Source organism: Puntigrus tetrazona, unplaced genomic scaffold (genome assembly GCF_018831695.1).
Source record: "Puntigrus tetrazona isolate hp1 unplaced genomic scaffold, ASM1883169v1 S000000642, whole genome shotgun sequence".
NCBI lineage: Eukaryota > Metazoa > Chordata > Actinopteri > Cypriniformes > Cyprinidae > Puntigrus > Puntigrus tetrazona.
The window spans coordinates 1-102,451 of record NW_025048263.1 but is presented as its reverse complement, the minus strand read 5'-3'; the positions used below and the strand labels follow the sequence as shown (position 1 = coordinate 102,451).

General features: G+C 44.0%; 7 non-coding genes and 11 pseudogenes across 7 annotated transcripts; all 18 read right to left on the bottom strand.

Moving 5' to 3' along the window:
* Positions 1-30,877: 30,877 nt before the first annotated feature.
* Positions 30,878-31,000, bottom strand: LOC122334763 (annotated as a pseudogene).
* Positions 31,001-35,272: 4,272 nt separating this feature from the next.
* LOC122334767 lies at positions 35,273-35,391 on the bottom strand (annotated as a pseudogene).
* A 1,387-nt stretch (positions 35,392-36,778) lies between these two features.
* Positions 36,779-36,895, bottom strand: LOC122334759 (annotated as a pseudogene).
* Positions 36,896-39,657: 2,762 nt separating this feature from the next.
* LOC122334771 lies at positions 39,658-39,776 on the bottom strand. The gene has a single exon (XR_006248810.1). It is a non-coding gene; the product is annotated as a 5S ribosomal RNA (ribosomal RNA).
* An 11,382-nt stretch (positions 39,777-51,158) lies between these two features.
* Positions 51,159-51,275, bottom strand: LOC122334760 (annotated as a pseudogene).
* A 1,380-nt stretch (positions 51,276-52,655) lies between these two features.
* On the bottom strand, positions 52,656-52,764 carry LOC122334758 (annotated as a pseudogene).
* Positions 52,765-55,655: 2,891 nt separating this feature from the next.
* Positions 55,656-55,773, bottom strand: LOC122334761 (annotated as a pseudogene).
* A 2,746-nt stretch (positions 55,774-58,519) lies between these two features.
* Positions 58,520-58,637, bottom strand: LOC122334762 (annotated as a pseudogene).
* A 7,028-nt stretch (positions 58,638-65,665) lies between these two features.
* On the bottom strand, positions 65,666-65,783 carry LOC122334768 (annotated as a pseudogene).
* Positions 65,784-68,551: 2,768 nt separating this feature from the next.
* On the bottom strand, positions 68,552-68,670 carry LOC122334770. Its single transcript, XR_006248809.1, has one exon. It is a non-coding gene; the product is annotated as a 5S ribosomal RNA (ribosomal RNA).
* A 2,738-nt stretch (positions 68,671-71,408) lies between these two features.
* LOC122334764 lies at positions 71,409-71,524 on the bottom strand (annotated as a pseudogene).
* A 2,729-nt stretch (positions 71,525-74,253) lies between these two features.
* On the bottom strand, positions 74,254-74,371 carry LOC122334756. Its single transcript, XR_006248806.1, has one exon. It is a non-coding gene; the product is annotated as a 5S ribosomal RNA (ribosomal RNA).
* A 2,740-nt stretch (positions 74,372-77,111) lies between these two features.
* LOC122334765 lies at positions 77,112-77,230 on the bottom strand. The gene has a single exon (XR_006248807.1). It is a non-coding gene; the product is annotated as a 5S ribosomal RNA (ribosomal RNA).
* Positions 77,231-79,963: 2,733 nt separating this feature from the next.
* LOC122334755 lies at positions 79,964-80,081 on the bottom strand. Its single transcript, XR_006248805.1, has one exon. It is a non-coding gene; the product is annotated as a 5S ribosomal RNA (ribosomal RNA).
* A 1,379-nt stretch (positions 80,082-81,460) lies between these two features.
* On the bottom strand, positions 81,461-81,577 carry LOC122334766 (annotated as a pseudogene).
* Positions 81,578-84,304: 2,727 nt separating this feature from the next.
* Positions 84,305-84,423, bottom strand: LOC122334769. The gene has a single exon (XR_006248808.1). It is a non-coding gene; the product is annotated as a 5S ribosomal RNA (ribosomal RNA).
* A 4,103-nt stretch (positions 84,424-88,526) lies between these two features.
* On the bottom strand, positions 88,527-88,646 carry LOC122334757 (annotated as a pseudogene).
* A 699-nt stretch (positions 88,647-89,345) lies between these two features.
* LOC122334754 lies at positions 89,346-89,464 on the bottom strand. The gene has a single exon (XR_006248804.1). It is a non-coding gene; the product is annotated as a 5S ribosomal RNA (ribosomal RNA).
* Between the last annotated feature and the right edge of the window lie 12,987 nt (positions 89,465-102,451).

The following is a 102,451-nucleotide window of genomic DNA, read 5'->3' as shown; positions in this document are numbered from 1 at the left end:
CACTGAGTGGCAAACGTGTCTATTTCTCAACGATATCAAATTAACTGTGGGTACCTTTATTTACATTTAACCATATCCTGTCAAAGCACTCCAACGCTATAGTTAATTTGGAGTACAGAGGCCGTAATGTACAACCACCACGATGAATACTCCATTTCCAGCTAGTTACACAAAACACCCACGATACATGAACAAAGAAACGCTGCTCGGAGCGATCACCTGGCAACAAACTAAACTTCTAAAAGTTCTTTTTCACACGAACAAATTAAATAAAACCTTTGACACTTCGTTTAGAAATCGAAAAACTAAATAAATCAATAAAAACACCTACCGCTGAATAAAGAAACACCGCTGGAGTGATCACGCGGTCAAACAAACTAGCAAAAAAACTAAAACTACAAATGTAAGTGAAATGAAATAAAAACGGAATCAATTATTAAACAATGCAAACATAGACCAATCTGAGTTCAACGACCGCTGATCCTAAAGACATGGATCATGTTCAGGTCGTTTGATTTAGGAAGTCAGAGCTGAAATTTACAGGAGAGTGGATGTGGTGGATCTTATTTGAGTGATTCTGACGTGCAGGGGAAAAGGCAAATAATGGATTTTGGTAGTCAGCACTTGAGAGGAAACAAATGGGGGGCCTAATGTCATGACTTAAAGCGTCGTGTTTGTGGATTTCTTTAAACGACAAATAATTAGCTCTTCGGTTGATTCTTGAATTTCTTAAATCATTTGTTTATTTATTTATTTTTTCCCGTGCAGCTTGTATTCAAGCGGTTGGACTGGATAAACAAGACTGGCAACTTCAAGTCGTACAGAGAAGGCCCGAAGCGTATGCGAACGTGTAGCTTCCAAAGAGGTCGCTGTAGAGAGAGAAGGTCTGTCTATCGCTCCCTGGAGGAGAAAGCAAGAATGACGACGTTGAGCTGTCCTACAGCGACGGCTAGCAGGGCATGTACAGAGAAGGTGCCAAAAGCAGCAAATGTAAAAGGGCAAAGGAGCGAGCCAAACAGTCGCCCCTGAGAAGAGCGCCGCTGACTGCGAAGGAAAAGCAAAAGTTTATAGCACCTGGTATCTCAGGTACCTATCCAAGTACTCATCCAGGCCCACCCCTGCTTAGCTCAGGATCGGGCGCGTGTTTGTGTGGTATGGGCCAGTGTGAAGCGGAAGCAGCCGCGTAATGCGAGCGCCACGTGAAGGCACCGCAGCAGGCCAAAGTGATTTTATACCAGCTTTTCCACTCCACTTTTCTGGCGTCTTCGCACCTTCGACATTGTCTGCCCGAGAAAAAGGCGCCATCGCAACTTGGCCGGAGTTGCGCGGGCGCTACCCGCCTCACCACGCCAAACAACACGCCCATTTCCTTCTTTTCACGCTTTCTCTGCCCCTACATCAATTCCTTCCTTCCTACAAATCAACTCACATTAATTCAGTTGGAAGACAAACATCGCTGACGCGGCGAGCCGCCACACTGAGTGCAAGTAAACGCAAGTCTATTTCAACTATATCAAATTAATCAGGCAACTTTATTTACATTTCAACCATATTCCGTCAAAGCACTAACGCTATACAATTCGAGCACAGGAGTGTCAATGGGCAACACCACGGCGAACACTCCATTTCCAGCTAAAGCATCAAACAACGCATCGACATGAAATAAAAGAAACGCTGCTCGGAGCGATCACCTGGCAAAACAAACTTAAAACTTCTAAAAGTTCTTTCACACGCAACAAAATTAAATAACCTTGACACCTGTTTAGCAATCGTAAAACTAAATAAATCAATAAAAACACCACTGACATGAATAAAGAAACACGCTCGGAGGATCATACGGTCAAATAAAACTAAAAAGTAAAAAAACTAAACTAATGGCAAAATGAAATAAAACTGAATCACCCATTAAAATAATGCACATAGACCAATTGAGTTCAACGACCGTTGATCCTGAAGACATGGACTGGCATGTTCAGGTCGCTTGATTAGTCAGAGCTGAAATGATACAGGAGAGTGGATGTGGTGGATCTTATTTGAGGATTCCTGACGAGGAAAAGCAATACGATTTTGTAGTCAAACTTGAGAGGAAATAAAATGGGGGCCTGGGCTGCCTAAGGACTTAAAGGCCGTGCCTAGGATTTCTTTTAAACGATAAATAATTAGCTCTTCGGTTGATTCTTGAATTTCTTAAATCATTTGTTTATTTATTTATTTTTTCCCGTGCAGTTTGTATCTGCCGTGTTGGACTGACAAACAAGACTGGCAACCTCTCAAGCCGAAGAGAAGGGCCCGAGCAAAGAACGTGGCATTTCTGTGCGAGGTCGCTGTAGAGAGAGAGAAGGTTCATCTATCGCTTCCTGGAGGAGAAAGCAAGAATGACGTACGTTGAGCTGTCCTCCGCTACAGCGCACGGCAGAAAAGGCGCACAGAGAAGGGCAAAGCAAAAGCAGCAGCAAATGTGTGCGGTAAAGGAGCGAGCCAAAACAGTCGGCTCCTGGAGAAGAGCGCCGCTGACTGGTGAAGGAAAGTAAAAAGCTACAGCACCTGGTATTCTGGTGCTTATCTCCATCCGGCGCACGACCACCCGCTTCTCGCTTAGCTTCCGAGACTGACGATCGTGTGTCTTAGGTGGTATGGGCGCAGCGAAGCAGCCCGCTAATGCGAGCGACGAAAGAAGCGCGCACCGCAGCAGGCCAAAGACGTACGACACCAGCTTTTTCCATCCACCTTTCATGTCTTCTGCAACTCTACATTGTCTGCCCGAGAAAAGGCGCCCCACCGCAAACTTGAAAGCCAGTGGCGCTACGCCCGCCTCGCTCACGCCAAAGCAATATCGCTCCATTTCCCCTTCTTTTTCACTTCGCCTTACATCAATGCCTTCCTTAATAATTCAATCACTTAATCGTTGAAGATGCACGCTGACGCTATGCGCTACAATTGAGTGCAAGTAAACGCAGTCTATTTCTCAACGATATCAAATCAATTGTACCTTTTATTTACATTTCCACAATCCATATCCTGTCAAAGCACTCCAACGCTTATACACAATTCGGAGCACAGAGTGCCAGTGGCCACAACCACCACGATGAACACTCCATTTAGCCAGCATTGAATGTTAATTTGACGACATGAACAAAGACAAAACGCTGCTCGAGCGATCACCTGGCAAACAAACGAAACTTAAAAGTTCTTTTCACACTAACAAAACTTGGGGCCAAACCTTTGACACCTGTTTAGCAATCGTGAAAACTAAATAAATCAATAAAAACACCCACTGACATGAATAAAGAAACACCGCTCGAGGATCACGGTCAGCAAACTAAAAAGTAAAAAAACTAAAAACTACAACATAAAATGAAATAAAAACGAATCAATTATTAAACAATGCAACATAAAGACCAATTGAGTTCAACGAATCACATCCTCTAAAGATATGGATCAGCATGTTCAGGTCGCTTGATTAGGTCAGAGCTGAAATTTACAGGGAGTGGATGTGGTGGATCTTATTTGAGATTCTTGATTTGAGGAAAAGGTAAATACGGATTTTGTGTCAGGCACTCTGAGAGAAACAAATGGGGCCTAATGTCGGTTATTGGGACTTAAAGCGCCGCAGCTCTAGGATTTCTTTGGAAACGACAAATAATTGTTCTTCGTTGATTCTTGAATTTCTTAAATCATTTATTTATTTATTTATTTTTTTCCCGGTATTTGTATCTGCCGTTGGACTGATAAACAAGACTGGCAACCCCGGGTCAAGAGAAGGGCCCGAGCTGCAAAGGAACGCAGCCCTAAAGAGGTCGCTGTAGAGAGAGAGGTCTGTCTATCATCCCTGGAGGAGAAAGCAAGAATGACGACGTTGAGCTGTCCTCCACAGCAGCGACGAAGCAGAAAGGCGTACAGAGAAGGGGGCGTGCAAAGCAGCAGCAAATGGTAAAGGGGGTAAAGGATTTAGCCAAACAGTCGGTTCCGGAGAAGAGCGCACGCTGATTGGTGAAGGAAAAGTAAAGCTTACAGCACTGGTATTCCCAGGCGTTCCCATCCAAGTATCAATCCAGGTCACCGCGTTTAGCTTCATGAGATCGGACGAGACTGCGCGGCTCAGGGTGGCGGCCGTGAAAGCGAAGCAGCTCCGCACGCGAGCTATTTAGCAAGAAACGCAGGCCAAAGACGACACCAGCTTTTCCACCCACTCTTTCTATGTCTTCTGCAACCTTCGACATTGTCTGCCCGCAGAAAGGCGCCCACCGGGCAACTTGGTCGAGCGCCGCGCTAGCGCTCGTCCTCACTACCAAACAACACGCCCATTTCTTCTTTTTCACTACTGTCCCTACATCAATGCCTTCCTTCCTTAATAAATCAACTCACTTTAATTCAGTTGGAAGACAAACATCGCTGACGCCTGCGAGCCACACTGAGTAAGTAAACGCAAGTCTATTTCACCTATATCAATTAATCAGGCACCTTTATTTCATTTCAACTATCCTGTCAAAGCACTCAACGCTTATACAATCTGGAGTACAGAGGTCAGTAATGTACAACCACCACGATGAACACTCCATTTCCAGCTAAAGGCGATCAAAACACCATCGATGTAGAAATAAAGAAACGCCGCTCGAGCGATCACCTGGCAAACAAACTAAAACTTCTAAAAGTTCTTTCTACACGTAACAAAATTAAATAAAACTTTTGACACCTGTTTAGAAATCGTGAAAAACTAAATAAATCAATAAAAACACCCACTGATATGAATAAAGAAACACTACCGGAGTGACTGTCGGTCAAACAAACTAAAAGTTAAAAAAACTAAAAACTACAACAAGTAAAAATGAAATAAAACGGAATCAATTATTAAACAATGCAACATAGACCACCCTGAGTTCAATCTAACGTTGATCCTGAAGATGGATCAGCATGTTCAGGTCGCTTGATTAGGCCAGAGCTGAAATTTACAGGAGAGGATGTGGGTGGATCTATTTGAGTGATTCTGACGCAGAAAAGGCAACACGGATTTTGTATGGCACTCTTTAAGAGGAAATAAAATGGGGGCCTAATGTCAAGGACTTAAAGGTCATGTTTCAGATTTCTTGGGTAAACTAATAAATAATTAGCCTTTGGTTGATTCTTGAAATTTCTTAAATCATTTGTTTATTTATTTATTTTTCCCGGTGCAGTTTGCAGATTCAAGCGTTGGACTGGATAAACAAGACTGGCAACCTCTCAAGTCGGAGAAGGGCCCGAAAAGGCAGAATGCGGCAGCTCAAAGAGGTCGCTGTAGAGAGAGAGAGAAGGTTGTCTATCGCTCCTGGAGGAGAAAGCAAGAATGACGACGTTGAGCTGTCCTCATTGCAGCGACAAGCAGGCAAAGGCGGCACAGAGAAGGGCAAAGCAAAGCAGCAGCAAATGTAAAGGGTAAAGTGGAGCGCAGAATGCCAGTCGGCCCTGGAGGAAGCGCCGCTGACTGGGTGAAGGAAAAGCAAAGCTTACAGCACCTGGCATTCCCAGGCGGCCTCCCATCCAAGTACTAACCAGGCCCGCCCCTGCTTAGTTTCCACATCAGACGAGATCGGGCGGTTTCAGGGTGTGCGGCTGAGCAAAGCAGCCCCTGCGAATGTGCGAAAGCTATTTAAAGAAGGCACCGGCAGTGAGGCCAAAGATTTGACACCAGCTTTTCCACTCCACTCTTTTCATGTCTTCTGCAACTCTTCGACATTGTCTGCCCGAGAAAAAGGCGCCAACGCAACTTGGTCGAGCGCGCGCTACGCCGCCCTCACCACGCCAAAACAACACGCCCATTTCCTTCTTTTTCACGCTTCGTTCCGCGATCAATGCCTTTCCTTCCTAATATTGCAATCAACTCACATTAATTCAGTTGGAAGACAAATATCGCTGACGCCATGAGCCATGCTGAGTGCAAGTAAACGCAAGTCTACTTTCACCGATATCAAATTACCAGGCACCTTTATTTACATTTCCAACCATATCCTGTCAAAGCACTCAACGCTATACAATTCGGAGCACAGAGGCCGTAATGTACAACCACCACGCATGAACATCTATCCAGCCAGCTTATCAAAACACCCATCATGAACAGAAACGCCGTTCTCGAGCGATCACCTGGCAAACAAACTAAAACTTCTAAAAGTTCTTTTCACACGAACAAAATTAAATAAAACCTTTGATACCTGTTTAGAATCGTGAAAACTAAATAAATCAATAAAAACACTCCACTGACATGAATAAAGTGAAACACCGCTCGAGTGATCACGCGCGTCAAACAAACTAAAGTGTAAAAAACTAAAAACTACAATAAGTAAAATGAAATAAAAATGAATCAATTATTAAACACGCAAACATAGACTAATCTGAGTTCAACGAATCGCTGATCCTGAAGACATGGATCAGCATGTTCAGGTCGCTTGATTAGGTCAGAGCTGAAATTTACAGGAGAGTGGATGTGGTGGATCTTATTTGGAGGATTCCTGACGAGAAAAGGCAAATACGGATTTTGTAGTCAGGCAAATTTTAGAGGAAATAAATAAATGAATGCTTCGATGACTTAAAGCGCTGCCTAGGATTTCTTAAACTAATAAATAATTAGCTCTTCGGTTGATTCTTGGATTTCTTAAATCATTTGTTTATTTGTTTATTTTTCCCGGTGCAGTTTTGCATTCAGCGGTTGGACTGATAACAAGACTGGTAAACCTTCAAGTCGAAGAGAAGGCCCGAGTTGCAAAGGAACGTAGCTCTAAAGAGGTCACGAGAGAGAGAGAAGGTCTGTCTATCAGCCTGGAGGAGAAAGCAGAATGACGACGTTTGAGCTGTCCCCTCCCGCTACAGCGACGGCTAAGAAAGGCGTGCACACAGAGAAGGTGTGCCAAAGCAGCAGTAAATGTAAAAGGTAAAGGAGCGAGCCAAAACAGTCGTCCCTGGAGAAGAGCGCCATGATCAGAAGGAAAAGTAAAGCTTATACCTGTATTTCAGGAAGGTTCTCATCCAAGTATTTAATTACAGCCCACCCTGCTAGCCTCCCTTTGTGATCGGATTTCAGATCGGGCGTGCTCAGGTGGTATGGCTGCAGCTAAAGCAGCCCGCACGCGTAGCTATTTAAAGAAGGCACCGGCAGCAGGCCAAAGACGTGACACCAGCTTTTCCACTAATTCATGTCTCTGCAACTCTCGACATTGTCTGCCCGAGAAAAAGGCGCCCACTGCAAACTTACCGAGCGCGGCAAGCACGCCCGCCCTCACCACGCCCAAACAAATATCGCCCATTTCCTCTTTTTCACGCCGTTCTACACATCAATGCCTTCCTTCCTTAATAATAAATCAACTCATTAATTCAGTTGAAGACAACACGACGCCATGAGCCACACTGGAGTGCAAGTAAATGCTTCATTTCTCAACGATATCAAATTAATCAGGCACTTTATTTCATTTCAAATCCATATCCCGTCAAAGCACTCAACGCTTATAAGTTAATTCGATGTCAGAGTGCTGCAATGTACAACTACCACGATGAACACCTATTTCCAGCTAAAGTATCAAAACACCGCATCGGTTACGAATAAAGAAACGCTGCTCGAGCGATCACCTGGCAACAAAATCTAAATCCTAAAAGTTCTTCACACTAACAAAATTAAATAAAACCTTTGACACCTGTTTAGAACCGTAAAACTAACAAATCAATAAAACACCACTGACATGAATAATAAAGAAACACCACCGAGTGATCACGCGTCAAACAAACTAAAAGCAAAAAACTAAAACTAACAAGTAAAATAAGAAATGAATCAATTATTAAACAATGCAAACAGCAGACCAATTGAGTTCAACGACCGCTGATCCTGAAGACATGGATCAGCATGTTCAGGTCGCTTTGATTAGGTCAGAGCTGAAATTTACAGGAGAGTGGATGTGGTGGATCTTATCGGAGGATTCTGACGCAGGAAAAGGCAAATAATGGATTTTTAGAAATACTGTGGCACCCGAGAGGAAATAAATGGGGCCTCTAACATTGTCAGGACTTGAAGCGCCGTGTTTAGATTTCTTTAAACGAATAAATAATTAGCTCTTCGTTGATTCTTCTTGAATTTCTAAATCATTTGTTTATTTATTTATTTTTTCCCGTGCAGTTTGCATTCAAGCGTGGTTGGACTGACAAACAAGACTGGCAACCTCTCGGTCAAGAGAAGGCCCAGTTGCAAAGGAACGTGCAGCTCTAAAGAGGTCGCTGCAGAGAGAGAGGTCTGTCTATCGCCCCTGGAGGAGAGCAAGAATGACGACGCGATTCCTACAGCCGACGGCTAAGAAAGGCGCACAGAGAAGGGCAAAGCAAAGCAGCAGCAAATGTAAAAGGGTAAAGGAGCGAGCCAAAACAGTCGGCCCCCTGAGAAGAGCGCCGCTGACTGGTGGCTGAAAAGCAAAAGCTGCGCAGCACCTGCATTCCCAGGCGTTCCATCCAAGTACTAACCAGGCCCACTCGCTTAGCTTCCTAGATCGGATACTAGATCGGGCGGCTCAGGTGGTAAGGGTCAGAAGCAACCAGCTCCGCGACGCGAGCTATTTGAAGAAGGCACCGCAGGCCAAAGACGACACCAGCTTTTTCCACTCCACTCTCTTTTCATGTCTTCTGCAACTTTCGACATTGTCTGCCCGAGAAAAAGGCGCCACCGCAACTTGTCGAGCGCGCGCTACGCCGCCTCACTACGCCAAACACGCCCATTTCCCTTCTTTTCACGCTGCCCCTACATCAATGCCTTCTGTAATAAATCAACTCACATTAATTCAGTTGGAAGACAAACACGCTGACGCCTGCGAGCTACACTGGAGTGCAAGTAAACGCAAGTCTATTTCAACGATATCAAATTAATCAGGTACCTCCTTTATTTACATTTCCAAACCATATCCTGTCAAAGCACTCAACGCTATACAATTCGAGCACAGAGGCCGCAGTACAACCACCACGTGATGAACACTCCATTTCAGCCAAAGGACAAACACCATCGACATGAACAAAGAAACGCCGCCTCGAGCGATCGCCTGGCAACAACGAAACTTCTAAAGTTCTTCACACCTAACAAAATTAAATAAAACCTTGACACCTGTTTAGAAATCAGAAAACTAAATAAATCAATAAAAGCACCACAATGATGTATGAATAAAGAACACTGCCTGGAGGCATCATGACAACAAACTAAAAGTAAAAAACTAAAACTAAGGCCAAGTAAAATGAATAAAATGGAATCAATTATTAAACAAATGCAACATAGACCAATTGAGTTCAACGAATCAAGATCCTGGAAGACATGGATCAGCATGTTCGGTGGTCGCTTTCTTGATTAGGTCAGAGCTGAAATTTATATGAGAGTGATGTGGTGGATCTTATTTTGAGGATTCCCTGACGAGAAAAAGGCAAATACGGATTGTAGTCAGGCACCCTTTAGAGGAAACAAATGGGGCCTAATGTCGAAGGACTTGAAGGCCGTGTTTCAGGATTTCTTTAAACGACAAATAATTAGCTCTTCGGTTGATTCTGAATTTGTTTATTTATTTATTTATTTTTTTCTCTGCAGTTTGTATTCAAGCGGTTGACTGACAAACAAGACTGGTAACCTCTCAAGTCAAGAGAAGGCCCGAGAGTTGCAAAAAGGAACGTAGCTCTAAAGAGGTCGCTGTAGAGAGAGAGAAGAAGCCTGTCTATCGCCTCCCGGAGGAGAAAGCAAGAATGACGATTGAGCTGTCCTCCGTCACAGCGACGGCAAAGGCGTACAGAGAAGCGGGCAAAGCAAAGGCAGCAGCAAATGTAAAGGCAAAAGGAGTTTGTGCCAAAAATAGTCGGCCCTGGAGAAGAGCGCCCGCTGACTGGTGAAGGAAAAGCAAGTTTACAGCACCTGGCCTCTAGTGCTCATCCAAGTACTAACCAGGCTCCGCCTCGCTTAGCTTCCGATCGGATGCAGATCAGGCGTGCTCAGGGTGGTATGGCTGTGAAGAAGCAGCCCGCACGCAGCTATTTAAAGAAGGCACCGCAGCAGGCCAAAGACGACACCAGCTTTTCCACTCCACTCTTTTCATGTCTTCTCTGCAATCGACATTGTCTGCCCGAAAAGGCGCCCACCGCAACTTACGGATGCTGGCGCGATACTTCATTCCTCACTACGCCAAAACAACACGCCCATTTCTTCACGCCATCTACATCAACAATGCCTTCCTTAATAAATCAACCTGCCATTAATTCAGTTGAAGACAACATCGCTTGACGCCGCAGCCACACTGGAGTGCAAGTAAACGCAAGTCTATTTCTCAACGATATCAAATTAATCAGGCACCTTTTATTTACATTTCAACCATATCCCGTCAAAGCACTCAATCGCTATATAACTGAGCACAGAGGCCAGAATGTACAACCACCACGATGAACACTCCATTTCTCCAGCTAAAGGCGAACAAAACACCCATCGACATGAATGTAAAGAAACGCTGCCTGGAGCGATCACACTGCAACAAACTAAACTTCAAAAGTTCTTCACACGAACAAAATTAAATAAAACCTTTGACACCTGTTTAGAAATCAGAAAAACTAAATAAATCAATAAAAACACCCACTGACATGAATAAAGAAACACCGCTCGAGGATCACGGTCAAAACAAACTGCAGAAAAACTAAAAACTACACAAGTAAAAATGGAAATAAAACGGAATCAATTATTAAAACAATGCAAACATAGACTAAATTGACTAACGGATCGCTGATCCTGAAGACATGGATCAGCATGTTCAGGTCGTTTGATTAGGTCAGAGCTGAAACAAAGGAGAGTGGATGTGGTGGATTCATTTGAGGATTCCTGACGAGGAAAGGCAAATACGGATTTTGTAGTCAGGCACCCTGAGAGGAAATAAATGGGGGGGCTTCAATGTCAAGGACTTGCATGCCGTGTCTAGGATTTCTTTAAACGTAATAAAATAATTAGCCTTTGGTTGATTCTTTGAATTTCTTAATCATTTGTTTATTTATTTATTTTTTCCCTGCAGTTTGCATTCAAGCGTTGACTGATAAACAAGACTGGCAACCTCGTTGAAGAGAAGGCCCAGTTGTGAAGTGAACGTGTAGCTCTAAAGAGGTCGCTGTAGAGAGAGAAGGTCTGGTCTATCGCCTCCCTGGAGGAGAAAGCAAGAATGACGACGTTGAGCTGTCTCTCGCCACAGCGATTTAAGCAGAAAGGCGGCACAGAGAAGGGCAAAAGCAAAGCAGCAGCAAAATGTGGGGGGGCAGTAAAGGAGCGAGCCAAAACAGTCGGGCTCCCTGAGCAGAGCTGACTGGTGAAGGAAAAGCAAAGTTTACAGCACCTGGTATTCCCAGGTGGTTCCCCATCCGCACTAACCAGGCCCGCCCCGCTTAGCTTCCGAGATCAGACGACGCCAGTGCTCAGGTGGCGGCCGTAAGCGAAGCAGCCCGCGAATGCGAGCTATCGAAGAAGGCACCGCAGCAGGCCAAAGACGCACACCAGCTTTTCCACTCCACTCCTTTTCATGTCTTCTGCAATTTACATTGCCTGCCCAAGAAAAGTGCTTCACCGGCAAACTTGGCTGAGCGCGCGCTTACGCCCGCCTCACCACGCCAAACAACACGCTCCATTTCCCCTTCTTTTTCACGCCGTCTTACATCAATGCCTTCCTTCCTTAATAAATCAACCTGCTACTTAATTCAGTTGAAGACAAACATCGCTGACGCCAAGCGAGCCACACTGAGGCAAACGCAAGTCTATTTCTCAACGATATCAAATTAATCAGGAATTATTTACATTTCAACCATATCCTGTCAAAGCATCACACTATACACCTGGAGCATAGAGTGTCAGTAATGTACAAACCACCACGTGATGAACACCCATTTCTAGCCAAAGGCTATCAAAACACCCATCGATATGAATAAAGAAACGCTGCTCGAGCGATCACCTGGCAAATAAACTAAACTTCTAAAAAAAGTTCTTTCACTTCTGAACAAAATTAAATAAAACCTTGACACCTGTTTAGCAACTCAAAAACTAAATAAATCAATAAAACACCCACTGACATGAATAAAGAAACACCGCTCGGAGTGATCACGCGGTCAAACAAACGCAAAAAACTAAAAACTACAACAAGTAAAACGAAATAAAAAACGGAATCAATTATTAAACAATGCAAACATAGGACTAATTGAGTTCAACGAATCGCCAGATCCTACATGGATCAGCGGCGTTCAGCTGCCGATTAGGTCAGAGCTGAAATTTACAGGAGTGGATGTGGTGGATCTTATTTGAGGATTCCTGACGCAGGAAAAGGCAAATACGGATTTTGTAGTCAGGCACCCTGAGAGGAAACAAATGGGGGCCATTGTCAAGGATTTAAAGCGCCGCGTTTGTGACTTTCTTTAAACGAATAAATAATTAGCCTTCGTTGATTCTGAATTTCTAAATCATTTGTTTATTTATTTATTTTTTCCCCGTGTGCAGTTGTATCTGCCGTTGACTGATAACAAGACTGGCAACCTCTCTCAAGTCAAGAGAAGGGTCTGAGTTGCAAGGAACGTGCAGCTCTAAAAGAGGTCACAGAGAGAGAGAGGTCTGTCTATCGCTTCCCCTGAGGAGAAAGCAAGAATGACGACGTTGAGCGTCCTCCGTCAGCGAGACGGGCTGGCAAAGGCGTGTACAGAGAAGGGCAAAGGTGCGCAGTAGCAAATGCAAGGTAAAGGAGCTTGGCCAAAACAGTCGGCCCCTGGAGTAAGAGCGCTCGCTGACTGGTGAAGGAAAAGGTAAGCTATACACCTGGTATCTTTGAGGCGGTTCCCATCCAAGTACTAACCAGGCTCCGCCTCTGCTTAGCTTCCTAGATCGGATGATCGGCGGCTCAGGGGGTGGTATGGCTGTGAAGAAGTAGCCTGCGAATGTGGTGCAGTTTAAAGAAGGCACCGCAGCAGGCCAAAGACGACACCAGCTTTTCCACTCTAATTTTTCATGTCTTCTGCAACTCTTCACATTGTCTGCCCGAGAAAAAGGCGCTACCGCAAATCTCTGTCGGAGGCGGCGCTACGCCTGGCCTCTCACCACGCCAAAACAACACGCCCATTTCTTCTTTTTCACGCCTCGTCTCATCACGCTCTTCCTTGCACAAATCAACTCACATTAATTCAGTTGGAAGACAAACACGCTGACGCCAAGTAGCCACTGAGTGCAAGTAAACGCAAGTTCATTTCTCAACGATATCAAATTAATTGCACCTTTATTTATGGTTTCAACCATATATCCGCCAAGCACCTTAACGCTATACAATTCGAGCACAGAGTGTCAGTAATGTACAAATCACCACGGCGAACACTCCATTTCCAGCCAAAGGCTGATCAAACACCTAACGACATGAACAAAGAAACGCCGCTCGGAGCGATCACCTGGCAAACAAACTAAAACTTCAAAAAGTTCTTCACACTAATAAAATTAAATAAAACTTTGACACCCGTTTAGCAATCGTGAAACTAAATAACCAACAAAACACCCACTGACATGAATAAAGAACACTGCTGGAGTGATCACGCAACAAACAAACTAAAAGTTAAAAAAACTAAAACTACAACAAGTAAAATGAAATAAAACGTGGAATCAATTATTAACAATGCAACATAGACCAATTGAGTCTCACCTAATCGCTGATCCTGAAGACATGGACTGTGCAAGTGTTCAGGTCGCTTGATTAGGTCAGAGCTGAAATTTATATGAGAGTGATGTGGACTTTATTTGAGAATTCTGATGAGAAAAGGCAAAACATTTATTTTGTAGTCAGGCACCCCAGAGGGAAACAAATGGGGGCTCAATGCTCGAAGGACTTAAAGCGTCGTGCCTAGGATTTCTTAAACGACAAATAACACTTTCGTTGATTCTCTGAATTTCTTAAATCATTTGTTTATTTATTTATTTTTCCCAGTAAGTTTTGGTATCTGCCGTGTTGGATCGATAAACAAGACTGGCAAACTCTCTCAGTCGAAGAGAAGGGCCCGAGTTGCAAGGAAAACGGTAGCCCTAAAAAGGAGGCCATGTAGAGAGAGGGAGAGAAGGTCTGCTCCACGCCCCCGGGAGGAAAAGTGCAATGACGACGTTGAGCTGTCCTCCGCCACAGCGACGGGGCAAAGTGCACAGAGAAGGGCAAAGCAAAGCAGGCAAATGTGCATGGCAAAGAGCAGCCAAATGCCAGTCGGCTCCCTGGAGAGCGCTGACTGGGTGAAGGAAAAGCAAAAAGCTTACAGCACCTGGTATTCCTGGCGCGGTTCCCATCCAAGTACTAACCAGGCCCAATTTCTGTTTGTTTCAGATCGACCAGACGGGCGTGCTCAGGGGCAGGCGACAGCAAAGCAGCCTGCACGCGAGCGCCATTTAAAGAAGGCACCGCAGCAGGCCAAAGACGACACCAGCTTCCACTCCACTCTTTCTATGTCTTCGCAACCTTCACATTGTTCACCGAGAAAAAGGCGCCCACCGGCAAATCTGATCGGAGCGCGCTTACGCCCCGCCTCACCACGCCAAAACAACACGCCCATTTCCTCTTTTTCACGCTTCGCTCCTTATCAATGCCTTTCCTAGAATAAATCAACTGCCATTAATCTGAAGATAAACACGACGCGCGGTTACACTGAGTGCGTGAACGTGCCTCATTTTCTTAACGAGACAAATTAATCTGTGGCAATCTTTATTTACATTTCCAACCATATCCCACAAAGCATCGCACGCCATAATCTGAGTACAGAGTAAATGTGCAATGTACAACCACCACGGCGAACACTCCATTTCCAGCCAAAGGCGCATCAAAACACCCACTACATGAACAAAGAAACGCTGCTCGAGCGATCACCCGCAAACAAACTAAAAATCCCTAAGTTCTTTCCACATCAGTCAAAATTAAATAAAACCTTGACACCTGTTTAGAAATCAGAAACAAAATAAATCAATAAAAAATAATTCCACTGACATGAATAAAGAAACACCGCTCGAGGATCACGCGTCAAAATAAACTATGCTAAAAAAACTAAATCTGGCAACAAGTAAAATGAAATAAAAACGGAATCAATTATTAAACATCGCAACACCAATTGAGTTCAACGTAATCGCTGATCCTGAAGACATGGATCAGCATGTTCAGGCTGTTTGATTAGGTCAGGAGCTGAAATTTACAGGAGAGTGGATGGTGGATCTTATTTGGAGGATTCCTGACGCAGGAAAAGGTAACACGGATTTGTAGTCAGGCACCTTGAGAGGAAACAAATGGGCCCAATGTCGAAGGGACTTAAAGCGGCCGTGTTTCAGGATTTCTTTAAAACTAATAAATAATTAGCTCCTTCAAGCTGATTCTGAATTTCTTAAATCATTTGTTTATTTATTTTATTTTTCAGTAGTTTGTATTCGCGTTGAACTGGATAAACAAGACTGGCAACCTCGCCAAGAGAAGGGCCCAGTTGCAGCGAACGTGGCAGGCTCAAAGTGAGGTCGCTGTAGAGAGAGAGAGAAGGTCTGTCTATCGCTTCCTGGAGGAGAAAGCAAGATAATGACGACGCGAGCCGTCCTCCACAAGGCGACGGGCTGCAGGCGCAACAGAGAAGTGCCAAAGCAGCAGCAAATGTAAAAGGGTAAAGGAGCGAGCCAAAACAGTCGCCTCTGGAGAAGAGCGCCGCTGACTGGTGAAGGAAAAGTAAAAGCTTATGCACCTGTATTCCCAGGCGGCCCCCATCCAAGTACTAAACTAGGCCCGCCTCTGCTTAGCTTCCAGATCGGACGCAGATTGGGCGTGTTTCAGTGGTGGTATGGCTGCAGCAAAAGCAGAGCCCGCCAATGCGAAGCTATTTAAAGAAGGCACCGCAAAGGGTGCCAAAGACGCATACCAGCTTTTCCACCCACTCTTTGCGTCTTCGCAACTCTTCGGTTACTTTGCCTGCTCCGCGAAAAAGTTTCACCGGGCAAACTTGAGCCGGAGCGCTTATTTCGCCTCACCACGTTACCAAAACAAGGCCCATTTCCTTCTTTCACGCCCGTCTTACATCAATTCTCAATAACCAATCACTTTAATTCAGTTGAAGACAAACACACGCTTGACGCCATGAGCCACACTGGAGTGCAAGTAAACGCAAGTCTATTTCTCAACTTATATCAAATTATTAACTGAAAACTTTTATTTACATTTCAATCATATCCTGTCAAAGCACCTCAACGCTATACAATCTGGAGCAATAGAGTACAAAAATAATGTACAACAACCACGCATGAACACTCCATTTCCAGCGAAAGTATCAAACACCACCGATATGAACGCAAAGAAACGCCACCTGAGTCATCACCTGGCAAACAAACTAAAACTCTCTAAAAGTTCTTCCACACGAACAAAATTAAATAAAACCTTTGATAATTCGTTTAGCAATCGTAAAACTAAATAAATCAATAAAAACACATGCACTGACATGAATAAAGAAACACCGTCTCGAGAGGATCGTGGTCAAACACAAAACTAAAAAGTTAAAAAACTAAAAACTGTTAAACAAGTAAAAATGAATAAAACGGAACTAATTATTAAACAATGCAAACATAGACCAATCTGAGTTCATAATTTAATCGCTGATCCGGAAGACATGGATCAGCATGTTCAGGTCGCTTGATTAGGTCAGAGCTGAAATTTACAGGAGAGTGGATGTGGTGGATCCAGAGGTTTGAGTGACTCCTGACGCAGGAAAAGGCAAACACGGATTTTGTAGTCAGGCAATCTCCGAGAGGAAATAAATGGAATGCCTAAGGCTCAATAGACTCAAAGCGTGCAGGAAAAATCAGACCATACTTTATCAGAACACGCTGCCATTGATTCCTCGTCCCAGGCACTAGTCCTGGCAGCACACCTGATTACTGGGCAACGCCTCCTGTTGGCCTCCCAGGCCCCAAGGCAACCAGACCCTCTTCAGATGGTCCAGAAATGCAGCGGCGAGGTGGTCTCTGACCCAAATCATGAGGGCTCCACGCCACACCCTCTCTTCACTAGCTTTCACTCTCTTCTCTTCTCTTCTCTTCTCCTGCCCTTCCTATCCTTTATTGCTTAAAAAAAAAAAAAAAAAAGCTCTCAAAAAAAAAGTCTCAAGTCTGGCGTTAGGTAAGACAAGACTCCCACTCACATAATTTATGCACTACTGCCCTTTGCTGGAAGTGAATTGTTTTATATGCCTACCTCATTTGTATCGTCGCTTGATAAAGCGCGCCTGCCAATGACTAAATGTAACATATAATGCAGTCTGGCTCTGGAGAAGAGCGCCGCTGACTGTAGAAGGAAAAGCAAATGCAGCACCTGGTATTCCTGCGCGTCTCCCATCCAAGTACCAATCAGGCCCATTTCGTGCTCAGCTCTCCTAGATCGGATTTCCAGATCGGGCATAAGCTCTGTAAGTATGGCTGTGCTAAAGTAGCTCAGCTGAAAGCAGTGTTCGCGAAAGAAGCTCGATGTAAAGCAGCTTCTAAATGAATGGCTATTTAAAGAAGGGCACTGCAGCAGGCCGTGACGACGCACACCAGCTTTTCACTCACTCTTTCTATATCTCCTACATTGTCTGCCCGAAAAGGTTTCTCATCGCAAATTTGCATGATGCGCATGCTACATTACTGGCCTCACCACGCTAAAACAACACGCCCATTTCCTTCTTTTCACGCCTTCGCCCTCAAGTATCAATGCTCTTCCTTCCTACATAAATCAATCCACTTTAATTCAGCTGGAAGACAAACATCGCGCTGACGCTATGCAGCCACCACTCGAGTGCAAGTAAACGCAAGCTCTATTTCTCAACGAGATCGAACACCGTAGGCACTTTATTTATATTTCAACCAGCATCCTTCTGTCAAAGCAATTTCAACGCCATATACACCCGACAAGGAGTGTCAGTAATGTACAACCAACTCACGATGAATGACTCCATTTCTGTGCCAGCTGTTTTCATCAAACACCCATCATCATGAAACAAAGAAACGCTGCTCGGAGCCGATCATCTGCAGCAAATAAACTACAAAACTTCTAAAGTTCTTTCACTAATTTAACAAAATTAAACAAACCTTTGATAATCCGTTTTAGCAAAATCAGAAAACTAAATAACCAATAAAAACACCTCACTGACATGTGAATGCAGTTGAACACCGTTCGAGTGGATCACGTGTCTGTAAACAAAACTAAAAAGTAAAAAAAAAAACTAAAAACTACAGCCAAGTAAAAAATGAAATACAAAAACGGAATCAATTATTAAACAATGCAAACATAGACTAATCTGAGTTCAATGAATCGCTGATCCTGGAAGACATGGATCAGCATGTTCAGCCTGCTTGATTAGGTCAGAGCTAAAATTTACAGGAGAGTGGATGTGGTGGATCTCATTTTGAGGATTCCTGACGGTGAAAAGGTAAATATTGATTTTGTAACAAATTCCTTTGAGAGAGGGAAACAAATGGGGGCCTAATGTCGAAGGACTTAAAGCGGCTGCGGTTTAGATTTCTTGTGGTGTAAACGGACAAATACTGAATTCCTTCGACTGATTCTGGAATTTGCAATCATTTCCATATTTATTTATTTATTTTTCCTCGGTGCAGTTTGTATCTGCTGTTGACTGGATAATACATCAGTGGCAACCTTCCTAAGTCGTAAGAGAAGGGCCCGAAAGGTAAAGTGGAACGCAGCTTCCCAAAGAGGTCGCTGTAGAGAGAGAGAGAAGGTCTGTCTATCGCCTCCCTGGAGAAAGCAAGAATGACGGACGTTGAGCTGCCTCTCCGCTAGCAGCGACGGGCCAGAAAGGCGCTACAGAGAAGGCAAAGCAAAGCAGGTGCAAATGGGCAAGGGTAAAGGAGCGAGCCAAAACAGTCGGCTCCCTGGAGAAGAGCGCTCGCTGACTGGTAAGGAAAAGCAGCTTCACAGCTCCCGGTCTCTGCAGGCGGTCTCCCATCCAAGTACGCTTCATCCAGGTCTGCCGCCTGCTTAGCTTCCCTGATCGACGAGATCGGGCGTGGCTCAGGTGGTATGGCCAGAGCAAAGCTGAAACCAAGCGAATGCGCAGCTATTTGAAGAAGGCACTGCAGCAGGCCAAAGATTTATGACACCCGCTTTTCTGGAATTCTAATTCTTTTCATGTCTTCTGCAACTCTTCTACATTCGTCTGCCCGAGAAAAGGCGCCCCACCGCAAACTTGGCCGAGCGCGGCGCTACGCCGTCCCTCACCACGCCAAAACAATACGTCATTTCTTCTTTTCTACGCCGTCTCCTACATCACTTCCTTCCTTCCTTAATACATTAAATCAACTTTACTGACCAGTTGGAAGATGCAACATTTGCACACGCTAAGAGTTCACACGCTGAGTGTGCACGCAAGTCTATTTCAATCGTATATCAAATTAATTGTCAGGTACCTTTTATTTACATTTCCAACTATACCCTGTCAAAGCACTCCAACGCGCATACACTCTGGAGCACAGGAGTGCCAGTAATGTACAACAATCCACGATGAAATACTCCATTTCCAGCAAAGGCATCAAACACCCATCACATACGAACAAAGAAACGCTGCTCGGAGCGATCACCTGGCAAACAAACTAAAACTTCTAAAAAGTTCTTTCACATCATCAACAAATTAAATAAAACCTTTGACACCTCGTTTAGCAATCGAAAACTAAATAAATCAATAAAACACCCACTTGATATGAATAAAGAAACACCACTCGGAGTGATCATTGCAATAAAACAACCAAAAAGTTAAAAAAACTAAAAACTACAACAAGCAAAATGAAATAAAACGGAATCAATTATTAAACAATGCAAGATATAGACTCAAATTGGAGTTCTAACGAATCGTTGATCCTGAAGACATGGATCAGCATGTTCAGGTCGTTTGATTAGGGTCAGAGCTGAAATTCTACAGGAGAGTGGATGTGGTGGATCTTATTTCTGAGGATTCCTCTGACGCAGGAAAAGGCAAATACGGATTTTCAGAAGTCAGGCACCCCAGAGAGAAACAAATGGGGGCCTAATGGTCGAAGCGACTTAAAGCGGCAGGAAAATCAGGACTATACTTACTCAGAACACGCCATACAGATCCTCGTCCAGGCACTCAGTCCTGGAGCAGACTGGATTACTGCAACGCCCTCCTGCTGGCCTCCCAGCCCTACAACCAGACCTCTTCAGATGGTCCAGAATGCAGCGGCTAGGGTGGTCTCTCACTTGACCAATCTAAGGAGGGCCCACGCTACACCCTCTTCATTAGTTTACATACTGGCTTCTCCCAGATGCCTGCATCAAATCTAAATCCCTGATGCTGGCCTCCACAGGATAACTCACAGGCTCCGCTCTCCTCGCACTTACACTCACTAATTGAATCATATGTTCCCTCCAGGTGCCTACGCCTGCAAACGAAGCGTTATGCCTACAGTGCCCTCCTCTACAAAAAGGTGCAAAACTGGCCTTGCACCTTCACCTGGTCTGTTCCTCACAGGTGAACGATCTGCCCATTACTACCTTAGCAGCAGAGTCACTAAGGCAGTCTCAAAACCAACTCAAAATCTCCATCTTTTTCTGCTTGCACTTGACTCCAACATTGATAGCACTCTCTTTCTCTTCTTCTTCTCCTGTTCCTTCCTATCCTTTATTGCTTAAAAAAAAAAAAAAAAAAAAAAAAAGCCCTGTGTCTGCATTAGGTAAGATAAGACCCCACTCAAGAGCATCTTATGCACTCACTGCCTTCTTTGCTGATATTAATTTGTTTATATGCCTACTCTCTATCGTACGTCGCTTGGATAAAGGCGCCTGCTAAAATGACTAAATGTAAATGTGTAATGCAAAGCAAATTCAACGCTTATACAACTGGAGCGCAGGAGTGCCAGTAATGTACAACCACCACGCATGGAACACCGCATTTCCAGCCAAAGGCGCATCAAAACACCCATCGACATGAACAAAGAAACGCTGCTCGAGCGTGATCACCTGGCAAAACAAACTAAAACTTCTAAAAGTTCTTTCACATCGGTCAAAATTAAATAAAACCTTTGACACCTGTTTAGCAATCGAGAAACTTAAATAAATCAATAAAACACCCACTGACATGATTAAAGAAACACCGCTCGAGGATTACGTGTCAAACAAACTAAAAGCAAAAAAACTAAAACTGCTGGGCAATAAGTAAAATGAAATAAAACGGAATCAATTATTAAACAATGCAAATGATAGATTCAGACCTGAGTTCCTAACGAATCGCGATCCACATACATGGATCAGCACGGTTCAGGCCGCTTTGATTAGGCCAGGAGCTGAAATTTACAGGAGAGCATGTGGTGGATCTTTATTTGAGGATTCTCTGACGCAGGAAAAGGTAAATACGGATTTTTGTAGTCAGGCACCCCGAGAGGAAACAAACAGGGCTAATGTCAAGGACTTAAAGCTGCCGTGCCTAGGATTTCTCTCTTTAAACGGTCAAATAATTAGCTCTTCGCTGATCTTTGAATTTCTTTAAATCATTTGTTTATTTATTTATTTTTTCCTCTGCAGTTTGTATTCAAGCGTGTTGGACTGACAAACAAGATCGGTGTCTCAAGTCGTAAGAGAAGGTCCTGAAAGTTGTAATGAATCTTTTTGCAGCTCAAAGAGGTCAGCCAGTAGAGAGAGAGAAGGTCTGGCTCCACGCCTCCCTGGGAGGAGAAAGCAAGAATGACGACGTTGAGCTGTCCTCCGTCACAAGGCAGCGATGAAGCAGGAAAGGCGACCAGAGAAGGGCAAAAAGCAAAGCAGTAGCAAATGTAAAAGGGTAGCGTTTATAGCCAAAATAGCTTCGTCCCTGGAGTAAGATGCTGGCTGACTGGGTGGCGGTAGCGCAAAAGCTACAGCACCTCCGGTATTCCCAGGCGGTCTCCCATCCAAGTACTTTAACCAGGCCTCGCTTCCTGCTTAGCTCCAGATCGGACGAGACTGGGCATTCGCTCAGGTGTGGTAGCGCCGTGAGCGAAGCAGAGCTCACAATGCGAAGGCCATGACGTAAAGAAGGCACCTGCAGCAGGCCAAAAGACGCACACCAGCTTTCTTCACCCACTCTTTTCATGTCTTCTGCAACTCTTCGACATTGTCTGCCCAGGAAAAAGTTTCCCACTGCAATCTCTGGCCGGGAGCGCGCGCTTACGCCCGCCCCTCACTACGCCAAACAACACGCCCATTTCTCTTTTCACGCTGCCTCTACATCAATGCTCTCCTTCCTTAATAATAATAAATCAACTCACATTAATTCAGTTGGAAGACAAAACATCGCTGACGCTATGGTGCCACACTGAGCGTGTAAACGGTAAGTCTATTTCAACGAGTATCAAATTCAATCATCAGGCACCTTTATTTACATTTCAACCATATCCCGTCAAAGCACTCAACGCTATACACATCTGGAGCACAGAGTGCCAGTAATGTACAACCACACACGATGAACACTCCATTTCAGCCAAAGGCGATCAAAACACCCATCGACATGAATAAAGAAACGCTGCTCGGAGCGATCACCTGGCAAACAAACTAAAACTTCTAAAAGTCTTTTCACACGAACAAAATTAAATAAAACTCTTTGACACCTGTTTAGCAATCGTAAAAACTAAATAAATCAATAAAAACACCTACTGACATGAATAAAGAAACACCGCTCGAGTGATCATGCAGTCAAACAACACTAAAAGTTAAAAAACTAAAAACTACAAACAAGTAAAATGAAATAAAACGGAATCAATTATTAAACAAACGCAAACATAGACTTCAATTGAGTTCAACGAACGTTGATCCTGGAAGACATGGATCAGCATGTTCAGGTCGCTTGATTAGGTCAGAGCTGAAATTTACAGAGAGTGGATGTGGTGGATCTTATTTGAGGATTCCTGACGAGGAAAAGGCAAATACGGATTTTGTAGTCAGGCACCCTGAGAGGAAACAAATGGGGGCCTCTGCCATGTCCGTGCAGGACTTAAAGCGTTATGCTCAGGATTTCTTTGTGCAAACTAATAAATAATTAGCTCTCCTTGCTGGTTGATTCTGAATTTCTTAAATCATTTGTTTATTTATTTATTTTTTTACTCGTGCAGTTTGCATTCTAAGCGGCTGGCCTACTGGACAAACAAGACTGGCAACCTCCTTTCAAGTCAAGCAGAAGGGCCCGAAAGGTAAAGGAACGCAGTGCCTTCACAAAGCCTCAAAGAGGTCGCTTTGAGAGAGAGAATCTGCCCGTTCCTATCGCCCCGTGGAGTCTTCAGAAAGCAGAATGACGACGTTGAGCCGTCCTCCTTCTTCCTGTCCACAGCGACTAAGCAGAAAGGCGTGTCACAGAGAAGGGCAAAGCAAAGCAGCAGCAATGCATGTAAAGGGTAAAGGAGCGAGCCAAAACAGTCGGCCCTGGAGAAGAGCGCCGCTGACTGGTGAAGGAAAAGCAAAGCTTACAGCACCTGGAGTATTCCCAGGCGGTCTCCCATCCGAAGTACTAACCAGGCCCACCCCTGCTTAGCTTCCAGATCGGACGAGATCGCTGCGTGCTCAGGGTGGTATGGCCAGAGCGAAGCAGCCCGCGAACGCGTAGCTATTTAAAGAAGGCACCGGGCAGCAGGCCAAAGACGCACACCAGCTTTTCCACTCCACTCTTTTCATATGTCTTCTGCAACTCTTTCGGACATTGTCTGCCCGAGAAAAAGGCGCCCCACCGCAAAATTTGGCCGGAGCGCGCGCTTACGCCCGCCTCACCACGCCAAAACAAAATACGCCCATTTCTCCCTTCTTTCACGCCTTCGCTCACATCAATGCCTTCCCTTCCTTAATAAATCAACTCACATTAATTCAGTTGGAAGACAAATATCGCTGACGCTGGGCGCAGCTACACTGAGTGCAAGTAAACGCAAGTCTATTTCTCAACGATATCAAATTAATTGTGTACCTTTATTTACATTTCAAACCATATCCTGTCAAAGCACTCAACGCTATATTACCTGGAGTACAGAGTGTCAGTAATGTACAACCACCACGCATGAACACTCCATTTCTAGCCAAAGGCGATCAAAACACCCATCGATTATGAACAAAGAAACGCTGCTCGAGCGATCACACCTGGCAAACAAACTAAAATCCTAAAAGTTCTTTCACAATGAACAAAATTAAATAAAACTCTTTGATACCTGTTTAGAAATCAGAAAACTAAATAAATCAATAAAAACACCTTGACTGACATGAATAAAGAAACACCGCTCGAGTGATCACGCACAAACAAACTAAAAGTAAAAAAACTCAAAAACTACAAAATAAGTAAAATGAAATAAAAATGGAATCAATTATTAAACAAATGCAAACATAGACCAATTGAGTTCAACGAATCGTTGATCCTGGAAGACATGGATCAGCATGTTCAGGTCGTTTGATTAGGTCAGAGCTGAAATTTACAGGAGAGTGGATGTGGTGGATCTTATTTGAGAGGATTCTGACGCAGGAAAAGGCAAAATACGGATTTTGTAGTCAGGCACCCCGAGAGAGGAAACAAATGGGGGCCTAATGTCGATGACTTAAAGCGTCGCGTTTCCAGGATTTCTTTAAACGTAATAAATAATTAGCTCCTTCGTTGATTCTGAATTTGTTTCATTTATTTATTTATTTTTTTCCCCGTAGCAGTTTGTATCTGCCGTTGGACTGATAAACAAGACTGGCAACCTCTCAAGTCAAGAGAAGGGCCCGAAAGGTAAAGGAAACGGCAGCTCTAAAGAGAGGTCGCTGCAGAGAGAGAGAAGGTCTGGCTCCACGCTCCCTGGAGGAGAAAAAGCAAGAATGACGACGTTGAGCTGTCCTCCGTCACAGCGCACGACAAGCAGAAAGGCGGTACAGAGAAGGGCAAAGCAAAGCAGCAGCAAATGTAAAGTGGTAAAGGAGCGAGCCAAAACAGTCGGCCCCTGGAGAAGAGCGCGCCGCTGACTGGGTGAAGGAAAAGCAAAGCTTACAGCACCTGGTATTCCCAGGCAGTCTCCCATCCAAGTACTAACCAGGCCCGCCCCTGCTTTAGCTCTCCGAGATCGGACGAGATCAGGCGTGCTCAGGTGGCAAGGGCTGCAGCGAAAGCAGCCTGCGAACGCGCGAGCTATTTAAAGAAGCACCGGGCAGCAGGCCAAAGACGCACACCAGCTTTTCCACTCCACTTTTCATGTCTTCTGCAACTTCGACATTGTCTGCCCGAGAAAAAGGCGCCCATCGGGCAAATTTGGCTTTGAGCGCGCTTACGCCTGGCCTCACTCACGCCAAAACAAATACGCCCATTTCCTTCTTTTTCACGCTGTCTCCTGCATCAATGCCTTCCTTCCTAATAAATCAACTCACTTTTAATTCAGTTGAAAGACAAACATCGCTGACGCTGCGAGCTACACACTGAGTGCAAGTAAACGCAAGTCTATTTCTCAACGATATCAAATTAATCAGGCACCTTTATTTACATTTCCAAATCCATATCCTGTCAAAGCACTCAACGCTTATACACTGGAGCAGAGTGTCAGTAATGTAAGCAAATCCACCACGATGGAATACTCCATTTCCAGCTAAAGGCGTATCAAAACACCCATCGACATGAACAAAGAAACGCTGCTCGAGCGATCACCTGGCAAAACAAACTAAAACTTCTAAAAGTTCTTTCACACGGAACAAAATTAAATAAAACCTTTGACACCTGTTTAGCAATCGTAAAACTAAATAAATCAATAAAAACACCCACTGACATGAATAAAGAAACACCGCTCGGAGTGGATCACGTAGTCAAACAAACTAAAAGTTAAAAAAACTAAAAATCTACAACAAGTAAAATGAAATAAAACGGAATCAATTATTAAACAATGCAAACATAGACCAATTGAGTTCAACGAATCGCTGATCCTGGAAGACATGGATCAGCATGTTCAGGTCGTTTGATTAGGGCCAGAGCTGAAATTTACAGGAGAGAGTGGATGTGGTGGATCTTATTTGAGGATTCCTGACGAGGAAAAGGCAACACGGATTTTGTAGTCAGGCACCCCGAGAGGAAACAAATGGGGTGCCTAATGTCAAGGGGACTTGTGCTGCAGGAAAATCAGACCATACTTCTACTGTGAACACGCTTACACAGATCTCCGCCCAGGCACTAGTCCTGAGCAGACTGGGATTACTGCAACGCCTCCTTGTTGGCCTCCCAGCCTCTGGGCAACCAGACCTCTCTCAGATGGTCCAGAATGCAGCGGCTAGGGTGGTCTTCAACTAACCAAGGAGGGCCCACGCTACACCTCTCTTCATTAGTTTACACTGGTTTCCTTATAGATGCCCGCATCAAAATTCAAATCCCTGATGCTGGCCTACAGGATAATCACAGGCTCCGCCTCCTCGTGCACTTACACTCACTGTAATTGAATCATATGTTCCCTCCAGGTGCCTACGCCTGCAAACGAAGCTGCCTTGCAGTGTCTTCACAAAAAGGCAAAATCACTCTGGCGACATCTTCACCTGGTCTGTTCCTCGCTGTAGGAAACGATCTGCCCATTACTACTAGGGCAGCAGAGTCACTAGCAGTAGTTCTCAAAACCAACTCAAAACTCATCTTTTCTGCTTGCACTGACCCAAATACTGATAGCACTCTCTTCTCTTCTCTCTTCTCCTGCTCCTTCCTATCCTTTTATTGTTTAAAAAAAAAAAAAAAAAAAAAAAAAAAGCCTTGTGTTCATGCTTAGGTAAGACAAGACTCTCTACTCAAGAGCACTTATGCACTACTCAGTCCTTTGCTGATATTAATTTGCTTCTATATGCCATCTCATTTGTACTGTGGATGCTGATAAAGGCGCCTGCTAAATGACTAAATGTAAATGTAAATGCAAAGCACTCAACGCTTATACAATCCGGAGCACAGGAGTGCCAGTAATGTACAACCACCACGATGGAACACTCCATTTCTCAGCCAAAGGCTTATCAAAACACCCATCGACATGAACAAAGAAACGCTGCCTCTGAGCGTATCACCTGGCAAACAAACTAAAACTTCTAAAAAGTTCTTTCACACGAACAAAATTAAATAAAACCTTTGACACTCCAGTTTAGCAATCGTAAAAAACTAAATAAATCAACAAAAACACCCACTGACATGAATAAAGAAACACCGCCTCGGAGGATCACGTGCACAAACAAACTAAAAGTAAAAAAACTAAAAAACTACAAATAAGTAAAATGAAATAAAAACGGAATCAATTATTAAACAATGCAAACATAGACTCAATTGAGTTCAACGATAATCGCGTTGATCCTGAAGACATGGATCAGCAACTGTTCAGGTCGTTTGATTAGGTCAGAGCTGAAATTTCACAGGAGTGGATGTGGTGGATCTTATTTGAGGATTCCTGACGAGGAAAAGGCAAATACGGATTTTGCAGTCAGGCACCCCCGAGAGGAAACAAATGGGGGGCCTAATGTCAAGGACTTGAAGGCTATCGTGTTTAGGATTTCTTTAAACGAATAAATAATTAGCTCTTCAAGCGTTGATTCTTGAATTTCTTAAATCATTTGTTTATTTATTTATTTTTTCCTGTGCAGTTTGTATCTGCGTTGTTGGACTGATAAACAAGACTGGCAACCTCTCAAGTCGTAAGAGAAGGGCCCGAAGTTGCAAAGGAACGCAGCTCCAAAGAGGTCGCTGTAGAGAGAGAGAGAAGGTCTGTCTATCGCCCCTGGAGTGAGAAAGCAAGAATGACGACGTTGAGCTGTCTCTCCGTCACAGCCACGTAAGCAGAAAGCAGGCGGCACAGAGAAGGGCAAAGCAAAGCAGCAGCAAATGTAAAAGGGTAAAGGAGCGAGCCAAAAGAGTCGGCCCTGGAGAAGAGCGTCATTGACTGGTGAAGGAAAAGCAAAGCTTACAGCACCTGGTATTCCAGGCGGTTCTCCCATCCAAGTACTAACCAGGCCTGCCCCTGCTTAGCTTCCAGATCGGACGAGATCGGGCGTGCTCAGTGGTATGGCTGCGGCGAAGCAGAAAAGCAGCTCAGCATGAAGCAGCTCACGCGAAAAGCAGCTCATGAAAGCAGCTCACAAAGCAGCCCGAACGCGCAGCTATATTTAAAGAAGGCACCGGCAGCAGGCCAAAGACGCACACCAGCTTTTCCACTCCACTCTTTTCTATGTCTTCTGCAACTTTCGACATTGTCTGCCCGAAAAAGGCGCCCCATCTGCAACTTGGCCGGAGCGCAGTGCGCTTACGCCGGGCCTCACCACGCCAAAACAACACGCCCATTTCCTTCTTTTTCACGCCTTCGTTCCTTACATCAATGCCTCCTTCCTTAATAAATCAACTCACTTTAATTCAGTTGAAGATAAACATCGCTGACGCTAAGAGCCACACTTGAGTGCAAGTAAACGCAAGTCTATTTCTCAACGATATCAAATTAATCAGGCACCTTTTATTTACATTTCAACCATATCCCTGTCAAAGCACCCAACGCTATATAATTCTGAGCACAGAGAAAGTCAGTAATGTACAACCACCACGATGAACACTCCATTTCCAGCCAAAGGCATCAAAACACCCATCGATATGAACAAAGAAACGCTGCCTCGAGCGATCACCTGGCAAACAAACTAAAACTTCTAAAAAGTTCTTTCACACACGGTAACAAAATTAAATAAACTTTGACACCTGTTTAGCAATCGTAAAACTAAATAAATCAATAAAAACACCCACTGACATGAATAAAGAAACACCGCTCGAGTGATCACGCGGTCAAACAAACTAAAAGTTAAAAAAAACACTAAAAACTACAACAAGCAAAATGAAATAAAACGGAATCAATTATTAAACAAATGCAAACATAGACCAATTGAGTTCAACGAATCGCTGATCCTGAAAGACATGGATCAGCATAATTCAGGTCGCTTGATTAGGGCTTCAGAGCTTGAAATTTACAGGAGAGTGATGTGGTGGATCTTATTTGAGGATTCCTGACGCAGGAAAAGGCAAATACGGATTTTGTAGTCAGGCACCTTGAGAGGAAAACAAATGGGGGGGCCTAATGTCAAGGGACTTAAAGCGCAGGAAAATCAGACTATACTTATCTATCAGAACACGCTATACAGATCCCCTCGTCCAGGCACTAGTCCTGGAGCAGACTGGATTACTGCAACGCCTCTCCATTGTTGGCCTCCCAGCCTCTACAACCAGACCTCTCTCAGATGGTCCAGAATGCAGCTGCCAGGGTGGCTCCTACGTAACCAAGGAGGGGCCCACGTCACACCCCTCTTCATTAGTTTACACTGGCTTCCTATAGATGCCTCGTGATCAAATTCAAATCCCTGATGCTGGCCTACAGGATAAACTACAGGCTCCGGGCCCTCGTAGTGACTTACACTCACTAATTGAATCTACATGTTCCTCTCCAGGTGCCTACGCCTGCAAACGTAAAGGCCTTTGCAGTGCCTTCACAAAAAGGTGCAAAATCACTCATGCGCACCTTCACCTGGTCTGTTCCTCGCTGGTGAAACGATCTGCCCATTACCACTAGGGCAGCAGAGTCACTAGCAGTCTTCAAAACCAACTCAAAATCACATCTTTTCTGTTTGCACTTGACCCAACATTGATAGCACTTCTCTTCTTCTTCTTCTCTTCTCCTTCTCTATCCTTTTGTATTGCCTAAAAAAAAAAAAAAAAAAAAAAAAAAAAAAAGCCTTGTGTCTCATGTTAGGTAAGACAAGACCTCACCCAAGAGCACTTATGCACTTACTGCCCTTTGCTGATATTAATTTGTTTCTATATGCCTACCTCATTTGTACGCCGCTTTGGATAAAGGCGCCTCTAAATGACTAAAATGTAAATGTAAATGCAAAGCACTCAACGCTATACAATTCGAGTACAGAGTGTCAGTAATGTACAACCACCACGATGAACACTCCATTTCTAGCCAAAGCAAGGATCAAAACACCCATCGACATGAATGAAAGAAACGCTGCTCGAGCGATCACCTGGCAAACAAACTAAAATCTCTAAAGTTCTTTCATACGAAACAAAATTAAATAAAACCTTTGACACCTGTTTAGCAATCGTAAACTAAATAAATCAATAAAAACACCCACTGACATGAATAAAGAAACACCGCTCGGAGTGATCACGTGTCAAATAAACTAAAAGTAAAAAAACTAAAAACTACAATAAGTAAAATGAAATAAAAACGGAATCAATTATTAAACAATGCAAACATAGACCAATTGAGTTCAACGATCGTTGATCCTAAAGACATGGATCAGCATGTTCAGGTCGTTTGATTAGGGTCAGAGCTGAAATTTACAGGAGAGGATGTGGTGGATCTTATTTGAGGATTCCTGACGCAGGAAAAGGCAAATACGGATTTTGTAGTCAGGCACCCCGAGAGGAAACAAATGGGGGCCTAATGTCGGGAAGGACTTAAAGCGGCGTGCCTAGGATTTCTTTAAACGAATAAATAATTAGCTCTTTCGGTTGATTCTTGAATTTCTTAAATCATTTGTTTATTTATTTATTTTTTCCCGGTGCAGTTTGCATCTCAAGCGCTGACTGACAAACAAGACTGGCAACCTCTCAAGTCGAAGAGAAGGGCCCGAGTTGCAAAGGAACGTGCAGCTCAAAGAGGTCGCTGAAGAGAGAGAGAGAAGGTCTGTCTATCGCCCCCTGGAGGAGAAAGCAAGAATGACGACGTTGAGCTGTCCTCCGTCACAGCGACGAAGCAGAAAGGCGGCACAGAGAAGGGCAAAGCAAAGCAGCAGCAAATGTAAAAGGGTAAAGGAGCGAGCCAAAAGAGTCGGCCCCGGAGAAGAGCGCCGCTGACTGGTGAAGGAAAAGCAAAAGCTTACAGCACCTGGTATTCCCAGGCGGTCTCCCATCCAAGTACTAACCAGGCCCGCCCCTGCTTAGCTTCCCTAGATCGGACGAGATCGGGCGTGCGGCTTCAGGTGGTATGGCTGTGAGCGCAAAGCAGCCCGCGAATGCGCGAGCTATTTAAAGAAGGCACCGCAGCAGGCCAAAGACGCACACCAGCTTTTCCACTCCACTCTTTTCATGTCTTCTGCAACTCTTCGACATTGTCTGCCCGAGAAAAAGGCGCCCACCGCAACTTGCGGGGAGCGCGCGCTTACGCCGCCTCACCACGCCAAAACAACACGCCCATTTCTTCTTTTCACGCCTTCGTCCCTACATCAATGCCTTCCTTCCTTAATAAATCAACTCACACATTAATTCAGTTGGAAGACAAACATCGCTGACGCTTTCGAGCCACACTGAGTGCAAGTAAACGCAAGTCTATTTCTCAACGATATCAAATTAATCAGGCACCTTTATTTACATTTCAACCATATCCTGTCAAAGCACTCAACGCTATACAATTCGGAGTACAGAGTGTCAGTAATGTACAACCACCACGATGAACACTCCATTTCAGCCAAAGGCGATCAAAACACCCATCGACATGAACAAAGAAACGCTGCTCGGAGCGATCACCTGGCAAACAAACTAAAACTTCTAAAAGTTCTTTCACACGAACAAAATTAAATAAAACCTTTGACACCTGTTTAGCAATCGTAAAAAACTAAATAAATCAATAAAAACACCCACTGACATGAATAAAGAAACACCGTTCGGAGTGATCACGTGTCAAACAAACTAAAAAGTAAAAAAAAACTAAAAACTACAACAAGTAAATGAAATAAAAACGGAATCAATTATTAAACAATGCAAACATAGACCAATTGAGTTCAACGAATCGTTGATCCTGAAGACATGGATCAGCATGTTCAGGTCGTTTGATTAGGGTCAGAGCTGAAATTTACAGGAGAGTGGATGTGGTGGATCTTATTTGAGGATTCCTGACGAGGAAAAGGCAAATACGGATTTTGTAGTCAGGCACCTTATGAGAGGAAACAAATGGGGGCCTAATGTCGGGACTTAAAGCGGCAGGAAAATCAGACCATACTTATCAGAACACGCTACACAGATCCCTCGCCCAGGCACTAGTCCTGAGCAGACTGGATTACTGCAACGCCCTCCTTGCTGGCCTCCCAGCCTCTACAACCAGACCTCTTCAGATGGTCCAGAATGCAGCGGCTAGGGTGGTCTTCAACGCAACCAAGGAGGGCCCACGCCACACCCCCTCTTCATTAGTTTACACTGGCTTCCTATAGATGCCCGCATCAAATTCAAATCCCTGATGCTGGCCTACAGGACAATCACAGGCTCCGCTCTCCTCATGACTTACACTCACTAATTGAATCATATGTTCCTCTCCAGGTGCCTACGCCTGCAAACGAAAGGCGCCTTGCAGTGCCTTCACAAAAAGGTGCAAAATCACTCTTATGCACCTTCACCTGGTCTGTTCCTCGCTGCAGGAACGATCTGCCCATTACCACTAGGCAGCAGAGTCACTAGCAGTCTTCAAAAAACAACTCAAAACTCATCTTTTTCGTTTGCACTTGACCCAACATTGATAGCACTTCTCTTCTTCTTCTTCTTCTCCTGCTCCTTCCTATCCTTTATTGTTTAAAAAAAAAAAAAAAAAAAAAAAAAAAAAAAAGCCTTGTGTCTCGTGTAGGTAAGACAAGACCCTACTCAAGAGCACTTATGCACTACTGCCTCTTTGCTGATATTAATTTGCTTCTATATGCCTACCTCATTTGTACGTCATTGGATAAAGGCGTCTGCTAAATGACTAAATGTAAATGTAAATGCAAAGCACTCAACGCTATACAATCTGAGCACAGAGTGTCAGTAATGTACAACCACCACGATGAACACTCCATTTCCAGCCAAAGGCGATCAAAACACCCATCGACATGAACAAAGAAACGCTGCTCGGAGCGATCACCTGGCAAACAAACTAAAACTTCTAAAAGTTCTTTCACACGAACAAAAATTAAATAAAACCTTTGACACCTGTTTAGCAATCGTAAAAACTAAATAAATCAATAAAAACACCCACTGACATGAATAAAGAAACACCGCTCGAGGATCACGCGTCAAACAAACTAAAAAGTAAAAAAAAAAAAACTAAAAACTACAACAAGTAAAATGAAATATAAAACGGAATCAATTATTAAACAATGCAAACATAGACCAATTGAGTTCAACGAATCGTTGATCCTGAAGACATGGATCAGCATGTTCAGGTCGCTTGATTAGGTCAGAGCTGAAATTTACAGGAGAGTGGATGTGGTGGATCTTATTTGAGGATTCCTGACGCAGGAAAAGGCAAATACGGATTTTGTAGTCAGGCACCCTAGAGGAAACAAATGGGGGCCTAATGTCGAGAAGGACTTAAAGCGGCCGTGCAGGATTTCTTTTAAACGAATAAATAATTAGCTCTTCGTTGATTCTGAATTTCTTAAATCATTTGTTTATTTATTTATTTTTTCCCCGGTGCAGTTTGCATTCAAGCGGTTGGACTGACAAACAAGACTGGCAACCTCTCAAGTCGGGTTAGAAGGGCCTGGAAGTTGCAAAGGAACGTGCAGCTCTAAAGAGGTCGCCAGAGAGAGAGAAGGTCTGTCTATCGCTCCCTGGAGGAGAAAGCAAGAATGACGACGTTGAGCTGTCCTCCGCCACAGCGACGCCGAAGCAGAAAGGCGCACAGAGAAGGGGCAAAGCAAAGCAGCAGCAAATGTAAAGGGTAAAGGAGCGAGCCAAAAGAGTCGGCCCTGGAGAAGAGCGCCGCTGACTGGTGAAGGAAAAGCAAAAGCTTACAGCACCTGGTATTCCCAGGCGGTCTCCCATCCAAGTACTAACCAGGCCACCCTGCTTAGCTTCCAGATCGGACGAGATTGGGCGTGCTTCAGGGTGGTATGGTCAGAGCGCGAAAGCGCAACCAGCCTGAAATGCGAGCTATTTAAAGAAGGCACCGCAGCAGGCCAAAGACGCACACCAGCTTTTCACTCCACTCTTTTCATGTCTTCTGCAACTCTTCGACATTGTCTGCCCTGAGAAAAAGGCGCCCACCGGCAAACTTGGCCGGAGCGCGGCGTTACGCCTCGCCTCACCACGCCAAAACAACACGCCCATTTCCCTTCTTTTTCACGCCTTCGCCCCTACATCAATTCCTTCCTTCCTTAATAAATCAACTCACTTTAATTCAGTTGAAGACAAACATCGCTGACGCTGCGAGCCACACTGAGTGCAAGTAAACGCAAGTCTATTTCTCAACGATATCAAATTAATCAGGCACCTTTATTTACATTTCAACCATATCCTGTCAAAGCACTCAACGCTATACAATTCGGAGTACAGAGTGTCAGTAATGTACAACCACCACGATGAACACTCCATTTCCAGCTAAAGGCGATCAAACACACCCATCGACATGAACAAAGAAACGCTCGCCTGAGCGATCACCTGGCAAACAAACTAAAACTTCTAAAAGTTCTTTCACACGAACAAAATTAAATAAAACCTTGACACCTGTTTAGCAATCGTAAAAACTAAATAAATCAATAAAAACACCCACTGACATGAATAAAGAAACACCGCTCGGAGTGATCACGTATCAAACAAACTAAAAGTAAAAAAAAAAACTAAAAACTACAACAAGTAAAATGAAATAAAACGGAATCAATTATTAAACAATGCAAACATAGACCAATTGAGTTCAACGAATCGTTGATCCTGAAGACATGGATCAGCATGTTCAGGCCGTTTGATTAGGGTCAGAGCTGAAATTTACAGGAGAGTGGATGTGGTGGATCTTATTTGAGGATTCTGACGCAGGAAAAGGCAAATACGGATTTTGTAGTCAGGCACCTCAGAGAGGAAACAAAATGGGGGCCTAATGTCGAAGGACTTAAAGCGGCGTGCCTAGGATTTCTTTAAACGAATAAATAATTAGCTCTTCGGTTGATTCTTGAATTTCTTAAATCATTTGTTTATTTATTTATTTTTTCCCGGTGCAGTTTGTATCAAGCGGTTGGACTGACAAACAAGACTGGCAACCTCTCAGAGTCGAAGAGAAGGGCCCGGTTGCAAAGGAACGCAGCAGCTCTAAAGAGGTCGCTGTAGAGAGAGAAGGTCTGTCTATCGCTCCCTGGAGGAGAAAGCAAGAATGACGACGTTGAGCTGTCCTCCGTCACAGCGACATGCAAGCAGAAAGGCGGCGTACAGAGAAGGGCAAAGCAAAGCAGCAGCAAATGTAAAGGGTAAAGGAGCGAGCCAAAAGAGTCGGCCCCTGGAGAAGAGCGCCGCTGACTGGTGAAGGAAAAGCAAAAGCTTACAGCACCTGGTATTCCCAGGCGGTCTCCCCATCCAAGTACTAACCAGGCCCGCCTGCTTAGCTTCCGAGATCGGACGAGATCGGGCGTGCTCAGGGTGGTATGGCCAGTGCGAAAGCAGCCAGCGAATGCGAGCTATTTAAAAGAAGGCACCGACAGCAGGCCAAAGACGCACACCAGCTTTTCCACTCCACTCTTTTCATGTCTTCTGCAACTCTTCGACATTGTCTGCCCGAGAAAAAGGCGCCCAACGGCAAACTTGGCGGAGCGCGCGCTCGCCGGCCCTCACCACGCCAAAACAACACGCCCATTTCCTTCTTTTTCACGCCGTCCCTACATCAATGCCTTCCTTCCTTAATAAATCAACTCACTTTAATTCAGTTGGAAGACAAACATCGCTGACGCTGCGAGCCACACTGAGTGCAAGTAAACGCAAGTCTATTTCTCAACGATATCAAATTAATCAGGCACCTTTATTTACATTTCAACCATATCCTGTCAAAGCACTCAACGCTTATACAATTCGGAGCACAGAGTGTCAGTAATGTACAACCACCACGATGAACACTCCATTTCTCAGCTAAAGGCGATCAAACACCCATCGACATGAACAAAGAAACGTCGTTCGCTCGAGCGATCACCTGGCAAACAAACTAAAACTTCTAAAAGTTCTTTCACACGAACAAAATTAAATAAAACCTTTGACACCTGTTTAGCAATCGTAAAAACTAAATAAATCAATAAAAACACCCACTGACATGAATAAAGAAACACCGCTCGAGTGATCACGTGTCAAACAAACTAAAAGTAAAAAAACTAAAAACTACAGCAAACAAGTAAAATGAAATAAAAACGGAATCAATTATTAAACAAATGCAAACATAGACCAATTGAGTTCAACGAATCGTTGATCCTGAAGACATGGATCAGCATGTTCAGGTCGTTTGATTAGGGTCAGAGCTGAAATTTACAGGAGAGTGGATGTGGTGATCTTATTTGAGGATTCCTGACGCAGGAAAAAGGCAAATCGGATTTTGTAGTCAGGCACCCCGAGAGGAAACAAATGGGGGCCTAATGTCGAAGGACTTAAAGCGCCGTGCCTAGGATTTCTTTAACGAATAAATAATTAGCTCACTCGTTGATTCTTGAATTTCTTAAATCATTTGTTTATTTATTTATTTTTTCCCGGTGCAGTTTGTATTCAAGCCAGTTGGACTGACAAACAAGACTGGCAACCTCTCAAGTCGAAGAGAAGGGCCTGAGTTGCAAGGAACGTGCAGCTCTAAAGAGGTCGCTGAAGAGAGAGAGGTCTGTCTATCGCTCCCCTGGAGGAGAAAGCAAGAATGACGACGTTGAGCTGTCCTCCGTCACAGCAGCGAAGCAGAAAAGGCGGCACAGAGAAGGTGCAAAGCAAAGCAGCAGCAAATGTAAAAGGGTAAAGGAGCGAGCCAAAAGAGTCGGCCCCTGGAGAAGAGCGCCGCTGACTGGTGAAAAGAAAAGCAAGCTTACAGCACCTGGTATTCCCAGGCGGTCTCCCATCCAAGTACTAACCAGGCCCCCCTGCTTAGCTTCCGAGATCGGACCGAGATCGGGCGTGCTCAGGTGGTATGGCCGTAAGCAAAAGCAGCCCGCGAATGCGAGCTATTTAAAGAAGGCACCGCAGCAGGCCAAAGACGCACACCAGCTTTTCACTCCACTCTTTCATGTCTTCTGCAAAACCTTCGACATTGTCTGCCCGAGAAAAAGCGCTCCCACCGCAAACTTGGCCGGAGCGCGCGCTTACGCCGCCTCTCACCACGCCAAAACAACACGCCCATTTCCTTTCTTTTTCACGCCTTCGTCCCTACATCAATGCCTTCCTTCCTTAATAAATCAACTCCACATTAATTCAGTTGGAAGACAAACATCGCTGACGCCAAGTGAGCCACACTGAGTGCAAGTAAAACGCAAGTCTATTTCTCAACGATATCAAATTAATCAGGCACCTTTATTTACATTTCAACCATATCCTGTCAAAGCACTCAACGCTATACAATTGGAGCACAGAGTGTCAGTAATGTACAACCACCACGATGAACACTCCATTTCCAGCTAAAGGCGATCAAAACACCCATCGACATGAACAAAGAAACGTCGCTCTCGAGCGATCACCTGGCAAACAAACTAAAACTTCTAAAAGTTCTTTCACACGTAACAAAATTAAATAAAACCTTTGACACCTGTTTAGCAATCGTAAAAACTAAATAAATCAATAAAAACACCCACTGACATGAATAAAGAAACACCCGCTCGAGTGATCACGTGTCAAACAAACTAAAAGTAAAAAAAAAACTAAAAACTACAACAAGTAAAATGAAATAAAAAGCGGAATCAATTATTAAACAATGCAAACATAGACCAATTGAGTTCAACGAATCGTTGATCCTGAAGACATGGATCAGCATGTTCAGGTCGTTTGATTAGGGTCAGAGCTGAAATTTACAGGAGAGTGGATGTGGTGGATCTTATTTGAGGATTCCTGACGTGAGGAAAAGGCAAATACGGATTTTGTAGTCAGGCACCCCGAGGGAAACAAATGGGGGCCTAATGTCGAAGGACTTAAAGCGGCAGGAAAATCAGACCATACTTATCAGAACACGCTACACAGATCCTCGTCCAGGCACTAGTCCTGAGGCAGACTGGATTACTGCAACGCCCTCCTTGCTGGCCTCCCAGCCTCTACAACCAGACCTCTTCAGATGGTCCAGAATGCAGCGGCTAGGGTGGTCTTCAACGAACCAAGGAGGGCCCCACGCTCACCCTCTCTTCATTAGTTTACACTGGCTTCCCATAGATGCCTCATCAAATTCAAATCCCTGATGCTGGCCTCACAGGATAATCACAGGCTCCGCTCCCTCGTACTTACACTCACTAATTGAATCATATGTTCCCCTCTCAGGTGCCTACGCTCTGCAAACGAAGGCGCCTTGCAGTGCCTTCACAAAAGGTGCAAAATCACTCTTGCGCACCTTCACCTGGTCTGTTCCTCGCTGGTGGAACGATCTGCCCATTACCACTAGGGGCAGCAGAGTCACTAGCAGTCTTCAAAACCAACTCAAAACTCATCTTTTTCGTTTGCACTTGACCCAACATTGATAGCACTCTCTTCTTCTTCTTCTTCTCCTGCTGCCTTCCTATCCTTTTTATTTTTAAAAAAAAAAAAAAAAAAAAAAAAAAAAAAAAAAAAAAGCCTTGTGTCTGCGTTAGGTAAGACAAGACCCCACTCAAGAGCACTTATGCACTACTGCCCTTTTGCTGATATTAATTTGCTTCTATATGCTCACCTCATTTGTAACGCCGCTTTGGATAAAGGCGCTCTGCTAAATGACTAAATGTAAATGTAAATGCAAAGCACTCAACGCTATACAATCTGAGCACAGAGTGTCAGTAATGTACAACCACCACGATGAACACTCCATTTCCAGCTAAAGGCGATCAAAACACCCATCGACATGAACAAAGAAACGCTGCTCGAGCGATCACCTGGCAAACAAACTAAAACTTCTAAAGTTCTTTCACACGAACAAAATTAAATAAAACCTTTGACACCTGTTTAGCAATCGTGAAAAACTAAATAAATCAATAAAAACACCCACTGACATGAATAAAGAAACACCGTTCGGAGTGATCACGCGTGTCAAACAAACTAAAAGTAAAAAAAAACTAAAAACTACAACAAGTAAAATGAAATAAAACGGAATCAATTATTAAACAATGCAAACATAGACTAATTGAGTTCAACGAATCGTTGATCCTGAAGACATGGATCAGCATGTTCAGGTCGTTTGATTAGGGTCAGAGCTGAAATTTACAGGAGAGTGGATGTGTGGATCTTATTTGAGGATTCCTGACGAGGAAAAGGCAAATACGGATTTTGTAGTCAGGCACCCGAGAGGAAACAAATGGGGGCCTAATGTCGAAGGACTTAAAGCGGCCGTGCCTAGGATTTCTTTAAACGAATAAATAATTAGCTCTTCGGTTGATTCTTGCATTTCTTAAATCATTTGTTTATTTATTTATTTTTTCCCGGTGCAGTTTGCATTCAGCGGTTGGACTGACAAACAAGACTGGCAACCTCTCAAGTCAAGAGAAGGGCCCGAGTTGCAAAGGAACGTGCAGCTCTAAAGAGGTCGCTGAAGAGAGAGAGAGAAGGTCTGTCTATCGCTCCCTGGAGGAGAAAGCAAGAATGACGACGTTGAGCTGTCCTCCGTCACAGCGACAAGCAGAAAGGCGGCACAGAGAAGGGCAAAGCAAAGCAGCAGCAAATGTAAAGGGTAAAGGAGCGAGCCAAAAGAGTCGGCCCTGGAGAAGAGCGCTCGCTGACTGGTGAAGGAAAAGCAAAAGCTTACAGCACCTGGTATTCCCAGGCGGTCTCCCATCCAAGTACTAACCAGGCCCACCCCTGCTTAGCTTCCAAGATCGGACGAGATCGGGCGTGCTCAGGGTGGTATGGCCGTAAGGAAAGCAGCCCGCGAATGCGAGCTATTTAAAGAAGGCACCGCAGCAGGCCAAAGACGCGCACACCAGCTTTTCCACTCCACTCTTTTCATGTCTTCTGCAACTCTTCGACATTGTCTGCCCGAGAAAAGGCGCCCCACCGCAAACTTGGCGGATGCGCGGCGTTACGCCGCCTCACCACGCCGCCCCTCACCACGCCAAACAACACGTCCATTTCCCCTTCTTTTCACGCCTTCGTCCTTACATCAATGCCTTCCTTCCTTAATAAATCAACTCACATTAATTCAGTTGGAAGACAAACATCGCTGACGCTGCGAGCCACACTGAGTGCAAGTAAACGCAAGTCTATTTCTCAACGATATCAAATTAATCAGGCACCTTTATTTACATTTCAACCATATCCTGTCAAAGCACTCAACGCTATACAATTCGGAGCACAGAGTGTCAGTAATGTACAACCACCACGATGAACACTCCATTTCCAGCTAAAGGCGATCAAAACACCCATCGACATGAACAAAGAAACGCGTCGTTCGGAGCGATCACCTGGCAAACAAACTAAAACTTCTAAAAGTTCTTTCACACGAACAAAATTAAATAAAACCTTTGACACCTGTTTAGCAATCGTAAAAACTAAATAAATCAATAAAAACACCCACTGACATGAATAAAGAAACACCGCTCGGAGTGATCACGCGTGTCAAACAAACTAAAAGTAAAAAAAACTAAAAACTACAACAAGTAAAATGAAATAAAAACGAATCAATTATTAAACAATGCAAACATAGACCAATTGAGTTCAACGAATCGTTGATCCTGAAGACATGGATCAGCATGTTCAGGTCGTTTGATTAGGTCAGAGCTGAAATTTACAGGAGAGTGGATGTGGTGGATCTTATTTGAGGATTCCTGACGCAGGAAAAGGCAAATACGGATTTTGTAGTCAGGCACCCCGAGAGGAAACAAATGGGGGCCTAATGTCGAGAAGACTTAAAGCGGCAGGAAAATCAGACCATACTTATCAGAACACGCTACACAGATCCTCGCCCAGGCACTAGTCCTGAGCAGACTGGATTACTGCAACGCCTCCTTGCTGGCCTCCCAGCCTCTACAACCAGACCTCTTCAGATGGTCCAGAATGCAGCGGCTAGGGTGGTCTTCACCGAACCAAGGAGGGCCCACGTCCACACCCCTCTTCATTAGTTTACACTGGCTTCCTATAGATGCCCGCATCAAATTCAAATCCCTGATGCTGGCCTACAGGACAATCACAGGCTCCGCTCCTCAGACTTACACTCACTAATTGAATCATATGTTCCCTCCAGGTGCCTCGCGCCTGCAAACGAAAGGCGTCTTGCAGTGCCTTCACAAAAAGGTGCAAAATCACTCTTGGCGCACCTTCACCTGGTCTGTTCCTCGCTGGTGGAACGATCTGCCCATTACCACTAGGGCAGCAGAGTCACTAGCAGTCTTCAAAACCAACTCAAAACTCATCTTTTTCGCTTGCACTTGACCCAACATTGATAGCACTCTCTTCTTCTTCTTCTTCTCTGCTCCTTCCTATCCTTTCCTTGTTTAAAAAAAAAAAAAAAAAAAAAAAAAAAAAAAAAGCCTTGTGTCTGCGTTAGGTAAGACAAGACTCCCACTCAAGAGCACTTATGCACTACTGCCCTTTTGCTGATATTAATTTGCTTCTATATGCCTACACTCTCATTTGTGCGTCGCTTTGGATAAAGGCGTCTGCTAAATGACTAAATGTAAATGTAAATGCAAAGCACTCAACGCTTATACAATTCGGAGCACAGAGTGTCAGTAATGTACAACCACCACGATGAACACTCCATTTCAGCTAAAAGCGATCAAAACACCCATCGACATGAACAAAGAAACGCTGCTCGAGCGATCACCTGGCAAACAAACTAAAACTTCTAAAAGTTCTTTCACACGAACAAAATTAAATAAAACCTTTGACACCTGTTTAGCAATCGTAAAACTAAATAAATCAATAAAAACACCCACTGACATGAATAAAGAAACACCGTTCGGAGTGATCACGTGTCAAACAAACTAAAAGTAAAAAAAAAACTAAAAACTACAACAAGTAAAATGAAATAAAACGGAATCAATTATTAAACAATGCAAACATAGACCAATTGAGTTCAACGAATCGTTGATCCTGAAGACATGGATCAGCATGTTCAGGTCGTTTGATTAGGGTCAGAGCTGAAATTTACAGGAGAGTGGATGTGGTGGATCTTATTTGAGGATTCCTGACGCAGGAAAAGGCAAATACGGATTTTGTAGTCAGGCACCCCGAGAGGAAACAAATGGGGGCCCTAATGTCGATGAGGACTTAAAAGCTGCCGTGCCTAGGATTTCTTTAAAACGAATAAATAATTAGCTCTTCGGTTGATTCTTGAATTTCTTAAATCATTTGTTTATTTATTTATTTTTTCCCGGTGCAGTTTGCATTCAAGCGGTTGGACTGACAAACAAGACTGGCAACCTCTCAAGTCGAAGAGAAGGGCCCGAGTTGCAAAGGAACGCAGCTCTAAAGAGGTCGCTGTAGAGAGAGAGAAGGTCTGTCTATCGCTCCCTGGAGGAGAAAGCAAGAATGACGACGTTGAGCTGTCCTCCGTCACAGCGACGAAGCAGAAAGGCGGCACAGAGAAGGGCAAAGCAAAGCAGCAGCAAATGTAAAAGGGTAAAGGGAGCGAGCCAAAAGAGTCGGCCCCTGGAGAAGAGCGCCGCTGACTGGTGAAGGAAAAGCAAAAGCTTACAGCACCTGGTATTCCCAGGCGGTCTCCCATCCAAGTACTAACCAGGCCCGCCCCTGCTTAGCTTCCGAGATCGGACGAGATCGGGCGCTGCATTTTTTTTTTTTTTTTTTTTTTTATTATCAAAAGTATCAAATCAATACAACTCATTAACACAGTGTGACATAGCCATTCATACAATAAACGCAAAATCCTCCATTCAAATTTTCACATCACCAAACATTTACACATATAATCATCCTATGTCATTTAACATTACAAATATAATTCTCCATCTTTAGAAATTTAAACTCAATCCTCCTTTGTCTTCCACAGATATAAGTCTATATCCATTAATAAAAGCTTTTCAAAACATCTTTGCTCAGATATTTCCACATTAGATAAATACTTTTTCCACAACAGTCCTGAACATCACAGCTACGTCCACTTTTTTCCCTTCATAATATGCCAAATTCCTCCCTCGCCCATATTGTACTACCTTGCATGACTTAAAATAAAGTTACACAAATTAACCTTCTTATCCTTATGATTCATACATTTCACCAAATAAAAACAATTTTTTCCATTCATTTCCTGTTACATCTTTTCCCCCATTCCTCCTTTACCACATTTTTCAATTTTTCATGAAACACAACAAGCTCTTTGCATTCAAAAAGATATGCATCAAAGTCTCCGGGTCAATCTTACATACATCACATTCTCTGTTCACATTCTTATTTATTTGATGAATTACCACCTTTGTATATATTCTATTATGTCTTAATTTGAAGTCTAAATTTTCACAGTCCAGTCCATTATATTTCACACTTTAAATTCTTCCATATTGTTTTAACGTTAAATCCTGGGAAGAGTTTTGGCCAAACAGCTTCTGATGCAGGCAATTTAATTTCCTTTTCAGGAATATTTTATATATCAGCTTAGTATTTATATCAGCTAAAGGTTTCTTTTACCATTTTCAACATAAAACATTTCTGGCATTCCCAATTTCCCGGTTTAACTGCTTTCCTCTCAATCCCTTCCACCCAGCTCCTGGGCAAAACTTATTTTAATGTTTTCACATACAGAGTCCACTTTTGATTTTTCAATTTCCTCATCCCACTCTACCACATAATCATAAATGGCTCTGTTTGTAAAAACCTTTTATGTATTCATAAGCCATATCCTTTACCTGTCTTACTCCTGCTTTCATGTACAGTCTATTATAAAACATTTTCCTTTCATCCGTATCTTTGGGTTCAAAAATATTGGCTGCTTGTGTATTTGGTTTATATTTTCACACTGCATTTCTCGACATTCACTAAAAATTCAGACCATGCACTCAATACTTCTTTATAAAACAGTGGCATATCTTCAATCATTGGCTTCTTTAAGGCCATGAATATCCCTTCTTCTCCACAACCACTACTTTTGTCCAGAAGATCTCTCATAAAACCCTTCCATCCATATTCCACTTTATCATATAAGTACTTCTTTATTGTTTTCACTCTTACTGCTTTCCTTTTACATCTAAATCAATCAGCCTCAACCCCACCCTCCTTGTAATCTGCTATTAATGTTTTTGTTGATATTTTCACTCCTTTCCCCCTCCACAAAAATGTGTTCACAACCTCCCTCATTTCATTCAACACCCAATCCGTAGATCAATTACTCCCATCACATAATTACATTTAACAAGCAATAGTGAATTAACTACAACTACCATTCCTCTTAATCTTAAATCTCTTAATCTCCAAAACTGTAAAACCTGTTTTATTTTATTTAAAATCCCAGTCCATGTAGCATCTCTCGCCTCTTTGCATTTACTCCTATATTCACACCTAAAATCTTTATATATTCTTTTCGCTACTTTAAAAGGAATATCTTGTCCTTCTATATCTGTTCCACCTACACTCATTATTTCTGATTTATCAACATTTATTTTAGCACCTGATGCTTTACCGTATGTTTCCATATGTTTCATTACCCTATTTATACTCTCTCTATCTTTGACTGTAAATGTTGTGTCATCTGCATACTGATGAATTATGCTCATTCCCCATATGGAATTTGATTCCTTTTATTTCCTTATCTTTTTAACTAATGTTGCCAAAGGATCAGCCGTTATCGAATACAGCAATGCCGTACAACGGACATCCCTGCCTAACTGACCTCTCTATAGGAAATGAGTCTGTTAAAACACCATTAATCTTTACACAACTTTTTGAATTACTATACAACAACTTTATCCATCTTAAAATCCTCTCCCCCGAACCGAATCTTCTCATTACTTGCTCTATAAAACTGTGCTCTACCCTATCAAATGCCTTATTTAAATCCATACTTAAAATCAAACCCCTCCCCATCCTTTTCCCATTTTGTCCACAACATCTCTTATTGTGCACACTGTATCTGAAATATCCCTGCCTGGTATACTATATGCTTGACTTGGTGATATTATACTCCCCACTATCTCTTTTATTCTATTTGCCAGTACTTTTGTCAGTATCTTATAATCTGTATTTAAAAGGCTCAAAGGCCTGTAATTTTCCAACTTAAGCCGACTACCTTTATTTTTATACAAGATATTGATTACCCCTAAAGTCAATGATTCTGGCACTTCCGCTCTCTCTTCCATAGTTTTATATAGCTTCCATAAAATGGGCGCTAAAACCTCGATGAACGTCTTATAAAACTCGTGTGTTAACCCATCCGATCCTGGGCTTTTATTTGGTTTTGTTTGTTTTATTGCTTCTTTTATTTCTTCTATGCTTATTTCTCTATCACATATTTTTATCGCCTCTTTAACTTAGCACTCAACGTATCTAAAACTTCATCTACGCACTCTTGTTTTACACCTTTTTTCTTAAACAATCCCGCATAAAATGCCTCCACCACTCCTATTATTTCCACATAATCAGTTACCTTTACACCTTTTCCATTCTCCAATTCCATTATATGATTTCTCTTCTGCTTTCTTTTTTCTAGATTCAGAAAGAATTTTGTACTCCTCTCTCCCTCAACCGCATACTGTGCTCTACTTCTTACTTTTGCACCCTCACTTTTTTCTATTTCATACTCGTCCATTTCTGTTTTTATCTGACAATAACATTCTTTGCCGTACTCAGGATTACTTTCTTTTTTTTGCTTCTTTCTCCAATGCCTTTTTCAGTGCTTCTATTCTACTTTTCCTCATAAAGTCCCTTTGCTTTGAATACCTAATGCTTCTTCTTTTAATTTTTTCTTTCATTCCTTCCCACCACTCACACACATTTTCATCAAACAAAGGGTTTTCCATTTCATAACTTATGCATTTTCTAATATTTTCCTTATAAGCCTCTTTCAGTTAATATGGATGAATTCAAACACCACACTCCCCTCCTCTTTCTCCCAGATTTATACCTATCTTTTTACTTTTATAGCTGCATGATCACTTATGCCTAAAAACTGTATTTCACATTTTTAACATAATTTAATATTTCTTTAACTAAACAGAAATCTATCCTGCTTTGTTTTAAGCTTCCCATTACCATTTGCCTTCTAGAAAACTCTCTCTCAAATGGGTTTTCTTCTCTCCAAACATCTACCATTTCATCACTTTGCATCCACTCATTTAGATATTTCCTAGACACATCTGATTTAAAATTAGCAGTGCTTGAAGCATCTAATCTTGTGCACCACACATTGAAATCTCCAACCACTATACATTTTACCTGTACATAATGGCTTTGTTTCTTTAAAAGTTCCTTTCTTTCAGCCTCTACATTTGGTGCATATATATTTGTAGCCCTTTACCACTATACACTGCTTTGATAAGGGCCTGAGTTCGAAAAATACTATTTGATCCTGTTGAGTTGTCTTCTGGTGAAAGTCTAATATTACTTTAAAGCACAATTCAATTAAAGAGAAAAACACCACACTACGCACTTTTCAAGTGAGTGATTTCAAAAATGTATTATAATCCCATGTACAAAGGTTACGAATAGGTCTGAATATGATATAAGTGGGTTTTCACTAATAAAAGGAATCCAATACAAAAGGTAAGAAATACAAAAATAAAATATTCCACGAAATGGATTACTACAACCTGTTATCTGGCTTTGTTTCACTAAATAAGACTTCTGTTCTTCACCAGTTTGTTTTGTACACAATACGCTCTGATGTATCTTCTGCTCCTATGTCACTTAACCTTCTCTTACAACATGTAAATGTTCTTTTAGCATAACCTAACTGAGTTCCTATAGCATTTGCTTACATTCTTCAAACCAATATTAACAATTTGAATACTCTGGGTATAATACATGTTACAAACCTAATTTTAACAGTATACAAACAGATAAGATTAGAATATCACAGTGAAATACTACTTTAAGACCGGTCAGATAAACAACTGTATGGATCCACACTCACTCAGTCACACACACAATCACACAAAATGTCGCTGAAACCCACCCGTTGCAGGCCTGATTTGAAGGTAGCAGCGATCCTTACAAAAACAAAACTCTTCGCTCAGCCGAGCAATCAAAATAAAGTCTGTGTTACCTCAATGGTCCACGATGAAAAGAAAAGAGTTCAGATAGGTGCGAGTTGCTGCAATTCCTCCGCTGAAACACGACGTCCCACGGTGCCAGAGGACCTAATGAGCTCACGGTACTCACAGGGCTATCTGGTGAAGTCCTTGATCCATCTTCAATACACATCAACTACAATAAGCGTTCTGGCTCACTTTTCCTCGAATGGGCTTCTCAGAAAATAAAGTAATGCATCGAAAAACAGATCGCATGCCACAAAGCATCGGATCGAAGCATCACACACTACACAGGCCTACACGTGTGAGTCACTTAATAGTTACGATCGCTTTCACTTCTCTTCTATCTAGTAATACGAGTAGTACTTCTAGCTTACTGATAACGCTTGGTATCGATAGAAATATAAAGGGTTTTATATCTTAAAATCCTTGATTTCTCTGATATACTAACTGCGCCACTCGCCTCCGCTACTTGAACAAACACGGCAGTGCTTCTTCGGTGATGGAATACAGGTACACTTAAACTCTGAAGTTTTATAGTCTAAAACTCAGTTTCTGATAATGACTTGAAAATTATTCCTGGAAACGTTTAGGATTGTATGGTCTAAAATCCTCTGTTAACAGGAACTCTCTCTGTGTTCGCGTCTCTCGCGTCTCTCGCGTCTCTCGCTCACTCCTGCTTCAATCTCGCGTACTTTCTTAAGTCCTTTCCTTCTCTTCCCTGATTGGATGAAACGATCTGAAAACTCTCTATTTAACCAAGGTGATAACAGAGACACACTAACATGCTGTTAAGCACATGTTTGACCCAGTGCATTACAACCAAACTCCTGTTTACACAAGTCTCTTAAAGAAAAAATACACATTAAAGTAGATCCTTATACAGAAAATATTTTCTGTATTTAAGTAACTGGGTTATATATTTATCAATCTAAACAATTCATTACAAAACACAAATTCTATAACTAACAATCTCCCTTATCATCTTTATATATTTGCTTTACACATTTCAGTTTTTCTTTTTATCAAAATTGCAACACCACATGCTTTTTGAGTCCCGTGATTAACTAAAAATATCTTCTTCCCATAATTTTTAATATTTTCCATAATTCTCTGTCCAATGTGTCTCTTGTAAACAAATTATGTCTGCTTTCAACATACCAATCACCTTCTCAACCTTTTTGATTCTCTTAGTCCATTACTATTTAAGCATGCAATGTTCATTGTGCCCCACATAGCGAAAAATTGCAGTTAAAAGGGTTCTATAATGCATTTAAATATACTCAAAGTCTTACTTTTCCCCTATACTCCATCTCTTCTTTCTTCTTTCTTTCCCTCTGCATGATCTTCTCCTCACATGTGTCCATTTCTCTCCCTCCATTTGATTCTGGAGTCTCTTGCACCACATTCTTTCCCCTTCTCCACTGACCTTCTCCCTCACCTGAAACGCCATGCCTTGACTTTTGGCATTACTGCCTTCTTGGCCTCGCAATACCACTTTTGCTGTCTTCCTCTCTTCTTCAGTCCTCGGTCCTTTCTCTTCTCTCTCTCTCTCTCTGACCTGAGATCACGCCCTTTGGACAGGTCTCCTCCTCAGAGCCTCTCTGTTCTGCTGTGTCTTCTTTCTGCTCCCATTGTCTCTTCTCACCTCCTCCACGGCCACAGAATCTTCCCCCTCCTCATTCTCCTCTTCCTCTTCCACCTCATACAGATCCGTCCACTTCTCATCACTTCCCTCTTCTTCAATCTCCACCACAGTTTCGCACACACAAAATCCAGTTCCCATCTTGCACACGCTTGCAGATCCCTTCATTACATTCCCGTGCATAATGTCCTTGTTTGGCACACCTGAAACACTTGAAGCTCGGACAGTCTCTCACAACATGCCCAGGCTGAATGCACAAACGACACACTTTCACCTGTCTATCATGTATTACTCGAAAGTGCTCAGCACCTCCCACTGTGTCAAACTTTGTGGAATATGGCAACGATTTGACGGTGTCTGTGAACTTCACTTTCAAAAAATCTTGTTCCATCCACAGTTATATCAGTTCCTGGCCACATTCTCCTTTAATTCTTGAAACCGCCATCACTCCCATTTCGTCAGCTTTTTCAATATTTCATCGCCCTGGATATATGTGGGCAGACCCAGGAACGAAACCACCAACTCTGTGCTGCTTATTTCTCTCACCATGATTCTGCTCTTTTTATATTTTAGTCCATCCAGTAATTTCTCCTTTCCTTTCTCCTCCTGCATAGTCAGCTCATATTCTCTTGGCGTTTTATATCTGCATCCAATAACCACTCCACATTCTTCTTTTACTTTCTTCAACAATTCCATCATAGTAATTCTGTCATCTCCATCTATCACCACGTACAGTTAGATGCTTGTCATAATTTCTCTTACTTTGTTCGCCATCACTGACTGTCTCCTTCAAATTCTCTTGTCCAATCTGTTTTCCTTCTCCATGTTCTTTTTTCTGCATTTTCCACCTTCTCAGAAACAGAAATATTTATCCCCAAACAGCAAGAGCTGCCTGGGGATTAAAACAACTGTTCAAACAAAAATCCCTGCTTATTTGACGTAGTTTTCAAACAATAAAGTGTTCCAAGCTCTTCCAAACAATCAATCTCCACCTGTTCTCGCCACTGACTCACTCACTTCCTGAATTCCACTAGAGGGCGCTCAGGGTGGTATGGCCGTAAGCGAAAGCAGCCCGCGAATGCGAGCTATTTAAAGAAGGCACCGGCAGCAGGCCAAAGACGCACACCAGCTTTTCCACTCCACTCTTTTTCATGTCTTCTGCAACTCTTCGACATTGTCTGCCCGAGAGAAAAGGCGCCTTCACCGGCAAACTTGGCCGGAGCGCGGCGTTTACGCCGTCCCTCACCACGCCAAAACAACACGTCCATTTCCCTTCTTTTTCACGCCTTCGTCCCTACATCAATGCCTTCCTTCCTTAATAAATCAACTCACATTAATTCAGTTGGAAGATAAACATCGCTGACGCTGCGAGCCACACACTGAGTGCAAGTAAACGCAAGTCTATTTCTCACGATATCAAATTAATCAGGCACCTTTATTTACATTTCAACCATATCCTGTCAAAGCACTCAACGCTATACAATTCGGAGCACAGAGTGTCAGTAATGTACAACCACCACGATGAACACTCCATTTCCAGCTAAAGGCGATCAAAACACCCATCGACATGAACAAAGAAACGCTGCTCGAGCGATCACCTGGCAAACAAACTAAAACTTCTAAAGTTCTTTCACACTAACAAAAATTAAATAAAACCTTTGACACCTGTTTAGCAATCGTAAAAAACTAAATAAATCAATAAAAACACCCACTGACATGAATAAAGAAACACCGCTCGAGGATCACGTGTCAAACAAACTAAAAGTAAAAAAACTAAAAACTACAACAAGTAAAATGAAATAAAAACGGAATCAATTATTAAACAATGCAAACATAGACCAATTGAGTTCAACGAATCGTTGATCCTGAAGACATGGATCAGCATGTTCAGGTCGTTTGATTAGGTCAGAGCTGAAATTTACAGGAGAGTGGATGTGGTGGATCTTATTTGAGGATTCTGACGCAGGAAAAGGCAAATACGGATTTTGTAGTCAGGCACCCCGAGAGGAAACAAATGGGGGCCTAATGTCGAAGGACTTAAAGCGGCGTGCCTAGGATTTCTTTAAACGAATAAATAATTAGCTCTTCGGTTGATTCTTGAATTTCTTAAATCATTTGTTTATTTATTTATTTTTTCCCCGGTGCAGTTTGCATTCAAGCGGTTGGACTGACAAACAAGACTGGCAACCTCTCAAGTCGAAGAGAAGGGCCCGAGTTGCAAAGGAACGTGCAGCTCTAAAGAGGTCGCTGAAGAGAGAGAGAGAAGGTCTGTCTATCGCTCCCTGGAGGAGAAAGCAAGAATGACGACGTTGAGCTGTCCTCCGTCACAGCGACGAAGCAGAAAGGCGGCACAGAGAAGGGCAAAGCAAAGCAGCAGCAAATGTAAAAGGGTAAAGGAGCGAGCCAAAAGAGTCGGCCCCTGGAGAAGAGCGCTCGCTGACTGGTGAAGGAAAAGCAAAAGCTTACAGCACCTGGTATTCCCAGGCGGTCTCCCATCCAAGTACTAACCAGGCCCGCCCCTGCTTAGCTTCCGAGATCGGACGAGATCGGGCGTGCTCAGGTGGTATGGCTGTAGCGAAAGCAACCCGCGAATGCGAGCTATTTAAAGAAGGCACCGGCAGCAGGCCAAAGACGCACACCAGCTTTTCCACTCCACTCTTTTCATGTCTTCTGCAACTCTTCGACATTGTCTGCCCGAGAAAAGGCGCCCCACCGGCAAACTTGGCGAGCGCGCGCGTTTACGCTGTCCTCACCACGCCAAAACAACACGTCCATTTCCTTCTTTTTCACGCCTTCGTCCCTACATCAATTCCTTCCTTCCTTAATAAATCAACTCACTTTAATTCAGTTGGAAGACAAACATCGCTGACGCTGCGAGCCACACTGAGTGCAAGTAAACGCAAGTCTATTTTCAACGATATCAAATTAATCAGGCACCTTTATTTACATTTCAACCATATCCTGTCAAAGCACTCAACGCTATACAATTCGGAGCACAGAGTGTCAGTAATGTACAACCACCACGATGAACACTCCATTTCCAGCTAAAGGCGATCAAAACACCCATCGACATGAACAAAGAAACGCTGCTCGGAGCGAACACCTGGCAAACAAACTAAAACTTCTAAAAGTTCTTTCACACGAACAAAATTAAATAAAACCTTTGACACCTGTTTAGAAATCGTAAAAACTAAATAAATCAATAAAAACACCCACTGACATGAATAAAGAAACACCGCTCGAGTGATCACGTGTCAAACAAACTAAAAGTAAAAAAAAACTAAAAACTACAACAAGTAAAATGAAATAAAACGGAATCAATTATTAAACAATGCAAACATAGACCAATTGAGTTCAATGAATCGTTGATCCTGAAGACATGGATCAGCATGTTCAGGTCGTTGATTAGGTCAGAGCTGAAATTTACAGGAGAGTGGATGTGGTGGATCTTATTTGAGGATTCCTGACGCAGGAAAAGGCAAATACGGATTTTGTAGTCAGGCACCCGAGAGGAAACAAATGGGGGCCTAATGTCGAAGGACTTAAAGCGGCCGTGCCTAGGATTTATTTAAACGAATAAATAATTAGCTCTTTTGGTTGATTCTTGAATTTCTAAATCATTTGTTTATTTATTTATTTTTTTCCCGCAGTTTGTATCAAGCCGTTGGACTGACAAACAAGACTGGCAACCTCTCAAGTCGAAGAGAAGGGCCCGTTGCAAAGGAACGTGCAGCTCTAAAGAGGTCGCTGTAGAGAGAGAGAGAAGGTCTGTTATCGCTCCCTGGAGGAGAAAGCAAGAATGACGACGTTGAGCTGTCCTCCGTCACAGCGACGGGCAGAAAGGCGGCACAGAGAAGGGCAAAGCAAAGCAGCAGCAAATGTAAAAGGGTAAAGGAGCGAGCCAAAAGAGTCGGCCCCTGGAGAAGAGCGCTCGCTGACTGGTAAAGGAAAAGCAAAGCTTACAGCACCTGGTATTCCCAGGCGGTCTCCCATCCAAGTACTAACCAGGCCCGCCCCTGCTTAGCTTCCGAGATCGGGCGTGCTCAGGGTGGTATGGCCGTAAGCGAAAGCAACCCGCGAATGCGAGCTATTTAAAGAAGGCACCGGCAGCAGGCCAAAGACGCACACCAGCTTTTCCACTCCACTCTTTTCATGTCTTCTGCAACTCTTCGACATTGTCTGCCCGAGAAAAGGCGCCCCACTGGCAAACTTGGTTTTCGAGCGCGCTTACGCCGTCCCTCACCACGCCAAACAACACGTCCATTTCCCCTTCTTTTTCACGCCTTCGTCCCTACATCAATTCCTTCCTTCCTTAATAAATCAACTCACTTTAATTCAGTTGGAAGACAAACATCGCTGACGCTGCGAGCCACACTGAGTGCAAGTAAACGCAAGTCTATTTCTCAACGATATCAAATTAATCAGGCACCTTTATTTACATTTCAACCATATCCTGTCAAAGCACTCAACGCTATACACCTCGGAGCACAGAGTGTCAGTAATGTACAACCACCACGATGAACACTCCATTTCAGCTAAAGGCGATCAAAACACCCATCGACATGAACAAAGAAACGCTGCTCGAGGCGATCACCTGGCAAACAAACTAAAACTTCTAAAAAGTTCTTTTTACACTTAACAAAATTAAATAAAACCTTTGACACCTGTTTAGCAATCAGAAAAACTAAATAAATCAATAAAAACACCCACTGACATGAATAAAGAAACACCGTTCGGAGTGATCACGTGTCAAACAAACTAAAAGTAAAAAAACTAAAACTACAACAAGTAAAATGAAATAAAAACGAATCAATTATTAAACAATGCAAACATAGACCAATTGAGTTCAACGAATCGTTGATCCTGAAGACATGGATCAGCATGTTCAGGTCGTTTGATTAGGGTCAGAGCTGAAATTTACAGGAGAGTGGATGTGGTGGATCTTATTTGAGGATTCCTGACGCAGGAAAAGGCAAATACGGATTTTGTAGTCAGGCACCCCGAGAGGGAAACAAATGGGGGCCTAATGTCGGCGATTTAAAGCGGCCGTGTTTAGATTTCTTTAAACGAATAAATAATTAGCTCTTGGTTGATTCTTGAATTTCTTAAATCATTTGTTTATTTATTTATTTTTTCCCCGTGCAGTTTGCATTCAAGCGTTGGACTGACAAACAAGACTGGCAACCTCTCAAGTCAAGAGAAGGGCCCGAGTTGCAAAGGAACGTGCAGCTCTAAAGAGGTCGCTGAGAGAGAGAGAAGGTCTGTCTATCGCTTCCTGGAGGAGAAAGCAAGAATGACGACGTTGAGCTGTCCTCCGTCACAGCGACGTAAGCAGAAAGCAAGCACAGAGAAGGGCAAAGCAAAGCAGCAGCAAATGTAAAGGGTAAAGGAGCGAGCCAAAAGAGTCGGCCCCTGGAGAAGAGCGCCGCTGACTGGTGAAGGAAAAGCAAAGCTTACAGCACCTGGTATTCCCAGGCGGTCTCCCATCCAAGTACTAACCAGGCCCGCCCCTGCTTAGCTTCCTGAGATCAGGCGTGATCAGGCGTGCTCAGGTGGCTGTAAGTGTAAAGCAACCCGCGAATGCGAGCTATTTAAAGAAGGCACCGGCAGCAGGCCAAAGACGCACACCAGCTTTTCCACTCCACTTTTTCATGTCTTCTGCAACTCTTCGACATTGTCTGCCCGAGAAAAAGGCGCCCCACCGGCAAACTTGGCGGAGCGCGGCGTTTACGCCGTCCCCTCACCACGCCAAAACAACACGTCCATTTCCCCTTCTTTTTCACGCCTTCGTCCTACATCAATTCCTTCCTTCCTTAATAAATCAACTCACTTTAATTCAGTTGAAGACAAACATCGCTGACGCTATGAGCCACACTGAGTGCAAGTAAACGCAAGTCTATTTCTCAACGATATCAAATTAATCAGGCACCTTTATTTACATTTCAACCATATCCTGTCAAAGCACTCAACGCTATACAATTCGGAGCACAGAGTGTCAGTAATGTACAACCACCACGATGAACACTCCATTTCCAGCTAAAGGCGCATCAAAACACCCATCGACATGAACAAAGAAACGTCGCTCTGAGCGATCACCTGGCAAACAAACTAAAACTTCTAAAAGTTCTTTCACACGAACAAAATTAAATAAAACCTTTGACACCTGTTTAGCAATCGTAAAACTAAATAAATCAATAAAAACACCCACTGACATGAATAAAGAAACACCGCTCGGAGTGATCACGTGTCAAACAAACTAAAAGTAAAAAAAAAAAAAACTAAAAACTACAAATAAGTAAAATGAAATAAAAACGGAATCAATTATTAAACAATGCAAACATAGACCAATTGAGTTCAACGAATCGTTGATCCTGAAGACATGGATCAGCATGTTCAGGTCGTTTGATTAGGTCAGAGCTGAAATTTACAGGGAGAGTGGATGTGGTGGATCTTATTTGAGGATTCCTGACGCAGGAAAAGGCAAATACGGATTTTGTAGTCAGGCACCCCGAGAGGAAACAAATGGGGCCTAATGTCGAAGGACTTAAAGCGGCCGTGTTTAGGATTTTTTAAACTAATAAATAATTAGCTCTTCGGTTGATTCTTGAATTTCTAAATCATTTGTTTATTTATTTATTTTTCCTCGTGCAGTTTGGTATTCAAGCGTTGACTGACAAACAAGACTGGCAACCTCTCAAGTCGAAGAGAAGGGCCCGAGTTGCAAAAGAACGTGCAGCTCTAAAGAGGTCGCTGAAGAGAGAGAGAAGGTCTGTCTATCGCTCCTGGAGGAGAAAGCAAGAATGACGACGTTGAGCTGTCCTCCGTCACAGCGACGAAGCAGAAAGGCGGCACAGAGAAGGGCAAAGCAAAGCAGCAGCAAATGTAAAGGGTAAAGGAGCGAGCCAAAAGAGTCGCCCCTGGAGAAGAGCGCTCGCTGACTGGTGAAGGAAAAGCTAAAAACACAGCACCTGGTATTCCCAGGCGGTCTCCCATCCAAGTACTAACCAGGCCCGCCCCTGCTTAGCTTCCAAGATCAGACGAGATCGGGCGTGCTCAGGTGGTATGGCCGTAAGCGAAAGCAGCCCGCGAATGCGAGCTATTTAAAGAAGGCACCGGCAGCAGGCCAAAGACGCACACCAGCTTTTCCACTCCACTCTTTCATGTCTTCTGCAACTCTTCGACAATGTCTGCCTGAGAAAAAAGGCGCCCCACTGGCAAACTTGTCAGAGAGCATGGCGTTTACGCCGCCCTCACCACGCCAAAACAACACGTCCATTTCCTCTTCTTTTCACGCCTTCGTCCCTACATCAATGCCTTCCTTCCTTAATAAATCAACTCACATTAATTCAGTTGAAGATAAACATCGCTGACGCTGCGAGCCACACTGAGTGCAAGTAAACGCAAGTCTATTTCTCAACGATATCAAATTAATCAGGCACCTTTATTTACATTTCAACCATATCCTGTCAAAGCACTCAACGCTATACACCCGGAGCACAGAATGTCAATAATGTACAACCACCACGATGAACACTCCATTTCAGCCAAAGGCGATCAAAACACCCATCGACATGAACAAAGAAACGCTGCTCGAGCGATCACCTGGCAAACAAACTAAAACTTCTAAAAGTTCTTTCACACGAACAAAATTAAATAAAACCTTTGACACCTGTTTAGCAATCGTGAAACTAAATAAATCAATAAAAACACCCACTGACATGAATAAAGAAACACCGCTCGAGTGATCACGTGTCAAACAAACTAAAAGTAAAAAAAAAAAAAAACTACAACAAGTAAAATGAAATAAAACGGAATCAATTATTAAACAATGCAAACATAGACCAATTGAGTTCAACGAATCGCTGATCCTGAAGACATGGATCAGCATGTTCAGGTCGCTTGATTAGGGTCAGAGCTGAAATTTACAGGAGAGTGGATGTGGTGGATCTTATTTGAGGATTCTGACGAGGAAAAGGCAAATACGGATTTTGTAGTCAGGCACCCCGAGAGGAAATAAATGGGGCCTAATGTCGTAAGGACTTAAAGCGCAGGAAAATCAGACCATACTTATCAGAACACGCTACACAGATCCTCGGCCCAGGCACTAGTCCTGAGCAGACTGGATTACTGCAACGCCTCTCCTTGCTGGCCTCCCAGCTTCTACAACCAGACCTCTTCAGATGGTCCAGAATGCAGCGGCTAGGGTGGTCTTCAACGGTAACCAAGGAGGGCCCCACGCTACACCCCTCTCTTCATTAGTTTACACTGGCTTCCTAGAGATGCCCGCATCAAATTCAAATCCCTGATGCTGGCCTACAGGACAATCACAGGCTCCGCCTCCCTCAGACTTACACTCACTAATTGAATCATATGTTCCTCTCCAGGTGCCTACGCTCTGCAAACGAAAGGCGCCTTGCAGTGCCTTCACAAAAAAGGTGCAAAATCACTTTGCGCACCTTCACCTGGTCTGTTCCTCGCTGGTGGAACGATCTGCCCATTACCACTAGGGCAGCAGAGTCACTAGCAGTCTTCAAAACCAACTCAAAACTCATCTTTTTCGCTTTGCACTTGACCCAACATTGATAGCACTCTCTTCTTCTTCTTCTTCTTCTCCTGCTCCTTCCTATCCTTTTATTGTTTAAAAAAAAAAAAAAAAAAAAAAAAAAAAAGCCTTGTGTCTGCGTTAGGTAAGACAAGACCCCACTCAAGAGCACTTATGCACTACTGCCCTTTGCTGATATTAATTTGTTTCGATATGCCTACTCTCATTTGTACGTCGCTTGATAAAGGCGCTGCTAAATGACTAAATGTAAATGTAAATGCAAAGCACTCAACGCTTATACAATTGGAGCACAGAGTGTCAGTAATGTACAACCACCACGATGAACACTCCATTTCCAGCTAAAGGCGATCAAAACACCCATCGACATGAACAAAGAAACGTCGCTCGAGCGATCACCTGGCAAACAAACTAAAACTTCAAAAGTTCTTTCACACGAACAAAATTAAATAAAACCTTTGACACCTGTTTAGCAATCGTAAAACTAAATAAATCAATAAAAACACCCACTGACATGAATAAAGAAACACCGCTCGAGTGATCACGTGTCAAAACAAACTAAAAGTAAAAAAAACCTAAAAACTACAACAAGTAAAATGAAATAAAAACGGAATCAATTATTAAACAATGCAAACATAGACCAATTGAGTTCAACGACCGTTGATCCTGAAGACATGGATCAGCATGTTCAGGTCGCTTTGATTAGGGTCAGAGCTGAAATTTACAGGAGAGTGGATGTGGTGGATCTTATTTTGAGGATTCTGACGCAGGAAAAGGCAAATACGGATTTTGTAGTCAGGCACCCCAGAGGAAACAAATGGGGGCCTAATGTCGAAGGACTTAAAGCGTCGTGTTTGTGGATTTCTTTAAACGAATAAATAATTAGCTCTTCGTTGATTCTTGAATTTCTTAAATCATTTGTTTATTTATTTATTTTTTCCCGGTGCAGTTTGTATTCAAGCGTTGGATTGACAAACAAGACTGGCAACCTCTCAAGTCGAAGAGAAGGGCCCGAAGTTGCAAAGGAACGTGCAGCTCTAAAGAGGTCGCTGAAGAGAGAGAGAGGGTCTGTCTATCGCCTCCTGGAGGAGAAAGCAAGAATGACGACGTTGAGCTGTCCTCCGTCACAGCATTTACGGCAGAAAGGCGGCACAGAGAAGGGCAAAGCAAAGCAGCAGCAAATGTAAAAGGGTAAAGGAGCGAGCCAAAAGAGTCGGCCCCTGGAGAAGAGCGCTCGCTGACTGGTGAAGGAAAAGCAAAAGCTTACAGCACCTGGTATTCCCAGGCGGTCTCCCATCCAAGTACTAACCAGGCCCGCCCCTGCTTAGCTTCCTGAGATCAGACGAGATCGGGCGTGCTCAGGTGGTATGGCCGTAGCGAAAGCAGCTCCGCGAATGCGAGCTATTTAAAGAAGGCACCGGCAGCAGGCCAAAGACGCACACCAGCTTTTCCACTCCACTCTTTTCATGTCTTCGCAACTCTTCGACAATGTCTGCCCGAGAAAAAGGCGCCCACCGGCAAACTTGGCTGGAGCATGGCGTTTACGCCGCCCTCACCACGCCAAAACAACACGTCCATTTCCTTCTTTTTTTCACGCCTTCGTCCCTACATCAATGCCTTCCTTCCTAATAAATCAACTACATTAATTCAGTTGAAGATAAACATCGCTGACGCCGCGTGAGCCACACTGGAGTGCAAGTAAACGCAAGTCTATTTTCTCAACGATATCAAATTAATCAGGCACCTTTATTTACATTTCAACCATATCCTGTCAAAGCACTCAACGCTATACAATTCGGAGCACAGAATGTCAATAATGTACAACCACCACGATGAACACTCCATTTCCAGCTAAAGGCGATCAAAACACCCATCGATATGAACAAAGAAACGCTGCTCGAGCGATCACCTGGCAAACAAACTAAAACTTCTAAAAGTTCTTTCACACGAACAAAATTAAATAAAACCTTTGACACTCCGTTTAGCAATCGTGAAAAACTAAATAAATCAATAAAAACACCCACTGACATGAATAAAGAAACACCGCTCGGAGTGATCACGTGTCAAACAAACTAAAAGTAAAAAAACAAAACTACAACAAGTAAAATGAAATAAAAACGAATCAATTATTAAACAATGCAAACATAGACCAATTGAGTTCAACGAATCGTTGATCCTGAAGACATGGATCAGCATGTTCAGGTCGTTTGATTAGGTCAGAGCTGAAATTTACAGAGAGTGGATGTGGTGGATCTTATTTGAGGATTCCTGACGCAGGAAAAGGCAAATACGGATTTTGTAGTCAGGCACCCGTAGAGGAAACAAATGGGGGGCCTAATGTCGACTTAAAGCGCAGGAAAATCAGACCATACTTATCAGAACACGCCACACAGATCCTCGCCCAGGCACTAGTCCTGGAGCAGACTGGATTACTGCAACGCCTCCTTGTTGGCCTCCCAGCCTCTGGCAACCAGACCTCTCTCAGATGGTCCAGAATGCAGCGGCTAGGTGGTCTTCTTGAACTAACCAAGGAGGGCCCACGTCACACCCTCTTCATTAGTTTACACTGGCTTTCCTATAGATGCCCGATCAAATTCAAATCCCTGATGCTGGCCTACAGGACAATCACAGGCTCCGCCTCCTCGCACTTACACTCACTAATTGAATCATATGTTCCTCCAGGTGCCTACGCTCTGCAAACGAAAGGCGCCTCTTGCAGTGCCTTTCACACAAAAAGGTGCAAAATCACTCTTGCAAGACCTTCACCTGGTCTGTTCCTCGCTGGTGGAACGATCTGCCCATTACCACTAGGGCAGCAGAGTCACTAGCAGTCTTCAAAACCAACTCAAAACTCATCTTTTCGTTTGCACTTGACCCAACATTGATAGCACTCTCTTCTTCTTCTTCTTCTCCTGCTCCTTCCTATCCTTTTATTGTTTAAAAAAAAAAAAAAAAAAAAAAAAAAAAAGCCTTGTGTCTCATGCTAGGGTAAGACAAGACCCCACTCAAGAGCACTTATGCACTACTGCCCTTTGCTGATATTAATTTGCTTTATATGCCTACCTCATTTGTACGTCGCTTGGATAAAGGCGTCTGCTAAATGACTAAATGTAAATGTAAATGCAAAGCACTCAACGCTTATACAATTCGGAGTACAGAGTGTCAGTAATGCACAACCACCACACGATGAACACTCCATTTCCAGCCAAAGGCGATCAAAACACCCATCGACATGAACAAAGAAACGCTGCTCGAGCGAGGATTACCTGGCAAACAAACTAAAAACTTCGGTGTTCTTTCACAGATTAATAAAATTAACAAACCTGACACTTGTCGAAATCTAAAATCAATTTAAATCAATAAAAAACACCCACTGACATGAATAAAGAAAGCATCTGCCGGAGATCGCCATAAACAAACTAAAAGTAAAAAACTAAAACGCAGCTGGCAAATGAAATAAAACGGAATCAATTATTAAACAATGCAAACAGACCAATTCTGAGTTCAACGAATCGTTGATTCAAAGATATGGATCAGCATGTTCAGGTCGCTGATTAGGCTTCAGAGCTGAAATTTACAGGAGAGGGATGTGGTGAATCTTATTTGAGGATTCCTGACGAGGAAAAGGTATACTGATTTTGTGAAGAAATTGTAGAGGAATGGGTCAAATGTCACACAGACTTAAAGCGGTCGTGTCAGATTTCAAACTAGGGGTGGAGGAAATCATTTGTTTATTTATTTATTTTTCCCCGGTGCAGTTTGCATTCAAGCGGTTAGACTGACAAACAAGACTGCAACCTCTCAAGTCAAGAGAAGGGCCTGAGCCAGAAGGAAATGTGCAGTCAGAAGAGGTCGCTGTAGAGAGAGAGAGAAGGTCTGGTCTATCGCCTGAGGAGAAAGTGGCGACAATGACGACGTTTGAGTCATCCTCCTCCGTCACAGCGACGCCAGAAAAAGGCGTACAGGGGAAGGCGTACAAAGCAGCAATAAAGGGTAAAGGAGCGAGCCAAAGAGTCGCCCCGAGAAGAGCAGCCGACTGGTATGAAAAGGTTACAGCACCTGGTATTCCCAGGCGGTTCATCCAAGTACTAACGCAGGCCCGCCTCTGCTTAGCTTCCGATCGGACGATCGGGCGTAGTTTCAGGTGGTGGCGGCTGCAGCTGAAGTAGCCCGCGAAAGCAGCTCATAAAGCAGCCCGAATGCGAAGCATGTAAAGAAGGCACCGGCAGTGGTGCCAAAGACGCACACCAGCTTTTCTCCACTTCCACTTTTCTGGCGTTCTCTGCAACCTTCGGCATTGTTTGCCCAGAAAGGGCGCCCATCGCAAACTTGTCGGATGCCGGGCGCACGCCCGGCCCTCAACACGCCAAAACAAACACGCCTCATTTCTTTTCACGCTTCGCCCCTACATCAATGCCTTCCTTCCTAATAACCACCACCACCCAGCTGAAGACAAACATCGCTGACGGCGAGCCACTTGAGTGCAAAGAACGTCTATTTCTATCTATACAAATTAACTGTACCTTTATTTACATTTCAAACGATATCCTCCAAAGCACTCAATCAATATATAACTCCGGAAGGCTAGAGGCCGTGTACGCTAAACCACCATTGATGAACACTCCATTTCTGCTTAAAGACATCAAAACAACGACTTATTACGAAAATAAAGAAACGCCGTTCGAGCACTACCTGGCAAACAAACTAAACTTCTAAAAGTTCTTTCACTAATGAACAAAATTAAATAAAACCTTTGACACCCGTTTAGCAATCGTGAAAAACTAAATAAATCAACAAAAACATCACTGACATGAATAAAGAAACACCGCTCGAGGATCACGTGTCAAACAAACTAAAAGTGAGCAAAAACGAAATTGTTACATAAAATAAATAAAACGGAATTCAATTATTAAACAATGCAAAACATAGACCAATTGAGTTCAACGACCTGCTGAACTTCTAAGACATGGATCAGCATGTTCAGTCGTTTGATTAGGGCCGGAGCTGGAAAATTTACAGGAGTGGATGTAGATCTGATTGAGGATTCTGATGAGTGGAGCAAGGCGCAAATACGGATTTTGTAGTCAGGCACCCCGAGAGGAAAATAAATGGGGCCTAATGTCAAGGACTTAAAGCGGCAGGAAAATCAGATCGCCATACTGATTTGTAGAAACATGCCGTACAGATCCTCGTCCAGGCATCAGTCCTGAGCAGACTGATTGCCGCAACGCCTCTGCTACCTCCCAGCCTCTACAACCAGACCTCTTCAGATGATCCGGCACGCAGCGGCTAGGGTGGCTCCTGCACCAATCCAAGGAGGGGGCCCACGCCACACCTCTCTCTGCCATTTACACTGGCTTCCTATAGATGCCTGCATCAAATCAAACTCTGATGCTGGCTCACAGGATAACCACGAGGCCCCGCCTCCTCTCAGATTACACTCACTAATTGGAATCATATGTTCCCCTCCAGCCCACGCCTGCAACAAAGGCGCCTTGCAGTGCTCTTCACAAAGGCAAATTACCTGGCAAGACTTTCACCTGGGTCTGTTCCTCGCTGGTGGAACGATCTGCCCATTACCACTAGGGCAGCAGAGAGTCACTAGCATCTTCAAGAAACAACCTGCACCATCTTTTGCCGCTTGCACTTGACCCAACATTGATAGCACTCTTCTTCTTTCCTCTCCTGCTCCTTCCTTTATCCTTTTATTATTGTTTAAAAAAAAAAAAAAAAAAAAAGCCTTGTGTCTATAAGTAGGTAAGACAAGACCCCAATTACAGAGGCACTTATGTGCACTACTGCCCTTTGCTGATATTAATTTGTTTTATATGCTCACCATTTGCACGCGCTGATAAAGGCGTCATGAATGACTGAAATGTAACAAATGCAAAGGCACCTAACGCCTTGAGAGCACTGAGCACAGAGTGTCAGTAATGTACAACCACCACAGATTTAACACTCCATTTCCAGCCAAAGGCGAACAAAACACCCATCGATATGACAAAGAAACGCTGCTCGAGCGTAGACTACTGGCAAATAAACTGAAACTTAAAAAGTCTTCACACGAACAAAATTAACAAACCTGACACCTGTTTAGCAATCGTGAAAACTAACAATCAAATAAAAACACCACCATATGGAATAAAGAAACACCGCTCGAGGATCACGTGTCAAAACAAACTAAGCAAACCTAAAACTACAACAAGTAAAATGAAATAAAACGAATCAATTATTAAACAATGCAACATAGACCAATTGAGTTCAACGATCGTTGATCCTGGAACATATGGATCAGCATGTTCAGGTTGTCGGATTAGGGCTGAGCTGAAATTTACAGGAGAGTGGATGTGGTGGATCTCATTTGAGGATTCCTGACGAGAAAAGTGCAACACGGATTTTGTAGTGTCAGGCACCTTGAGAGGAAACAAATAACCTAATGTCGGTTGACTTGAAGCGCCGCTGTAACTTCAGATTTCTCATTAAACTTATAAAGAACAGCTTCTTCGTTGATTCTCGGAATTTCTAATCATTTGTTTATTTATTATTTTTCCCCGGTGCAGTTTGCAGACTCAAGCTGCTGACTGACAAACAAGACTCGGCAACCTCTCTGGTCAAGAGAAGGGCCCGAATGCAGAAGGAACGTGGCAGCTCTAAAGAGGTCGCTGTAGAGAGAGGGAGAAGGTCTATCTATCCTCCTTGAGGAGAAAGGCAAGAATGACGTGACGTTGATAGCTGTCCTCCGTCACAGCGACGGGGGCCAGAAAGCTGGCACAGAGAAGGGCACAAAGCAGCAGTAAATGTAAAAGGGTAAAGGAGCGAAGCCAAACAGTCGTGGCCCTCGGAGAAGAGCGCTGACTGGTGCCCAGGCTGAGGCAAAGTTTAGGGCACCTGGCAGGTTCTTCAGAAGGTCCTCCCTATCCAAGCACTTGCACTAGGCCCGGTTCTGCTTAGCTACTCCAGATCGATCGTGAGATCGTGGCGTGCCTTCAGGTGGTATGGCCGCAGAACAAAAGCAGCCCGCGAATGCGAAGCTATTTAAAGAAGGCACCGCAGCAGGCTGCTTGCACGTGACCCAGCTTTTTTCACTCCACTCTTTCATGTCTTCTGCAACTCTTCTGGTTATTGTCTGCCCTGCAGTAAAAGGCGCCTCTAATCGCAAATCTCTGGCTTTGGAGCGGCTTGCACGCCGCCTCACCACGTTAAAACAACACGCCCATTTCTTCTTTTCACGCCTTCGCCTTATACATCAATGCCTTCCTTTAATAAATCAACCTTACTGTACCCAGTTGAATACAAATATCGCTGACGCTAAGTAGCCACACTGAGTGTAAGTAAAGTCGCAAGTCTATTTCTCAACGAGTATCAAATTAATCAGGCACCTTTATTTACATTTCCAACCATATCCTGTCAAAGCACTCAACGCTATACAATTCTGGAGTACAGAGGTCAGGTAATGTACAACCACCACGATGAACACTCCATTTCAGCTAAAGGCGCATCAAAACACCCATCGACATGAATAAAGAAACGCTGCTCTGAGCGTTACACACCTGCGCAAAACAAACTAAAACTTCTAAAAGTTCTTTTCACACTAACAAAATTAAATAAAACCTTTGATAATTGTTTAGAAATCGTGAAAACTAAATAAATCCAATAAAAACACCCACTGACATGAATAAAGAAACACCGCTCGAGTGATCACGTGTCAAACAAACTAAAAGTAAAAAAACTAAAAACTACAACAAGTAAAATGAAATAAAAACGGAATCAATTATTAAACAATGCAAACATAGACCAATTGAGTTCAACGACCGCTGATCCTGAAGACATGGATCAGCATGTTCAGGTCGCTTTGATTAGGTCAGAGCTGAAATTTACAGGAGAGGATGTGGTGGATCTTATTTGAGGATTCCTGACGCAGGAAAAGGCAAATACGGATTTTGTAGTCAGGCACCCTGAGAGGAAACAAATGGGGCCTAATGTCGGCGACTTTAAAGCGTGCCGTGTTTCAGATTTCTTTAAACTAATAAATAATTAGCTCTTCGGTTGATTCTTGAATTTCTAAATCATTTGTTTATTTATTTATTTTTTTCCTCGTGCAGTTTGCATTCGCCGCCTCTGACAAACAAGACTGGCAACCTCAAGTCGAAGAGAAGGGCCCGGAGTTGCAAAGGAACGCAGCAGCTCTAAAGAGGTCGCTGTAGAGAGAGAGAAGGTCTGTCTATCGCTTCCTGGAGGAGAAAGCAAGAATGACGACGTTGAGCTGTCCTCCGTCACAGCGACCAGCAGAAAGGCGGCACAGAGAAGGGCAAAGCAAAGCAGCAGCAAATGTAAAAGGGGTAAAGGAGCGAGCCAAAAGAGTCGGCCTCGGAGAAGAGCGCCGCTGACTGGTGAAGGAAAAGCAAAAGCTTACAGCACCTGGTATTCCCAGGCGGTCTCCCATCCAAGTACTAACCAGGCCCGCCTCTGCTTAGCTTCCTCGATCGGACGAGATCGGGCGTGTTTCAGGTGGTATGGCAGCAGCGAAACTAGCAGCCCGCCTAATGCGAGCTATTTTTAAAGAAGGCACCGCAGCAGGCCAAAGACGCACACCAGCTTTTCCACTCCACTCTTTTCATGTCTTCTGCAACTCTTCGACATTGTCTGCCCGAGAAAAAGGCGCCTCCTGGCAAACTTGCCGAGAGCGCAGGGCGTTTACGCCGCCCCTCACCACGCCAAAACAACACGTCCATTTCCTTCTTTTTCACGCCTCGTCCCTTACATCAATGCCTTCCTTCCTTAATAAATCAACTCACATTAATTCAGTTGGAAGACAAACATCGCTGACGCCATGCGAGCCACACTGAGTGCAAGTAAACGCAAGTCTATTTCTCAACGATATCAAATTAATCAGGCACCTTTTATTTACATTTCAACCATATCCTGTCAAAGCACTCAACGCTATACAATTCGAGCACAGAGTGTCAGTAATGTACAACCACCACGATGAACACTCCATTTCCAGCCAAAGGCGATCAAAACACCCATCGACATGAACAAAGAAACGCTGCTCGAGCGATCACCTGGCAAACAAACTAAAACTTCTAAAAAGTTCTTTCACACGAACAAAATTAAATAAAACCTTTGACACCTGTTTAGCAATCGTAAAAACTAAATAAATCAATAAAAACACCCACTGACATGAATAAAGAAACACCGCTCGGAGTGATCACGCGTCAAACAAACTAAAAGTAAAAAAAACTAAAAACTACAACAAGTAAAATGAAATAAAACGGAATCAATTATTAAACAATGCAAACATAGACCAATTGAGTTCAACGAATCGTTGATCCTGGAAGACATGGATCAGCATGTTCAGGTCGTTTGATTAGGGTCAGAGCTGAAATTTACAGGAGAGTGGATGTGGTGGATCTTATTTGAGGATTCCTGACGAGGAAAAGGCAAATACGGATTTTGTAGTCAGGCACCCCGAGAGGAAACAAATGGGGGCCTAATGTCGAAGGACTTAAAGCGGCAGGAAAATCAGACCATACTTATCAGAACACGCTTGACACAGATCCTCGCCCAGGCACTAGTCCTGAGCAGACTGGATTACTGCAACGCCCCTCCTGTTGGCCTCCCAGCCTCTACAACCAGACCTCTTCAGATGGTCCAGAATGCAGCGGCTAGGGTGGTCTTCAACGAACCAAGGAGGGCCCACGCCACACCTCTCTTCATTAGTTTACACTGGCTTCCTATAGATGCCCGTGCATCAAATTCAAATCCCTGATGCTGGCCTACAGGACAATCACAGGCTCCGCCTCCCTCGCACTTTACACTCACTAATTGAATCATATGTTCCCTCCAGGTGCCTACGCCTGCAAACGAAAGGCGCCTTGCAGTGCCTTCACAAAAAGGTGCAAAATCACTTCTGCTTAGACCTTCACCTGGTCTGTTCCTCGCTGGTGGAACGATCTGCCCATTACCACTAGGGCAGCAGAGTCACTAGCAGTCTTCAAAACCAACTCAAAACTCATCTTTTCTTTTGCACTTGACCCAACATTGATAGCACTCTCTCTTTCTTCTTCTTCTCCTGCTCCTTCCTATCCTTTTATTGTTTAAAAAAAAAAAAAAAAAAAAAAAAAAAAAAGCAGCCTTGTGTCTGCGTTTTCAAGACAAGACCCCACTCAAGAGCACTTATGCACTACTGCCCTTTGCTGATATTAATTTGTTTCTATATGCCTACTGAGTCATTTGTGTACGTCTATTTGGATAAAGGCTGCTAAATCATGACTAAATGTAAATGTAAATGCAAAGCACTCAACGCTATACAATTCGGAGCACAGAGTGTCAGTAATGTACAACCACCACGATGAACACTCCATTTCCAGCTAAAGGCGATCAAAACACCCATCGACATGAACAAAGAAACGCTGCTCGGAGCGATCACCTGGCAAACAAACTAAAACTTCTAAAAGTTCTTTCACACTTAACAAAATTAAATAAAACCTTTGACACCTGTTTAGCAATCGTAAAACTAAATAAATCAATAAAAACACCCACTGACATGAATAAAGAAACACCGCTCGGAGTGATCACGTGTCAAAACAAACTAAAAGTAAAAAAACTAAAAACTACAACAAGTAAAATGAAATAAAAACGAATCAATTATTAAACAATGCAAACATAGACCAATTGAGTTCAACGAATCGTTGATCCTGAAGACATGGATCAGCATGTTCAGGTCGTTTGATTAGGGTCAGAGCTGAAATTTACAGGAGAGTGGATGTGGTGGATCTTATTTGAGGATTCCTGACGCAGGAAAAGGCAAATACGGATTTTGTAGTCAGGCACCCCGAGAGGAAACAAATGGGGGCCTAATGTCGTAAGGACTTAAAGCGTGCAGGTGTTTCAGGATTTCTTTAAACGAATAAATAATTAGCTCTTCCTTGATTCTTGAATTTCTTAAATCATTTGTTTATTTATTTATTTTTTCCCCGTGCAGCCTGTATCTGCCGTTGGACTGATGGTCAAGACTGGCAACCTCAAGTCGAAGAGAAGGGCCCGGAGTTGCAAAAGGAACGTGCAGCTCTAAAGAGGTCGCTGAAGAGAGAGAGAGAAGGTCTGTCTATCGCCCTGGAGGAGAAAGCAAGAATGACGACGTTGAGCTGTCCTCCGCCACAGCGACGGTAAGCAGAAAGGCTGCACAGAGAAGGGCAAAGCAAAGCAGCAGCAAATGTAAAAGGGTAAAGGAGCGAGCCAAAAGAGTCGGCCCTGGAGAAGAGCGCCCGCTGACTGGTGAAGGAAAAGCAAAGCTTACAGCACCTGGTATTCCCAGGCGGTCTCCCATCCAAGTACTAACCAGGCCCGCCCTCGCTTAGCTTCCGAGATCGGACGAGATCGGGCGTGCTCAGGGTGGTATGGCTGTAAGCGAAAGCAGCCTGCGAATGCGAGCTATTTAAAGAAGGCACCGGCAGCAGGCCAAAGACGCACACCAGCTTTTCCACTCCACTCTTTTCATGTCTTCTGCAACTCTTCGACATTGTCTGCCCGAGAAAAAGGCGCCCCACCGCAAACTTGGCCGGAGCGCGCTTTACGCCGCCCTCACCACGCCAAAACAACACGTCCATTTCCCCTTCTTTTTCACGCCTTCGTCCCCTTTACATCAATGCCTTCCTTCCTTAATAAATCAACTCACATTAATTCAGTTGAAGACAAACATCGCTGACGCTATGAGCCACACTGAGTGCAAGTAAACGCAAGTCTATTTCTCAACGATATCAAATTAATCAGGCACCTTTTATTTACATTTCAACCATATCCTGTCAAAGCACTCAACGCTATACAATTCGGAGCACAGAGTGTCAGTAATGTACAACCACCACGATGAACACTCCATTTCAGCCAAAGGCGATCAAAACACCCATCGACATGAACAAAGAAACGCTGCTCGGAGCGATCACCTGGCAAACAAACTAAAACTTCTAAAAGTTCTTTCACACGAACAAAATTAAATAAAACCTTTGACACCTGTTTAGAAATCGTGAAAAACTAAATAAATCAATAAAAACACCCACTGACATGAATAAAGAAACACCGCTCGGAGTGATCACGTGTCAAACAAACTAAAAGTAAAAAAACTAAAAACTACAACAAGTAAAATGAAATAAAAACGGAATCAATTATTAAACAATGCAAACATAGACCAATTGAGTTCAACGAATCGTTGATCCTGAAGACATGGATCAGCATGTTCAGGTCGCTTGATTAGGGTCAGAGCTGAAATTTACAGGAGAGTGGATGTGGTGGATCTTATTTGAGGATTCCTGACGAGGAAAAGGCAAATACGGATTTTGTAGTCAGGCACCCCGAGAGGAAACAAATGGGGGCCTAATGTCGAAGGACTTAAAGCGGCAGGAAAATCAGACCATACTTATCAGAACACGCCACACAGATCCTCGCCCAGGCACTAGTCCTGAGCAGACTGGATTACTGCAACGCCTCCTTGTTGGCCTCCCAGCCTCTACAACCAGACCTCTTCAGATGGTCCAGAATGCAGCGGCTAGGTGGTCTTCAACGAAACCAAGGAGGGCCCACGCTACACCCTCTTCATTAGTTTACACTGGCTTCCTATAGATGCCCGTGATCAAATTCAAATCCCTGATGCTGGCCTACAGGACAATCACAGGCTCCGCCTCCCTCGCACTTACACTCACTAATTGAATCATATGTTCCCTCCAGGTGCCTACGCCTGCAAACGAAAAAAGGCGCCTTGCAGTGCCTTCACAAAAAGGTGCAAAATCACTTTGCGCACCTTCACCTGGTCTGTTCCTCGCTGGTGGAACGATCTGCCCATTACCACTAGGGCAGAGAGTCACTAGCAGTCTTCAAAAACCAACTCAAAACTCATCTTTTTCGCTTGCACTTGACCCAACATTGATAGCACTCTCTTCTTCTTCTTCTTCTCCTGCTCCTTCCTATCCTTTTATTGTTTAAAAAAAAAAAAAAAAAAAAAAATTTCCTGTGTCTGCGTTAGGTAAGACAAGACCCCACTCAAGAGCACTTATGCACTACTGCCCTTTGCTGATATTAATTTGCTTCTATATGCCTACCTCATTTGTACGTCGCTTGGATAAAGGCGCCTGCTAAATGACTAAATGTAAATGTAAATGCAAAGCACTCAACGCTATACACATTCGGAGCACAGAGTGTCAGTAATGTACAACCACCACGATGAACACTCCATTTCAGCTAAAGGCGATCAAAACACCCATCGACATGAACAAAGAAACGCCGCTCGAGCGATCACCTGGCAAACAAACTAAAACTTCTAAAAGTTCTTTCACACGAACAAAATTAAATAAAACCTTTGACACCTGTTTAGCAATCGTAAAAACTAAATAAATCAATAAAAACACCCACTGACATGAATAAAGAAACACCGCTCGGAGTGATCACGTGTCAAACAAACTAAAAGTAAAAAAACTAAAAACTACAACAAGTAAAATGAAATAAAAAAAACGGAATCAATTATTAAACAATGCAAACATAGACCAATTGAGTTCAACGAATCGTTGATCCTGAAGACATGGATCAGCATGTTCAGGTCGTTTGATTAGGTCAGAGCTGAAATTTACAGGAGAGTGGATGTGGTGGATCTTATTTGAGGATTCCTGACGCAGGAAAAGGCAAATACGGATTTTGTAGTCAGGCACCCCGAGAGGAAACAAATGGGGGCCTAATGTCGAAGGACTTAAAGCGGCCGTGCTTAGGATTTCTTTAAACGAATAAATAATTAGCTCTTCGGTTGATTCTTGAATTTCTTAAATCATTTGTTTATTTATTTATTTTTTCCCGGTGCAGTTTGTATTCAAGCGTTGGACTGACAAACAAGACTGGCAACCTCTCAAGTCGAAGAGAAGGGCCTGAGTTGCAAAGGAACGTGCAGCTCTAAAGAGGTCGCTGTAGAGAGAGAGAAGGTCTGTCTATCGCCCCCTGGAGGAGAAAGCAAGAATGACGACGTTGAGCTGTCCTCCGTCACAGCGACGAAGCAGAAAGGCGGCACAGAGAAGGGCAAAGCAAAGCAGCAGCAAATGTAAAAGGGTAAAGGAGCGAGCCAAAAGAGTCGGCCCCTGGAGAAGAGCGCCGCTGACTGGTGAAGGAAAAGCAAAGCTTACAGCACCTGGTATTCCCAGGCGGTCTCCCATCCAAGTACTAACCAGGCCCGCCCTGCTTAGCTTCCGCTTCGGAGAGATCGGGCGTGCTCAGGGTGGTATGGCTGTAGGCGAAAGCAGCCCGCGAATGCGAGCTATTTAAAGAAGGCACCGGCAGCAGGCCAAAGACGCACACCAGCTTTTCCACTCCACTCTTTTCATGTCTTCTGCAACTCTTCGACATTGTCTGCCCGAGAAAAGGCGCCCCACCGGCAAACTTGGCCGGAGCGCGCGTTTACGCCGCCCTCACCACGCCAAAACAACACGCCCATTTCCCCTTTTTCACGCCTTCGTCCCTACATCAATGCCTTCCTTCCTTAATAAATCAACTCACATTAATTCAGTTGGAAGACAAACATCGCTGACGCTGCGAGCCACACTGAGTGCAAGTAAACGCAAGTCTATTTCTCAACGATATCAAATTAATCAGGCACCTTTATTTACATTTCAACCATATCCTGTCAAAGCACTCAACGCTATACAATTGGAGCACAGAGTGTCAGTAATGTACAACCACCACGATGAACACTCCATTTCCAGCTAAAGGCGATCAAAACACCCATCGACATGAACAAAGAAACGCTGCTCGGAGCGATCACCTGGCAAACAAACTAAAACTTCTAAAAGTTCTTTCACACGAACAAAATTAAATAAAACCTTGACACCTGTTTAGCAATCGTAAAAACTAAATAAATCAATAAAAACACCCACTGACATGAATAAAGAAACACCGCTCGAGTGATCACGTGTCAAACAAACTAAAAGTAAAAAAACTAAAAACTACAACAAGTAAAATGAAATAAAACGGAATCAATTATTAAACAATGCAAACATAGACCAATTGAGTTCAACGAATCGTTGATCCTGAAGACATGGATCAGCATGTTCAGGTCGTTTGATTAGGGTCAGAGCTGAAATTTACAGGAGAGTGGATGTGGTGGATCTTATTTGAGGATTCCTGACGCAGGAAAAGGCAAATACGGATTTTGTAGTCAGGCACCCCGAGAGGAAACAAATGGGGGCCTAATGTCGAAGGACTTAAAGCGCAGGAAAATCAGACCATACTTATCAGAACACGCTACACAGATCCTCGCCCAGGCACTAGTCCTGAGCAGACTGGATTACTGCAACGCCTCCCTTGCTGGCCTCCCAGCCTCTACAACCAGACCTCTTCAGATGGTCCAGAATGCAGCGGCTAGGGTGGTCTTCAACGAACCAAGGAGGGCCCACGTCACACCCCTCTTCATTAGTTTACACTGGCTTCCTATAGATGCCCGCATCAAATTCAAATCCCTGATGCTGGCCTACAGGACAATCACAGGCTCCGCCTCCTCTCGTACTTACACTCACTAATTGAATCATATGTTCCTCCAGGTGCCTACGCCTGCAAACGAAAGGCGCCTTGCAGTGCTCTTCACAAAAAGTGCAAAATCACTCTTGGCGCACCTTCACCTGGTCTGTTCCTCGCTGGTGGAACGATCTGCCCATTACCACTAGGGCAGCAGAGTCACTAGCAGTCTTCAAAACCAACTCAAAACTCATCTTTTTCTGCTTGCACTTGACCCAACATTGATAGCACTCTCTCTTCTTCTTCTTCTTCCTGCTCCTTCCTATCCTTTTATTGTTTAAAAAAAAAAAAAAAAAAAAAAAAAAAAGTCTTCATGTTAGGTAAGACAAGACCCCACTCAAGAGCACTTATGCACTACTGCCCTTTGCTGATATTAATTTGCTTCTATATGCCTACCTCATTTGTACGTCGCTTGGATAAAGGCGCCTGCTAAATGACTAAATGTAAATGTAAATGCAAAGCACTCAACGCTATACAATTGGAGCACAGAGTGTCAGTAATGTACAACCACCACGATGAACACTCCATTTCCAGCTAAAGGCGATCAAAACACCCATCGACATGAACAAAGAAACGCTGCTCGAGCGATCACCTGGCAAACAAACTAAAACTTCTAAAAGTTCTTTCACACGAACAAAATTAAATAAAACCTTTGACACCTGTTTAGCAATCGTAAAAACTAAATAAATCAATAAAAACACCCACTGACATGAATAAAGAAACACCGCTCGAGTGATCACGTGTCAAACAAACTAAAAGTAAAAAAACTAAAAACTACAAACAAGTAAAATGAAATAAAAACGGAATCAATTATTAAACAATGCAAACATAGACCAATTGAGTTCAACGAATCGTTGATCCTGAAGACATGGATCAGCATGTTCAGGTCGCTTGATTAGGGTCAGAGCTGAAATTTACAGGAGAGTGGATGTGGTGGATCTTATTTGAGGATTCCTGACGCAGGAAAAGGCAAATACGGATTTTGTAGTCAGGCACCCTTTGAGAGGAAACAAATGGGGGCCTAATGTCGAAGGACTTAAAGCGCCGTGCCTAGGATTTCTTTAAACGAATAAATAATTAGCTCTTCGGTTGATTCTGAATTTCTTAAATCATTTGTTTATTTATTTATTTTTTCCCGTGCAGTTTGTATTCAAGCGTTGGACTGACAAACAAGACTGGCAACCTCTCAAGTCGAAGAGAAGGGCCCGAGTTGCAAAGGAACGTGCAGCTCTAAAGAGGTCGCTGTAGAGAGAGAGAGAGAAGGTCTGTCTATCGCTCCCTGGAGGAGAAAGCAAGAATGACGACGTTGAGCTGTCCTCCGTCACAGCGACGAAGCAGAAAGGCGGCACAGAGAAGGGCAAAGCAAAGCAGCAGCAAATGTAAAAGGGTAAAGGAGCGAGCCAAAAGAGTCGGCCCCTGGAGAAGAGCGCCGCTGACTGGTGAAGGAAAAGCAAAGCTTACAGCACCTGGTATTCCCAGGCGGTCTCCCATCCAAGTACTAACCAGGCCCGCCCCTGCTTAGCTTCCGAGATCGGACGAGATCGGGCGTGCTCAGGGTGGTATGGCCGTAGCGAAAGCAGCCCGCGAATGCGAGCTATTTAAAAGAAGGCACCGCAGCAGGCCAAAGACGCACACCAGCTTTTCCACTCCACTCTTTTCATGTCTTCTGCAACTCTTCGACATTGTCTGCCCGAGAAAAAGGCGCCCCACCGCAAACTTGGCCGAGCGCGGCGTTTACGCCGCCCTCACCACGCCAAAACAACACGTCCATTTCCTTCTTTTTCACGCCTTCGTCCCTACATCAATGCCTTCCTTCCTTAATAAATCAACTCACTTTAATTCAGTTGGAAGACAAACATCGCTGACGCTGCGAGCCACACTGAGTGCAAGTAAACGCAAGTCTATTTCTCAACGATATCAAATTAATCAGGCACCTTTATTTACATTTCAACCATATCCTGTCAAAGCACTCAACGCTATACAATTCGGAGCACAGAGTGTCAGTAATGTACAACCACCACGATGAACACTCCATTTCAGCCAAAGGCGATCAAAACACCCATCGACATGAACAAAGAAACGCCGCTCGGAGCGATCACCTGGCAAACAAACTAAAACTTCTAAAAGTTCTTTCACACGAACAAAATTAAATAAAACCTTTGACACCTGTTTAGCAATCGTAAAAACTAAATAAATCAATAAAAACACCCACTGACATGAATAAAGAAACACCGCTCGAGTGATCACGTGTCAAACAAACTAAAAGTAAAAAAACTAAAAACTACAACAAGTAAAATGAAATAAAAACGGAATCAATTATTAAACAATGCAAACATAGACCAATTGAGTTCAACGAATCGTTGATCCTGAAGACATGGATCAGCATGTTCAGGTCGCTTGATTAGGTCAGAGCTGAAATTTACAGGAGAGTGGATGTGGTGGATCTTATTTGAGGATTCCTGACGAGGAAAAGGCAAATACGGATTTTGTAGTCAGGCACCCCGAGAGGAAACAAATGGGGGCCTAATGTCGAAGGACTTAAAGCGGCAGGAAAATCAGACCATACTTATCAGAACACGCTACACAGATCCTCGCCCAGGCACTAGTCCTGAGCAGACTGGATTACTGCAACGCCTCTCCTTGCTGGCCTCCCAGCCTCTACAACCAGACCTCTTCAGATGGTCCAGAATGCAGCGGCTAGGGTGGTCTTCAACGAAACCAAGGAGGGCCCACGCCACACCCCTCTTCATTAGTTTACACTGGCTTCCTATAGATGCCCGCATCAAATTCAAATCCCTGATGCTGGCCTACAGGACAATCACAGGCTCCGCCCCTCGCACTTACACTCACTAATTGAATCATATGTTCCTCCAGGTGCCTACGCCTCTGCAAACGAAAGGCGCCTTGCAGTGCCTTCACAAAAAGGTGCAAAATCACTCTTGCGCACCTTCACCTGGTCTGTTCCTCGCTGGTGGAACGATCTGCCCATTACCACTAGGGCAGCAGAGTCACTAGCAGTCTTCAAAAACCAACTCAAAACTCATCTTTTCGCTTGCACTTGACCCAACATTGATAGCACTCTCTTCTTCTTCTTCTTCTTCTCCTGCTCCTTCCTATCCTTTTATTGTTTAAAAAAAAAAAAAAAAAAAAAAAAAAAAGCCTTGTGTCTCATGCTAGGTAAGACAAGACCCCACTCAAGAGCACTTATGCACTACTGCCCTTTGCTGATATTAATTTGTTTCTATATGCCTACCTCATTTGTACGTCGCTTGGATAAAGGCGTCTGCTAAATGACTAAATGTAAATGTAAATGCAAAGCACTCAACGCTATACAATTCGGAGCACAGAGTGTCAGTAATGTACAACCACCACGATGAACACTCCATTTCAGCTAAAGGCGATCAAAACACCCATCGACATGAACAAAGAAACGCTGCTCGAGCGATCACCTGGCAAACAAACTAAAACTTCTAAAAGTTCTTTCACACAGAACAAAATTAAATAAAACCTTTGACACCTGTTTAGCAATCGTAAAAAACTAAATAAATCAATAAAAACACCCACTGACATGAATAAAGAAACACCGCTCGGAGTGATCACGTGTCAAACAAACTAAAAGTAAAAAACTAAAAACTACAACAAGTAAAATGAAATAAAAACGGAATCAATTATTAAACAATGCAAACATAGACCAATTGAGTTCAACGAATCGTTGATCCTGAAGACATGGATCAGCATGTTCAGGTCGCTTGATTAGGTCAGAGCTGAAATTTACAGGAGAGTGGATGTGGTGGATCTTATTTGAGGATTCCTGACGAGGAAAAGGCAAATACGGATTTTGTAGTCAGGCACCCCGAGAGGAAACAAATGGGGGCCTAATGTCGAAGGACTTAAAGCGCCGTGTTTGTAGGATTTCTTTAAACGAATAAATAATTAGCTCTTCGGTTGATTCTTGAATTTCTTAAATCATTTGTTTATTTATTTATTTTTTCCCCGGTGCAGTTTGCATTCAAGCGTTGGACTGACAAACAAGACTGGCAACCTCTCAAGTCGAAGAGAAGGGCCCGAGTTGCAAAGGAACGTGCAGCTCTAAAGAGGTCGCTGTAGAGAGAGAGAGAAGGTCTGTCTATCGCTTCCTGGAGGAGAAAGCAAGAATGACGACGTTGAGCTGTCCTCCGTCACAGCGACGGGCAGAAAGGCGGCACAGAGAAGGGCAAAGCAAAGCAGCAGCAAATGTAAAAGGGTAAAGGAGCGAGCCAAAAGAGTCGGCCCCCTGGAGAAGAGCGCTCGCTGACTGGTGAAGGAAAAGCAAAGCTTACAGCACCTGGTATTCCCAGGCGGTCTCCCATCCAAGTACTAACCAGGCCCGCCCCTGCTTAGCTTCCGAGATCGGACGAGATCGGGCGTGCTCAGGGTGGTATGGCCGTAAACAAAGCAGCTCGCGAATGCGAGCTATTTAAAGAAGGCACCGGCAGCAGGCCAAAGACGCACACCAGCTTTTCCACTCCACTCTTTCATGTCTTCTGCAACTCTTCGACATTGTCTGCCCGAGAAAAAGGCGCCCACTGCAAACTTGGCCGGAGCGCGGCGCTTACGCCGCCCTCACCACGCCAAAACAACACGTCCATTTCCCTTCTTTTTCACGCCTTCGTCCCTACATCAATGCCTTCCTTCCTTAATAAATCAACTCACTTTAATTCAGTTGGAAGACAAACATCGCTGACGCTGCGAGCCACACTGAGTGCAAGTAAACGCAAGTCTATTTCTCAACGATATCAAATTAATCAGGCACCTTTATTTACATTTCAACCATATCCTGTCAAAGCACTCAACGCTATACAATTCGGAGCACAGAGTGTCAGTAATGTACAACCACCACGATGAACACTCCATTTCCAGCTAAAGGCGATCAAAACACCCATCGACATGAACAAAGAAACGCTGCTCGAGCGATCACCTGGCAAACAAACTAAAACTTCTAAAAGTTCTTTCACACAAACAAAATTAAATAAAACCTTTGACACCTGTTTAGCAATCGTAAAAACTAAATAAATCAATAAAAACACCCACTGACATGAATAAAGAAACACCGCTCGAGTGATCACGTGTCAAACAAACTAAAAGTAAAAAAAAAAAACTAAAAACTACAACAAGTAAAATGAAATAAAAACGGAATCAATTATTAAACAATGCAAACATAGACCAATTGAGTTCAACGAATCGTTGATCCTGAAGACATGGATCAGCATGTTCAGGTCGTTTGATTAGGTCAGAGCTGAAATTTACAGGAGAGTGGATGTGGTGGATCTTATTTGAGGATTCCTGACGCAGAAAAGGCAAATACGGATTTTGTAGTCAGGCACCCCGAGAGGAAACAAATGGGGGCCTAATGTCGGGCGGACTTAAAGCGCAGGAAAATCAGACCATACTTATCAGAACACGCTACACAGATCCTCGCCCAGGCACTAGTCCTGAGCAGACTGGATTACTGCAACGCCTCCTTGCTGGCCTCCCAGCCTCTACAACCAGACCTCTTCAGATGGTCCAGAATGCAGCGGCTAGGTGGTCTTCAACGAACCAAGGAGGGCCCACGCTACACCCCTCTTCATTAGTTTACACTGGCTTCCTATAGATGCCCGCATCAAATTCAAATCCCTGATGCTGGCCTACAGGACAATCACAGGCTCCGCCTCTCTCGCACTTACACTCACTAATTGAATCATATGTTCCTCCAGGTGCCTACGCCTGCAAACGAAAGGCGCCTTGCAGTGCTTTCACAAAAAGGTGCAAAATCACTCTTGCGCACCTTCACCTGGTCTGTTCCTCGCTGGTGGAACGATCTGCCCATTACCACTAGGGCAGCAGAGTCACTAGCAGTCTTCAAAACCAACTCAAAACTCATCTTTTCGCTTGCACTTGACCCAACATTGATAGCACTCTCTTTCTTCTTCTTCTTCTCCTGCTCCTTCCTATCCTTTTATTGTTTAAAAAAAAAAAAAAAAAAAAAAAAAAAGCCTTGTGTCTGCAATGTTAGGTAAGACAAGACCCCACTCAAGAGCACTTATGCACTACTGCCCTTTGCTGATATTAATTTGTTTATATGCCTACTCTCATTTGTACGTCGCTTGGATAAAGGCGCCTGCTAAATGACTAAATGTAAATGTAAATGCAAAGCACTCAACGCTATACAATTCGAGCACAGAGTGTCAGTAATGTACAACCACCACGATGAACACTCCATTTCCAGCTAAAGGCGATCAAAACACCCATCGACATGAACAAAGAAACGCTGCTCGAGCGATCACCTGGCAAACAAACTAAAACTTCTAAAAGTTCTTTCACACGAACAAAATTAAATAAAACCTTTGACACCTGTTTAGCAATCGTAAAACTAAATAAATCAATAAAAACACCCACTGACATGAATAAAGAAACACCGCTCGGAGATGATCACGCAAACAAACAAACTAAAAGTAAAAAAACTAAAAACTACAACAAGTAAAATGAAATAAAACGGAATCAATTATTAAACAATGCAAACATAGACCAATTGAGTTCAACGAATCGTTGATCCTGAAGACATGGATCAGCATGTTCAGGTCGTTTGATTAGGGTCAGAGCTGAAATTTACAGGAGAGTGGATGTGGTGGATCTTATTTGAGGATTCCTGACGCAGGAAAAGGCAAATACGGATTTTGTAGTCAGGCACCCCGAGAGGAAACAAATGGGGGCCTAATGTCGAAGGACTTAAAGCGCCGTGTTTCAGGATTTCTTTAAACGAATAAATAATTAGCTCTTCGGTTGATTCTTGAATTTCTTAAATCATTTGTTTATTTATTTATTTTTTCCCGGTGCAGTTTGTATCTGCCGTTGGACTGACAAACAAGACTGGCAACCTCTCAAGTCGAAGAGAAGGGCCCGAGTTGTAAAGGAACGTGCAGCTCTAAAGAGGTCGCTGCAGAGAGAGAGAGAAGGTCTGTCTATCGCCCCTGGAGGAGAAAGCAAGAATGACGACGTTGAGCTGTCCTCCGTCACAGCGACGAAGCAGAAAGGCGGCACAGAGAAGGGCAAAGCAAAGCAGCAGCAAATGTAAAAGGGTAAAGGAGCGAGCCAAAAGAGTCGGCCCCTGGAGAAGAGCGCCGCTGACTGGTGAAGGAAAAGCAAAGCTTACAGCACCTGGTATTCCCAGGCGGTCTCCCATCCAAGTACTAACCAGGCCCGCCCCTGCTTAGCTTCCGAGATCGGACGAGATCGGGCGTGCTCAGGTGGTATGGCCGTAAGCGAAAGCAGCCCGCGAATGCGAGCTATTTAAAGAAGGCACCGCAGCAGGCCAAAGACGCACACCAGCTTTTCCACTCCACTCTTTCATGTCTTCTGCAACTCTTCGACATTGTCTGCCCGAGAAAAAGGCGCCCCACCGGCAAACTTGGCCGGAGCGCGGCGTTTACGCCGTCCTCACCACGCCAAAACAACACGCCCATTTCCCTTCTTTTCACGCCTTCGTCCCTACATCAATGCCTTCCTTCCTTAATAAATCAACTCACTTTAATTCAGTTGGAAGACAAACATCGCTGACGCTGCGAGCCACACTGAGTGCAAGTAAACGCAAGTCTATTTCTCAACGATATCAAATTAATCAGGCACCTTTATTTACATTTCAACCATATCCTGTCAAAGCACTCAACGCTATACAATTCGGAGCACAGAGTGTCAGTAATGTACAACCACCACGATGAACACTCCATTTCCAGCTAAAGGCGATCAAAACACCCATCGACATGAACAAAGAAACGCTGCTCGAGCGATCACCTGGCAAACAAACTAAAACTTCTAAAAGTTCTTTCACACGAACAAAATTAAATAAAACCTTTGACACCTGTTTAGCAATCGTAAAAACTAAATAAATCAATAAAAAACACCCACTGACATGAATAAAGAAACACCGTTCGGAGTGATCACGTGTCAAACAAACTAAAAGTTAAAAAAAAACTAAAAACTACAACAAGTAAAATGAAATAAAAACGGAATCAATTATTAAACAATGCAAACATAGACCAATTGAGTTCAACGAATCGCTGATCCTGAAGACATGGATCAGCATGTTCAGGTCGTTTGATTAGGTCAGAGCTGAAATTTACAGGAGAGTGGATGTGGTGGATCTTATTTGAGGATTCCTGACGCAGGAAAAGGCAAATACGGATTTTGTAGTCAGGCACCCCGAGAGGAAACAAATGGGGGCCTAATGTCGAAGGACTTAAAGCGCAGGAAAATCAGATTTACTTAAACGAATAAATAATTAGCTCTTCGGTTGATTCTTGAATTTCTTAAATCATTTGTTTATTTATTTATTTTTTCTCCTGCAGTTTGCCTCCAAGCCTCTGGACTGACAAACAAGACTGGCAACTCTCAGATGGTCCAGAATGGGCCGAGCTGCAAAGTGTGCAGCTCTAAAGAGGTCGCTGAAGAGAGAGAGAAGGTCTGTCTATCGCCCCTGGAGGAGAAGCAAGAATGACGACGTTGAGCTGTCCTCCGTCACAGCGATCAAAGCAAAAGGCGGCACAGAGAAGGGCAAAGCAAAGCAGCAGCAAATGTAAAAGGGTAAAGGAGCGAGCCAAAACAGTCGGCCCTGGAGAAGAGCGCTCGCTGACTGGTGAACGCTCTGCAAACAGCACCTGGTATTCCCAGGCGGTCTCCCATCCAAGTACTAACCAGGCCCGCCCCTGCTTAGCTTCCCGAGATCACGAGATCGGGCGTGCTCAGGGTGGTATGGCCGGAACGAAAGCAGCCCATTGCGAGCTATTTAAAGCAGGCACCGGCAGCAGGCCAAAGACGCACACAAGCTTTTCCACTCCACTCTTTTCATGTCTTCTGCAACTCTTCGACATTGTCTGCCCGAGAAAAAGGCTCTTCTCACTTCTTCTTCTCTTGCTCGGAGCGCTATCGTTTACGCCGCCCTCACCACGCCAAAACAACACGCCATTTCCCCTTCTTTTACGCCTAAGTCCCCACATCAATGCCTTCCTTCCTAATAAATCAACTCACATTAATTCAGTTGGAAGACAAACATCGCTGACGCTACGCCACACTGGAGTGCAAGTAAACGCAAGTCTATTTCTCAACGATATCAAATTAATCAGGCAATTTATTTACATTTCAACCATATCCTGTCAAAGCACTCAACGCTATACAATTCGGAGCACAGAGTGTCAGTAATGTACAACCACCACGATGAACACTCCATTTCCAGCTAAAGGCGATCAAAACACCCATCGACATGAACAAAGAAACGCTGCTCGAGCGATCACCTGGCAAACAAACTAAAACTTCTAAAAGTTCTTTCACACGAACAAAATTAAATAAAACCTTTGACACCTGTTTAGCAATCGTAAAACTAAATAAATCAATAAAAACACCCACTGACATGAATAAAGAAACACCGCTCGAGTGATCACGCGTCAAACAAACTAAAAGTAAAAAAACTAAAAACTACAACAAGTAAAATGAAATAAAACGGAATCAATTATTAAACAATGCAAACATAGACCAATTGAGTTCAACGAATCGTTGATCCTGAAGACATGGATCAGCATGTTCAGGTCGCTTGATTAGGTCAGAGCTGAAATTTACAGGAGAGTGGATGTGGTGGATCTTATTTGAGGATTCCTGACGAGGAAAAGGCAAATACGGATTTTGTAGTCAGGCACCCGAGAGGAAACAAATGGGGGCCTAATGTCGAAGGACTTAAAGCGGCAGGAAAATCAGACCATACTTATCAGAACACGCCACACAGATCCTCGTCCAGGCACTAGTCCTGAGCAGACTGGATTACTGCAACGCCTCTCCTTGCTGGCCTCCCAGCCTCTACAACCAGACCTCTTCAGATGGTCCAGAATGCAGCGGCTAGGGTGGTCTTCAACGAACCAAGGAGGGCCCACGTCACACCCTCTTCATTAGTTTACACTGGCTTCCTATAGATGCCCGTGATCAAATTCAAATCCCTGATGCTGGCCTACAGGACAAATCACAGGCTCCGCCTCCTCGTTTCTTACACTCACTAATTGAATCATATGTTCCTCCAGGTGCCTACGCTCTGCAAACGAAAGGCGCCTTGCAGTGCCTTCACAAAAAGGTGCAAAATCACTCTTGCAGACCTTCACCTGGTCTGTTCCTCGCTGGTGGAACGATCTGCCCATTACCACTAGGGCAGCAGAGTCACTAGCAGTCTTCAAAAACCAACTCAAAACTCATCTTTTCGTTTGCACTTGACCCAACATTGATAGCACTCTCTTCTTCTTCTTCTTCTCCTGCTCCTTCCTATCCTTTTATTGTTTAAAAAAAAAAAAAAAAAAAAAAAAGCCTTGTGTCTCGTTAGGTAAGACAAGACCCCACTCAAGAGCACTTATGCACTACTGCCCTTTGCTGATATTAATTTGCTTCTATATGCCTACCTCATTTGTACGTCGCTTTGGATAAAGGCGCCTGCTAAATGACTAAATGTAAATGTAAATGCAAAGCACTCAACGCTATACAATTGGAGCACAGAGTGTCAGTAATGTACAACCACCACGATGAACACTCCATTTCCAGCTAAAGGCGATCAAAACACCCATCGACATGAACAAAGAAACGCTGCTCGAGCGATCACCTGGCAAACAAACTAAAACTTCTAAAAGTTCTTTCACACGAACAAAATTAAATAAAACCTTTGACACCTGTTTAGCAATCGTAAAAACTAAATAAATCAATAAAAACACCCACTGACATGAATAAAGAAACACCGCTCGAGTGATCACGTGTCAAACAAACTAAAAGTAAAAAAACTAAAAACTACAACAAGTAAAATGAAATAAAAACGGAATCAATTATTAAACAATGCAAACATAGACCAATTGAGTTCAACGAATCGTTGATCCTGAAGACATGGATCAGCATGTTCAGGTCGCTTGATTAGGTCAGAGCTGAAATTTACAGGAGAGTGGATGTGGTGGATCTTATTTGAGGATTCCTGACGCAGGAAAAGGCAAATACGGATTTTGTAGTCAGGCACCCCGAGAGGAAACAAATGGGGGCCTAATGTCGAAGGACTTAAAGCGGCCGTGTTTCTAGGATTTCTTTAAACGAATAAATAATTAGCTCTTCGGTTGATTCTTGAATTTCTTAAATCATTTGTTTATTTATTTATTTTTTCCCCGTGCAGTTTGCATTCAAGCGTTGGACTGACAAACAAGACTGGCAACCTCTCAAGTCGAAGAGAAGGGCCCGAGTTGCAAAGGAACGTGCAGCTCTAAAGAGGTCGCTGAAGAGAGAGAGAGAAGGTCTGTCTATCGCTCCCTGGAGGAGAAAGCAAGAATGACGACGTTGAGCTGTCCTCCGTCACAGCGACGAAGCAGAAAGACGGCACAGAGAAGGGCAAAGCAAAGCAGCAGCAAATGTAAAAGGGTAAAGGAGCGAGCCAAAAGAGTCGGCCCTGGAGAAGAGCGCCGCTGACTGGTGAAGGAAAAGCAAAGCTTACAGCACCTGGTATTCCCAGGCAGTCTCCCAACCAAGTACTAACCAGGCCCGCCCCTGCTTAGCTTCCGAGATCGGACGAGATCGGGCGTGCTCAGGGTGGTATGGCCGTAAGCGAAAGCGGTCTGCGAATGCGAGCTATTTAAAGAAGGCACCGGAAGCAGGCCAAAGACGCACACAAGCTTTTCCACTCCACTCTTTTCATGTCTTCTGCAACTCTTCGACATTGTCTGCCCGAGAAAAAGGCGCCCCACCGGCAAACTTGGCCGGAGCGCGGCGTTTACGCCGCCCCTCACCACGCCAAAACAACACGTCCATTTCCCTTCTTTTTCACGCCTTCGTCCCTACATCAATTCCTTCCTTCCTTAATAAATCAACTCACATTAATTCAGTTGGAAGACAAACATCGCTGACGCTGCAAGCCACACTGAGTGCAAGTAAACGCAAGTCTATTTCTCAACGATATCAAATTAATCAGGCACCTTTATTTACATTTCAACCATATCCTGTCAAAGCACTCAACGCTATACAATTCGGAGCACAGAGTGTCAGTAATGTACAACCACCACGATGAACACTCCATTTCCAGCTAAAGGCGATCAAAACACCCATCGACATGAACAAAGAAACGTCGTTCGGAGCGATCACCTGGCAAACAAACTAAAACTTCTAAAAGTTCTTTCACACGAACAAAATTAAATAAAACCTTTGACACCTGTTTAGCAATCGTAAAACTAAATAAATCAATAAAAACACCCACTGACATGAATAAAGAAACACCGTTCGAGTGATCACGTGTCAAACAAACTAAAAGTAAAAAAACTAAAAACTACAACAAGTAAAATGAAATAAAACGGAATCAATTATTAAACAATGCAAACATAGACCAATTGAGTTCAACGAATCGTTGATCCTGAAGACATGGATCAGCATGTTCAGGTCGCTTGATTAGGGTCAGAGCTGAAATTTACAGGAGAGTGGATGTGGTGGATCTTATTTGAGGATTCCTGACGCAGGAAAAGGCAAATACGGATTTTGTAGTCAGGCACCCCGAGAGGAAACAAATGGGGGCCTAATGTCGAAGGACTTAAAGCGGCAGCAGGAAAATCAGACCATACTTATCAGAACACGCTACACAGATCCTCGTCCAGGCACTAGTCCTGAGCAGACTGGATTACTGCAACGCCTCCTTGCTGGCCTCCCAGCCTCTACAACCAGACCTCTTCAGATGGTCCAGAATGCAGCGGCTAGGGTGGTCTTCAACGAACCAAGGAGGGCCCACGCCACACCCTCTTCATTAGTTTACACTGGCTTCCTATAGATGCCCGCATCAAATTCAAATCCCTGATGCTGGCCTACAGGACAATCACAGGCTCCGCCTCCCTCGTACTTACACTCACTAATTGAATCATATGTTCCTCCAGGTGCCTACGCTCTGCAAACGAAAGGCGCCTTGCAGTGCTCTCACACAAAAGGTGCAAAATCACTCTTGCGCACCTTCACCTGGTCTGTTCCTCGCTGGTGGAACGATCTGCCCATTACCACTAGGGCAGCAGAGTCACTAGCAGTCTTCAAAAACCAACTCAAAACTCATCTTTTCGTTTGCACTTGACCCAACATTGATAGCACTCTCTTCTTCTTCTTCTTCTCCTGCTCCTTCCTATCCTTTTATTGTTTAAAAAAAAAAAAAAAAAAAAAAAAAAAAAAAAAAAATAGCCTTGTGTCTGCGTTAGGTAAGACAAGACCCCACTCAAGAGCACTTATGCACTACTGCCCTTTGCTGATATTAATTTGCTTCTATATGCCTACCTCATTTGTACGTCGCTTTGGATAAAGGCTGCTAAATGACTAAATGTAAATGTAAATGCAAAGCACTCAACGCTATACAATTCGGAGCACAGAGTGTCAGTAATGTACAACCACCACGATGAACACTCCATTTCCAGCTAAAGGCGATCAAAACACCCATCGACATGAACAAAGAAACGCTGCTCGGAGCGATCACCTGGCAAACAAACTAAAACTTCTAAAAGTTCTTTCACACGAACAAAATTAAATAAAACCTTTGACACCTGTTTAGCAATCGTAAAAACTAAATAAATCAATAAAAAACACCCACTGACATGAATAAAGAAACACCGCTCGAGTGATCACGTGTCAAACAAACTAAAAGTAAAAAAACTAAAAACTACAACAAGTAAAATGAAATAAAAACGGAATCAATTATTAAACAATGCAAACATAGACCAATTGAGTTCAACGAATCGTTGATCCTGAAGACATGGATCAGCATGTTCAGGTCGTTTGATTAGGGTCAGAGCTGAAATTTACAGGAGAGTGGATGTGGTGGATCTTATTTGAGGATTCCTGACGCAGGAAAAGGCAAATACGGATTTTGTAGTCAGGCACCCCGAGAGGAAACAAATGGGGGCCTAATGTCGAAGGACTTAAAGCGGCAGGAAAATCAGACCATACTTATCAGAACACGCTACACAGATCCTCGCCCAGGCACTAGTCCTGAGCAGACTGGATTACTGCAACGCCTCTCTTGCTGGCCTCCCAGCCTCTACAACCAGACCTCTTCAGATGGTCCAGAATGCAGCGGCTAGGGTGGTCTTCAACGAACCAAGGAGGGCCCACGCCACACCCTCTTCATTAGTTTACACTGGCTTCCTATAGATGCCCGCATCAAATTCAAATCCCTGATGCTGGCCTACAGGACAATCACAGGCTCCGCTCCTCGTACTTACACTCACTAATTGAATCATATGTTCCTCCAGGTGCCTACGCTCTGCAAACGAAAGGCGCCTTGCAGTGCCTTCACAAAAAGGTGCAAAATCACTCTTGCGCACCTTCACCTGGTCTGTTCCTCGCTGGTGGAACGAGCTGCCCATTACCACTAGGGCAGCAGAGTCACTAGCAGTCTTCAAAAACCAACTCAAAACTCATCTTTTTCGTTTGCACTTGACCCAACATTGATAGCACTCTCTTCTTCTTCTTCTTCTCCTGCTCCTTCCTATCCTTTTATTGTTTAAAAAAAAAAAAAAAAAAAAAAAAAAAAAAAAAAGCCTTGTGTCTGCGTTAGGTAAGACAAGACCCCACTCAAGAGCACTTATGCACTACTGCCCTTTTGCTGATATTAATTTGCTTCTATATGCCTACCTCATTTGTACGTCGCTTTGGATAAAGGCGTCTGCTAAATGACTAAATGTAAATGTAAATGCAAAGCACTCAACGCTATACAATTCGGAGCACAGAGTGTCAGTAATGTACAACCACCACGATGAACACTCCATTTCCAGCTAAAGGCGATCAAAACACCCATCGACATGAACAAAGAAACGCTGCTCGAGCGATCACCTGGCAAACAAACTAAAACTTCTAAAAGTTCTTTCACACGAACAAAATTAAATAAAACCTTTGACACCTGTTTAGCAATCGTAAAAACTAAATAAATCAATAAAAAACACCCACTGACATGAATAAAGAAACACCGTTCGGAGTGATCACGTGTCAAACAAACTAAAAGTAAAAAAACTAAAAACTACAACAAGTAAAATGAAATAAAAACGGAATCAATTATTAAACAATGCAAACATAGACCAATTGAGTTCAACGAATCGTTGATCCTGAAGACATGGATCAGCATGTTCAGGTCGTTTGATTAGGGTCAGAGCTGAAATTTACAGGAGAGTGGATGTGGTGGATCTTATTTGAGGATTCCTGACGCAGGAAAAGGCAAATACGGATTTTGTAGTCAGGCACCCCGAGAGGAAACAAATGGGGGCCTAATGTCGAAGGACTTAAAGCGGCGTGCCTAGGATTTCTTTAAACGAATAAATAATTAGCTCTTCGGTTGATTCTTGAATTTCTTAAATCATTTGTTTATTTATTTATTTTTCCCCGTGCAGTTTGCATTCAAGCGGTTGGACTGACAAACAAAACTGGCAACCTCTCAAGTCGAAGAGAAGGGCCCGAGTTGCAAGGAACGTGCAGCTCTAAAGAGGTCGCTGAAGAGAGAGAGAGAAGGTCTGTCTATCGCTCCCTGGAGGAGAAAGCAAGAATGACGACGTTGAGCTGTCCTCCGTCACAGCGACGAAGCAGAAAGGCGGCACAGAGAAGGGCAAAGCAAAGCAGCAGCAAATGTAAAGGGTAAAGGAGCGAGCCAAAAGAGTCGGCCCCTGGAGAAGAGCGCCGCTGACTGGTGAAGGAAAAGCAAAGCTTACAGCACCTGGTATTCCCAGGCGGTCTCCCATCCAAGTACTAACCAGGCCGCCCCTGCTTAGCTTCCGAGATCGGACGAGATCGGGCGTGCTCAGAAGGTGGTATGGCCGTAAGCCGTGGCGAGCTATTTAAAGAAGCGGAGCAATCCGAAGAAGGCAGGCAGGCCAAGCTATTTAAAGAAGGCACCAGTGGTGACCAATTGAGTTCAACGAGATCGTTGATCCTGAAGACATGGATCAGCATGTTCAGGTCGTTTGATTAGGTCAGAGCTGAAATTTACAGGAGAGTGGATGTGGTGGATCTTATTTGAGGATTCCTGACGCAGGAAAAGGCAAATACGGATTTTGTAGTCAGGCACCCCGAGAGGAAACAAATGGGGGCCTAATGTCGAAGGACTTAAAGCGGCCGTGCCTAGGATTTCTTTAAACGAATAAATAATTAGCTCTTCGGTTGATTCTTGAATTTCTTAAATCATTTGTTTATTTATTTATTTTTTCCCCGGTGCAGTTTGCATTCAAGCGTTGGACTGACAAACAAGACTGGCAACCTCTCAAGTCGAAGAGAAGGGCCCGAGTTGCAAGGAACGTGCAGCTCTAAAGAGGTCGCTGAAGAGAGAGAGAGAGAGTCTGTCTATCGCTCCCTGGAGGAGAAAGCAAGAATGACGACGTTGAGCTGTCCTCCGTCACAGCGACGGCAGAAAGGCGGCACAGAGAAGGGCAAAGCAAAGCAGCAGCAAATGTAAAAGGGTAAAGGAGCGAGCCAAAAGAGTCGGCCCTGGAGAAGAGCGCTCGCTGACTGGTGAAGGAAAAGCAAAAGCTTACAGCACCTGGTATTCCCAGGCGGTCTCCCATCCAAGTACTAACCAGGCCCGCCCCTGCTTAGCTTCCGAGATCGGACGAGATCGGGCGTGCTCAGGGTGGTATGGCCGTAAGCGAAAGCAGCCCGCGAATGCGAGCTATTTAAAGAAGGCACCGGCAGCAGGCCAAAGACGCACACCAGCTTTTCCACTCCACTCTTTTCATGTCTTCTGCAACTCTTCGACATTGTCTGCCCGAGAAAAAGGTGCCCCACCGCAAACTTGGCCGGAGCGCGGCGTTTACGCCGCCCCTCACCACGCCAAAACAACACGTCCATTTCCCCTTCTTTTTCACGCCTTCGTCCCTACATCAATTCCTTCCTTGTGTTTGGAAAATCTTTGTTGTTTCCCTCTCAGGTTCAGGTCTGTCAATGATGAGACTTACTTTTAAACCTAAAAATCTTAATTAGTTTAATAAAGTCAGAATAATTCAGACTGAGCTCAGGATATAGATCAACAGCATTAAAGGCATGCAGGGCAGTCCTGTATGCTCACACTACATTTCACACAATAGTTATATTCTTGTGCTTGCCTCTTCCTCCCACTCAGGGTGTCCTTCACAGAACCAGGTGCAGTTGTTTCTTCTCGACCAGTAGATGGGCTCAGCAGTCTCCATATCTTGTTTCTGTAGATAAGACATTTTGCACAGCACATACACATAATATCAAGTAGAAAAACTCAGAGCCTTTATGAGGCCTGGGTACAGTGCTTCTCATTGAGTAAAACCTGTAAAACATAAATCTTTAAAACATAAATCAACTCAAATTAATTCAGTTGGAAGACTAACATCGCTGTTGCTGCGAGCCACACTGAGTGCAAGTGAACGGAAGTGTATTTCTCAAAGATATCAAATTAATCAGGCACCTTTATTTACATTTCAACGATATCCTGTCAAAGCACTCAACGGTATACAATTCGGAGCACAGAGTGTCAGTAATGTACAACGACCACGATGAACACTCCATTTCCAGCTAAAGGCGATAAAAACACCCATTGACATAAACAAAGAAACGCCGTTCGGAGCGATCACGTGGCAAACAAACTAAAACTTCTAAAAGTTCTTTGACACGAACAAAATTAAATAAAATCTTTGACACGTGTTCTTAAATAGTAAAAACTACTCCCAGCTCAACGTGATCACTCCAAACTGTGTTTCATTGTTCATGTAAACGGGAGTTTTTAATCGACTTTATTTGAAATGGATTGTTCAACGTGGTCGCTGTGCAATACTGATACCCTGTTCTCCGAACTACTAAGCGAATAAGATCAAATAAAGTCCACCACATCCACTCTCCTGTAAATGGAGAGAGAAAAGGTTTGTCGGTCTGACACAGAGTGTCAGTAATATACAACGACCACGTTAAACAGTCCATTTCCAGCTAAAGGCGATAAAACACCTGTGAGGGACCGAGAGGTCAAGAAAAGGAACACCCAGGTTTACACACACAAAAAAATGGGTCTTTATTTACCCAAATCAAATAAGTCAAACTTGTCGCAACCAAAACAAGTGAAAACAACCAAACAAGAACTCACACAGGGTAAGCTGGCCAATTACAACTCCCCAAATAAACAAAACGCACAGCTTATAAAAGGAAAAGATATAGGCCCATTACAACACAAAAAGGGGAGACACAAAAAAGTTAAATTACATTAAACACAAAAATAAATGACAACATCAAACAATACAATTCAAAATTAATACTAAAAGAAACACTAAATAGATAACTACAATTCAAAACCCCCAAACAATTAATTAAAAATCCTCAATTCTCTGTTTCCATTCCACCTTAGCCAATGGTACATCCAGGCGGAACCAATAAACAATTCCCTTGTTCCCGCCAGGACTCCAATTTCCCAAGTATTGCAACTCTCCCGTCTGCGGCTAGCCAGGCCGGTAACTTAAACTCAGAATAGAAAACAAATATTAATAACAAAATACAATGCAATCCATCTGTGTGCACTCCAAATGAACCGCGATTGTGAATGAAAGTGATGAAAAAGGGTATGCAAACCAAAATAAAGTAATAATTGTTTAACAGATGCGTGTTGTGTATTGTTACTATAAACGTGATTAAGAAAATAAACCAAACAAAGAATGGAAATGATAACCTTAAATCTATATGAAATGTATAAAAGAAACTGAGTGAGCTTTGGCTACCTTAATGATCTTGTGCGGCCACATCTCGGGCTGCATCCCCTTCAAGGATCGCACTGGTACAGCGAGAGAGGTAATCAGCTGTAACGCTTGGCTTTACCAGGCACATGTTTGATCTTGAACCGAAAGGGCTTCATGGCCAGGTACCATCTTGTGATCCTTCCATTAGTATCCTTCATTTTGTCTAGCCACTTCAATGCTTTGTGATCGGTCTCCAAAATAAACTCACGGCTAAGCAGATAATATCCAGGGAATCCAGGGCCCACTTTACTGCCAAGCACTCCTTTTCCACAATCGAATAACGAACTTCTCTTGGGAACAGGTTGTGACTGATAAAAGCTACTGGACGCCGATTCTCTGATAGTCCCTGCAGTAAAACTGCTCCTATGCCCTCTCAGAAGCATCAGTTTGCACGATGAAGGGTTGACTAAAGTCAGGATTATGAAGAACAGTATCAGTTGTCAAAGCTGTTTGGATATCCCGAAAGCTTCTAAACTCTCCTCCGTCCACTGTAGCCGATTCGATGATGTGCCCCTACCATGTCTGTTAAAGGAGCAGCTCTAGTAGAAAAATTTGGGATAAAGCGATGGTAAAATCCAGCCATTCCTAAGAAAGATCGCAAGTTCTTACGTGTTTGGGGCTGTGACGAGCGCCCCGAACCGCCATCAGCGCGCCCTGAAACCAACGAGGAGCACCTGGCCACACTCGTCACAGGCTGATCGGACCCAGCTGCTCCCCATTACCTGCGCAGCATAAGAAGACCACGCAACATGCCACATGGAGGAAGATTGTCTCCATGAATGCTGAGCCTAACTCCTCTTCTCTTGTTCCCGCAGAGAGCAGCATATGACCGGTCAGCCTGCACAAGCACAGCACGGATCCACTGCACCAGGAGGGATAAACGAAAGAAAGAGAGCACCTCAGCACCAACCCACCCCGCTAGCCTCACTTGCACCTGTATTTCACCCGTGGTTTGCACAATAAATCCACCCTCCTTTCTTCACCCGTCCACACTGGTGGAGAATGCGGACAGTTGTGTGAAGAAACACCAGCCAGTAAACTCGCCTTCACCCCGTTCTTTTTTTTTTTTTTCTCTTTTTGTCTCCCATTTAGTTTCTCACGTGGCGTAGCACTCCTCCCCATAATGGAAGAACTGCTACAGCGGCTCACCGAGGTCAGCGTCCGTCAGCAGCAAATAGCGGAGCACCTGGCGACCCAATAGAGCAAATCGGAGCAGGAGCTCCTCGCTTTTACGGTCCGCTGTCGCTCAACAAATACCGCTGCCCGATCCCCGCGCGCCTGCCACCAAGCTATTACCCAAAATGTCAGCCCACGACGACCCAGAGGCTTTTCTTCAGATGTTTGAGACGACGACCAATACAAAAGGGTGGCACCCCGATGAGTGGGCACGAGTGCTGGCTCCCCTTTTAACCGGTGAAGCCCAGCGGGCTTACTTTTCTCTCTCTGGCGAAGCGGCGGAAAGCTATCCGGAGGTGCGAAGAGAGATTCTTGCGCGGCTGGGACTTTCCCGATATCAGCCGCGCAACAATTCCACAGCTGGGAATACAACCTCGCCTCCCAGCACGAGCACAAGCCGCGGAGCTCTCGCCTCGCGCAACATTTTTGCGCTTAGACGGAACCCGCCAGCGAGTCAGGTGACAGAACGGGTCGCCGTTGACCGGTTTCTCCGAGCTCCTCGCCACACCGACAGGCGGTAAGGATGAGGAACCCCACAACGACCATGGAGCTCGTCGAGGCAGTGGAGCTGGCGGACGCAGCCCAACATCGGGAGCCGGGGGAGCGAGCGCCGCTGCCTTTTCCCTGGAGGGTGGTCAAGGAGCGACCAGTCAGCAGGCCAGCGGTTCCTCTGCACGCGCGATGAGCCAATGCCGACGGAAGACCCGTCCGCCCCAGCCATGCCTGGCTGGCAGGCTGCATCGCTCACCACGAACCACCCAAAGGAGCCCCCAAGGTTTAGGTAAAAGTGAACGGCAAGCCCTTCCGAGCCCTCCTAGACTCCAGTAGCACAGTCACCCTGGTGCGAGCGAACCTCCTGGCCCCGCGGGGAGAAAAAAAGATTTACATCCCCATCACCTGCGTGCACAGGGACACCCGGCAAGTCCCGCTCGGCGGGTCAACCTTTCGGCGGGCGGTACCTGGCCCTGGAAGTTGGAGTGGATCTCCCGGTCCCGGTGTTGCTAGGAAGGGACTGGCCAGGGTTCGATCGCCTGCTTGGAGCCGCCACCCAGCCTGTCAGCCCCAGAGGAAACCGCCTCCGACGGAGACCAGCCCGCAAACCGCAGGATCATCCCGTGTTGCTGGCCTCGGACAGCGGGAGAGATGGTGAGTCCCCCTCCCATCCTTGATGTCTTTTAGCAGGTTTTGGGAGGAGGCTCCTTCGCAAAAGCCCAGAAAGAGGATGATCGACTCAAGCACTGTTGGCCTCAAGTGCGAATCATCGAAGGACGAGAAGTGCGACCTGGGCCCCATCCTCTCCCGCACTTCATCGTCATAAACGGCCTGTTGTACTGTGACGCCCAGCGGAGGGGGGAGGAGAAAATGCTCCTAGTAGTTCCAAAATCGAAGACCGAGGCAATCCTGGAACTGGCCCACTCACCCGATGGCAGGACACCTCGGGACAGCTAACACTGCTCAGCGCATCCGTGACCGCTTCCACTGGCCCGGCCTCGATGCTGAAGTCAAGCGGTTCTGTCAAGCTTGCCCCACATGTCAGTTGACGGCTCCTCGAACTCCTCCCCCCAGTCCACTCATTCCGCTGCCCATCATCGACGCGTGCTTCTTCGAGCGCATCGGATGGACCTTGTCGGGCCACTGCCAAAGTCCGCCCGGGACATGAACATGTGCTGGTCATAGTCGACTATGCCACCCGCTACCCTGAAGCCGCCCTCTACGGAAGGCCACGCGCGAAGACCATCGCCAAGGAACTGTTTCTGTTCTTCAGCTGGGTTGGCCTCCCAGCCGAGATCCTGACCGACCAGGGTACCCCCTTCATTTCCCGGCTAATGGCTGACCTCTGCCGGTGACGGAGTTTTCCTTCAGTGTTCTTTTTATAATTTCTATACATTTATGAGTTAACTACATGTTACTTTTGTGCCCTTCTTAAACAGAATGGTGTCTGCTGTTGGAAGATTGCATGTGAAGGCAGTGGGGCTAGGTTGCGTAAGGAAGGTAGTGGGGTCTGCAAAACATACATCAGACTTGAATAAAGTTTTTTCCTGACACCTAAAATCCTGCTGTACGAGTCTCTTTGCTCAAGAAGTGAATTGGCTCCAAATCAACAATAACTTTCCACAACATAATTTGGCGCCCAACGTGGGGGCAGGACAGAGGTTTTGAGAAGAAGAAGAGACAAAAAGACGATTGCCAAGGAGGGTCAGGAGGCTGACTACACAAACTCGGCTGGCGCCAGAAAAATAAAAGGTAAGCAGTTTTTGCTTATATGCCTCTTTGTGTAGTCTGCTGATTAACCAACCTATGGTAATTATAAAGAACCTCTCCTGCATGGAACCCAAAATACACAAAAATGTATATATAAATGGATTTTAGGTGTCAGGAAAAGGAGCAGTCATTTTGTTTTGTTTATTGGTTTAGTTATGTTTTGTTTAGCTTGTTATTTTAGTTTGTTTTAAAGTTATTTTCAGTTTAGATATTTTAATTTTGAGTGAATGCATTGCAATGGACACTATTGGCTGATGAGTGAGGGCTGAGAAAAAGGCAGTTCACTTACAGTTAATAGTGTGTGTGTGTGTGTGTGTGTGTGTGTGTGTAGGGGCGATGGAAGCTCTGGGGATTCTAGGGCTATCATGAAAAGTCCCTAAAAAGCCTGCAGCGTGCTGTTTTTTTACTATGAGGGTAGTGGAAGAGCGAGCAGAACTGACAGGTCACTCGTAAGGAGTGTTTATGTTGTTTTTAGTTTGCGCGCCTGCAGGTATCAAGACCTGAAAGGGGTGTGGAAAAGGTCCTAATTAGGTTAAAGTCCTCTTGTCGGGCAGAAAAAGTCCTATGTTAAAGGGAGGTGTTGGTCAGATAATTCTAGAACTCATAATGAGAGATAGAGAAACACAAAACAGTAGAAATGCAGCAATTCAACATAACAGGAAATAGCTGACCCTCAGAAAGGTAACGAAAGAAGAAAACAAAACTGATAATAAAGTGACCATGACAATATTTGAAAAGTAGTGTATAGGGCAGTTTTAGTGCCGGATATATCGATGCTGAAGATTAACAATAGGTAAAAATCCTGCAGCGCCTGTCTTTATTTTTGGCTGGCCTTGTCTTATATGTTGTATGTTATGCGCTTGCTAAAAGTTGAGTGAGAACTGTTGAAAGTGTGTTGTGGAAAAAATTTCTCCAGGAAGGGTCAGGGAGAGATTGAAGTTGTGTGTGTGTGCAGTGAGAGCTGGTTATGGAACTGGCGGGTGGTGTGTAAATGAGAGTGGGTATAACTTCTGTCAGTGAGACCAATTGCATCAATAAAAAAAAAAAAAAAAAGGAAAAATAATAATAATGTAATAATAAAATAAAACAATAGAAATAAAGAAGAAGTAAAGAAAACAGAGAAATAAGAACAAGATTTGATTAAAGGGAAATTGAGTGGTTGGATCACTTGAGAGAAGTTATATGATGTGCTGTGGGATAATATGTGAATGAATTTAAAGTGTGTGTGAAGTTTTATATTATGTGATGAAATAAATAAAATTTTGTACTTGTTTCACCAAAAGAGCTCTTGGTGCAAGCAAATTACAAAAATGCAAATTGATAAATAAAAAAAAAAAAAAACAGAGAAATAATAAAATAAAAGGGAATATTATAATATAAGGGTGTGGTGTGGAAGGAAAAAGAAGGAGTGAAGGGTGTCACAGGGTGTTGAGAGAGACTAGAAAAGAAAAAGAAGGTAGAGAAAGAAGGAAAGAGTAGAGTGCTGTAATGGATGAGGAGGGAATGAAATGATTGTTGACCTATGTGTATATGTATATGTGTATATGTACATGTATATATGTGTGTATGTGTATATGTACATGTATATATGTGTGTATGTATATATGTACATGTATATATATATGTGTATGTGTATATGTACATGTATATATATATATATATATATATATATGTATATATATATATATATATATATATATATATATATATATATATATATATATATATATATATATATATATATATATATATATATATATATATATATATAGATATAGATAGTAGTGTGAGTCAAACGGTATTTGGATTAATTGGAAATTTGAAACATACACTGGAAGTTTAATATGTATTATTATTTTGCTTAATTCTGTATGTTCCTTATTTGAAATCAGGTGGCTGCACCGAATAAGAGGAGCTGATACAGTAAAAACTATCTAACTGTTGGCAGGACTTCCTATGTGGTGCAAAAGCCATTGAAGAGCTGAACACAAGGGGCAAGTGAAAATTTGATGCTTGTTATTTTGGAAAAATTGTATTTTATAGGAAAAAAATTAAGAAGAAATAGTAATGAATTAGATTTAATGTTAGTAAATCAAGAAATTAATTTAAAATAAGAACATAATAGGTGCAGAGTGATAAAGAAATGCAGAGTGGAAAGGTATAGAAAGTCAAGAGCAAAGGAAAGGAAAAAAGGAGGGGAGAGTGAGAAGGAAGTTAGGCAAAGTAAGGGGGGTTGACCTGTGACATTGGAGCAGGTTCTTGTGACGGAGCGTTTGCAGAAGGAGGGAGATAGAGAAACGGGGGAGTTATAACTTACTTGGTGGTGACTTTTCATTTTGACTGAGGAAATAATTAAGATTAGAAAGTTTAGTAAAATAAATTGAATAATAGATAAATAAAAAGGACAGTGAAGAAGTTATTATTGGAATAGTATTGAAATAGAGTGGTGATTGAAGATTGAATAGATTTAACTGATAATTGAATAGAATAGATAATAGAATAGATAATATCTATTGAATAGAATTGAATAGATAATAATAGATAGTTGATCACAAATTTGAGATTTAAGTATATGACAAAGTACTTGATTTTAATTGGTGATTAATTGTTGCTTTATTTTTTATTTGAATTTTTATTTGAATTCTGGGTTGAAGTTTTGACATCTAAAAAAAAATGGCATCCTATGAGAAAGGAACCCTGTAGAAGTGATTGGTCTTCAGCAACCTTTATGCAAAGATATAATACGTCGCATATCAAAAAAATGGGAGAAGCGAAAAATATCTAAACACAAAGTGGCCTGCAAAAGGAACATTTAATGTGATGGTGTGTAGGGGGATGGAAGGATTGATTAAAAATCACAAATCCAATGACAAATCAAAGAAAAGAGAAGAAAAGAAAGAAAGAGAATTGGAATTTTGAATTTGTTCAAAGGTTATGGAATAAAGTTAATTAAACAGGAAAGACAGGAAAAACACACGAAAGAGATGAAGAAAACCCTCCACCTTATGACCCATTGTGGAGTAACCAAAAACAAATGGCTCTCAGAAAAGTCCAGTTTAAAGGCAAGATAGAAATCAACGACAAGATAGAGAAGGAGGGAAGCACAGACAAACGTGCACAAGACTGGAAACAACCTGAATGGAAAGAGAATCGAGAGGAAACTCCAACATGTTCGTACAGGGAAAGAAAGACAGCAGGTGAGGAACTAGAGAAAATCCAGAAGGAGATCCAAGCTTGATGACCCTCTTCAGAAATGCCATAGTAGAAGACATGCCTACAGTGGTTAAAGAAAAGCTGGAAGACGTAGTGGGACTCAACTCCAAACCACAGAAAGAGTTCTGTGATTATGTGGCACATGAAGTGGACCAATACAGGAAAGATGAAATGAAGCAGAAGAACCAAGAACGAGCTCCTAAGAAACCTGAACCACCTTCAACTAGAGGAGTTAACGAGCAAGAAGAAAAAAAAATTCAAGCTCCTGTTAGAGAACAAACCCAAGCTAATACGATGGCACCGGTGACGGTGGCAGCTCCAGCTATTCAACAAGCTATGATAACACCATCAGGGCAACCAACAACAAGACAAGCAAGTAATGGACATGATGGAACGACACCCAGCACAGCAGCTGCTCTTACTGTAATATATTTAAAACTAGACCAACAAAACAAAAGAGGATGGACAAGATCCTTGGGAAGGGAAGAGGACAGCAAGTGTATAATCAACGCAGTATGAATGGACCACCTGGAGTGTGTTGGGGGTGTGGACAACCAGGACATTTGAGAAGAGAATGTCCAGCCATCCCAAGACAAGTACAAAAAGCCTAAAGACAAGGACCTGTCAACCCATGGCGAGGCCCTGCACAAGGATATTAGGGATGCCCAGAGGATCCCAGGGGGAGGTATCAGCTTCCAACAATATCATGTGATGCTGATCAAGAACCAATGCTGCAAGTCCAAATTGAAGGAAAGACCACTTCTGTCCTTCTTGACACCGGCGCAGCCTTCTCCTGTCTAAGAACAAAGTATGCAGCTCACCTCCCCAAGTCTGGTCAATATGCTAAGACAGTAGGATTTTCGAATATCACAGCTAATACCATTGACAGTATGGTAAAGAACAGTAAAGAACAAGGAAATCAAAATTCCTCTTCTGATATCAGAACATACACCAGTGAATCTTCTTGGACGCGATGCCATCTGTAAAATGAACTTGAAAATTTGGTGTTCTCCAGATGGAATCTACATTGAGAGTGAAGGAACCAAACAACTAACAGTGAGACAACTTCCACGCAATCATGGACAAGAAGTAAATGTCTACTGGCTAGGAGACATAAAAGAGGAAGTAAGGAAAGTCACTGACAAGTGGGGAAAATATGTAACAGTCCAGTTACAAGAACCAAGACATCCAAACACCGAATTCCATTGTACAATGGCTTATGATCCCACTCAGGATGCAAGCTTCGAAGAGCTATGGTAAACACAAAATAAAAAACACAAAATAAGAAAGTAGCGCTACAGTCAACAAGCATTGTAGTAGGACCAGATGGAGCAGCTCTAAAAGTAGAGAAAAATTAGTTCATAGGAAAGTTGTTTCAAATTGTAAGGAGGAGGCGGAAGCCGATTGCGATTCCATGTGCGGATGTTTATTGGAAACACACACACAGATGAGGATGGTCAAAAAACAAGCAAGGGTTGGCAACAGTAATATCAGTCCGAAGGCAAACATACACAAAGGGAAATCCGTGGCAAAGTCGAATGGAGGCAATGGTCAATATCAAAGTTCAGTAGTAATCGGTTACCGTGAATAAACAAGGATGATCCGTGAAGCCGTGAGTCGATGAAGCAAGCAAAAGGTCATACACAATAGTAGTCAGTAGAACAATGGTAAACGCCAGTAAGGCAGACAGGCTGGCAATATTTCGCCTGAGCACATGGTGCTCTCACGCTTAAATAGCCCTAACCCGAAGTAGTAGCAGAGGGCGCGCTCGGGTCAGTACTCGGGAGAGGGCCTCTCTGCTGGCTGGATGTTACATAACCCCTCAAGGAGCGACTCCTGAGCTCTTTGTGGACGCCCTCGTGGGCGCCTGTGGTTGTGGTTGGTCCTGGTGAATCTCGTGGTTGGTTTCGTGGGCGTCCCCGTGGTCGTGGTTGGTCCTGGGCAGAATCTCGTGGTTGATTTTTATCGGCGTCCCCGTGGTCGTGGTTGGTCCTGGGCAGTTTCTCGTGATTGGTTTCGTGGACGTCCCCGTGGTCGTGGTTGGTCCTGGGCAGTTTCTCGTGATTGGTTTCGTGGACGTCCCCGTGGTCGTGGTTGGTCCTGGGCAGTTTCGTGATTGGTTTCGTGGACGTCCCCGTGGTCGTGGTTGGTCCTTGGTGACGCCGACAGAGGGAGGAGCCATGGAGGGGGAACGGCCTTCGACTCCATGGGACCGACCGATGGCGGCGGGCCGGTGGTCGAGGAGACTGAGGCGGAGGCGGAGAGCCAAAGAGCCAGGGTGACACTGAGGCGCTGGAGGTCCTAGGCGACACCGCGGGCTTCGGCGACTGATGCGGAGACGGGGGACGAGAAGGACGCGGCGAAGCCAGAGCGACAGAGGACTGAGGTGGAGCCGGGGGGAGGGAGGAGCCTGACAGAGCCGGAGGGATGGAGGGACGAGGCGGCTGGAGGAGGGAATCCTGAGGCGACGGATGGTCGACGACCACCAAGGCGAGCCGAAAGACGATGCGGAGCCTGGTGGAGCTGGTGGACTGACGGAGCACGGTGGAGAGGAGGAGCTAGAAGCCCAGGGGAGCCGGGTGGGTCCACAAGCCGAGGTGGAGTCTGGGACTCGGAGGCAGGACGATGAAGCGAGGATCCTTCAGCCACAGCGGCGATGGAGACTGGCAGACCCATGGCGAGCCCAGCTGGAGGGCAGAGGATGAGTGCAGGGGCTGCTGGGATCCATCGCCGGCGCGTGGGCAAGGGTGGGAGGGTGGGATAATTTGAGGCGCGCCACGAGGCGCGGGCACTGGAGGCTTGGCACGAGGCGCGGGCACTGGAGGCTTGGCACGCAGGCGCGGGCACTGGAGGCTTGGCACGAGGCGCGGGCACTGGAGGCTTGGCACGAGGCGCCGGGCTCTGGGCAGGCGGCCATCTTGGGAAGCGGCTCTGGGCAGACGGCCATCTTGGGAAGCGGCTCTGGGCAGACGGCCATCTTGGGAAGCGGCTCTGGGCAGACGGCCATCTTGGGAAGCGGCTCTGGGCAGGCGGCCATCTTGGGAAGCGTGCTCTGGGCAGGCGGCCATCTTGGGAAGCGGCTCTGGGCAGACGGCCATCTTGGGAAGCGGCTCTGGGCAGGTGGCCATCTTGGGAAGCGGCGCTGGGGAAGAAGGCGCCATCTTGGGCATCGGCTCTAGGAAGAAGGCGAAGTCTGCTGGAGAAGACGTAATAGGTGGTAGATTCCGGTGTACCGGGTGAGGTGTTCGCTCGCTGACTGCAGTTGATTCAATTGGGACTGGTAACCTTTCAATAGCTCCTCCTGGTATGTCCTCACTTGTTGCACGTGTGTTACATCCGCTGGAGTCTGGTTAGGCGGTGGCGTATTCTGTAAGGAGGAGGCGGAAGCCGATTGCAATTCCATGTGCGGATGTTTATTGGAAACACACACACAGATGAGGATGGTCAAAAACAAGCAAGGGTTGGCAACAGTAATATCAGTCCGGAAGGCAAAAGATACACAAAGGGAAATCCGTGGGCAAAGTCGAATGGAGGCAATGGTCAATATCAAAGTTCAGTAGTAATCGTTACCGTAATAAACAAGGATGATCCGTGAAGCCGTGAGTCGTCCATGAAGCAAGCAAAAGGTCATACACAATAGTAGTCAGTAGAACAATGGTAAACGCCAGTAAGGCAGACAGGCTGGCAATACTTTCGCCTGAGCACATGGTGCCTCTACGCTTAAATAGCCCTAACTCGGAAGTAGTAGCAGAGGGCGCTGCTCGGTCAGTACTCGGGAGAGGCTCTCTGCTGGCTGGATGTTACACAAATGCCAGAAAAGGTACCTCCACATAGCCCTATACTACAGTAAGGGAAAGTGTTCTCAAGATGTAGAAAACATGATGAAAGAAGCTGAAAAATGTGAATGGAAAAGCACTGAAAATCCATTCATTTTTGAATCTTCAGACAAGACATACTTAAAAATCATGTGTGACATACCTTTGACTGCAGTTCCCAAGCTGATAGTAGTGACAAAAAGAACAGACTAGAAATAGTTCCCAAGATGAATGAAATAGTGAGAGAAAATGGAAGAGAAAGTGCCAAATGAGTTATGGGCTAAACATGAAACTGATGTAGGGTTAGTTAAAACTCAGCAAATCCTATAAAAGTAACAGTAAAGCCAAATGTCACACTGCCCAGGTGGATGCAATATCTTTTGAAAAAAGAGGCAGTAGATGGAATAAGACCAACGATTGAG